Source organism: Marmota flaviventris, chromosome 10, assembly GCF_047511675.1.
Source record: "Marmota flaviventris isolate mMarFla1 chromosome 10, mMarFla1.hap1, whole genome shotgun sequence".
Taxonomy (NCBI): Eukaryota; Metazoa; Chordata; class Mammalia; order Rodentia; family Sciuridae; genus Marmota; species Marmota flaviventris.
Genome location: NC_092507.1, coordinates 30,776,722 through 30,882,215, shown reverse-complemented (window position 1 = coordinate 30,882,215; position 105,494 = coordinate 30,776,722). Strand labels below are relative to the sequence as shown.

The window sequence follows — 105,494 nt, the reverse complement described above, 5'->3', positions numbered from 1 at the left end:
CGTCCTCATCATGTTTCAAGAGCAAGTATTGATTGAGAGGGAGGGCAGGGAGAGAGAGTGCTCCCATTTCCAACTGTGTGCCACGCCCTGTCCCTTGTGGGACCTAGAGCAGTCCTTTGCATGTGAAAAAGCTGAGGCTCAGAAAGGTTCAGGGATTCACCTAAGGATACACAGCCAGCCAGCGACCCCACAACTGTCTGTGACCTGTGCTTCCCTGTGACTGGCATGTAACTACTGAGCCTGAGTGCTGGGGTCAGTGTTGGGACTGAAGGAACCGTACATGGCCAACCCTTGTTCTCCAGGAATCAGTCCTGCCAGAGGGTAAGACTCCCAGGTCTGAAAGGATTGAGATCTGGAAGTAGATGGGACCTCAGTCCCTGGAGCACTGTTCAATCCTTTTATTGACTTTCACTGTGACCTCAGGTCATTCAAGGGCTCAAATTCCTTCTCTGGAGTGGGTAGGGGTGATTTAAGCAGGGGTTCTCAGACTTCACCAGCAATGGAATGCTCCTTACAGACAGAATCACAAGGGAGCTCCCAAGTGTGTCAAAGCATTCCCACAGAGGCACTCGTTGAGGCGAGGGGGTCTAGGTTCTAGCCAGCTGCCTCCTCCTCCTCCTCCATCCTACACCCCAGGACCACCCTTATATCTCTAAGGGTCACTAGAGGTCCTAAGTCTTTACTAGCAATGGCAGAGCCTTGTAGGGGGAGGGCTTGGAGAAGAAATACAACCAGCAATGCCTGTGGCTACCATCAGTGAAGCCATGCTAAATGCTAAGCCTCTTGCAGGGGCGTGGACCTGCTTAGTCTTTTCCAGCATTCCAACAACGCTGTGGGTTCACACGGTTCACATAGCATTTTACAGTCAAGAAGACTGAATGAAGCTCAGGGAAGAGACTTGCCTAGTCCAGCTCTTGACCCCTGCACTGCAGCGTGTGTGGGTGTGGGGTACCGGGATGGGGAGGATGTTTGAGGTCATAAGAGAGGAAGAACAAGCATGGCCAGGGGCGTGCAGGAGGCCTTGAATGCCAGGCTGAAGGGTCCGATTTGACCAGATAGGAAAAAGGAAGCTTGGGCAGGGCCTGAGCCTGAGTATGCTACAATGACTGAGGCTCCCCAGAAGCAAGCCCAGGAGGGGTGGGGCAGGAGGCGCTGGCATGAAGAGAAGTTTAGCCGTGCCAGGGGCAGAAAGAGCCCTGAACCACAAGCCACAGCTTGGCTTCCAATCCTGGCTGGCAGGAGGGCTGAATGTAATAATGCATGAAAAAGTCACAGATCATGCCGGTGGGTGTACAAATGTGAGCCATTCTGTCTACTGCTCTTCAAGTGAGCATTGGTATGGGGGGTGCTCTTGGGGTGATGGCATCACATTGTTGCCTTTGAGAATCCTCCTCCTCAGAGAGCAGGAGCGGGCATGAGGAAGAGAGAAGGCCTCCTTCCTTTTCCCTAAGCAGTCCAGAAAGGACAAGAGACTTGGACTGCCCAGTGGATGAGAGGGCTGAAGGGTCCCCGGATGTGAGTGTGCCACTGACCTGCTTCCAGCCTAACCAAGCTGGCCTGGCCAGTCTGCTCAGTCGCAGGAAGTGAAGAGGTCACAGTGTCACCGAGCTCAGCGAAAGTAACCCCCATTGATCTTGAAGGGTGCGAGGGGTCCCACCAGGAGGAGTCAGAGGGAAAGGGATGTGTGGAAATGAAAGTCAGAGCTGTGCCTTTTTGGACACTCCTCCTTTTTGGACACATTCTTGCCCCTTAATCCTACTCCTAGAGACTGTGCTGAAGGTATCAGTACTATGGTCCTGCTGGTAGGCTCCATGTTCTCAGAGGGCCACTGGGACAGTGGAGCAATTGAAAAATATAGAGGAAGGACTGTTCTGAGTGGCAGAGTGTCCACTCAAAAAGAAACTGTATGCTGTCTTGGCGAGAGGAACTTGGATGAGGGCTCAGGAAGGCGATGATGTGAGTGGGAGGGATTAAGTGGCAGCGAGAGGGATTCAGACAAAGGATGATACTTGTTAAGGGAAGGGGATGAGGGCTCAGAAGAGAGGCGAGAGACTCAGTGGCAGGATGGGGAGGCTCCAAGAAAGAAACTTTCAGGTGAAACTTGACTTCAGCTGTCTCAGGCTCCTGGAGGTTCCCTTGTCTCTAATCCAAAGCTTGCCCAAGCACCCTCCTCTTTGAAATATTAAATGTGTAAGATACATGATGGATTACTAGTATTTTAAAAAGATATCTAAGCTCAAAAGTGAGAATGAGAATTCTTTTTTTTTTTTTTTTTTAATTGACTTAATGTCTTTACTGGGATCTTCAGGAGGAAAATGAAGACCTGGAGAAGATTCTAGGTCCAACAGCGTATGTGCCTTTTTTTGGGGGGGGGGGGCGGGAGAGAGAGAGAGAGAGAATTTTTAAATATTTATTTATTTATTTATTTAGTTTTCGGCAGACACAACATCTTTATTTGTATGTGGTGCTGAGGATCGAACCCAGGCCGCACACATGCCAGGCGAGCACGCTACCGTTTGAGCCCCAGCCCCAGAATGAGAATTCTTTAAAAAAAAAAAAAAATTTGTTTTTTAGTTGTAGTTGGAAACAATGCCTTTGTTTTATTTATTTTATTTTTATGTGGTGCTGTGATTGAACCCAGCACCTCACATGTGCTAGGAGAGCGCTCTACCGCTTAGCCACAATCCCACCCCTGAGAATGAGAATTCTTTAAGGGTAGAAATGAAAGGGTATTCCTGGTGGTGAGCAGGAGTGGAAGCTGAACCTCCAAGGTGGTGGGGAGGTTCAGTGTTCCAGCAAGGACAAGAAATATAGCTGAAGATCCCACGAATGGAAGGAACTATACTTTGCTCCCTGCTTAATGCTGGCCTTGAAACATCTCTGCCTGTTGACCACCTGGCTCTGGCTTTAGGTAGAAAGAGTACCCATATGAGTATGGCACCTCAGCCTGTCCATATGGGCTGAAGGCTCAGGATTTGATGCAAAACCCTTAAGCCAAGACACTAAAATAAGAGCTGCTTTGTCTCTCACATGGCTTGGGCACATACAACTGAGAGAGGGTCCCTTGGGGTGACATACACATCCAGGATACAGTAAGAAAAATGTGCTGAAAATAATCTCAAGGATAAATATCGCATCATATTAGAAGCACAATACCTTGAGAGACTTATCTCTCACAGGAAAATTCATTCCTAAAGACCTAGAGATAATGATATAATCTGAAAAGAAGTTTAATATTGTTTTTCAAGAAGATAAATGAATAGCATCTATAAAACAAGAACAGAAAGACTAAACAGGAACATGTAGCAGAAATGAACATAATTTCTAGAAATTTTAGAAATGAAAACCAAAGTCATTGACATTTTAAAAAATCAATGGGTTAGCAGAGTATATACAGCTGAAGAGAGAATTAATGAATTAGAAGCTAGAGCTGGAGGAATCTTCTAGAACAAAGAACAGAACAATAAACATACAAATGAGACAGAATATTGAACAAAAAATTCCAGCATTGGTATTATTGATTTTAGAAAGAGATACTGGAGTGACCATGCTATTTCCAGAAATAAGACATGAATTTCTAAATCTAGAAGACCCACAGACTGCCTAGTATAGTATCTTAAAAAAAAAAAAACCTACATCCAGACACCTTATAGTTAAAAGTATAGAATATCAAGAATAAAGACAAAATTCTAAAAGTCATCAGAGACAAAAGATAACTTATCTACAAAAGTCCAATAGTTGAGCTGATGGTAAATTTCTCATCAGCAACAACAGATGCCAAAAGACAATGGAAGAGCAACTTCAGAGTGCTGAGGGCAAATAATTGTGAACCTACAATTCCATATCTTGCCAAACTAGTCATTTAAATCAAAGGGCAAAATAAAGACATTTGGACTTGCATGAGATCTTTGAAAGCTTATATTCCACAGTCAGCTTCTGTTCCTCTTCCCTAAAAGAGGGAGGCAAGGGAGGCACAGGGACTTGGGGGAGCGTTGGGAGTTCACAGAGGTGTCACAGGGCTCAGGGAGGCCAGGGCACTAAGGAAAGGCAGGAGGCTCAAGGCTGTTGGAGGATCAGGCTCTATTTCAGATCTTACCTTAGCACCAGCCAAACAGAGAAGCCTAGCCTAGCTTGGCCCAGCTGGGGCCCAGCTCATGTTCTCTGCCCTTGACTGCCAGCTTTGCTGCCCTCCTGTCCCCTCTTCCTAGGCTGTGTGGTAGTGGCAAGTACCCAACCTAGGGGTGACACCACCAGCATGGCTCCTCCTCAAGAAGGCCATGCCCAAGTTACTCCTGTGACTCGGAATGTTTTGTTTTTACCCCTGTGGTACCGGGGATTAAACCCAGCGGTGTGCTACCCCTGAGCTATACCCCCAGCCCTTTCTACTAAAAATTTTGAGACAGCCTAGCTGAGTTGCTTAGGCAAGGCTTCATTTTGTGATCTTTCTGCCTCAGCCTCCCAAGTTGCTGGGATTCCACGTGTACGCCACCATGCTCAAATTATGACTGGGCACTCAATCTCTACCCTAGGATCTTCTCCTCTAGGGAGGTCAAGTGCTATCTGACAAAAGCCTATGGATGGCTGGAACTGTGGGACAAATGCTAGGCCCTTTCCCAGGAATTGATGGAGAGGGGACTTTCATTCTCTATAGGAAAAGAATCATGAACAGAGCAGACAAGACCAATGGGGCTGAGGCAGCTGGGCCACCTGGGACAGGTGGTTTTTTGGAGCAGTTGGCTCCATGAAACCAGCTGGTGCCCTTGGGCAATTTTGAGCCTAAGCTCTTGTTATAAAACGGGGAGAATATCTACTTAATAAGGATGTGAAGATGAAATAAGAACCCATTTAGGTACCAAGCTTTAGCTTTATTTTCCAACACATAAATTTCTTAAAAGTATAATCTCTAATAGCCCTGCCTAGCATATTGTCAGTGTGCAATAAAAAACTGTTAACAAGAGAAAATCATGAGTCAGATGAGTAGAGGTGGGATTGTGTGCAGTGTGCACAAGTCCCTGTCTCCGGTTTGTCTGCAAGGCAGGCTTTGTGTTCATTCATTTACTCATCAGTTACTGTTACCCTCTTGATCCCAAGCCCTGTGCTGGGATCCTGAGACACAGAAATGACCCTGAATTTGAAGAGGACCACCTGTGAGGAAGACAGAGTATTTTCAGAGTCTAACTTGGTCTAGCATTTACTATTTCTCCCATTTCCAATTCCGAACCCCACCCCCAACTCAACATCCAAAATGAACTCCACAATAGCAAGGATCTCATCTGGCTTGCTTTCAGCTGTATTCAGAATGTCCAAAACAATGCAGGATACACAGAAGGTGCCAAAGAAATATTTGCTGAATGACTGTGTATGTGAGCTCTAGTAATAGTCTATATAAGTTGATACAAGAACATCGAAGAAGTCCTCGCTGATCTGCCTGGGAATTAGAAGTTTCTCAGTGAGAGCCGTTTGAATTTGTGTCTTGATGGATGTATAGGAGATCAATAAGTGAAAAGGGGAATAAAAGGACATTCCAGGCACTGGGATGAGCAGAATCTGAAAGCATGGAGGTGAGCTCAAGAACCAGTGAGTAATAGGGGTGTGACAGGAGCACTAAGTGCAGGCGGAGGTGGAGGAGAGGAGGGTGAGAAGAAAGCTGGGGGAATAGAAGGACTCTCAATGAACTTGGGCTGTCATGAAGCCCTCATTAAGATCTAACCATGATGCCATGCTCTGAAAAGGGTAGTTTCCAGCCCTCATTGTTATCCTACAGAAGCTTCCCCACTCAAAGAGTGAGGTTGTTATCAGGAAGGAAGCCAAAGATCTTGTACCTGCTGAAAAAGGGACAGTCACACCCCTACTGGTTGCTAGAATTGTCTCAAGGTGGGAAAAGGGCGGGAGGGATTAGGCACCTCCCAGGATTTAGGTGAGGGCTACCTGCTGCCCCCTCGTGGCACTGGCAGATCTGAGCAGCAAGGGAGCCAGCCAGGTTCTCCATTCATACCCAAGGGTCTCCAACCTTCAGTATTTAGCCTCCCAGAAAGTTCCCAATTACCAGCTGTCCCCAGACCAACCCAATCATGTATTTATTCCACATACACTCAGGGCTGGGCCAGTGAGTTTGGGGAAGCTCAGTAAAAGGAGACAGTCGACACTTGGCAATATTTTGTTCTTTCTTACACATACATATCCCACCTTTGGCAAGGGAACAGCTGTATATGCAGAGGATCAGTTTAGTGTTTTGGCATCAACTCCACCCCTAATTCATGGAATGACCTTGGACAAGTCACTTCATTTCAACAGGCTTCTCATGACTCCATCTGTAACACAGGGATCATGATCCATCTTCCTGTCTCTCCTGCAGGGTCACTGTGAAGATCATCAGGAGGACGGATGTTGCAAATGCTAGAAAAAATGTTTAAAGAGTGCTCCGGATGTAAGGGGATCATGCTGGGTATTAGATAGGGGCTCTCTTGGGCTGCACCAAAGGGTTTGTTTACACCGGGAAGGGCCCTGCTGGCAGGGCAATTTAAAGAGAAAGTGCTCAGCAGAGAAGCTGCTTGCCAATCACAATTGATCGCAACATCTCCAAAATGAACAGGGGGAGCCTATGGGAAAACATGGACCCATAGATGATCCTGAAATTCCAACCGTGGTAGAATTTTCAGCAATGTGGGGAAGAGCAGCAAAGTGGGACAGAGGGCCCCAGGAAATTAAATAACAGAGCTTCTGCCTTGTCTGTCTTAAGACCAGGGGCCCTCTGCCTGCTCACTCACTCTTTCTTGCCTCTTTCCACAAAGTTGGGCATGCAGCCACCAGTGAAAACTTGCTGATTGTCTCACTAAGATGTGTTTGGATATGGGACAGATGGAAAGGCCAGAAGACCCCTTTAGAGACAAGTCCAGAGGTAGAATAACTGGATACAAGAAGGAGGGCATTAACTTGGGAGCCAGAAACATGCAGGGGCCACCCGAACTATTAAGGGGTACTGATTTCTCATGGTGATAAGTGTCACCTGCTTTACCTTCCCTGATGACAATGGAAGGGTACAATGTATCCAAAACCTTAAAACTAGAAAAATCTTTGCTTTTGAAAAAGTGTTGGTTTTCTTCCTTTCATATGTGAATGAATCTCTTACTTGATTCCCCTCTTTTGGCTTTAGTGATAGGAGGCTCAGCATCAAATCATTCTAACTATGTAGGTCTTCATGACCACCATATTTGTGTTCTTGTTATTTATGACACTTATTTCCTACTCAATTGTTTTTTCCTAATTCTGGTTTGCCCTATTTTATTATTTCATTGTGCTATGTTTTCATTGCAAATCACTCAATTTTTATTGTGGAATGAGGTAAGATACACTTAAAGAAAATGACACCAGGTGACACATGCCATAGACAAGGAGATATAGTCAAACACTTTCCCTACATAGAGAGTAAAGGGCAGAGCAGGCCAGAACAATGGACCCAAATCTTGGTAAGAAATTTAAATAGGGGCTGGGGTTATAGCTCAGTGGTAGTGCGCTTGCCTAGCATGCATGAGGCACTGGGTTCGATTCTCAGCACCACATACAAATAAATAAAGGTCCATCAACAACTAATTAAAAAAAAAAAAAGAAATTTAAATAGGTATGAAAGATCTGGATCTCTCAGGAGGAAGAATGAACAGGGGGCAGAAAGTGTTACCTGAAATCTTTCCTATTTCATGAATGCCAATTCAAGTCCTATTGCCATGGTTCATAGTTAAAGGAATCTCAAGTGTCACACTTAGACTTGAAATGATCTAATATGAGCCTCTTCCCATTTCCACTTGCCCCGAGACAGTCCCCAAATCAAGGAAGCCGCCCATGGTACCATGGCAAATGAACACCTGCTTTTCCTTGCAGTACCCAGTTCATTGCCATTCTCACCACCACTGGTCCCACTCTGATTGTAAAGATGGCATGGTGGGGGGTCAGAAAGATGCTCATTATTGGTGCTTTCTATTCTCTTTGCTTCAGTGGACAAGACCCAGTCTCTGGCTATAAAAGTCCTATGAGCTGCTGGCTGACAAAGGGCCTAGATCCTTTTTCCTTGCTTACAGGATACAGCCAGCATTCTCTGGGAGAGATGCCCCATCAGCCCTCATCCAAGTGGGCTATAGTTCTCTGTTTGACAGTCCAGTTAGGTCAGCTGGGCAGGTCTTTCTGAGCAACAAATGTGTTTTGGTGAAGCTCACTTGTAAAACTGGGGACCTCAGTTTGGCTCAGATATGCCCCCTTCTCACAAGGGTGCCCCTTCTTTCCAAATACCCAAGGGCAAACAAACCTTTCCCAAGCAAAGTGGCCCCATTAATGTCCCCAAACACAGAAACTGACTCTAAAGTATCTAAAATGAGATTTATTGCATTTCATGCAGTTTTGAAGTCCATGCAGCAAAGGAGACTAGCACAATTTTTTTTAATGCATTTAAAAAAATAAAATAAAGGAGGAGGGCAGCACATACACGAAATTCTAGTCTCCTTGGGTTCCCAGGAGAGAAAGGTGTAGGAATAAACCATTGCTCTCCGTGGGGAATGAGTTCATCTCCAAAATGCAAGGAATGTTTCCTGTGGCCTCTGGATACAAACACAGAGCTCCGGGTGAAAATGGAGATGGGGATGGGGAGAAGAGCATGAGAGAAAAGAAGCTGCACACATTCACCTGACCCTGTCTGAACACAGAACAAGGTGGCAAATCTTGGGACAGCAGCTGTTCCAAGAATCAGGATATCCTCTGCACCCCTAGGAAGATCTCCTAAAACAAGTGGCGGTGAGAAGCAGAACAAGAAAAACCAAAGGAGAAATATTTCTTCAACCACACACTTCAAGAAAATGCCATAAATATGTTATTTAATATTCTCATTTCATAGCATTGGACACATAGCTTGACATTGAAATATTGATTTCTTGGAGAAAAAAAGTGGAAAAAAAAGGAAATAAAAAATATTGCATCTTTTTGTTGGAAAATCTCGGCCCACAGGCGTGGGGTGTAGTGCACCAATGTCCTAGCCTGCAGGAGGCGCTGAGGTCGGCAGGGTCCTCTGGGGAGGGAGGCTGCGCCCATCGCCTGGGGCTGTATGGCAAAAATTGTGTTGGGTATCCTTGGCCTTGCCAGCTCAGGCCCTCAGTCGCCGGTCACCTGGGGGGCCTGCCCATCCGAGGGCTGGTTGGCTGACTGGATGAACATGGGCTGGGCGAGGTCCTGGCCCGCAGGCATGGTGACTTGCTGGATCTGGTAGAGCTGCTGCGAGGGGTGGAGAGGAGAGAGTGAGGTCACCCCTGGGAGAGGGGCATGCAGCTCCCTATGGGCCTCGAGCTGGTTGGGGGCCCCAGAAACCTCAACCACCACCCACTGCAAGGCATCAGAGGGAGGAGCAGGTGTGGCGCTCTGCTGGGGCAGGGAGCAGCAGACACAGGAGGCATCAGCCTGGTGGGAGGGAGTGTGTGTGGTGGGCAGGGAAGAGGTGCAGGGAGTTGCATTTCCTGTGGCTTTCACTTCTCTGGGCTCTGCCTCTCCCGTTAGCTCAGAGCCTTGGGCTTGCTGCACGCTGTTCCTCTGTGACAAACACAAGCAATCGACCACTGTACCAGCAGCTTGGAAGTCAGCATTTCCCCCTTTGCAATCCTCACTGAAAGGGGCAGCAGGATACCCCTGCTTCTCCTTTCCTCAGAATACCTGGCTCAGGCTGAAGCTACACTGAACCTGCATTTCTTACATGGGTCCTGCAAAGGAGGTGGCCTGCAATTAGACAAGCCCCATGAGGGTTAGAAAAAATGCTCATGCAGTCGCTAGTAAGGTTAGGACCTACTGGTCTCTGGTTTCTTAGGGCCCTGAAAAAACCCAAAACTAAGACCCCTACCCATAGGAACCCTGGCCTAAGGGTCTAGCATCTGGTACTTGCAGAAGTCAGTGGTGAGTTTTGATGCCAGCTCTTCTCTCTCTTGGCCAATGGACAGTACAAGTTTGGACACGTCATCCTATCACATACGTACTCTGTGGTCTTTGGGAGCACTTGGTGAGGGGAGAGCAGGGGAAAAAAGGAAGGCTCTTCCTTGTAAATCACTAAATCCTGGCATCAAGAGAGCTCAAGAGGTCACATGAGCTGAACTCATATGTGCTATTAAAAAGAATAAGGACTTAGGACAAAAACAGTCCTAGAGTGGGAAACAGAAGATTGAATTCTACCCTACAACCAACAGTTGGATAAAGCACTTCCCATCCCTAGGGCTGAGTTTATTCCTCTGTAAAATGGCCATTTGGGCTATACAGTGTCTAAGAGTGGTTCTAGCTCCCACATGCCTACAAATATAAAGGATACATGCCTGATTTAAAGATTTCACTTGTTTTAACAATTTCTGTCCCCTCGCTGTTAGCAGAGAATAGGCCAATAACTCTAACCATCCAAACCCACAGACCACCCACAACTCGTCCCCCGCCCGCCCCCCCCCCTTGCCCTTTGACCTGCCCAGGTTGGGTACCCTACCTGTCCATCTGTAAACTGGCTGAACTGCTGTTGTCCTTGCTGGACCTCTGTCTGTGTGATCTGTGGAAAGCAAGATGGTAGAGTAGGCAAATAAGCTGCATGTCAGCCCACCACCACGAAGATCAGGAACAACGCCTACAAAGTGTGCCCAGAACGAGGCCTGCATAAAAAGGATGCTTGATGAGGGCAAGAGTCCCTCCCAATCACCCAGCTATCCAGAGTTGGTACCACACAGGTACATGAAGAACAATGGAGCATGTAAGACACAACTATCAGGCTCTTATCCCTTAATGTCCACATCTTGTAACTCTCCCCTCACTTTAAAGTCTGAGGCTCAAGGAGAACACCTAGCTCTGTGGTTTTATCATGAGAGGGAATAACATTTATAGTATGGGGCAGAAACCCTAAGAGTCCATCTATCAGCCAGTGAGGGCAAAATGTTTGGGCAAAGTGGTGAGTGGTCCCTTTCATCCTTGGAACATGGGCTCCAAACCAACCTATGACCCAGATTTATCTGAGTGGAATATGAAACACCTTGGTAAGCAGTGGCCTTGGCCCTGGTGGTCCTCATGAAAAGCCTATGAAGTGCTTTTTCTGAGTGAGGTAATGTGCAGTCAAGGGAGAGAAGGAGGAGAGGGGAGAAACAAGGGGTGCAGCAAGAAAAACATTTATCACATGCACTTAAAATCTTATGTGGGGATTTTAAAATAAATTTACTGGCATGTGGAACTGTATCACACACTACTGGGAACAGCTTGGTAAATTAAATAGAAGACCAGAGCCTATGCATGTGTGTATGTCTATGGAACATAGGGTGAGCAATGGTCTCTGTGTACCATCTCCTGGACTCATCATAGTCAAACTGCAAGTTAAGACTGGTCCTCTTGAATGTTCTCACAACAGACAAAAACAACCTCTGCAGCCTACCCAGGGGGCTATGAAGAACAAGAAAGGGGACAGGTGATAAAAGGCCTCATAAAAATTCCTTACTATTTTTCCTTCTCCTGCAGATCTATAAGCTACTCAAAAGCAAGAGCTGTTGAACTCTTTATATCGCCAGTGTAAAAATTAAAGAAATTTCTGCAGAATAAATAATTGAATCTGAAACAAATGGATAAATCTCCTCATAAAAAGGTTAACTGATGGGGCTGGGGTTGTGGCTCGGTGGTAGAGTGCTTGCCTAGTATTCATGAGGCACTGGGTTCAATCCTTAGCACCACATAAATGTAAAATAAAGATATTGTGTCCACCTAAAACTTAAATATAAAAAAAAGGTTAACTGACCTATGGCCAGTAGGACTGACAATATAGAGCAGCTGGGAAGGAAATTTCATTTACCTTTAAATCACATATACATATTATTTACTTGGCATTCATGCAACAAACATTTATTGAGCACCTACTGATGTCAGCTTATCACAATTACATGCTGTTATGGAGATTTTTAACTGCCCTCAGGTACCCCTCTTCTTGCATCCTCCCTTCTTTAGCCAACTCTCCCCATTTTCTGACTATAGTTCTATATCCCAAACTGACCTCTAAGGAACCAATAACTCTTCTCATTTCATAAGATTTTGGGACCCAAAGGTGTGACCAATATTGAGATGCAAGTATGAATTCCAAGAATACCATGGAAAAGCCCCGCATGGTTCATGGATGTGCAGGAAGTAGGTAAGGAAAAGGTCTTTTTATGATCCCAGAGACTGTATGGAACTGAGAAGCCTTGCTTTGGCTCATTCCTCACATTTTCTCAAATGAGATCTTTGGAGACCTGCTCTACAAACTCAGCTCTGTCACTACTGTCAATAGATGCATCACCAAAAATGCAACTGGGCCAGACAGGTCCAGCTCTTAAACGATTGCTGCTTTTTTTGGGTCTGAGGCAAAGAATCCATTAACAATGACTCCCCTTGAACAGTGTCCCCCATCCTCTGCAAATGATGCCCACGACCCTCAACCCAAGGCCAGGGGGGCTGCCCCCTTGGCTCTTTGACTAACAGCCTTTGGTATCATAGGGTAAGGGAGCAGACAGAGGGTAAGTCTTCTGGCTGAGGATACATGCAGAGGTGGGGTAAACTCTAAGAAGCTTTCCAGAGGGCAGAGGATGTGCCAGAACACAACAGCCATTCAGATTTAAAGATGGAAACAGACCAGTGACTAGGCTTCCTCCAGCCTGACCTGCACATGCACTTACTAGGCTTCTTTCAGGTATCCTCCTGACTTGTTCTTCCCGACATTCCTTTGCCCCTCAAGAACAAGATGTAAGTGACACCCTTTGAATTCAATCTTCCAGTTACCCTCATCAGTCCCTTGGGCAGAAGAGACTTTTTTGGGGGCTGGGGGAGTGGGAGAGGTGTCTTCCTAAAAGTAGTGAGAATTGTATGCTGAGGGCTCCTTTCTAGCCAGAAGCCAGAGAGCTGCTGCTAGTCTCCAACTCAAGCCCTCCATCTCTGGGGTACATACCTGTTGGGCATTGGTGGCAAGTGTTTGGATCTGTCCCTGCACGACTTGAGTGCCTGATACAGGCTGGGCTAAGCGGATATACTGCAGTTGACCAGCATTCAGCTGCACCTGGGTCAGGGGCAGAGATAAACAGACCAGTTTGTATGAGTGCCATCTCTATAGGCAAACTTCCCATGATCAGAGATGGGTATTGCCCCCTAGTCTTCCAAAGAAAGCTGCCGTGAAACAAAAGTCTCTTTAAACAGATCAAAACAAGCAAAATGATAACACCCCCTCCCCACAAGTAACAGAATACAAAAGAAGGTATGTAGATCCTGTCGAGTATGGGAGAACAGCATGGTTGCAAGAGAACTGCTGGCTCATGGCTATATGATCAAAATTTATATAAGCAATCAATCTTAAAATCTGTCTAACATTGTCAGAATGGCTGTAATAAGTGTGGATTTCTTTGCCCTCCATCTCCACACCTCCCAATACTGTGAAGACTTCCACTGTCTGCTAGGAGCCCAAAGATATGGCTGTCATCCTGTGTTACAGCTCTAGTACTGCCCAACTCCATGTTACACATCTTGTGAGGAGAAAGCTATCCTGCTTTATTACCTCTGTTCCCAAAAGCCATGATCAATGGGGGTCTGTGGGACTCTGAGGATCCTGGGTGTTCAGCACTAGCTTCTGGCCAAACACCTCCCAAGGGGAAGCAAAATCAATAAACCTCTCACAGAAAACCCCATCATGGGAAAACAAAGCTACAAAAGTGCCCTTAAGAGTCTCTCATGCTTACAATTAAATCTCAGATAATACAATAATACCACAGGCTGCATTTAATTGTGTGCTAAAAGCTTTAACTCAGGCTCTTAACGCTCCAGTGTGCCATGAAAGTATTAGCGCTTAGAGCCAGGATGAAGGGAAGACCAAGGCTCAGCAGAGGACAGCAGATGTTCACACCCGTGGCTCAAAGCTGAAATGTTTCTGGGAGCACAGGCAGATTTGGTCTATCTCTATCTGTGGGCCCCAAAACTACCTTCCTAGCTGCCTAGTCTGTCTCTGCTTTTGGAAGGAGCCTTTTCAGGCTGATGGGCCCTTCATGCCTCTTTGTCCTGGAGCACACTTCCTTCTGGCCTCCAAAAGCTAACTTCACTGCAGGAATCTTACTTCCCTGAGGCAAAAGCTGATGGGATGCAGCAGTACTACTGCATGCAGTGTTAAATCAAATAGTTCTCTGAAACTTCCAGCCTCAAAAGTTTCAAACACCCAGAAAAACTAACTCAGTAGTTACAGTGCTTGGTTGACCATTTCAGAACTATCTGCCTGAGGTACCCATTAAGAATCTGTTTTAGGGCTGGGGATGTGGCTCAAGCGGTAGCGCGCTCACCTAGCATGCATGAGGCACTGAGTTTAATTCTCAGGACCACATAAAAACAAAATAAAGATATTATGTCCACTTAAAAAAACTAAAAAATAAATATTTTTTAAAAAAGAATCTGTTTCAAAGGAAAATAGGACAAGAATATTGTGACCCACAGTCATTTCTTTCCTGAGACCATGTCAAGAGGAGCTGCTGGGAATCTCTGGTGCCAGGCCTAGCTTCACACCAAATCTTATGAAAAGCTAAAGCCTTGTCCCAGAAGTGGAGGCAGGTGTCTGGACAGCCACAGGGATTTTAAATTTTCTTGCTAGGAAGGGGCCTTTGCAGAAATTCCAAAAGCTGTAAGCCAAATGATTCCAAGCAGTTCGAAGACAGTGAGGCAGTTTTTTCTTAGGGTTAAAACCCCTGGTGATGCTCTGCCCCTTAGTCCTCTAAGATAGGGTGGGTCAGATGCTCCTCACAGGTTTTCTTTTTCTTTCTTCTCCTTCTTTTTTTTTTTTAACTTAATTACAGGGCAAATAAGCCTAAACCTTGGGCTTTCAAAAGAGAAGTAAAGGGGGCTTGGCATAAGGCTCAGTTGGTAGAGTGTTTGCCTTGTATGTACAAGGCCCTGGATTCAATTCCCAGTACCACCAAAAAAAAAAAAAAGAGAAGTAAAGTTTCCATCCCAAAGTCATGACTTAAATTACAAGCACTCTGCTGAATGGCCTGAAAAGTCTGGAAATGCAGGTTCCTGAGAAGATGTCTATATCAGTGAAGATGAGGTGGTAGATTTTATAACAAATCTGGGCAGAAGCTTTGTGCTGCAGAGGGTTAAAATTACTGCAAAGTGAGATCTCATCTTTGGCTTAAATTACCTTATTTTGGGAAAGAAAGAAAGAAAGGGGAGGGGGAGGGAAGGAAAAGAAAGAAAGAAAGAGAGAGAGAAAGAGAAAGAAAGCAAGCTAACTACTAATATCGAGGTCTTGGGGTTGGTTGAAGAAAGGTAGAGAGAGCCCAGTCACCTGGAATTGATGATGTGTGTTTGTGTGACTGACAGAGACAGACATACACACACCACTTTCCTAAGCTTTCTCTTGGTTTATTACTCTGAAACGTAAGAAGTTCCTAAAACTAAGCTAAGGATACTTTTTGAGCTTTTTTCAAAGAGGAGGTAGCCAACCAAGTCAAAGTTAGTTTCTATCGGCCTACATTTCATAAATGACTACACTAAAGCCAGGCACAGTGGCTCATGTCTGTACTGCCAGCTACACCAGAGGCTGAAGGAGGGGAACCCAAGTTCAAAGTCAGTCTTGGCAACTTGGTGAGGCTCTGTTTCAAAATAAAAAGGAGGCTAGGGATGTAGCTCTGATGCAGAGCACCCCTGGGTTCAAGCCACAGTATTATAAAGTTAGTTAATTATTAAAATAAAATTTAAAAAGCACTGCTCTCTGCCACTCAATTTCCAGTTTTTGGTGGCAAATTGACCAATACATAGTTTACAAATGTTAAGGCAATGATATATATACATAAACACAAGCGCGCGCACACACACACACACACACACACACACACCCCTATTTTTTTTTTTAAACAAAGAAACAAATGTAAGTAAAAAAGCAACAAATCTATGAAATCCCTCAAGGCACACAGGAAGCTACAGCCTACAGTAAAGGAATGGGTAAGTTAAATGAAAGCCAAAAATATACTCTGCTGCAGGCTCCACTGGGAACTGACTCATGAATATGCAACAAGTGTTATTTATGGCCTTCCCTATACACCTCCCTCTTATTCTCTGCTAATCAAAGGTTAGGACTGTCTCACAAGGATTTTGGGCCTTAGCATCGGGTAGCAGCTATAATCATTTCCCTGTATAAGTGGAGTGAGCAGAAATTGAGAGGAGCCACTCCATGAATCAATTAATGCAAAATGAAAAGTAAACACAGTGAAGCACACTGGGGTGGGGGCACAGGGTATAATGGAAACAGGTTAAAAACAAAGCACAGCTAGGTGCTGTGGCTTATACCTGTAATCCCAGCAACTTGGGAGGCTGAGGCAGGAGAATTACAGGATTGAGCCAGCCTTAGTAATTTAGCAAGATCCTCAGCAACTTAGCAAGACCCTGTCTCAGAAAATAAAAAAGACTGGGAATATAGTTCAGTAGTAAAGCAACCCTGGGTAAAGTCCTCAGTATAAAAACAACAACAACAAAAGCACATACCCAAAATTTCAAGTATATGATACATAAAATCTTGAAGTATTTCCCATCATAAGCTGAGAACAGAGCCATGCAATCTAGGGGCAGGCTTACCGGGATCTGCTGGATCTCTCCTGTGTTAGTGATGATCTGCTGCATCACCTGCATGGTCTGACCAGTGCCACTCTGAGCCTGCTGGGCTTGACCCTGAGGTTGCGCCTGGACAATCTGTACCTGCTGACCTTCTCCAACTTGCATTGTCACTGGTGTGGTCTAAAAGGAAGAGTCAAAACAAAGTTTAGAATGACCACGGGTCTCCATTAATGACTAAACTCATCTTAACACCAATAATAACACTCAACCTACAGAGTCCTTTGGGTCTGGGGCACTGCTAAAAAAGCTACTATCAGAAATTAAAGCTGAGAAAGCCACAATGACTTTTAGGTTCACAATACAGAATATCTGCTTGGGCCTCCATGCTTCAAATGCGGCCACTAATCACAGTCCCTTCAATGATGTTAAGGCACATATGGCACAGAAAAAAATCAAAAGCAATCATGATAGTTCACCTGAGAAATGGCCAAAGTCAAGCCCACAGCAGATGAATATGGAGGGCAAAATGAAATAGAAAGCGGGGTCCATATAAATTTTTACTGAGTTAGGGTCCCGGGTTCTTTCTAAGGCATACAAAACAAGGAAAGGAAAATAGAGCACCTGGGCTCATCCTTGAGGCTGGGCCTAGTGCAGAATGGCTTTCTCCCCGATTCAAGAAGCACAGGGACTCCTGCCCATACTAGCCAGATGACTGCTCTCAACCACCATAGCTTCCCATGGAAAAGGTGACTACTGGTAGGATACAAGATGCTGTCAAGAACTGACTCTTAACTGATCCTACCCTTATTACTAAAATTTAGTAAAGCAATAGCTTTTAATTTTCTAGAAATGGCAATCTCAGATTTAAGACATTTCTGTCTAATATATATAACGTGGCAGATTTTGTGTCTCTTGCATTTAGTGGCTTGTACTCTAATGAAACTTAACTCTTTTGTGAGAGATAAAAATTTACTATTTGTCAAAATAGTCATTCATTCGTTCAACTCTCAAAACTTTAGCTCCTGAGGTGACTTTCACAGATTACCCAGAGAAACGAGCCCACCATATCTGGTTCCTCTGGTGGGAGGTGAGTGGAAATCTTTAAACTACAACTGGACTCCCACTCTTAACATCCCCAGGTCCATCCTATTTGGACATGGCCTCTCCCTGCTCTGAATTAAAAATCATGTCAAGACATTTCTGGATCTCAAAGGGTCTTGGGCTTCAACTGCTATTTTGATGTTCTTGATTCTGACTGAAGAAGTCCACATGAGATTATAACTATGCATTTAAAGGTACAAGGGAAGGGGATATTTCCTGTGAACTATTAATGAGATTCAAGTATTACCAGGTAAGAAGAAATTACTATAAACTGGAAAAGGGTAGGAAAGAAAGATGACAGTTCTCAGTAAAGATACCTATGATGGGCTAGGACAAGAGAAGTATCTTTTTCATCCTCGTTTCACAAATTTCAACTCTTCCTATCCCCTAACCTCCAGAAATTCCCAATTTGTAACCAAAAAAAAAAGAGAATTCACTTCACAAAAAAATACATATTTCTCCCAACTTTGCTCTAACATTTTGTCTTGCAACTCTTATTTGTACTCAACTTGAAACAGACATCACTATAGATCTAGGGAGGAAAGACCCACATGGGACCACCCTGAAGCAGCAGGACAGCAAAGTAACAGCTGGGAGGGACCAACTTCATCACCTTCACAAGCCTTATCAGTTCCAGACTGCTGCCAACTCATCACTGTACTGTATCAACTTAATATGCCCAAGAGGATTTCCAAGGTATTTCTAAATTATTTCAGGAAAATGAGGGTTTGTGTTAGCATGGCAGCTGCCAAATCACGTATGGTTATGCCCTGCTGTCAGTACACAACAGCCATGAGCTTCTCAGGATGATCAGCCAATCTGGGCCAACCTTTGGCACACTCCCTTGAAGTTCACTCTGTAAAAGGATAAAGCCTTTGGCAGATAAAGCTCTTCCCACTGCAGAGGCATGAGCATGAGCCAAAGAAAGTCCCTTAGGCATCATGGGGCACTGAATGCCTTGAGGCAGGGAATGGGCTGAGATCATCTTTGAGCTCCTTATGCCTAACACAGTGTCTGACAAAGAATAAGCACTCAATAAATTTTTGTTCTATGGATAAATAAATGAGCAGGGAATTAATCTTAAAATCATAATTCATATTTAAATCCACTTCCATCTCAAATTTTTTTTCCTTCTAGGCAAACCCAGCTCCTTACTAGAAAACACAAGACTATCCAGGGTGTGTTCCCTGGACTTGCCTCAAAGGTCCCCTATGCTGATGACACTTTCTCACCATTCCTTGTACTGCTTCTCGCCTTGTACTGCTTCTCGCCTCTAAGCCTTTGCCTGTACTTGCCCTTACTGACCATACCATCCTTTCCTGCTTGTTTAACTTCTAGTGTTTCCTCTAAGACTCATAGTGTTCCCTTTAGGAACCATCTCTAACCTCACATCTCCTCACATCTTTCACAGACACTCCTTTTGATGTGCTCCCATAACACTCTACACAATTCTAAAAAATGTCTTACACGTCCCACATGGTGGTCATAACCTTTTAATACTTGAATCCCCAACTATATTTTAAATTTCTGGATAATCAGGACTATTTTATTCATGCTTTTATTCTCAATATCTAGCATAGGACTTTGTTCTCGGAGGATGCTCAATGTTAGACGAATAAATAATGACTGACAGAATTTGAATGCGAAGCTAACAGTATTGGGTCCTCTATAGCCTCTATTTTTAAAAAAAAAAATTTTTTTAATTGTAGTTGGACACAATATCTCTATTTATTTTTATGTGGTGCTGAGGATTGAACCCAGTGCCTCACACGTGTGAGGCAGGCACTCTGCCACTGAGCTATAGCTCCAGCCCTCTATAACCTCTTAAGATTCCCAATGGATGGTACTTCTCTCAACAGTACTTTGGGGAAGAGAAAGAATCTTCTGATTACTACTGTAAAAAGAGAAGGTTACCTGACACAAATATAGAGGGAAAGAGAAATGGAGTCCACTGAAAAGCCCTTTTACTAAAGATCATACTGCTCTTTATGGGCATGTTAGAGAAAATTTTTTTCTTTCTAAAATTTCTATGTTCATAGGAATTCTGGAGAATATCTTATACAATGTATTTTCTTCATATAATCTAGAGGAAAAACAGGGTCAAGAGAGATTAGGGTAACATGTTGCTTTCATCACTGAATCTGGGGCAATGCTCAGGTTTTCAGACTGCAAATCCAGCTTTGTAATGATTTGGCTGCCTCTCTGCCCTTGATGAGCTTTCCCCATCCACACCTATGAGGCACCATCTTGCTGGGTGGATGCCCTCAGCAGTTCACAGACCTGGCCCTGCTGAGGTTGTGCAATGATGATTTGCCCAGGCTGGATGGTGGTCGTGGAGCTGGTGGTCTGCTGGCCTTGCTGCTGCCCCTGGACTTGGACGGCAGTGGGCTGCTGAGCCAGCGTGAAGTAGTACTGGACAGGCTCGGCAGGAGTCACAGACTGGCGCACCTCCTCCTGTGGGGTGGAAGGACAGGCAGGTAAGAGGAAAAGAACCGACTCAGCAACCGCCACAGTGAATTTCCATTCTTCCCCAAAGAGGCTGTGTGCAGTTGCCTCCTGAATGCTGAGCTCTCCACATTTGAAGCCAAAGGAAAGTGGAATTCGAAGAGACCAGTTGTGCTAAATCAAACTAAAAATAACAGATTCTATAGGCTTCACAAAACATACAGCCAATTTTCTGAGGTACTGAGTAATCACCCAATGTGTGATGAGTTGCAAACGGGCAAATAATTACCGTAACTAAAAATCACACCCCAGCAGTGCTTGTCAGTAAGTGCTGGCAAGGCCTGTGATCTGAGAACAGTGCTAATTGCCAGTGCTGGGGAAGACACTAACTAAACATCCTGCCACTTAGGCTGGTCCTCAATCTCCCAACCAGACAGCATTCTTCTTACTTTGCTCCCACCCGCTCAAGAGGGACTGGGCAAGGTAAAGGGAAACAGGGCTTTTTCTGGGCTAGAATTTCAGAATCAAATGTCAGATTCAAGCGCACTAGTAGGCAAGTGCCCAGGTTTTCACAGACATTGAAAGTTCTGTGGTTACTGAGGACATGTCTATCCAGTGTCATATCTGGTTCTGGTTGTACTTAGCCATAGAAGCGCAACCCAGGGGGCCTGATGGACAGCTCTCCGCTGGGGTGCTGCCTTGGCTGACTAGGGAGGTCGCATCCTGTTTGATTTGCAGAATGAAGACACTGTTCCTTCTTCAGCTGACGTTTTCCATGGCAGAAGGAGTAAACAACCTTCTCCCAGCCAACTTGAGCTCACAGCTGAGAGTGTAGGATGTTTACACACACTACGACATGGTTACAGCCCAGAGGGTCGGGGGTTGGTCAGCCCCTGACCACACAGAGATCGGCGTCTGATCCGGAGTGACCTGTGACACATAGTATCCCTGCCTGGGACAACAAAACAACAACAACATACAACCACGTGGCCTGGCTGAGTAAAAATATCAGCTAAATTTACTCATTTCCTTATTCTGAGCCAAGTTTGCTAGGTTTTTAGAAAAAATACTTCTTCAAGGTATAGAGACCCTGTGGATGCCTCAAAGCTCCCCAGTGTGACATTTACAAAATTAGTATTGACCCCATTCCCTCAGTAATTTAGGTACCCTGAACTATGCTTCCATGTTACTGTCTGTATTACACATTTTTGTATCTGTATGTCAAATTAACTGCCTGTTGGCTAGAATCTAAGTCCTAAAAGGGAAAACATTTGTTTCCCACTCTCTCCCTCTCTTGCTCCCCACTATCCCTACCATTTCCCATGTAGGTGCTCAGTAAGTCCTGGTTGAATAATGAGTACATTTACATAGACAAGCAAACAGAGGCAGGAAAGTACTTTTTCAAATTGGTGGTATGACAGATTTTCTTGAACCCAATAGCTGTTACCAACAGAAAAGTCTGTAAGCTTTCGTTTGCTACCTTTAGGAGTCTGTGGCCATAGTGTGTGGAGAAAGCTGGCATACCCTGTATTATAGAGGTGGGTATTGTTTTGCTTTCCTAATACCTGGGGACCCAGATAATGGAATTAGGACTGCTGATATCCAGCCTTTAAGAAACTTGGGGCTCTGGATAATAGATTCTCTGATAGTCATCCACCTAGGCTAGGGAGAAACCTGTAACATTATGGGTGCATAAGCAAGTCCTTAAACATAAACTGACCTTCTAAGTTAATATATTCTGTTTTAGACCCACACAGTTTTAACCCTCACATAATCATACTGAGGGAGAAAATAAAGGAGATCTCCTTTTATTTTCATCTAGGTTTCGATTTCCAGAAAAACTTGACAGTGACAATACCAGATCCATTCCAACTCTTGACTTCTCACCATTATAAACAAAGGTTAGCCTGGCAATTAGGTTTTGGCTGTGGCACAGATAAAATGTTGATAACAATTAAAGCCATGAAACTGAGGCCAACTGCTCTTTTCAAAGCTGCTGAGGTAGGTTTAATGTATTTATTTTTCTAAAGAGGTCTCCCTTCCTATTTTACAAAAAACACAAATTACTGAAGTCTAGACCTAACTTTGAAAAGTTCTTGGGTGATGAGAAGGTATAGAGGACTAAGAGCCCCAGAACCAGCTTGTAGGAAATCAGGCAACACAGAGACACTGGCACTTCCTAGCCCTGACCTATGACTCTCTTCAGCTGTCCCTGATTACAGATGATTTAACACTAAATATGGTCTTTTTCCCCCAAAAGCAAGCTCTTTAAGTATCCCTCCCAGAAGCCAAAATGCCCTTTGTGAAAACCTATTTGAACAGGTAAAGAGTCTCTCCTATGCTTCCTACTCATCCTCTAGGATGGTTAATGAACTAAGCTAGGACATTGAAATGAGTTATCAAGCAGAGGCACTTAGGTTTGTGTTGTCAGGACAAGGCATGACTGTTCTCAAATCACTGGGATGGAAGGAAGCATACATAAGGTTCTTTTGCATTATGAAGACTCATTATTCTGCCAATGGAGATAAGCTAGCAAGAGAATGATTATGCTTGATTTAAAGAAATGGGTAAAAAGATAATGACATTTCAAAAGGGAGGAACTTTCAACCCATAGCTTAGTGGGGCAGAAGTCAGGCCTGAATTACTTTCTATTTTCAGTCTTTACTTGCTTCACTATAAAAAAGGTGAGACTCCTAAGCATCTCTGAGAAGAAACAGGCCTTAGTTCCACAATTCAATATTCTGACTAGTGCTAATACAATCCCTGAATGATTGGATCAATCCAGAATAGGGAACTTGCTCAACTTTGGCAGTGGCTATTTCAACTAGAGGGGTTGTTCTTGGAATCTATTCAGAAGCTAAGACTGACAAATAATGCCAGAGAATGAGCAGTATCACATCTTAAGGCCATCACTACAGTGTTGTGCAGCCAGTCCCAAACTAGGAAAAAAGTACATTTGCTTATAGCAAGAGTGAACTGCTGCCTCCTTCAGAAAGGGTGAGTTTTGGAGAGTAGGCGCTTTTAAAGGACTTCAGGAGGTGCCAGACAATTTGGAGCTTGGGAAAACTTCATGTCCATAGAGGATTAAAAATGCTATCTTGGAATTTCAGGCCAGCTTTCAGCAATCTCAACCTTTCAAAGGCCAGGCAGCAGCTGTCCCAAATAGGATGCCAATCAATAGCTCAAACACCTACAAAGAACTAAATCTAGGGAGCAAGGAGCTGTTTCAGCTAGACACTTTTAAAGGAGAGATCAGAGCATTCTGACACCCTGAGAGAACCAGAAGCACTTTGGAGGAAGGGATAGGACAAGACCCTTTTATCCAGCCAGTTCATTCAGCAGGCAGCCCACAAAGAACAAGGAGTTAGCACAATGAGAGTGAGCAAAGTTTAATTTCATCAGCAAGCTCACCACCTTGTTTTTAAAGGGGGCTTAGGATGGACACGGAAGAAAAAATTCCGACAAGGAAAGCAGGTGTGTGGTATGTACTGTTTGATCTAAGGAAGAGAAGTGATCTGAGTCCTTATAGTGACTTCTCAGAGAGTAGGGAAGCACCCCAAGAGGAGGAATCAAGTCTGGGGGCACAAACCTGCAATGTCTCCCGATGCGCAGCTGGAGACGACCGTGGCAGCCTGCCGCTGTAAACATCCGACTGAAAGCTCCTCTGAACAACTTACAGCTTCCAGTCAAGGATGTTTACAGTAGCAAAGACTGCCCAGAAAAAAACAGTCGCAGTGAAGCACACTCTGCTCCAGTAAGGAAGCAACACAGGGCTTGCTAACCCAAAGGTCCCTGTGCAAGGTCAGAATTAAGGCTGACTAGGATGCCCACTTGTCCTACACTTTGAATGCCCATAGGCCAACACAGGGAGAGTGGCTGTCACCAAACAACTGCTTCTAAGGATAATAGAAACAGTTGTTCTATTATTTCTATGAAATAACTCATTAAAAACCTTTAAAATTTATTAACAAAACAAAGCCAGTAGAACAAGGTATAGCTTTGTTCCTAAGACTCGGCCACTATTTCCCAAACATTTCTATTATACTTAATGAGTCATGCAAACTGTGTGCCTAGAACAATGAGTCTCACAGAACAGGGGTCTATTACAACTGCAATTAAGAGCTACATGCACCCAAGTGCTTTGAAAAAAAAAAAAAAACTGGTATGACCTTTGGAAAGGGGCAGACAGAAGAAAGGGGCGGGCAGGCACATTCGTACAGTAGTGGTGCTCAAATCTGGTTGCACATTAAAAATCACCTGGAAAGCTTTAAAAGGTACTATGCCTGGGTGCCAGCATCACAGATTCTAATTCAGCCTATGGGGGTAAAACCTGGGCAATGGTATTTCTTAAACGCCAAAATGTGTTCTAATGTGCAGCCAGGATACTACGAAGAGCCACAATATAGAGTAAGAGAAAAGAAAACCCACCTGTCCCAAATACCACTGTTTACATACAGAAGCAGTTTCTGAAAATCTGAAATTAACTTGCTGGGAATATTCTCCCATCTCAGATTAAGAATTCTGATAAGACTTCGTCAGGGTACCTTGAAATGCACTTCAGTCTACTGTTTGTAACTAACATCTTTATTTTTCATTGAATTTAATTTCATCTATTTTCACTGAAATACTACTTCAGAGGTACTGAGTTAAAAGTATCTATAAATGAGTAGCAAAGATGTTAAGGATGGATCTAGACTAAAGAAGAAGAACAAAAGGAAGAGCAAATGCCTTGTGCAAAGAGAAGAGGCATGTCTGACAGCAGTATGGCAAGGCTCTGTAGTCAGCAGCATAGCTACACCTTCCCCAGCTCACCTGACGCTTTGGAGGTTTCAGTTCATCTCTTGGAACAATATCGATGAGAAAGTCAAACTGATCAAATTTTGTAATTGCCATGGCGATATCATTCCTCTGTAACAAAGAAAAGCAAAGTGAAAACTTGGCCTGGGGATAAATTAGTTCATCTTAACCTCCAATTAAGATAGATGACTTTTAAGTCAAACTAAATATCCCTGGCCACATCTATAACTGAAATAAGCACAGTCAAACTTAAGAACTTCAAATCATCAGACTTGTTAAGACAGAAATCAAAAAAGAAAGAGATACACCTAGCTTATGCTCTAAAATGGGTATCTCTACCTCCAATCGCTAGTCTTCCTGCTTTATCTCATCCTAGGGCCCTACATGCAACTATCAAAATATCCTCCAGCTAACCATAGACAAATCCAGCAATCTTAACCAGAAAGTCTTTGATTATTCTGTGGTTATCAAGGTCAGCTTATTATTCAATCATTTTTAGGCCCTAAGTAATATTTTGTCTTTGGTTCACAAGTAGTTATAATCTTATCACTAGATCTATGTATGCTGGACCCTCTAAAACTATGATTTTTATTGTGGACTTCTAAGCTGCAGTGATAAATTCTTGGTTTGAATCTGGTTTACTGTAACATGAATATTGAAGGCTGAAATCACTACAATAGTAGCAGCATAGGAAGAGAACACAGGGGTTACTGGACTAAAAATACAAAACCAAGGTTTGTTCTGATAAGGTTTCCTCTCCAAGCATGACACTCCCTTCCTTTAAATAATAAAATTAGAAAATTTTTATTGAAACCCAACACATTTTATGTATATAAGATTTGTTTACTCTACTGAGACATTTAAAGCAAAAGAAAAGCAATGAGAAAAAACACTGAGCTCTAATGAAACTGAAGTATTTAGGGGAAAGTCAATTTAAAAAGTTTCCTAAAAATAGATGACTTGATGGATGTATAGTTTAGATATGGGGATAAAACAAGTAGAGTAAAATGAATCTTGTGGTAAATAAACAGATGTTCACTGTAAACTTTGCTTATGTTTGAAATTCTTCATATTAAAATATCAACACACTAACAGAAATCCGTAGCAACTTCTTACAAACCACACCTTAAGCAAGGTGACTCATCAGACAAATAGGGGATGGAAATTTTCTGGTTTTTCCTTCTCTGGTATCTATGATGGCCCCAAGCCACTGAAATGCAAAACTCCAGTGCACCCTCCTGGCCAACAACCAGCTTGATAATAAAACCTCCCAAATGAAGTAGGGCATATCTTAAAGACTACCAGGACTCATTTAAGGTAAGTACACTGTAGTGTCACATTCTTGATGATGATACCTACTCAAACTATCTAAATGGCTCGTCTATGGATGGAATAAAGGGGGTAAAGGAGACAATAATCACCTCTAAACATACACCAAAATGGTCTGGAATTTTTTGAAAACAGATATATCTAAATTTATCGTTCTAAAATTTAAATTTTGCCCCTTTTTTAGGGGGGAGGAATGGTACTGAGGATTGAACCTAGGCGAGTTATACCACTGAGCTGTATTCTCAGTCATTTTTATTTTGAGACAGGGTCTCACTAAGTTTTTGAGGGCCTCACTAATTTGTGGAGGCTGGTCTAGAACTTGTAATCCTCCTGTCTCAGCCTTCCAAATTGCTAGAATTATAAGCATGTGCCACCATGCCCAGCTTCCCATATTTTATCTTTTTTTAATAACAACATTCATTACTACTCATCTTCAATAAAATACAGAAATGTAAACCCAGGTAGACAATACAGACAAAAATATAGAAAGTTCCCTTCTAATCTTTTTCAGTCAATCACCTTTTCCCTATAGCCCCTAAACCCGAGGCAACCACAACTCTGATTTCTACAAGTATAAATTATTCCTGATTTCTTTTGCTTAACATGTTTTTGAGATTCATCCTTGCTACATGGAATAAAGTTTTATTTCTTTTTATTGCTGAATAGTAATTCCTTTTGTGGATATATTAGAATTTATTAATAATACAAAAACTAATGGATACCCAAGTTGCTTCCAGTTTTGGGCTAGTATAAATGATTGTTATAAATATTTCTACACAGGAATGTCCACATATGAGTAGAATGGTAGTCAGAGTAGAGATAGGTTTGTCGGACGTGCTAAATAGTTTTTTCAAAGTGATTATATCACTTTACATTCTGATCAGCAACATGTAAGTTTCAGATATCACACTTCACCAATACTTGGTACTGTCAATCTTTTTTATTTTATTTTTTTATTTTCATTCTGATGGGTATAAACTAGCATCTTATTGTGATTTTAATTTGTATATACCCTACTATTAATCATGTTGCACCATCTTTTCATAGGCTTATTGGTCATTTGGCTATCTTCTTTTTCAAAGGAATTGAGGGTTTTGCACATTAATCAGAACTGACCTTGAAAGTAGTAGCTTTTATAGCATCCCTCTAGATCCAGACTTTTTTCAGGGCAATTTTTTGTGGTTGTTGTTTTGCAATTTTCACACGCATCAGAGTTCAATATATTTCCCCTATGTTGTTCTTTTGCTTTAAATTTTTCATAAAGTAAACAAATCTTAACTCTATGCCACAATATCTGGCTGCACTAGAATGTAGGATTCACATGGTAGAAATTTGTCTATTTTGTGTACTGTTAATCTTCATAGCCTACACAGTGCCTGGCACATGATGGGTGTTCAGTAAACACCCATAATTTGTAGAATAAATAAACAAACACACGTATTTTCAATTTGGTAGTCAAAGGGAAATGAGGAAAAAATAGACTTTGCTTTCTTGGCATTATTATTAAAATACTGTCACAGTTTTGTATCTGTTAAACCCTTCCTCTTATATTTGGGAAACTTTTTCTCCCAGAATTGGGACCTGGATTATAAGAGAGGGTTTACAGAGCCAATCACCAAGGGTTTTACATACCATAAGAATGCTGACTACTGTATTAAAAGAAAAATAAAATGAAAACAAAAGGATTTCCAGGAAGACAGACAAGGAACAAAAAAAGCTAATGAAGTCAGTGAGACTACGAATTCTTCCTGAGATTGTCCCTTCCTGGAATCTCTCAATGCTCTCAATCAAAAGTTTTTTACATCTGGAAACAGATAAATATCCTATAACTTGAGCCTCTGTTTAGATGAGGGCTCACCAAGTGAAGAGTTCAGTCAATAGCTGTGAAAATCATGCAAGATTCGGAAATTAAGAATCTTGGTAAGGAAACAGTATCACCACAGCTGTAAGGTATGCCTGGGTCCCAGTGCAGAGGAAGATGCCTGACAAGGCCAAAGAAGAACAATTTTTGGTCCAAAGCCATGCAAGAGAAGTAGGCAAAGGCAGCTTTTTTTTCCCAATGTAAGCCTGCTATATTACCTGAAGGGTGCGGCGCTTGTTATCCTCTGTATGGATCCAGGCTCGAAGAGTCAGTTCTGTGATAAAAATCTGGGCTGCCTTGGCAAAGAGCACAGGGGCTTCTGCACTGATCATCTGCAACAGACGTAGGCCCTCCCTGTCAATCATCAGCAAATCATTTAAACCATTCTCTTGCCTCATGGCTTACATGAGGTAAGAGTTAAAAAAAATAAGTAGGTGGTAGCCTCAGAAGATTCTAAGGTAAAATAAATCCATGAATAGGAACAAAGCAGGTAACAGGGAGAAGGGAAGAGGGACGAAGAATACTTATAGGCCCTAAGCAAGGTGCTTTCTTACCTTCTTAATAGCTCTTCGAAGAAATAAGGGGTTAGGGAATGGGAAGAGACTTGACCATAGCCACAGAGTCAGTAAGTGGTAGGATTTAGGTTCTAATCTAAGGAGAGACAATGTGGGGAAAGATAATAAACTCAAGAGCCAATGGTTATAGGTAAAATCTCAGACTTCTCATGTTTCTGGGCTTTGTTTTTCTCAAAATGAAAAAGAGAATAACCTTCCAGTGTTATTATGAGAATCAAATGAGATGATATATGTACCTAGCACAGGGCTTGGTATGTAGTAAGAGCTCAAGCAATGAAGGTGCCTCAATGTGTCTGTCTTCCAAGTTCAAGTTTAATTAAACAAGTCTCTAAATTCCTGGTGGAGTGTTCTGTGCAGGGAAGAGTCACACAAAGAGCTCCAGAGTTAAAGAAGCAGGAGATGAGAACTGGAATCTTGGCTCTATCATGCTGGGCAAATTACTTCAGCTTTGTGTCTACTTTCATATCTGTAAAATGGAATGAAACATTCTTATCCTGTCAAATCTCACAAGGTTGCTGTAAGGAAGAAGAACTCTAATAAAAGGGGAAATTGCTACGGACTGTTAGCTTTCTGTTTAAATGCAAGAGACCATTAATTCCAAGTGGTAATGAGGTAGAGGCAGAGCTGTTCTTTCCCTAAAAGTTGTAATGGGAGGTGGCCTCATAGGAATATAGAAATGGCCAGTCTTAAGGAAACCTTCTCACAAATATTCACTCATATAAAACAAACTCACAGGTTAAAAGGTCAGAACAGGTTCAATGTCAACATCAGAAATTTCTTAGAGCTCTGATTAACTAGCCAGAGACTGCAATAAGCTGCCAAATGAGCAGGCACGGTGATGCACACTTCTAATCTTAGTGACTCAGGAGGCTGAGGTAGAAGGATCAAAAGTTCAAGGCCAGCCTCAACAACTTGGTGAGACCCTGTTTCAAAATAAAAAATTAAAAGGGCTGGGGATGTAGCTCAGTGGTAAAGTGCCCCTGGGTTCAATCCCTAGTACTACAACAACAAAAGATGCTAAGATGATGGTACTGTCCTGTTGATTTGACAATACATGCTGTTCTTTGTTTTTGCTGTACTGGGGATTGAACCCAGGGTCCTCTACCACTGAACTACATCCTGAGCCCTTTTTATTTTTATTTTCAAACAGGGTCTCACTACATTGCTGAGGCTGACCTCAAATTTGAGATCCTCTTGCATTGGTCTCCCAAGCAGCTGAGATTACAAGTTATGTGCCACCCTGCATGGCCATGATACAAGTCATTTACACTGCACAGTAAAACGAACTAGGCAATGCCACCTGATATAAAAACCAAACACCCAGCATCTTCTCGATACTCTAAAAAAACAAGAGATCCCCAATTTTCAGAGCAGCTGCATATAATAATTAAAACTGTTCAATTTCAGTTCATTTAGTTTTAGAGAGAAACCAAATAAAACCAAAAAGCAACAGACAATAACAATATTTTCCTTTTTAAATTAAACTCTGAGCTCTAGAGAAATGAGCAATATCCTATCCATCATTTTGGCTTCAGAATGAATAATAAAAATAAATGTGAACTCACCTTCACATCTTCATCCAGTTTCATAATCTTCTTAATACGAGCCAGTGGGAGTTCCTGTACTCGGAAATCTTTCTGAAATGAGCAACAAGAGATATGTAAGAGGTGGGGACAATCAATAAGGTGGCAGAGCATCTTAGGAAGTAGCAAATACTGACTAGTTTAGACTCTTCCTTCAGAAAATATGGCAGGGGAGAGGGACAAATGAAATGAAAAAAGTACAAACTACAGAAAAAAAAAAATCTTCTTTATTTAACCCACACAGAACTTCAAACAATTACAGGGTTTGAGGGAAAACTTATAATGGCCTTTAACAGTGCCCATATAAAAGGCAGCCCCAACCAATATCAGGTTCTATATCTCAGTGCAATACAAAGGTGCATTATAAATGCCTTTTTTTCCCAAGAAAGTTTACTGGTCTGCTATACGTGGATTAAAACAGATTTCTGCCTCAGGGAGCATTCCTCTAAACTGTCAATTCTTCCTTCTGTTCAGGGACTATAAGGGAAAGGGCCAAAGCCAGAAACACCTGACCACAGTGATCCATGGTTCTTTTCAGCTAGTACAATACTGGCCCTTTCTGACCTCTGCATTAACAAAATCAAAAAGAGGCTCCTTTCTCATCATAGCAGCAAAGGAGACTTTGTCTCTAAAATTTATTTCAGGGTGTGGGTGGAAAGTTATGGAAAAAGTGTGAGGGTAAATTTACCAACTGCCTCTTAGCAACCACGCTGATTTTTCTTAATAAACATCCCTGGAGATGGGGGACACACACAATTTCACTGCTGAAATTTAAGAAAAGAGCTTTTTGACCAGCACTATTCAATTAGGTACAATTTAAGTTCTTTTTGTTGTTGTTTTATTTTAAAACTACTGGTGTTTAAATATATATCCAATGATAGATGCAATTCTAGAAATAAAAATAAATTTTGAGTTTCAGAGCTGGATTGAAGAGAAAGGTCCAAAGGCCTAGAATAAAATAAGCAAAATCTCTGCTGGGATTAGGTGTCAAATGATTGATTCTGTAAGTGATCTGAAATGTGACTCATCAAACCCAACATGATCACCTGGGAATCTGCATTGTTACATTATGGAAAAAGAAGCTATTCTTTTGAGTTGTGATGAAATTAACAAGCACAAGTGAACTTTTTTTTTTTTTTAAGACCAAAAGAAAATTTCAAATATATGCAAAAAAAGGCATTCTGGAAAAACATCAACAGGCTTCTCAGAATCCATTTTATGATTACAGAAGGAAGAACAACTATTAGGATAAAATGTACACCAAGATATCTAATTACACCAAGATCTAATTTCTCTATGCAAACCCAACAAGCTTCTTGGCTAGCACTCAGCTCTGTCAAATACTAATTTTTCATTTTCTCCTTTTCCAAATTAGGTATCAACATTTTCCATGAAATCTCTACTAAAACTAATCCTGGAGCAGGAGAAGCTTAGGGATCCAGTTTATTAAAATTTCACCAAATGGTAAGACGGCAGAACATATTCTTTATATTCTTATTTTTTCTCCTCCTCTTTCATTTACTCATTCATGAAACCAAATTAATAGTGAATGCATCATATCTACTACCATGGAATGATGCAAACCTATGCCAACTTGGAAAAGCTTGCCATTTATTAGAGACAGTCACACAAAAACATTATAATCCTATCTTCTGTTAGTGGAGAGGATGTAAATTCCCTCAGGAGTACCAAGAAGGAAATAACCAGCTACAATGTAAACCAGCTGGAGGGAGGAAGAATGTTGGACAATGTTTCACAGGAGGGAGATATGAGAACTGTATCTGCAAAATGCTGAGAATGTTATTCAGATAGAATAGCAAGCATAGAAGTAAAGAGACTATGACTCTTTAAAAAACATGGACTACTGAAGTTTGAGACTCATGACCCGAATGAATGCATAGCGGAACAATAGGAAAAGGAAGCTGGATTAGAGTTCGATTTTGAAGAGATTTTATATATGTTTATTTATTTATTTTTGGTACCAGGGATTGAACTTAGAGACACTCGACCACTGAGCCACCTCCCCAGCCCTATTTTTTGTATTTTATTTAGAGATAGGGTCTCACTGAGTTGCTTAGCACCTTGCTTTTGCTGAGGCTGGCTTTGAACTCTCAATCCTCCTGCCTAACCCTCCTGAGCCTCTGGGATTACAGGTGTGCGCCACCGTGCCCAGCCTCTGAAGACACTTTTTAAAAAATGTTTTATCATAGAAATCAATCCCTGTTCTTCCTTCTTGTGTGACACATCACACAAGATGATGATTCTACCCAGAAATGCCAGAAAGAAGGTGAAGGATGATCATTTCTATTGTTTTTTTTAATTTTTATTTTTTAGTTCTCGGCGGACACAACATCTTTGTTTGTATGTGGTGCTGAGGATCGAACCCGGGCCGCAAGCACGCCAGGCGAGCACGCTACCGCTTGAGCCACATCCCCAGCCCCTCATTTCTATTGTTCAATCAAAAGTAACTAAAGAAAGGGTCACAGATAAAGAGATCATGTCATTTCCACCTAGTAGACACGTAAAATGAGGCAAAAAATTTACAAAATGCTTTGCTTTAAGCCTCTGCTTGAACCTTTTCTTTTGTGAGCAATTTCTTCTTATTATTCTTAATTATTATTATTATTATTATTATTTTGGTTATTATTATTACTATTACTATTATTATTTGGGTACCAGGGATGATGATGATGATGATGATGATGATGATGATGATGATTTTGGTTCCACGGATTGAACCAGTGGTGCTTCACCACTGAGCTACATTCTCAGTCCTTTTCATTTTTTAATTTTGAGACAGATCTCGCTAAATTGTTTAGGGCCTTGCTAAGTTGCTGAATTAACTTCAAACTTTTGATTCTCCTGCCTCAGCCTCCCAAGTCACTGAGATTATTAAAGGCATGCACCACTGTGCCCAGCTAAATAAACTACTTTTTCATTATCCCCAAACCCTAAAATCCCAAGGGTCAGTGTGAGAAAAGTGGATCTTGAGAGATGTGTGGTGATGTGTACGGGGTGGGGGGGGTGGGGGGGGTTGGATCATTACTGCCAGCAACAATCACAGTTCTCTATAATCCTATCCCAGCTTTCCAGTCACATGTAAGGATTCACAAGAAGCTTGTGATGAGGGGAGCCCCTCCATTACTGTTAGACTGAGGGCCACTAAATTGGCTTCAATTCAATGCTGCCCATGTCACTGGTGAACCTACAACTAATGTGACTATCTCTTAACTCATACTCTGGATGCTGATTCAAATGGAAGAGCAACTGACATGCATTGACTTTTCTTTTCCCCCCTACTTTTAGGAGTGATATCAGTAAGGTGAAGGAGCAGATTCTCTCTCAGAACATTCTTATGCTCCTGACAACAAAGAATTTGAAATTGACAAGTTTCAAGATGCTTGAATTCACTCAATCAGAGGTAGGAGCCAAGAAAAGTCAATGGTTCTTGGGCTGTACTTAAAAATCCAGAGTTTCAAATTTCTAGGTCTATGCAGTCAGGCACTTCAGAGAGTCAATATTCTAATCCTCTTGATAGCAGTGATTCTTAACTTTGACTAAACATTGTAATCACCTGGGAATCTTTTGAAAGATGCCTGGGTTCTCCCTGAGACAAATGAATAAGGAACTCTGGGGAGTAGAGTCCTGGCATCAAGTTTTTTGACAAAGAGTCAGTGAAATTTAAGAACTTTTATTTTAGAGCCTTGCTACTCAGAGTGACATCCTTAGGCCAACAATGACATCACTTGAGAACACAAAATAAAGGTGGCATCTTGGGCTCTACTTAAAGACTACTAAATCAAAAACAATTTTAACAAGGTTCTATAACGAGACAATACAGTCTGAGAAGCACCACTCTACAGGAAGGGCCCACAACACAGGGTTCATTTTATAATAGTCCACCAGAGGTCCCCACCTAGTTCCTGTTTAAATAACCATTTAAACCATATTATCAGGTTTGATTATAGTGTTAGAAATGTAACTGTCCAATCTGAAGGCACTGAGTAATGAAAAGATGCCACTGTTGCTGGGCACTGTGGCGCATGCCTATAATCCCAGCAACTTGGGAGCCTGAGGCAGGAGGATCCAGAGTTCAAAGCCAGCCTCAGCAGATTGATTAGTGAGGTACTTAGCAACTCAGCGAGACCCCATCTCTAAATAAAATATAAAAAAGGGCTGGGGATGTGACTCAGTGGTTAAGCACCCCTGGGTTCAATCCCTGCTACCAAAAAATTAAAAGATGCCACTGTCAATTAAAGGAAAGTAACTTAGGCATTAATTTACAGCTAACTGACAGCTGACTGGGAATAAGTCGGGGGAGGATTAGATTTATCAAGATTCAGCATCATCACCACCCCCATCCAAAGACCAAAGTTGGCTTTGCCTTCTCAACTGTCAAAGAAGTCCAGAGGGGTAAAACTTAACGTCACAAAGTCTATTACTTTTTGTTCCTAGAGCTCTGCCTGAGCAGGAATACACAGTATTTTATACATTCACTCTGGTACACTATCATTTTGGGATGGCTTTTAGCCAACTTCAATCCCAGATAACAACTGAATTTATGGACAATTAGAGAGCTTTTAAGAATGAGGGAACACAATGGTCAGGCAGAGATAAAAGATAAATTGCTTTTGCAGGACTGAGGGCCAGAGTGGTATCAGTAAGGTGAAGGAACGGAGCATTTTGTAAATTTCTGCCTCATTTCACTTTTCTACTAGGCGGAAATAATATGATCTCTTTAGCTATGACCCTTTCTTGTTGCTTTTGAAACACATCATCTAGCAAATTATAATTTCTTGGTTTTGGAAAGGTATGTTTCCCAGTCTTAGAGAGACAACAACACTTCATGCATATTCTTTTAAATTATACTATGTTTGGATGGTTTAAGCATAATGGATTTTTTTTTTTAATCTGTTAAACATTTTGAGGTGTCAACCTAAGAGGTTATGGCATATTTGAAGAAGTCTGATTTTTAGTACTGCTGAATTCTGAAAAGGCCCAGATGAAATGCCAAAATGTTTGGTCAAGTAGCACAGGCAACATGAGGTACACTCAGAGAAACAAATGCCTCCATGTGCTGAAATTAGAGTCCTGAGCATAGAGTAAAAAGAGAGTCTTACAAAGGGAAAAACCACCCTGACTTTATTAAATCACATTTCACTGAAACTTGTAACTGATGTTGCTTTACATTAAATCTGAAGTGGAAGAGTCTGGTTCACTCAAATATTATTGTGCAGGTACAATATGCCGTACATTGTTTTAAGCAGATGATGTCATAACATAGTAGAAGTCTAGTAATCAATGGAAGAAAGATTAAAAAAAACACTCTTTTTATTCTTTGCCTCATACCCCAAACCAAACTGAATGCCTCAAAGTAATCAATCCTCTTTAAACCTCTGATAGACTAGATGTCTAGGTGCTAAAACTTGGTCAATACCACAATCTGCATTTTTGACAAACTTGAAAAGTAAACCAGTAGGTTAAAAATAAAAGCCCAGGGTAATAGTAGCACTACTCACAATAGCCAAGAGGTGGCAATGACTCAAGTGTCTATTAACAGATGAATGGATAAACAAATGTGGTATATACATATAACAGGATATTATCAAGTCTTAAAAGGAAGGAAATCTTGTTACACATAGATGAACCTTGAGAACATTATACTAAGTGAAATAAGTCAGTCACAAAAGGACAAATACTATTTGACTCTACTTACATTAAGTATCTAAAGTAATCAAATTCATAGAAAAGAAAGGAGAATGGTGGTAAGCAGGGTCTGAGGAACGGGGAGTTGTTTTAATTGGGAGAGTTTCAGTTTTGCAAAATGAAAAAGTTCTGGAGATGTGTTTCCCAAAAATGTGAATATACTTAATGCTACTAAACCAAACATTTAAAAATGGATAAGATAGTAAATTTTATTATCATTATATTTTTAAAATATTTATTCTTAAGTTTTAGGTGGACACAATATCTTTATTTTACATTTATGTGGTGCTGAGGATCGAACCCAGTGCCTCATGCATGCTCTCTACCATTGAGCCACAACTCCAGCCCTGTTATTTTTTTTTTATTGCAACTATCAACTAACCAATCAATCAAAGCTCAACGGGATACAGAAAAGTTAAAGTGTTGAGCTTAAACCTCTCTGGCCACCTGCCTGATCCTGAATTTATGTCTCTGAACCCAAGCTAGTGCAGACTTCAAAATGGGCCAATCCTGCCATACTGCCAGTTTTCTATCAGACTGACCCTCATACCAAAACCCAGTAAGCTTAACCATTAGATTATCTTCCCAATTTTTGAGAAAAAATCCCACTTTTGACTTTATAATGCCATTATTCCCTCCACTCTCTTTTCTGAGACAGTACAAATAACTACCACCTTGAGACTGCTAAAGAGAAACAATGGTTCTTCACTGGAAATCTACTCTGAACACAAGCCACTGTGAAAAAACCAAGCCAAATTCCACTGCTGAAAACCCCTTATGTAAATAAACACCACCCACAGGTATATTCAGAATATGAAATAAGTTTTTTTAAAATATATTTTTAGTTGATGAACCTTTATTTATTTTTATGTGGTGCTAAGGATAGAACCCAGTGCCTCACACATGCTAGGCAAGCATTCTACTACTGAGCTACATCCCTAGCCCTGAAATAAGTTTTTTACCCTTGAAGTTAGTGGGTATTTATCACAGTGGGAAACTAGTTTGTTCTTTCTACTTATCACTGAGCCACAACCCCAGCCCCTGGTTTATTTCTTTTGTTACCTGTTTTCAGTCTGTCAACAGAACTCATGTTCCCTGAGTACTACTGGCGTACTACTGGACCCACAAAATTCAGCATAGCTACAATAAATACAAAATATTTGTTGAGTAAATAAATAAGGGGATCTTGTTTTAGCAGAGACGAAAAGCCATTAAATCTAAGGAATTGCAATATTAGCTCCACATCAGTAAGGAATTCAGTACTGTCTCTGCCCTTATGCTAATACCTCTAGGGCAGGAATGACATATTCAACGGAGGGAACTCCTTCAGTATTTGCTAAAATAATACCAAATGGAACAGTCTTCATTAAGGACATGATCCTGTACTCTGAAAATACTCTAATTCTAACCTGTTTCACCTTCTACTACCACTCTCACACCCCGACTGTCCTCCTACCCCAACCTCCACTACTCATGTAGGAACCTTCAGCATTCCAATCTTCTTGCTACTCCTCTAAACAAAAAGCTTTCTCCTCTAAGCCTCCATTCTTTTACAGACCCCTTCTCACTGCCTAAGATCTATTGTCTCATCCTTTTAATCTGATGAATGCTTATTCATATTTCAAGATGCAACAAACATGTTGGCTTTACTTGATGCCTTCCCTAACTCAACCAGCAAGAAGCAAGCACTATGACTTCTGCACTCCCTCAGCACATTGCCTTTTACTGATTCAGGAGTCATCACTATGCCCAAGTCAGTGAGTATTTAATAAATACTTATTGAGTAAATTAGTCTGGCTCTAATTACAAGGTTGGATTCTTCTAAGTCAGTGGTTCTCAATAGTGGATGATATTAGCCCAAAGGCACATGTGCCAATATCTGGTACATTTCTGGTGGTCACAGCTTGGAGAAGATACTATTAGCATCTAGTGAATAGAGGCCAGAGATGCTGCTAAATATCCTATAGTACACAAGACAGCCCCTCACAACAAGAATTATCTGGCTAAAAATGTCAATAATGCTGCTATTAAGAAACCCTGATCTAAATGCATTTTTTTCAAAATTTTTAAAACATATATATATTTTTAGTTGTTGATACATCTTTATTTATCTATTTATATGTGGTGCTGAGAATCAAACCCAGTGCCTCACACATGCCAGGCAAGGGCGCTACCACTAAGCCACAGCCCTAGCCCCTAATATCTCAAAAGAGTGTCTGCCTCACAACCAATTTCTTAAATAAATTGTCAATTATTTCCCTCAAGTTCTAGAAATTTACAGGGCCACTAAATTAGGCAATAAGAAATGAACTATTTAAAAAAAAGAAGAAGAAAGCAATGAATTATATCAACTTCACGAAGGTAAGATCCCTGCTTTTCTAGTAAAAGATATATCTCACGTCAGACAACAACATCCAAATCAAAGTATCCATTACACACCCACACACCTAAAAAACACCACTAAGATGATATAGGACACACTTACAGCTACCTTACCTAAGGTAAGTGATATTTTCATTTTCGCATACAGGAATATACTATGTCAGGAATGTAGGATGCCTTTGTAAATATGCTTGAAATGAAAATGTTTTAGTCTCAAGTATTTTAAATCATCTTTAGAAGTTTCTCAATTTTCCTTACCACTGTTAAATTCCGGATTTCTTCCATAACACGAGGCCAGAAGGACTGGAGGCTTTGCTGAGCATCACTGCTACTAGTACCGCCAAATCCTCCTTCTGTGGACATTTCGATAACTGAAAACACACAGACATGAGACACATTAGAAATTAATAAAGTCAGACTTTTTGTCCATGTTAGTAATTTCTCTCTCTTTACAGATGTTTTCACTAATTTTTCAGTCTGATAAGGTATATACTTTGTCTCTACTAGAGATTTCTGGCACAGATTCAAATCTTAGCAGAAAAAATTAGGAGGAAAGTTTTCCCTTCAGTTTAGATTACACCACCACAAGAGAAAATCAAAGGAGCTCTAATTAGAAAATCAAAATATACATCAAGACCTTTAACTTCTTGTGGGAGTGGGGAAAGGACTTTGTTGCCCTAGTCTACTATACTTTCAAAGCTTTTTCAGGTTCTCCATGGTTTCCCAAACTTCAAGTCATGGCTTGCAGCAGATATATTAAGGGTCCCCAGAGATTAATATGGAACAAAATGTTAGCCCCCAAATCTTTTAAAATAAGAACCAAATTTATTCTTTTGTTTCAGATACTGGAGTCCATTTCTCTGAAGTTACTGGTAATTATTATTACTTCTAATCTAAGGCAAATCTGTCTCAAAGATATAAAAGTGCAAAAGACCACGTCAATAACTAAGTGGGTGACATGAAGTCTGAACTGAAACTACCTACTTCCTAAATCTTTCCTGACGAGAACCTTGCTTTTTGGCACAAAGCCAAACATAACACACTGGCAAACAGAAGCTTTAAAGACAGTTGAAATAATGGTGAATTAAAATTAGCATAAAGAGAGACAGAACCTACATTTGGTCAAGTGTTTTGTGATAAATATGAATCCCCACATTAGTTCTAACTGTAGATAATATTGTAATGTCTTTAAAAAATTATGGAGGGAAACAAGAAAAAAAAAATCTTCCAGATTGCTTAAATGCTTATCTGACAAACAGTTAAATGCAAGCAACACTGTAATTAGGCACAAAGAATGAGAAACTTGGTGATCTCCTAAGAATTTCTATTCCAGAGAATTATTTGAAAAGGCTTAACATGCCAGTGACAGGATGCTGGCAGAGAGCTATGTAAGTTGTTTAGAACTAATTCTGAGTGACTGAAAGAAAAGGCACCAAAGCTAGGTATCACATGATCAAACGTGTCACTTTCCAGACTCCATGTGGATGCATGCTGGCAGATCAGTTTCCATCAGCAGAACGAAACTGAAGACTGACAAATCTAGGTTTAGCCTAAAAGGATGTTCAGTTCACAAAAATGTTTGTCTCAGGTCTCTGACCTCCCTCCCCTTTTCCTTCCAAAGAAAACGAGAGAGGAAAAAATGGAAGGAAAACAGAAGTTTAATCTTCAAAGCAGACTTCACTCTGGTATAATGACATTAGTGGGTGATGATGTAATGGGAAAAGGTTTGGAGCCAATTTTTGGTGCTGGAGGCCTATAAACAGCTCTATACATCAACAAGAACTCTAAAGTATCTGGGAAGCAGTATGTTCTTGGAGTTTCTGGAAGGAGTTAAAGGGAAGTGTTGAATCACAGTTGGAAATGACTAGATAAAATCAGTGATTTTATAAAAGTGCTTCTTGAATTGTGTACCTTTGTGATGTATTTGGGAAGAGATCAGAGGACAGCTGAAACTTGTTACCACGGCTGGGTATTATTTAATACTCAGTGAGTAGTATTAAATAATCCAGTGAGATTCCCCTCAATTCAGCTCTCATGACATTTCCACTTATTAGCACATACACATGATCTATATACAACTTAAGATGCATTTATAAGAAAAAATTCAAGGTAATCTAGAGAATATTAACTTATTTTTATTAATAGTTTTCTATAAGGTATTCATGACAATTAAGAGAGTGATAAAATCTAAACTTTTTAAATGGGCAAATAAAAAATCTTTCTGGAAATGAAAATTATGAAAAAAAGCTCAAAAAAGAATCTAACCTTTCACAGCATGGGTCCATGGACAGGTATGATCTTAGCACAATCTTCCACACAAACTGCTATACAGTTAAAGGAGGAAGATGCACTGTTACCAATGTGACATCTTCGTACATTCACTAACGATGGGTAGGTAGGTTTAAATGGAGTGCAAAGGTCTGTAAGATTTAGAAGTTTGGTAACAAGGTTTTTTTGTTTTTTTTTTTTGTTTGTTTTTTTGGTGTGTTTGTATGTGTGTGGTACTGGGGATTGAACTCAGGGGTACTCAACCACTGAGCTACATCCCCAGTCCTATTTTGTATTTTATTTAGTGACAGGGTCTCAGGAGTTGCTCAGCACCTTGCTTTTTGCTAAGGCTGGCTTTGAACTCGCAATCCTCAACCACTGGGATTACAGGCATGCGCCACTGCACCCAGCCGTAGTAACAAGTTTCAGCTGTCCTCTGATCTCTTCCCAAATACATCACAAAAGTACACAATTCAAGAAGCATTTTTATACAATCACTGTTTGGTTTGCTTTTACATATTGAACTGCTCCAACTCTGCATATGCGGCAAGGTCAGTCCGTGTAGTCAATAGATCACGAATGAATCTTTAGCTGGCTCAGAGCCACACATTGTTGTAGTGGAGTTGTGGCCAAACAGAAGTTATCAAATATTTCTTAACTAGAAATGTATTAAATGTTAAGTTTTAACTTGAGAAGATAGCAGCAAAAAATACAAGTCAATAATAATGCCTCTTATATTTTATTCCATCAGAGGAGTTGAGCACTGAAAAGACACCAAGAGACAACCAGGCCCACCACTCTGCATGGGGTCCAACTCCTCTTTAATCTCTTGTTTCAACCCCAGGACTCTCCCTTAAGTAGTCATCCAGCTTAAATTTGAGTGCCTGTCTCTCTCTCTCTCTAGTTCAGAAAACTGGCTTACTGGTAAGGCATTCTTTTCCATCATTGGACAGATCTGAATGTTCTTCTTTACATTAAGTTTAATTTACAAGGTAAGTTACATCTGAGCTTTGCATTTAATTACAGTCTTTATATTTTTTTCCATCCAGCCACACTTTCTTTATTCCTTCTCCTTTTTTTTTTTTTTTTTAAATAAATTCCTGATCTCAAAAGACAAAAGTACTCTCTATTTAGGACAAAGATCCTCCCATGGGGGAAAAAAAAGAAAGATAAAAGATCTGAAGCATGTTTTCTAGCATCTTTGCAGAGATGATTAGTAATATCTCTTGGAAGAACATAAGTTAATTGTAAATTCCTGGAAAAGGTGAGTCCTTTTATCAAAAGGCTTTTCCTAAAGCAGATCCATTCAGTGCATTGAGCTTTAAAACATTAGACCAAGCCAGGTGCAATGGCATGTGCCTATAGACCCAGCTACTAGGAAGGCTGAAGATGGAGGATTCCCTGAGGCCAGGAGTTTAAGACCAGCCTGAGCAACATAGCGAGACCTCATGTCAATAAAAAATAAATAAATAAGCCAAGCAATGTATTTTATGAAAAACTAATTAGTGTTCTCAATATTCTCTCATTGAGGTATGATTTGACATTCAAGTAATAATGTCTAATTGAAAACAAAATAATTTTGCTGGCCAGAGACACCAACAAGTTAAAAAATATGAAGCAATTTTAAATGCCATTAACACATTAATTGTAACTGAACCGATTTTACTACAGAAGTAGCCAATTTATAACATCAGTGGCCCATAGAAAATGTGTTGGGTTCATCTGGGTGATGAAAGAAGGCATGCATTTAAAAGTTACAAGAGATTTATTTAAGGATTATTTTCATTCCATGTTAAGTCACTATCTCTACCACTGGGGAAAGCTATTTATATATAAAGCTGACAGTAAACAAAACAGTCTTAAGACCATGCCACATTAGCTTAGATCACTCTTATGAAAAATGCAATATAGAATTTCCCAATTTTAGTTCATTTTTAATGTTCAATTTATTATTCATGTTCACTAATTACTTTATAACTCCTTGAATAAGACTATTTAACTGTTTAATCATGAGGTAAGAATTGAATTGAAAGTAATCTCAGCTCCCAGTACATATTAATTTATCTGTTTTTTAAAAGTTTGCTTTCCACAACTAGACAGGGAAGAATCAAAGTCCATAATGAAAAGGTAGTTTCTTCAATGCTCAGCTCAACTACCATTTCTCTACACAGTCTTCTTTAAATATCCCCATCTGCAAGTGGCCCCTCCTTCTTGTGAACCTTCAAAGCCCTTGATCCGCTGCTCTCTTTCTGCCCTCATGCATAACCTTGTATGATCATTATGTTTATGTCTATGTCCCCTCCTGGTATACAAGTTCCTTTTTTTCTCTTTTTGCACTAAGGATTTAACCTAGGGGTACTCCACCACTGAGCTACATCCTCAGACCTTTTCATTTTTAAATTTTGAGATAGGGTCTAAGTTGTTGAGGCTGGCCTCCACTTGCAATCTTCCTGCCTCAGCCTCCTGAGTCACTGGGATTACAGGTGTGTAACACAATGCCTGGCTCTGGTGAACAAACCAGAGGATAGGATCTGAGTATGATTCATCTCTGGATCCCCCACATCACCTAGCACAGTCTGATAACTACAGAGTGAAGGGCAAGGGAGTCACTAGGTACAGCCACTCTGAGAAAAAGGGCAGCTTAGAAAGTTTGACCCAGTTTGACCCCAAGAGAGACTTACTGGGATTGCCTGAACAACCAAAGGAAGTGATCACAGAAACTGTTATAGGAAGCTCAGAATAAATGAGCGTCTCTCTGAATCTTTAAATCAAGAAGGACTACAATCAGAAAGCCGCCTGAAGCTGACTTACTAAAGTGGATTTAAGATAAAAGGGATGACAGAAAGAACCATACACATACATATACACATGTGCAAGAAGGTCCTAGAATTTGCAAGGCAGCTTCAAAGGCTGGAAATGGCTGGGCACAGAGGTACACGCGTGTAATCCCAGGAACTTGGGACGCAGAGGCAGGAGGAGCAGGAGTTCAAAGCCAGCCTCAGCAACAGAATGGTGCTGAGCAACTCAGTGAGACCCTGTCTCTAAATAAAATACAAAATAGAGTTAGGGATATGGCTCAGTGATTGAGTGCCCCTGAGTTCAATCCCCAATACCAAAAAGGAAAAAAAAGAGAGGCTGGAAATGGGGTATGTGCCATGCCCAAGTGTAAGTCTTCTGAAAGCCAGAAGTTCTTCAGTTCTACCCAGGATAGATGGGCAAAGTTAGAAAAATTAATGACAATGGGTTAAGTAGGAGGAAGAGATTAAATACTAACTACCTCTGTCTAGCTATTGATTAGGAAAATGAAGAAAATAATGGAGTAAGATGATTCAAACAGACCACTTAAGAGTGGGTAATCTAGCTGGGGTTGTAGCTCAGCGGTAGAGCGTTCATCTAGCACATGTGAGGCCCTTTGGTTTGATCCTCAGCACCACATAAAAATAAATAAAATAAACGTATTGTGTCCAACTACAACTAAAAAATAAATATAAAAAAAGAGTGGACAGGACTGGGGATGTGGCTCAAGTGGTAGCGCGCTCGCCTGGCATGTGTGCGGCCTGGGTTCGATCCTCAGCACCACATACAAACAAAGATGTTGTGTCCACCGAAAACTAAAAAATAAATATTAAAATTCTCTCTCTCTCTCTCTTAAAAAAAAAAAAAAAAAAAGAGTGGACAATCTAGTTATCACTCTAATATCAGTTGCTCTTCATCATTTTTCAAGAAAGAAAAAGAGATATAACAGTTTTTATAATATCCCCAAAGTAGGTTTTTGTTCTTAAAGGTACCATGCTCATCAAATCTTCCCTTAGTGATATGTCTGGGTACAGAATAGGATGTACCAAAATTACCAACCTTATAACATACAAAGAAATTAGGCTTTACTGCAAAAAATAAACCTGGTTTCTAAAAACTCTGTACCTTCAGGCTTTATCTCTCTATTCCTTGGCATGTACTTCATTCTCTATAGCAAAGTCCTTTATAATATGCCTAAATCTACAAAACAGCTCTCTAAAGTAATTAAAACCAAATAGATATTGTTTGCATCACAATAACTGTTCAAGGAAAGAAGACCAAAGGAAGCTCCTATAAAATAAAGTCCAATTCTTGACTAATGCTGCTCCCTATATTAAAGTACCCATCCTGGGCAACAAGTGTTATGTAAAAATAATATTCTCACTGTTAAATGCAAACAAATCTTAGCCCAGGAATGACTGGGAATCAATCCTAAGTGCTAGTACCATCCTTTCCCCTTAATATTTGCCTATCCAACTTGCAAGGCTATAATAAGCCTTTAGGCTATGAAGTATTACCATTCCTGTATGTCAACAAGTATTTCCTTATGTTCAAAGTACTTATCTTCTTAATTCTCTTTTTCTGAGCAGAATTTTGAATAGTCTTCCTCTGTAACTGTCAAAAGCATTTTATGTTTCAATACTATTCAGGTATCCATTGATATTATTAGCTCTAGTTCTCTTCATTTGAATCAGATAAAACTACTGAGATGTTATCTTTAAAAAAGTGAATGAAAGATAAAGAGAAAAGAATGTTAATATGAATAAACAGGTGGATAAGGAAGAAAGGGGGACAGGATTTAAACTAATTTGGGTTTGTGACTTTAGACATTCTTCCAAACTACCAAAAAACGTGAAAAATAAAATTGAGGACTGAGACACTCAAAACAAACAATTCCACCAACAATTTGATGTTTATATAGATAGAACTTAGGACATATGCCATTAGCAATCACAATGGCTAGATAGCATTTCAAACCTTAACAAAATCAACCTCAAGATGACAATTTCAGAAGAAAAAAAAACCACTGCTCTGGAAATTAAGACCTGTTTGTGCACTGGCCTCCTGCCAAGTCAGTGGTCTTGGGCCAGTCACTCTTCTAAGCTGCTACTTCTAAAACTGTGTAAACTGAACACATATATTTTAAGGGTCTCTAATGGCCTAGTAAGAAAGTTTTACTCACTTATTACTTGAATATGCAACACATGAATGGATACAAGGGAAAGCAGTGTGACTAGAAAGAAAAGAGGATGCAATACTCTTTTTATTTAAGTTCATATAAGGTTTCTATTTAAACAAGAAAGCTCTAAGCCTAGTGCCAGAAACCTTATTGCTTACATTCTAAACCCTTACATAGCTGGGCACCAGCTGGTCATACTGGCAGGCTATTATATAGTTCTCATCCCAAAAATGAATAATGTAGTCTTACTTTCCCCAGCTCTGATTAATGCCCAGTTCAATGTTTAAGAGTCTCCAATTCCATGAGGCCAAGAATGAAGCTGCTTTTCACTGTACCTACTGGATACCCCTGCTTCCTCAAAGACTAAGGATTGGAACTGGCTGACACTGTTCTTCAAGATGTGTTCACAAGGACATTTTCAAACTAGAAACAGAGCCTCTTTTCCTTCAAAAACGTGTTTCTGTTCACTATCTACTGCAACAGGGGCCAAATAGCACAGGTGTGATATAATAAGGAGGAAATAAAGGCACAGTAACTGGTATATGCAACACTAAGTGATAGAAAGGCATGAACAGAACATTTAAAATTTGTTTTTATGGAACAGAAAATAGTATGCATGCATCTTACTTCACACTTTATTCTTCATGATTTCGTGAATACTCAAATTCAAATCATTCTTGCACATATGTCAGCAATAAAACGTGTTTATTAGTATTATGCAGGGTGGTATACAAGGACCAAATATTTAGTGAAGCATTCTAAAGCAAGATTCAAAAAACTACAGCCCACAAGACATATGTGGCCCATAGTACATGACATTTCCCTGGAATACAGCAATCCTCATTAGCTATGAGTTACAACAGAAACCATACAACCTGCAAAATCTAAAATATCATCTGGCCCCTTAAAGAAAAGGGATCATATAATATTTAGAATCCTGTTAAGTGTTTTATCTCATATTTACTAATGGGGAAACTGAGCACCGGAAGTTGAAAAGTGTGCCTTGATCACACAACTGTTATATGGCTCCCCTATCTCCCCCCATTAACAGTGAGCTCAGCCAACATCCTTTGCCCCACAGAAATAAATCTGAATCTCTTTGCCCCTCCAGTCTAATGAGAGTAAATACATTCTTGCAGGAAGAATGGAGAATAACTGGTTTTTCAGGCCCCAAGACTGAAAGGGAACTCTAACATGAGCTAGAGATAGAAACAGCCTGTAGCCAAAGTTAACTTGTATCCTAGAACAAAGAGCCATTTTGCTTCCTTGGTTCCTTCTGAGGTTTACAAATAACCTCTTGCTTGGTTTCTGGCAGTATGCTGTGTTTGGGTGACCAGGAAAAGTGAGAAGTGTAATTCTGAAGAATGTTTTGAAAATGCCAACTAAAGAGGTTCAGATTTTACAAACTACTTGCCACATAAATTACCCTCAATTGGTCTTTACTTAATTCGGTCATAAATTTATCAAGATCATTCTAATTTTTATACATAAGGCTGAGAAATGGGTGCCTTAAGTTACTACTTGCTTAAGGCCACAATATAGTAAGTAGTGAAGACAGCACTATAAAGCCTCTAAAATTCTGTTCTTTATTTAGTTAGTTCGTTCTTACTTTTTGCAGTTTTAAGGTGATGTATATTCAAACTGTTCAGAGAGTAGAGTGATCTTAGCTGAAATCACTGACTTGAAAGTCCTTAGCCCAAAAGATCATTTTTATCCACTTGTTCCCAACATCCCTGTGGCAATCACAGAAGAAAAGTGCTAATGACACTATGCCCTATCATATAAGCAACCTTCCCCTATTTCTCCTTTGTCTTTCTTTCCACACACTGCCACTCTTTTATCCTTTCCATTTGCATGATTTTAGCTGGATCAGCAGTACTTCTGAATACTCCACTTTGGGGGGGGGGGGAGTAGAGTTCAAGGTTAAATAAACTATCAGATCTGGGGGTCTTCCTCTTTGGCCAACTATATGTTTATGATATTGAGCAAATCACTTAACTTTTTAGGGCCACTATTCATCAGTCACAACACACAAACAGGACAATGCATGTCAGAAGGTCTCAGAAAACACTGAGCTTCATAGAAATGTCAGATGGCATATCATCATTACTGCTCAGAATTGGTGGATAAGACTACTTTTGGCCTGAACAGTCCCAGGTACACTACCAAGCCTAAGGACTTGTAGCAAATGACCCAGCTAGCTTCTTCATCTCTATCATTGAAATTACTTGCTTTCTTTTTAATCATTTAATAATTTAAAATAATTTAATCATTTGTATTTCCTTTAAAAAACATTTCAGATACATGGAAATACTAATACTATTAAAACAGAGAAAGATCTTCTCTCATCTTTTTTATAAATATGAAATAATTTTAAAAGTCCCTTAAACTATTAAATTTAGAATGAATGTTCAAGTTCCATATAAGCAAAGAACTAAAGCTGAAAATGAGTGGGAATGCTTCAAATTTAAATCCCTAGGAACATCAATGATCAGTAGCTATGGAGATTTTTTCCCTCCAGAATAATCCAAAAACATTTAAATTCTTAGAACATGATTCTTTTGACACCTCAAACTTTCATAAACTAGAAGTATATGGATGTTTTGTCTTGTAGAAGATATGGAAAAAGTGGAGTTCAGGGCAGCTCCCCACCCTCCTACCTGGTCCTACCATCCAAACAAAAGATTCTGTTTTGAGCTTTGACTAGAGCTCTGTTGATTCCATTTCTCCAAGATTCTGGAGTAGGGAAAACATATCCTGAAAAACAGCAATTTTTGAGACCATTTCATGAATAATAACCAATGTTTAAGGTGTTGGGGGGAATTGCATTGGTAAGAAGCTTGCCTTTAAGTACAATCGTAAGAAAATTAAACATTTATTAGTGAAAGCTCATTTTTTTTTCCTCCCCAAGAAACCGTTCCTGGAATCTAATCTAATCTATTTCACAAAATAAATAAATAAATAAATTTTGTTTCTTTCTGTAAGTAGCATTTTCAGACTTGTATCATATTATGATTTTGACATGTATTTTAAGCCTAAAATTTCCAACTCATATCTTCTCCCCAGTTCTTACATAACTGTTTCTGGCACATCCTCAAGGCAAACATGACTTACACATAGTGGGGATTTAATGCACATCTACTAAATGACCAAACACAAGCTCCTCAAGAACTATTTTAAGATCTCACAAATTCTTAGCCTCACTCTGTGTTCTTTTCTTTGAAATTTGCAAATAGGGACATTCTTAAGTACCTGTGTTCAGTTGTACAGCAATCTTTGTACAGAAATCCAATGGAAGACTAAATAAGTGGGGATGGATAGAAAACATGCTCTACTTTAGAAAATGTAGCACAAATATAGATCATTATCTAATATGAGGCTGCACTGGAAAATAGAGAATTGTATCAGTGAGTTAATCATTCTAAAATCTGTGGGGAGGTAGAGAATTCTCAATTAAAAACCTGGAGGGTGTTAGAAGAATGTCAATATGAGCCTAGTTGTATTGATTCAGCTGTATAGATTCTGCTGACTCACACACAGTGAATTCTGCCCTCTGCTTGGGGTTAGGGGGAGATGAAAGAGAAGGGGGGCGGTGCTGAAAAAAGGACTCTAAAATGCCAAAATGCAAGATTCCTACATGTTTCAAGGCAGAAAAATTAAAACTGGAAAACTTAAGGTTGTTAAACTGTAGTTTTCTTCAAGGAGTGGAACTAGACCACCTAAACTCAGTTCACTTTGGGGGACCTGGTAAACTTTCACTATAGTTCAGAACATCCTTAGCCCAATAATCTTATTGGAGGTACTTCTAAAGTTGCACACTTAGAATAGGAATCACCCAGTTAAACTCTATTTAGTTTTCAAAGTTATAATTACTGCTACATTGTGAATAGAGCTGACAATGTTCACTCCAAGAAATCAGAATTCCTTTGTTCTAACTACCTTACTAGACGGTAAAGCAAAGTTTGTATTATAAATCACAACTAGAAAACCTGAAACAACTGATTATTTAAAAACAATATGACTCACCTAAAAATATCAATCTGTGTTTCAAGTCAAGAATACAAATTTAGGAGCTGTCTAATACATACCACAAAATGTGCATATGCATAGCTAAGGGACACCACAGAACTCCTAACTCTAGCCATGTATCTATTTTGAAAAAAATAATCTAACTATTTATTCAACTTGAGTGAATTGAGGAATATGAAAGGCAATTTCAAAAACATTGGTAATACTCATTGTGCAAAACTCCATTTGTACAATGATTTGTTCTGAAAAGTGGCTCTGATCACCCTTTTTGACAAAAGCTTTAAAAGTAAATCAATTTGACAATGTATTTTTTCCTGTTATAATAAGTATATATAATAAGTATATATAAGTAGACATATAATGTAAGACTGAGAACTCTAGAGGAATTACCTTTTTTTTTTTTTTTTTTAATGTGTGCCTCTTAGGGAAAAAAGATGCAGAGAAAAGGGAAGGTGAGAGGAGGAATTAGTCTCATTAAACAGATAGTTATAAACTATTCATTAATATACAGAACAAGGTGCAGTGCAGTGTCATCCCACTCTGCCTCCTGTTTCCTTACCCTCGAAATGAGGATGATAATCCTTATTACATACGTTAGGTAAATACCATATAAGAGAATGAGTACTAAATTACATTGTTAACTGCACAGTACTATGCTTAACATAAATATTGCATATACTATTACACAGCTTAACTACCTTCAGGAGTACTGCATCCGCATTGCCAGTTAATTAACCAAAGAAAATAATCATGGAGATGAAGATATAAATAACCAAGCAAGATGGCTGGAAATTTATCACTATTTCTCTAGTAAAAAGTTTCTTATTATCTTTATTTATTTATTCATTCATTCTTTACTTTAGATTGACGGTAATTACAACATACTTAGCCTAGAAACCAAATATAGGTTCCTTATACTGAAAAATATTGGTAAATCTGCTGTATGAGGCTAGTCCCATTCCTGGTAATAAACTGTATGTGTTACTCATTGGTATTATCATGATCATGTGGCTATAAGTTATTTTCTAAGACTGACAAATTCCTACATACTTATTTTCTTATTTTTTATTACTAGGGATTGAATGTAGTTAAAAGATGCTTAACAACTGAGCCACAGCTCCAGGCCCTCTTTTATATTTTATTTTCGAACAGGGTCTTGCTAAGTTGCAATGCAATTCAGAAATCTAATCCTTGCATTAGATGATGATATGTGCACACACACAATCTAATCTCAAAGAACTACTGAATAAGATCTCAAGGAAATATCTGTGCATCTTCAGAACAAGTGAAGGCCATGTGATTCTAGGGGCTGTTATTTCTCTAATCTTTCACATGTCAAGACACAGACAGAAAATTTTAGCTTCTGGCATATTTTAGCCTGAACTTATACTCATTTAAGATTATGAATCATGTACACACAGTGCTCAAATTATTATAAGGAAGATGTAGGCTAATAATAACACCTTTACCTTCCTAACTGAATAAGGAGAATTATCTTCTCTAGTTTTGAACAAAAGTTACTTTTGAGAATAAGAACACAACTTCCATGGGCTAGGGTTGTAGCTCAGTGGCAGAGCATTTGCCTAGCACGTATGAGGTCCTGGGTTTGATCCTTGGCACCACATCTAAATAAATAAATACAATAAAGTTCCATCAACAACTAAAATTAAACACACACACACACACACAACTTCCACATGGGAGCTGCTCACTCTGAAAACAATCAAAACAACTTAACAACACTGACCTAGAAGATGCCAATGAGTGTGCTTCTGGATTTCTAACTTTAGAGTCTAACCATTTTTGTTTCCATCTTTGCCATGAAGTTTTTTTCTTCGGTCCATTCTCTCCCTTGATTCTTTCCCATCTAACCTCCAGGTTCAGCTACAACTTCTATGAGTTTAAATTCCAAATATACATTACTAATTTTGATATCTCTCCAAAGGTCCAATCCTGAATGTATAACTGCCTGACATTTCCAACCACAAAGCTACCCAGAACTGAAATGCCCCATGCCCAAACTCAAATCTGTCTTCCTTCCCCAAACTTGCTCCTTCTAACTTTTTTGTTTCTGTCAGTCACTCAGGCTTGAAATCTCCTGGAATCCTTTCTCCTGTTTCTTAATTCTAGTCAACTGCCCAATTCTGTAGTAATAGTGTTGCAACAGTGTCCATCTCCTGACCTTTTCTCATACTGCCACTATCTCTCTTCAGGCCCTTATCAACTCCATGTAAGTTTCTAGCATCTTCTATTCAAATTCATTTTACATAAGGATATGTAATAAATTTTAAAACAGCACAGCTCTGATAGTCTACTACTCTTTAGTCAATGGTCACCAAAGTTAGACTGTTCATATGTGAACAGTCAAGACCTCCCAACTTCTCCAGACTTCTTTCTCTTTCTACCCATTCCTGTCCTTAACTCATTTCCTTATGCTCTCAACAGAGTGGCTCATTTATTGCTCTCTTCAGCCCAAGCTACACTTTGCGAATCTTGACCTTGCTTCTGCTATTCCCCATGCCCAGAATGTCCTAGTTCTTACCTCTGTAAGTCCAACACCCAGTTAAACTGCCCTCCTTATTTCTAAAGCAAGGTCTTCCTTCTTCTGAATTGTGTGTGCTTTACCTGCACCTTTCAGATCAGTTTCTAACACTTGATATACAACATCAGTATTCCCTACCGATTGTTAGATCCTGAGTAAAATTTTACTTGTAAACGTGTGTATGTATGTACATATTGTACATAATATATGTGTGTATACACACACACACACACACACACATATATTGGGGGGGTGTGTGCTGAGGATCAGACCCAGGCCTTCATGCATGCCAGGCAAACACTCTACCACTGAGCCACATCCCCAGCCTCATGTATACATTTCTTAAGTCTCCACATAAAAACCACATGTATAGTAAACTGATGAAAAAAAAGTATAAAGGATCCAACTTTCCTCAAGGTAGAAATTATATAGCTTAGGTACATAAAGAAAAAATTAATTTTATCTGGATATTTCCAGTCAAGCAGATCTTTCCTTTAGTTTTCTATGTAATTGAAACCATGGAGATGAACCAAAATGACAGTACTTCCAAGAATAAAGGATAACTATGTGAATCAGCACTATAGTTTGCTACGGTCATTTTATTTTAGTCTTTTTTCTTCCTTTGAACTAAGTAACACAAGGTCACAAGCTATGTTATGCACTTTAAAGTTAAACATTTACAAGGTGTTTTTCTCTTTGGTTCTTTCTTTATATTGGAATGTATCTTCACTTTTTTCCTTCAGTCGCCCCTTTTATAATACTCTAAGAAAAACTTTTGGAAAGCTATTGAACAGTAGGCCATGGGGAGAAATAGAGAGATAAGATTCTATTCCACAGATAGAATCTGAACCCAAGTCCCCATGAGCTGGGCCCAATGCTGATGCAGTGAAAAGAAAACTGAAACTTTTGTGTAATGCAGACATGAGTTACATGTCATCTAACTGTGTCATAATTTTCAATGGCAGTACACTTCAGGACTTAAAATATATAAGTTACATTGTTTGATTCCTCATTCTCTCAAAAAAACTATTTTGTTCAAATGATGAAGGTGATAAGAAAATTTAAAATTATTTTCAAGACAGTCTTTCAAAATTTGCAAAAAAAACCCCCCAAAATTCACAACTACCCCAATACACATGAACACATACACAAACTAAATACCACTTTGCTAGTGGGAAGAAGTAAAGTTAGCATCATTTAAAATATAACTTGGGGAATACATAAACAGTGACTTCTATTTTAGCCTTGTCAAATACTTCACATGACCTTGGGATCTTTGTTTTATTAAATATAGATTAGCTTAAGGACTTATTTGAAAAACTAGACCCAAAGTTATTTTAGGACAAACTTGTTCTTGAAGTATATTAATAGAATAATTAAATAACTCTAATTGGCATACAGGTGTTGTCTGTAGCTTTGTTCACTTCCTTGTACAGCATAAAAGAAACCTAACTCTCTGGAATATCTCAGCCAGGTGGGCACCATTAGCCTCCTAGCTAATTTTCACTTTTTTGAATAAGGAACTGGCTGAGGCAAGAGATCTTCAGATCCCAAAAGGGATGCTAAGTCTGCTGCCACAGCAGACTTTCTTAACTAACAGATTCCATATGGAAACCTCTGAACCTCCTCCATGGCCTATTTTTCTCTCTGTTCCTTCTATATCCAAATAGTAAGCCTGTATGGATATACCAAAAGAAAACAAAACATAGAAGATAAAAAGTAAAAACCTAGAGGAATAAAATGAACATGCAATGAATTGAGAGAGAGTTGAAATCTCTGATCTTGCACAGTCCAACCACCACATAAAAGCTGAAAGACCCTACTTAATAAGGGCACCTAATCTCTTTGGGCCTCGATTTCCCTTTTACAAGAAAAGAACCAAGTGGAGCTCAGTGCTACACAACTATAATCCCAGTGACTCGGGAGGCTGAGATAAGAGGACTGCAAGTTGGAGATCAGCTTTAGAAATTTAGTGAGATCCTGTCTCAAAATAAAAAATAAAAAGGAGTAGAGATGTAGCTCAGTGGCAAAGAACACCTGAGTTCAATCCCCAGTACCAAAAGAGGAAAAGAAAGGAAACAGACTAGGTCCCTAAATTATTTCCATCAGCATAATTTAGGACTATTCAAAACTCTGTATCATTAGGGATAGAAATGGGCAAAAATAATGTGATTCACGAAGGCGACTATGATCAGCTTCAAGAATGTTTCTGAAGCCCCAACAAAAGTATACAGCTTCTTTAAATGGAGACCTCATTTTGTTTTAGGGAAAAAAAAACCCACCGTGATCATGATTATTGACACACACATCCCTGGAACTGAAATTTAATTTGGAGAGGCCAATGCAAATTTTGCCAAATCTCATTCTAAGTATGATTCTTTCAATACTCGGAAAGGAGGAAGACATTAATGATGACTGACGGAAGTGACTTATAGGATAAGAAATCAAGTAGATCACAAAATATCAACCCCACAGCAGGGGAAAAGGAGCAGTGAGGAAGTCCTAAAATAGAGAACCCTAGGCATGTAAAATGGATGTGAAAGAAACCGACATGGGTTTCCACCATTTGTTAGAGAGGTATCTCACAGTATCACAGTGTGAAATTCACAGTAACACTCAGATTTTAGTGGGATCAATGTTTTTAAGTCTTCATCCCAACACTGACTCGCTTGCTACTACCCTGCAAGCGATAACTACCTCCCAAACCTGAACACATAAAGATCATATGACTACAAAGCAAACAAAAAAATGGCTTCAGTTTACTTTATAAATATTTGGTGCATAAACTAAAAATGTAACCTCTGCTTGGTAAATACCAAGCAACCATTACAATTTACCTGCATTATAATTCAAATCTCAGTATCCAATCAGAACAGACGTTCAGTTTTTATTCTGAGAGGTTCTTAAATCTAATGCTATAAAAAAGTACTCCCACTTCATCTTATTCTGGGGCCCTTAAATTTTTGACAAAGGGTTTTAAATTCTTTCATAGAACCCTTAATAAAGGTTTGGTGATCTCCATATATGCATTAAATAGAGGGGGTCCTATTAGCATAAATAGGAACATGCAGTGAAGGCATATGTATCAAACCTCTTTGTAAATATATTAAAATATTACAATTGTTTCCTTTGATGCCACAATTTTCTCCAATAAGTTTAGATTAATACAAATAATATTTATGCAGCAATTAATAATTTTCAAAGCCCTTGACATACATGATCTCATTCAAGACTCTCTAAATAAGAAGGTGCTATTCTTAGATTCATTTTTTACACATGAGAAAGCTGACATTAAATGGCTGACTTACCCCAGGTCACAAAGCTGGCAATAGAACTGAATGGAACTTGAACACAGGTCTCTTGACTTTAAATGGCTTGCATTGTGCTGCTTCAAAATATTGTTACCAGAGTAAACACCGGTCCAAATCTCAGACTCCATCTAAGCCTCTCCCATATACCCCCCAGTCAAAATTATAATCAGCTCTAGAAGGACTCTGCTCTTTCTAGAAATAGTTTTCTTCATTTCTCTAGGAAACATTTACCTGTCTAAACTGTTATATGAGAGGATCATATAAACAGCATTCAACATGAGGAAACACCAGAAAATATCCTAAGTCATCAGAGGCTTTGCATGGGCTTGCCTATGTCAACTTTACCAGGTAGTGGATCAGATTCTCCAAGAGTCCTTGACCCTAAAAGGGTGAAGAATCTAGGCTAGATGCTTTTCTAAACAGCTAAATCTGCAAAGTTGTCAAGTTTATAAAGAGTTTTATCTTGGCTTCATACTGTACCCCACTTTTACTTTTACCTCCCTTTCCTGTCCCAGAGTCAATAAGGTCACTCAGTATCTACAACTACTTTAAAATCATATATAAAACCTGAAATGTAAATGTAAATCAGTATAAAACACATTTAAATTAAAGCAATTACACTTTAAAATGTAATGCTTAACACATATTTTTCTTAGGACTTAAATTCTCAGAATGAATATTTTCTTACCATAGCATTCCAATCTTCCAAAAGGAGTTTCACAAATTAACTACTTTCAACTCCTGAAATACCATTCTTCACTAAGAACTCTCTAGATGGTGGCGTGCAAAGAATTCTGAATCTGCTAGGCAGTTCACTCAACTATCATACCAGAAGGATTTAGAATTTTTTGCTGGGGGAAGGGAAGAAAGAACAGTGGGAGAGAGAATGAATGCAGCCCCATTGTCTGATTGCTTAAAAACTCATAATTTGAATCTATAACAGATTCCTACTAACCATTGGACCTGAACATCAGAAGTACAGTCTCTTTTCATCTTAAATAGAGCTTTTCAGTCCAAATCTGTATAAACAAACTTTGTCCTTCAATCTTTCAACTCCTCGGCAGTTTTTCAAGGTCACTTTTCTGAGCAACGACAGAGGCCTGCATCCTGGAACTATGAGTGTTAACACCGCCCCAACTAGAAGAACACAAAATCTAAAACCCCAAGGATCCTCTCAGGTAAATCCTTTACTCAAGGGAAGCAAGGGAAGGCAGATCAACACCCTCCAAACTTCTTTAATAGGGCCTGCTCCTTTTCCCTATCCACAGAGTGCTGCTGGCTCACTACTTCACACTGAGTCTGCTGCAGAAATGTTCCAATGACCTTCATCCCATGTTTTCAAATAAAAAGAAAACAAAGAATTTATCTTTTAAATCATATGTTTTACAAATCTTAGTACATGGTATCAAATATTTCCCTATTCACAAGAACTGACTGGTTGCTAATTAGCAACCTAGCTCCATACCCCTAAAGGGGGAAAAATATCAAGGGCAAAAGATAGTGTGCTAACTTTGCTATTTACAAAATGCAGATAAATTAGGATTTTAAATATTTCATGCTGAAAATGAAAATCATTTTTCTAATATTTTAAAGAACCAAACCAACATCTGACAAAATGTTTGAAATTAGTAGAAAACGATTTGCTTTTGTCACTGCCAATGTAACTGGAGAATATGTTTTTAACCGGCATTCTAAGCTAAAATGTGCATTTTAAAACAAGTATTAATACTATATAAATAAATACTTAAGAGAATCTAGAGGCAGACAGGTAGATCAAGAAAGTTATGGGAGAATTTCACGTTGGCATGTGGGCCTTCACCCTAAGAACCTGCATCAGTGTAAATCCTATTTTCACACAAATTTCGAATAGCCATAGTGTGGCTTCTCTCTGAAAACACAGATGTCAATAAAGTGCACGGAAATAGGAAAACTCTTACAAAACCTCAGCTTATCCTGTAGGAAAGCTTCAGTGCACTTGAACAAAGGAAAATTATTTGGAAAACAGTTAAGTTTACCCAATGCAAAAAAGAAAGTGCTATGCTTCTGTGTGCCCCTGAAAAATGATTAGTTCTTATTGTACCTGATCTTGTCAATACTCAACTAGGAAAAGAAATCCTAGTTGAAGGACATGCAAAATCTAAACCGAGCAAGGTATTCTAGGTGCACCAAAAGGTATGCCTGGAATGTAAAGTGGCCATTTTCTGAAACAGTGCAACTTGTCTACACTCTCTGAAGCTAAACAGTTTCTATCATTTCAACACAAAACAAAGAATTAAACTTACCGGGAACTGCATTAATTTTACATGTAGTTATTTATATCTCCTCGGACAGGGAGAATTTAAGTCACTCCTATCCCTCCCCCCCAAAAAGGACGGAGGAAACAAAAGCAGCAGGAGATGCAGAAACCTGAGTCTGGAATGTCCACTCCAGTGAAAACCCGAACAGCTGTCCTCCCACCCCCCAACAAACTATTCGCCATTTTTCTTTGTCTTTCAGCTGACCCCTGCCTCAGTGAAAAACTCCGAGGCTCCAATGAAACCCTGCAGCCTCCTTCCACTTTAACAGTCAAAGGCATTCAATCTAGCCTGCTATTTGACACCAAACCTTGCCTCCAGAGCCATCCCATTGGCTGAGCTGCTTTATCAGCTAAGAACACAAAGCCACGATTGGCTGTTCACGTCATCAGTTACCTCCTTTGTACACTTCCTGTTTTAAAGTTACCTTGAGAAGCAGAACAGGGGTCAGATTCAGACTTCAAACTACCAGGAACTTAAGGATTGGAAATGGCCTGCAAATGCATACAGTAGATGTAATAGGGCCTCATGTGCTTCCAAAACAGGATACTGCAAATTTAGAATTGTCCTTAAAATCAAAGGAAAAGGTCGTTACAGTTCCCACCCAAAGGATTTCTTATTGGTTGTCAGAGTTCCATTTTTTAAAAAAATTTAAGGTAATTTAACTGCTTCTGATTGGCCATCAGTGATGTCTATAAGATTATCCTGTGGCAGTAAACCAAAGCAGCAATGTGTGCACGCTGGAGAGTGGTGACTAACTACCTTCAGTATTCTGTTGAGCATTAAAAGAAGAAAAAGGAAACTGGGTAGGGTTAATCCAAAGAAAACATAGCTTCTTTTAACAGTAACCAAGAGTGATACCAATGCTCTTAGAACAGTCTGCAGGATTTCTAAATGGCATTTTCACTATGTTCGTGGTAATTTTAAAAGCACAGATTACATCAGGACAAAGCACTTTATTATAAAACAAAGTAATGAAAACAGAAAAGTTAGAGGAGTAACATATGAAGCTGGTGGCCTGGGCGGTGGCATTTCAAAACTGTCTACAGAAAGCCAGAGGGACATCTAATAATGGTGAAGGGGGTAGGGGTGGCACAGAGATAAAACATTAGTGAATACCCTGTTAAAAGCACATCATGGCTTGATGGATTAACTAATTTATATAGGGTAATCATAAAATCAAATGTTAGCTTTTACTGTTACAGGGTTTTGACATCACAGAGGATAAATCTTTCTATCACATATTCAAGAATAAGCAGTAGGGCTGATCTCAGGAAATTAGGGGTATTTTTACTTGACTGGTGGTTTCTGAAACATCCTGGAGTGCTGAGTTCACCAGGGGTGGTCAAAGATTTGCTTACAGATTTTGGGCCCTACTGCTTACATTTTAAGAGGAGACTCCCAACATAGTTAAAATCAATCAATATGTCCCTGTTTTCTTTTCTGTTTTACAAAATATTCAAATAGAAACATCTCGCCATCACCTGAAACATTTAATAATCTTAGATCTGCTTCCTCCTATCAAAGCTAAATATCCTAGGACTATTAAACTAGGCAGTTGTTTTACCAAACAGATTAGATCTTTGCTAGAAATTTCTTGCTGGACATTACGTGAGGCCTTGTCTTTGGCATATGCAGAAACTCAGCAGAGCCCTAAAATGGAAGTGAGATGGTCTGTCCTATTACTTTGACATATAAGCCATTTTAACTTCTGTACACACATTCCACTCATTTCCCTGGATGAACTGAGGCAATTTCTGTGCTAGGTACATTACAGACTTTACTCCTCTAATTCTCACTACAATTTTCTTTTATGTGTGAGAAAGATGGAAGTTTAGAGAAGTTAAGTAACTGGCCCATGCATTTAGATGCAAACTCAGGCCCCACTTTGAGTGGTACTCTTTCCATTGCACTACACAGGTTACTAAGATATGGAGCACCTCAGAACACATCCAAGGACATTTTTAGGTGCCACATATACAGACAGATGGCATAAACCATTACCCAATTTCACTAATTTAAAAACTAAAATCTGTACAATGTTAATTGTTGATCTGCCCATCAGAGACCTAATTAAATATGGGGGGGGGGACTCTATCAATTAACAGAAATTTTTTACTAAATTATTAGGAACATTTAACCAGTAACAAAGCACTTACTGAAAACGTGTAAAGACTTGAAACAACTAAATCCTTTACCACAGCATACAAAAAAAAAATATTACCAGATTATGAGGCAATTTCACTATGGCACCCAAAGAAGAGTTTAGTTTATGCTAACAGAATGTGTTACGGGAAAGTTTCTAAAGCTACAGAGTCACAGGCATAATTCTTTTCCCAAAAGCTTAGACTGCAGATTTTGAAAATCTATTTCCAGTCTGTGGAGAGAACGCATTTTAGAGCTTTTTAAAAAATATATGTATTTTAGTTTTAGGTGGACACAATGTCTCTATTTTACATTTATGTAGTGCTGAGGATCGAACCCAGTGCCTCATGCATGCTAGGTGAGCACTCTATCACTGAGCCACAATCCCAGCCCCTAGAGCTTTTTTTAACCCCACAACACTGAGGGCCCAAGACAGCTTCAAGGAAGCAAAGAAACTCACTTCTAGAATGGAGGTCAGAAAAATAGGGAGAATATTTTATAATTTCACTATTAATTACTATCAGTATGGCAAAACAACTAAGCACTTGGGAGTCAGGCAAAGCTAGTTTCAAATTCTGGCTACTCCACTTATTAACTCTATGACACCGAACTAAGCCTGAGCCTTGGTTTGCTCATCTATAATATACAGATATCACCATCTATATTACAGAGCCACTGTAAGAATTAAATGAGGTAACTTATGTAAAATAGATTGCATGGTGCTTGAATAAGCACTGAAAAAAATATGAAATGCTAAATGTCATCCAATCCTGCTTCGAGAGGCTAAGAAGCAAAAAGGGACAAGACCTACATAAGGCCCTAAAGCTACTTTGAGGGAATGTCTCTTCTATCCTCAGCATATCCTGCAGTAAGCAATTTCTTAGCTATAAAGGGCAGTGTGGGAGGACTCCCAGCTGCTACTAAAAATCTTTTCCAGTTTTTATGCCGGAAATCCATACCTTTCACCACCAATCCCAGCTGAGGTCTGGTTATTGTTCCACAAATCTGCCCTTCAACTATGTTTCTGATGTACCAGATTAAACCAATCGTGTCCCCTGACACTCTATGAAGGTCTTTGGCATAGTTTTTATTAGTTCTTGGCAGTCTGCAAGAAAAACACTTCAACTCCTATTTCTCAACAGTTACCTTAGTAGAATTCAAGCCTCTGTGGGAAGGGAACTCAAATTACCCTGAATTTCAATTTGGCAGCCTGATCCATTCACTCACTTATAGCTCTCTCTTCTCCAGCCTATCATTACTGTGGACTAAAAGCCTTATGGGATCTCTGGGACTCCATCTCCCATTCTTCCCTAGCCCTGAATATCAGCACCCTTCTACACCAGACAATTCCATCTTCTCACCCTAAAAAACAATCAATCACTATAAAAGAAAACCAATGACTCTGGTTACAATGTTCAAGCTTCAGTGCCCTCAAAGAAGGCAAGGTGAGAACTAATACTCTCAGTCAGAAGACAGATTTCTGAAATCATAGCTACCTATTTACTAGCTGTATGATCTTGGCCAAGTTACTTAATCCATCCTGAGCTTATTTCTTCATGAGTAAAATGGAAAAAATACATCAATTCAGAGGAGTGCTGAGATAAGTGAAAGCACTCATTATGTGGAATTTGGTAGGTGCTCAATTACTATCTATTATATAGACTTTACTATAGTGCTTACACATATTATAAATACTTTGTAACATGTAAGAAGGATTCTTAAAGTTAGCAACTGTATCTTTATTTCTTTTCTTTTCTTTTTTTTTTTTTTTTGATGGGGGGTGGGGAGTTACCAGAGATTAAACTCAAGGACACTCAAACCACTGAGCCATATCCCCAAGCCCTATTTTGTATTTTTATTTAGAGACAGGGTCTCACTGAGTTGCTTAGCACCTTGATGTTGCTGAGGCTGGCTTTTAACTTGAGATTCTCCTGCCTCAGCCTACCCAGCTGGTGGAAATACAGGTGTGCCTGGCTGCAACTGTTTCTTTCATTTCTTTCCTTCCTTCCTTCCAAATATTTTTCTTTAGTTGTAGATGAACACAATGACCTTTATTTATTTATTTATTTATTATTTTCATGTGGTGCTGAGGATGGAACCCAGGGCCTCACAATGCTAGGTGAGCACTCTACCACTGAGCCACAACCCCAACCCGCAACTGTCTATTTCTTACAACCACATATATCCCCAGTGCTCAGCACAAATATATAAACTAAACAAGGCTTTAGCCAGGATCAGTGAAACAGGAGCACGATTGAGGAAAATTGGAGAGTGAATGTCCTATCTAAAGGAGCAACCATTATCAACAGAAAGGACCATGTAGGAACAGGAATCTACTGCTTCAGATTTTTTGTTTTACTGTCATCTTCCCATTTTAAGTTTTTGATTAAAATTTTTAAAAGATCATAATCAAAGAAAACCAAGGCTTGCCAGATTACAATTTCTGACACATGTTTTTCACCTGACTTGGTCCTGAACAACTATAAGTTATTTCCCAAATCATATCTACCTCAAAGTTAAAAGAAAAAAGTGTCAACACATTTTCAAAAGAATCTGACAGAAGTTCTGAAGACAATCCCCAAAGAAGGCCCAGAAACATTTTGAGCAATGAGCATCATTAGAATACAAGAATATAGTACTAGTGCTCAGTAAATTATTCAATCAATTAATGAATTGGGACATTTGGTAAATTATAAATTCAAAATTGTTTTAAAAAATAAATTATAATCTCTGAAGCATAAACTAAGAAAAATGCATGGATAATTATTCTATTTCAGCTCTTAGAGCTGTCCAAAGATGGCACATGCTGCCTCAAAAGTTACAAATGGGGTCGGTAGGCACAAGCTGTGTCAACATTTGACAGACATGTAAAGCAAGAAGAGAAAGAGTAGCTATAAGGAGCAGCCAGAAAGAAAGCCCAGTTTCTGTGGCTAGAAAGACTTAGAATCTAATCCCTAATGGTGCTAGTTACTTAAAACCCTATTGCAGTCAGTCAATAAATATAGGCATTCTGCTACTTAAGCTCTGGATTCTAAGGAAGACATGGTTTTGCTTCTCAACAAGATTGAAGTCTATCATAAGGAAGTTAAAATAGGCAATCATGGGCTGGGATTGTGGCTCAGCGGTAGAGTGCTTGCCTAGCACAGGTGAGACCCAGGTTCGATTCTCAGCACCACATAAAAATAAAGGCATTGTGTTGTGTCCATTTACAAAAAAAAAAAAAAAAAAAGATTCTCTTAAAATAGGCAATCATATTGCTACGTGGGCAAATGTACAATGCTACAGAACATAAATTGTCTAAACTTCAGGCTGGTCAGGGGAAGCTTCTTGGGTGATTTAAAATCTTAAGAATGGTTCCCCTACTAAAACAAAGTAAGCTGCGTGTGTAAAGGCCTGGAGCTGACTTAAAGCAGCTGAAAGCTGGAAGGGCTGTAGTTTGTTGTGGCAGCAGTCCAAAGGCAAGAGGTGAGGAATAAAGTTAGGTAAACAGGGATAGACAAGGCTAAGGTGTACTACACCTTTATTATGAGGACAATGGTAAGGCATTGATGAGTTTTTTTGTTTGCTTGCTTGCTTTTTGGTCCTGGAGACTGAACCAAGAGGTGCTCTACCACTGAGCTACATTCCGGCTTATTTTTAATGTTGGAGGCAGGGTCTTGCTAAATTGCCCAGGCTCACCTCAAACTTCCTGAGTTGGTGGGATTACAAGAGTGTGTCACCAGCCCAGCAGGCCACTGTAAAGTTGAAGCATAAACTGCTACAATTAGAATTACCTTATTAGAAGATCATTTAGGGCATATGGGGAGAATAAGCTGGAGAAGGGACCAGGAGGGGAAAATGATAGCACTCTAGATCAATAACAGGGACAACAGGATACTGCAATAATCTAGTTACTGAAAAACAATAGTGGAGAGTAGTGAGGATGTTGAAAAGTAGACTGGAAAACATTAAGAAGATAAATCAGTAAGACTGTGGTAACCTACTGTGTTACTTAATAACCCATGTAGAATAACAACATTTTTGCCTGATTAAAAAAAAAAAAAAAATCAGTGCTCAAAAAATGGAAGTTGTGGGCCGCGGTTGTGGCTCAATGGCAGAGCGCTTATCTCTTACATGTTGAGGGTTCGATCCTCAGCACTACATAAAAATAAACAAACAAAATAAAGATATTGTGTCCAGGTACAACTTAAAAAAATATGGGGGGGGGGGGCAGTTGCTATTATTAACTGGATCAGATGACATTTGAAAACACATTCATCCCTAAGAGTCTATGTCAGTTTTGACACTTGTGTCCAGAAAAGGCCTTTTCCACTATTGGCCAAGCTATCCTATACAAAAAGATTCATAGACTACAACAGAACCGCTCAATTGTGCTCCACTACATACCAGTCATAACATGTAGTGTTTATTAGGTATTCTCACAAACAGGGTCCCATGGCCAAATTAGTCTTACTGACAATGCATAATGTTTCCGCCTTCTTGGAGGGTCATAAGACATATGAGCACAAAGGCTCTGAATAATAATTCTGAAACTGCCAGGTATGCCTGTAATCCCAATGATTTGGGAGGCAGAGGCAGGAGGATAGCAAGTTCAAGACCTACCTCAGCAATTTAGTGAGACCCTGACTTAAAATAAAATAGAAAGGACTGGGGATGTAGCTCAGTGGAAGAGGGGATCTGGTTCAATCTCTGATATCACAAAAATAATGATTATTATATTGTTATTATTATTATTATTATATAATAAAGAAGTATGTTTCACTTTAACCATTATACTGGGAAAATTTAGTGAAATGAAAAGATGACAGGCACATCTTTTCTGACAACCTTGCAAAGTAGCTAGAGTTTTACACATATGGGGTTTTCCTTTTTAATTTAGTACTACTGAAAATCACATTAAATAGCACTATAAATAGCAATCCTCTACCTCTCAAATTAGTGCCAACCAAGCATGCTCTCTTCCTAAACTTTGACATTTGATAATCAGCAAATTCTATGCTACTTATTTTCAAGGTAAGTAATAATTTTTAAGACAATTAAAAGTGCAAAGATGTTCAACTGTGCAGTTGACATACATTTTATTGGTTTATTCGTTCTTTCTTCCTTCCTTTCTTTAAAATGGACAGATCAGGGCTGGGTTTGTGGCTCGGTGGTAGAGTGCTTGCCTAGCAGATGTGAGGCACTGGGTTCAATCCTCAGCACCACATAAAAATAAATAAAATAAAGGTATGTGTCCATCTACAACTAAAAAAATATATTTAAAAAAATGGACAGATCATGCCAGCATTGAGAGGATATGTTTTCGTATCTCTGAGCAAAGGATCTCAATTTGCTTAGATTACAATTTGCAGCTCCTAAGTATAGGAATAATAGTCATTAAGTGCTATGAAAACTTTCAGTAATTCATAGATTTAGATCAGTGACACGATACAAAAATATTCTATATTCTAATCTTTTCCTATGAATCATCTTATTTCTCCTCTTACTGAAGCACCATACTTATGGTGCTTCACTGCTTATGGTTCATATCTATGAATGTATTTAAGAATAGAACAATCCTTGAATCATAGGTATAAAAATATACTGTCAGCTTTAAATGGAGAGTATTCATTTAAATAGGTTACCTTACTTACCTTAGACATGAAGATTTGAACCTTTAATTTAAATGTATTCTAGAAACATTCAATGCAAAGATTAGACTCTAAGTACTATCTCTCTACACTGCACCTGAAGTCCATTAGAAAGTTTTCACTGTATAAAAGTGCACTTAATTCAGAAGTTATCTGTCTACAGACTGGGAAATAACCAAAATGGAAAATACAACCACTATACTGTAAGTTCAGATATTCTCTCATTGCTATCAGGTATATCACTGCTAAAATATAAAGTGTGGGAAAGATGCAACAATCTTGCAACCTAGCAAAAATTTCTGCAGGCAGAGAGATATTTTTCCATTGCATGATTATGTCAGAAAACTTTACCCAGGTGACTATAAATCACACCAGTCAAACCAACAGCCCTACTCCAACTGAAAATTTCTACCTTTAAAAAGAAAACTAAAAATTACTAAAAGGCAAATCTCCCCCAGACAGGATACACTGGTTTTGAGATTTTAATAATCATTGTTTTTATCAAATATGAAAAAAGTCTTCATTTCATCAGAATCATTACCAGAACCTGGGGATTAATCTAATCATGAAACAACTTTTCACTGAAACAAATGATCCTACCTCTTATGCATTCAAAGTTTAAGACTAACCTCACACTGGCCCACTGAAAATCAGCTCCAAAGCACTACTATGTAAGATTATTTCTCTCATATCAAGTGGTTGTCCCCCAATATGGAAATCTTACTGAATATAACAGAGCAGATAATTACAAAAGGCCTCCTCATCAGGGAAGTGGGAACTAGCTGTCAGGGCAGATTTTATGAAGTTCCAAAAAGAAAACGACATCTTTCTCATTAATGTACACTCAGTGACTGGAACCTACCATCTACTATTATATTAATTTCTCATAATAATAACTCATAATGAAAGGTGATATTATTACCACCAATTTACAAAGGAAGAAACTGAGACTCAAGTTAAGAACCTGACCAAGTTGGGCTGGGATTGTGGCTCAGTGGTAGAGCGCTTGTCTGAGTTCGATCCCCAGCACCACATAAAAAATGTAAATAAACAATATAAAGGTATAGTGCCCATCTACGACTTAAAAAAAAAGAAAGAACCTGCCCCAGCAAATAGAGGGTAAATGCACCATAGAGACTGCATTCTTTCCTAGGATTGACTCCAAAATCAGAAACTACAATGCCATGTTCACAGGTAGTTTGAGGCTAAAGTTTTTAAATTCTCTTTCCTCCTTCAATTAATGTATTTAAATTATATCGGGTATTTTGAGTCTCTGCAGAAAAATAAATGACTTAATATAACCTTCCTAACTTGTCACAGTGCATGCATGAAAAATTGAATAAACAAATTGAAAAGAGAGACTATAAGACAACAGATAACTCACAACCAGTTTCACCTGAGAACAAGAAATAGAATGCAGGGGATGGGATTGTGGCTCAGCAGTAGAGCGCTCTCCTAGCATGGGCGGGACCCGGGTTCGATCCTCAGCACCACATAAAAATAAAGGCATTGTGTTGTGTCCATCTACAACTAAAAAATAAATATTAAAAAAAAAAAAAGAAAGAAATAGGGCTGGGGATGTGGCTCAAGCACTCGCCTGGCATGCCTGCGGCCCAGGTTCGATCCTCAGCATCACATACAAACAAAGATGTTGTGTCTGCCAAAAACTAAAAACTAAATAAATAAATATTAAAATTCTCTCTCTCTCTCTCTCTCTCTCTCTCTTTAAAAAAAAGAAAGAAAGAAAGAAATAGAATGGAAAAGAACAACTTGCTGGCTAAGGAATGTTCTTCCTAGGTTGTATGCCTGAGGTTGGAATAAACCCCAAAGTGGTCATTTGTGACCTTAATAATGTCCTCTGCCATTTCCCCTCCTGTGAATAAGGTAAACTTGCCACTTAAAAGTCGTGTCTGAGCAGGGCACAGTGGCACACACCTATAATCCCGGCAGCTCCGGAGGCCAAGGCAGGAGGATCCAGAATTCAAAGCCAGTCTCAGCAACAGCAAGGCACTAAGAAATTCAGTGAGACCCTATCTCTAAATAAAATCCAAAAAAAGGGCTGGGGATGTAGTTCTGTAGTTGGGTGCCCCTCAGTTCAATCCCCAGTACCCCCCCCAAAAAAAAGAGAGAAAAAGTCATCTCTTCCATCAAGTCAATACTTCCACAGGGAAACAATGCTGTCCAGAGGAATGAGCACCTGTCTGAAAATCTGGTCATCTGGGTTACAAATCTGGTCATCTGGGCTTTGTCCTAGCAAAGCTAAGTGACCTTGAAAAGGTAATCTTACTCTTCAGGGTCTCAGTACAAAGGACATTACTGAAAGAAGTGACATAATTTCTTGAGCTAAGATGCAAGGATTTTTCTTTTACCATAATATACTACAGTGTCAAGACAGTCTTTACAAGAATAAGGGCTCCACACTGCATAGGGACACACACCTTAATCCCAGACACTTGGGAGATTCAAGCAGGAGAATCATGTTTGAGGCCAGCCTGGGCAATTTAGCAAGACCCTGTTTCAAAAGAATAAAAAAAGGTCTAGGGATGTTGTTCACTGGTAGAGTACCACTGGGTTTAATCTGTAATACTACACCCCCGCCCCCCCAAAAAAAGGACTCCATGAACTGTATAGGAATTAAAAGTCACAGATATTTATCTGTCTCTGGGCTCTGCTACTAACTTGCTTTATGCGACTTTAAGCACATTACTGCTATTTATTTATTTGAGATGGGGTCTTACTACATTGCCCTGGCTGATCTTGAACTCATAAGCTCAAGAGATACTCTGCCCCCAGTTTCCCCAGTAGTTTGGACAACAGGCACACTGTAATTTACTGAAAAAGAGGTTTCCTCACACATAAAATGAGGATCGTAATAATATCTACCTCAGACTGTATAGCATAATATAGCAACTGTACTCCAGTTGATACAATGTAAGTACTCAATAAAAAGTAGTAACTATGACATTATTCCTGAGTTTGATTCATAGAACACTAAATGGCTTAATACCTTTGAACTAAAAGACAAGAGATGTCAATTTCAAAGTTGCCTCAAAAAGGCATCTAGCATGAGCCTTCACTGCCCTTTGCCACCATTTCTCTGTAAATAAAGGGAGAAAAACACTTTGTATCTCTAGTACAATGAATCAGTTTTGATCAAATACAAAATACGTAAACATAAATGAGAACTATCTGATAAAAGAACTAAAGGACATAGACACACTCTATTATAAAGTATAAAGTAATGTATGATTTCTGTTCAGAAGACAAAGCTAAGATTCACATGATTTAAACTCAGACCTTCTGGGAGTTCAAGATTTCCAGGATGATCAATTAAGCAGCCATTAGTATACGGGGCTAATATGGGATAAAAGTGGCTTCTGATAGCAAAGAGCAGGCAGCTTAAGAAATGCTTCCCGAAAAAAAATATACATATATACTACATATACATACATATAATGCTTGTTTTTATAGCTTTGTCTATACTTAGTAAAAATGAAACCAAGTTATAGATGCCATCACATCTTTATATTTGGTTAACTTAATAAATGAACCAAAGAGGCTGAGGACTTAGTTCAGTGGTAGAGTAGGCACTCTACCAGCATACACAAGTTCCTGCATTCAATTCGGGGGGTTGTGGTGGTAACTGCACAAGAGTGTTCTGAATTAAATGAGGCTTCCATCACCAACGTGCAAAATGTACAGCAAGTCCTATTTCCACCTGTAGCTTTGCCTGTAATAGCCACACTGCAATATTATTGCAAATAAAAGGTTAGGGATAAGGGATGCTTCATCTAATCATAATAAGATATAAAGCAATTAAGACTTCCAATTCATTATTCTCTCCTCAAAATCTGACTTAAATGTTTCTTAGCAAAATTGGAATTGCAAATATCTTGTCATGTCCAGCTTTAATTTTACATACTTTCAGGATAAGCATATCTCGGAATTAGTATCCCAGTATGAAGAAGGCACTAGATCTTTGGATAGGTCTTGGTATTTCGACATCCTAATGAATGGGTAATGACTGAAAAATCTCATTAGTGAGCTCTTTACACTATGCACTTGGAATTCCTCACTGCCTAGCATAAATTACTTCCATATACAAAAAGAATACATTAAAAATATTCTGGAACTTGATTTGAAAGAATGCAGATTCTTTTTTTTAATATTTTTTTTTTAGTTGTAGTTGGACACAATGCCTTTTATTTTATTTATTTTTATGTGGTGCTGAGGATTGAACCCAGGGCCTCATTATGTGCTAGACAAGCGCTCTACCGCTGAGCCACAACCCCAGCCCAAAAAGAATGCAGATTCTTAAAGTGTCTCTCTATATATTTTCCCCATTATCTACCTGGGTTCAGGGAAACATCTAGCAATTTCTTTTGTAAATGTATCCTTTCACAATAGATACCAAGGGATATGATTTAAATACTTAGTAGATGAATCTATATTCTATATGGCTACAATTCTGTGGTCTGAATCTTTCAAACAGTGCAATTCTTATCGATTATATTCTCACATTTAACATTCAACACTCAGAAATCAAAAGTAAGATGATCCATTTGGAAATATAAAACCATCTGGGAATTGAACTAGTCAGGTTTATGTGGAGCATGATATAGCAGATTAAAAAAAAAAAAAAAACAACTATAGGTTTTGACATCAAGCCAAATTCCAGCTTAAGCCCTTAGTCAGCAACAATGAACAAGCTACTTAACCCCTTCTATCCTCAATGTCCTCACCTGCAACATGGGGACAACAATGCCAACCTAACAGGAGTGTGATATTAAATGTGCCCCAAAACATTGATTCACATTCTCTACTACTTTCCCCACTCTCAAAAATTTAGTTGTATTCACACAAAACTGACCAGAACTGAAAACCATAAGAGTTCCTTGAAACTGTTGTGACAACCAAGTATAACATCTATCTAAAGCTAAAAAGGATCACTTAACGAAAAACAAACTAGGAAAAAAGAGATTTGGGCTGAGGTTGTGGCTCAATGGAACAGCACTTGCCTACCATGCATGAGACACAGGGTTCAATCCTCAGCACCACATAAAAAATAAATTAATTAATAAATAAAAGTTATAAACAATGTTAAAAAAAGAAAAGAAAAACCCACAGAGGTTTAACATTCCAAAAGTCAACTCTTAACAAGTCTAGATTAGAACAAAAGCTAACAGAAACATGAATAAGAAAATGTTGATAAATCCTGTTACTTAAGGTAAGCAGCAAGGATATGCATTTTGAGCTGCTTAGTTAAAAAACTGCATATGGGGATGGGTGTATTTTTTAGGCGCATATAAAAAGAAATGAGCCAAGATCCAGAATATCTGGTTTGATCTCTTCCTCTTCAAGGGGAACCTAACATTTATTCAGCAAATAACCACCGCGTACCTAACATTTACTAGATATCTTACTGGAAACATAGGCCCTGACCTGTATCTTTCCAAGAGCAGTAAAATTTCATAAAAAACATCTCAAAACCAGTAGCATAATTCTGGATCCAATAATCTATCACTGGCCTCTTAATATACTTCTGAAAATGTTCCCCCAAATGCTTTCTATATCTGATTTTCTTAGACATAGATCTGGTACTTAATACTGTGCCTCCTAGACTTGACAGTTACTAAGACGCGGCCAATTTATCCTAGGGATCCCTTTAACCTGCTCTTCCATCACATCCCAGGCCCAGTAACTGGACTCCAATGTCCCCAACATTTTGTGTTTGAAAGTTCACTTCCCAGCAAAATTCCTTATCTGATTCTATTGTTCGGGCCCCAAAGTGCTCCCTTTCAATACCATACACTCATACTACGGACTTCGGGGTCACCCCAAAACTGGGTCACGCTGCAAGTCACCCCTGGATCCCTCTTGGCCGGTACTCGAGTTTCAGTGTTTTCACACCTAAGTCTCCAAGGGCCTGTACGCCCCCATCCTAGGCAACCAAGTAGCAGGGACAACGCCTCTGGAATGAGGAGTGTTCCCCATCCCGGACCGTGGCCCACACTACCCACGAAGTGCCTCCCAGTCCATCACCCTTTCTTCCCCCTAAAAGCCTCTAGGCTCCCCACGCCTGCGCCGTAAGGGACCACAGCCCGCGCTACCTGTCCCCAAGACGTGCACATCCCCACAACCTCCCATCCCTTCATCACCCCCTCAAGGCCGGAGCCGGCGCGACCAATAAGGTGCCAGGTCCGCGGCCTCCCCGCCACCAACCAATCACGAGCAAGCCCCCCCGCCGTCGCCTTCCGCCAATGGGAGAAAGCCCGCGGGCCCGGCCGAGGCGGCGCAAGGACCCCGCGAGTGCGGCGGCTGCGACAGCTGCGGGCCCGGCGAGGACACAACATGGCGGCGGCAGGCCGGACCGAACTGCACCAGCGGCCGCACGAGGGAAGTGAGGTCTCCGCCGAAGGCGGGAAGCGCTGCCCCTCCCCCCGCCGCCGTCCCCTCTAACCCTCTTCCCACTGAAACTCCCGCACACTCACAAGTCCCTGCCGCGCAGTCTTGGGAAGAGCAGGAGCCGCCCCCGCGCTCCTGCGGCGTCGGGCAGTGCAGGGGCCCGGGCACGGTGGAGGGGAGGGGGAAGCGTGCGTCACGGAGAACGGAGCGCGCGCGGAGTGGGGGCACAAACAAGATGGCGGCCACGCCGTTTGCACCGTCTCCCCTTTTCCCCTCCCCCTCCCTTGGCGCCTCGACTCCCAGTGTGGTGCAGTGCGCAGAAGCCGAGTCAATTGGAGTCTCGCGAGAATTGGGAAGCGTCGACGAGGAATTGAAGCGGAAGAAGACCTGAGGGTTTTTATGATCTCGTCCCTTCCAGGGGATACAGAGGCGTGCGGTGGTGCTTCCTTGGCTGCGCACGCTTATGAATTCTAGGGAATAGATAGCTTTGTGGTGTTTTGATTTGGAGAGAAAGATGGGGACGAAGGACGGCATGGGGAGTGCCAGGCTTAGCTCGCTGTTAAAGATAATTACCAGCACTATAAATTCATAAAGAGGGCGTTTAGATGCCGCAAACTGTAAAACCATATGCTCCAGAATAAAGGAACAAGAATGGTTAGCTTGTAACCTTTCGTCAACAAAGACCTTGTTTTTTTCATTTGAATGCATTGTAAGAAAAAAAATCGAAGACAATTGGGAACCATAATGCAATGAGCGTCCACTTCTTTTTCGTCTCCGCGACCTCTTAAAGGCATTAATATTGTTTCCATTTTATAGATAGAAAAACTAGCTCAAAAACGTTAAGTGATTTGATCAACGCCCCACAGCAAGTGTCAAACCGAATTAAGTTGAAGTATGGAATTATATAGTGAGTTTAGGTAGCAAGCACAGAAAGTAATGGGACTGCCTCTGCTGATAGTAATCTTGAATTTTACAAATGACATTTGAACTTTTTGAGGACTTCTGTTGCATGGTAAAATCAATATAGAAGTAAACTAAACAATAAACTAAACAGTAAAATCAATATAGAAGTCTCTGTAGTCAACTAATCAGAGGCTTGGGGGAGGAGGAGGTTGTTTTTTGAGTCCAGAAGTTTGGGGGCAGCCTGGGCAACATAAGGAGACCCCAATGTCAAATAATAATAGTGAATAAACACAGTAGTAGTATTTTCTTTGGGTTCATAGCTGGTGATAAAGTAATGACTTGAATTCAGAAAGTTCTCATATCCAACTTGAATAAATCTCACTTGAGGCACTCAAGAATTTGATGAATGAATTAAAAAACCTAACTAGCTCAATTCCTTTATATGTAAAATGATATACTTTTTACCTCCTGGAATGTTGGGGAGATTGAATAAAAGAATGTGAGATTGCTTTATTGCAAAAGTGTTAGAAATTAGTGATAACAATGATGTTTTCAGACAAAATAAAATGTGTGTTGAGATTGTAGAGAAATAAAAAAAGTTCTTTCTACAAATATTTATTGAGCATTTATTGCCTATACTATGTTTGCAAAAGATATAAAATGTGTTGGAAGCACAAATTAGTGTCATTAATGATTATTATTACATTGTAATAAAGTATCAACAACACATGGGTTCTGTAGTCAGTTTTCCTATAAGATCCTGGAAATTAGGATGCCCTTAAATACAAGTCTATGTAGTACCAGAAATTAGCCAAAGGTGAGATATTTAACAAGTAGTGCTCTAGCATTGATCAAGCAGGTTAAAAGTCAACTTAGAGGTTTGGGAGAGTGGCTTAGTGATAGAGCCACATTTAGCACACACCCAGGCCCTGGGATCAAAAAAGAAGCCCACTCACTTAAGGTCCTAGTGGTCTCTTTGTTCCAGGTATTAACCGTGTCGTTGCTGGTTAATAGGGAAAGCCAGGAGAAGGAAGTTTTTAGGAAACTTTTAGATAGTACTAAGATATTTCAATGTTTTAATGGTCAGTATTATAACTGATAACATACTGGTGCATATAAGCTGAGTATTAGTCCTTGCTGTAGATATTTTTTCCCTCATGGTTCTGAGGATCAAACTCAGGGCCTGGAGTATGCTAGGCAAGTGCTCTACTACTGAGCTACATGTCTAACCCCAGCTGTATTATCAACATCCTTCCTATCTGTTCTATCCCTAAGGAATTAAATAATCTCACCCTAATCTCATCACGTTTGGTCCTGTTTGTTTGTTAGTTACTGGGGTTTGAACCTGGGGTGCTTAACCACTGAGCCACATCCCCAGCCCTTTTTTTATATTTTATTTAGAGACAGAGTCTCACTAAGTTACTGAAGCTGGCTTTGAATTAGTGATCCTCCTGCCTCAGCCTCCCAAGCCACTGGGATTATAGGCATGCACTCAGCGAAATTTGGTCCTGTTTTGATTAAGAAAATTTAAGTAGGAAATGATATGAGCCACTTATGAGCAGAAATATATGAGCCATCCCATGATCCTGGCATATCATTTTTTCTCTACCATGAAAGCAACATGTCCCAAATAAAGCTGTTTTCTCCAGCTTTGGTTTCAGAATGAAGATGTTGACAGTGACAGTTAATGCACATGACATTACATGAAATAAACTATTTAAAGAAATAAACTGTTGTAATGTTTTGGTTGTTACTGCAGCATAACCTAGGTAGCCCAAGCTAATTAATACAGCTCCCAAAATAGCTACTCCAGTGGTAAGCCAAAAGTTTATCCTCAAAACATCATGACAAAGCAAACTTTGGTCCAATCACAGGGAGGATTCTCAAAAAGACAAATGTGATTGTCATTTAAAAAACAGAAGCCTTATCAATCCATTATTTTATATGTTGTTTAGACCTCTCTCTAAATAGGATATACAATGATTCTTTGCATGAAAAGGCCCATTTGGCAATGGCAGCCCAAAACAAGACAGTCACAGGGCTAATACTACCATTATTTCTCTAGGCCCTGTCTCAACAAAGACAGTCTGAGCATTAGGATTTCCATGTTCCTGTCATCTGAGTGATAGATAACATCTCAGGCTGCCTCTATTAAAAAATGCTTCTTAAGATCAATGTGCTTTCTGGATGTGATTCAGTACTTACCCAGCAAATGGGACAGAATTCAGTGATCTGCCACCTAGAGGAGTCTAGTTTTTATTTTTTTAGACAGGATCTATGTTCCCAGACTGGTCTTGAACTCCTGCACTTAAATGATCCTTCCACCTCAACATCCTGAGTATCTTGAGTAGCTGAGATTACAGGCATATGCCATCACACCTGGCTAGTTATTTAAATAATTGTATTTTTTATAATTTAATCACATTCTATTTCTATTTTATATAAATATCAGTTTCTGAGAGGTTAATACAAGGGCCCTCGGAGATTGTTGTATTCTCTGCTTATTATTAAAATTAGACTTATGAATTTACAAGGTTAAAAGTCAGTTCTGGGTTGATGGTAAACTCCCTAAGGTTATAGCACTGTGAAGGGACCAGGCTCCCGGTCCAGCTGGAATTTAAGCCCCACCCCTCTACCTCGTTGTTGCTTTTGATCTAAAAGAAAAGCAAGTAGTGCCAAAGAAATAAAGGTCATGTACTGTTGTAGTTCAAAAAAGGGAGAGATTATTGCTACTGAATATGAAATAATGGGGGGAGTTCAGGAAAGATTCTCAAGGGTATGACATTGAACTGGGTCTTGAAAAGTAAATAGAAGAGATGAAGAGCATGCCGTGTGTTAGCAGTAGTAAGCAAATACAGAAAGTAAGGGATCAGTTGAGGAAATACAGAATAAGAGGGAAATAAAGAAAAATCGTATGGAAAGATTTTAGAGTCAAATTAAGATTCTTGGGCTGGGAATGAAGGCACACACCTATGATCCTAGCAGTTCTGGAGGCTGAGGCAGAGGATCGCAAGTTCAAGGTCTGCCTAGGCAATTTATCAAGACCCTGTCTCAAAATAAAAAAATAAAATGGGCTGGGGATATAGCTCAGTAATAAAGTGCCCCTGGGTTCAATCCCCAGTACCTCAAAGAAAAAGAATCAAGACTCTTGGGTCTTATTTTCTGCTAAGGAAAGTTAGTGGTGGAAGTTTGTTTTTAAGCAATTTTAACCAATTTGAAAGTGCCCAGTGTGGTGACATTAAGTACATTCAAATTATTGTGCAATCATCTTCCTCTCCATCACCAGAATTTTTCAACATCCCATATAGAAACCTTTTTTTTTTTTTGGTATCGAGGATTGAATCCAGAGGAGCTTTTTCCCACTGAGCTACATCCCTAGTCCATTTTTTGTTTTGTTTTGTCTTTTTTATTTTGAAACAGGGCCTTGCTAAATTGCCGAGTCTGGCCTCAAACTTGTGATCCTCTTGCCTCAACCTCCTGAGTCTCTTGGATTACAGGAATGTGTCACCCTGTCCAGCTAAAATTTTTTTATATCTTAAACATTAACCCCTCATCTCCCACTATCCCCACTTCTGTACTAATAATTTAATGATTCTAAGTACTTCATATAAATGGAATCATATAATACATGTCCTTTTATATCTGACTTATTTCACATAGCATAATGCCCTCAAGTTGTAAGAATATACCAAAATTTCTTTTTGTTGTGTGTTACACAGTATATTTTGTTTATCCATTCATCCATTGATGGGCATTTACTTCCACCTTTTGGGTACTGTGAATAAATGCTGCTGTGAACATTGGAGTGCAAATCTCTGTTGGAGTCCCTGCTTTCAACTCTCCTGGGTGTGTACTAGTGAACTTGATGGATCACATGTTGATTCTGTGTTTATTGTTCTTTAAGGAGCCATCATATTGTTTTCCACAGTGGCTTTCCCACAGGCAGAAGTTTTTCAGAGGGGAGTGACATGGTCCAAACTATGTTTAAAGGCAATCTGGAAAAGAGTAGAATGGAATAGAGTTGCAGAATGATCAGGTGGAGACTTCCAAAACAATAGTTGAAGGAATATGTCATGTGAACCTGGACACATTAGCAACCATGAGAATTGAGGGAAGAGGAAACAAATGCAAAAGGGATATGGCCAAGCTAGGACTGAAAGGACTTGACCACTGATGACTGTTGAGGAGGTGGGGAACAAAGGAAAAATAAGGGTGTTTAACATGATCCCAAGTTTCATGCCTGGGAGGATGGCAGTCTCCAGAGGAAGTGTCCCAGTGTGGATAACTCACAGTTCAGGTTTGAATCACAAGTGGGACATTGTAGGTCATGGAGTGGATATTTGTTGTCTGGTCTGCTCAATAATATCCCTTTCCTTTATTTTTTAAATTTATTTTATTTTTTAAATACATGACAGCGGAATGCATCACAATTCTTATTACACACATATAGAGCACAATTTTTTATATCTCTTTTTGTTCCCTTGTCCTTTAGACTGGTAATAACACACACTGCTTTTCTCACTTTAGGTTGTAGAACCTCCCTCTTCATCTCCATATATCAGGGCTGAGGGTGTGTGGCCATGAGAATATAATTTTCAGATCTCTGACTAGGGGAATTGTAATTCACCAGTAGTCCAACTGCTTAGTTCTAAGACGTCTGTCAAACTTTGAAGTCTGTTGCCCTTCACTCTGAGGCCTAAACTCCCATAGGCTTCTTTGAGCCAATGATAGCACAATAGGAATTTCTGGACAAGCCTGTTCCTGGGATGAGCAGTACTTTTTTTTTTTTTTTTTTTTGGTACTGAGGATTGAACCCAGGAGTGTTTAACCACTGAGCTACATCCCCCGCCCTTTTTTATATTTTATTTAGAGACAAGGTCTTGCTAAGTGCCTCATTAAGTTTCTGAGGCTGGCTTTGAACTCACGATTTTCCTGCCTCAGCCTCCTGGCCGCTAGTATTACAGGCATGCGCCACCACACCCTGTGAGCAGTACTCTTCTGATAGACAACTTTGACTCAAGGACTCAACAGACATGCCAAACTTTTCTCAGAACTTCACTTAGTCTATTATGCTTCCACCTAGAACTTTCTTCCCTTTCTCCTTCACTTAGGATCAGCTCTGCATCATTGCCTGGGGCTTTCAGTCTTTTCCGGTTAACTCCCATGATTTCCCACAGATGTTTCTCTTACAATAAATATATTTTATTGTATCCTGTCTTGGTGTCTGATTTCCTGAGGATATGAACTGACATAATGTGGGGAGGAGGGAATGCTTCCTACCATGGTACCTCTTCTATACTCCATTAGCCAGAGGCTAGTGGTCTGACCAATCATAATGGTCCATCTCCATGTCCTGTTCCAGTGCCTCCTCAGAGTCTCAGCATCATTTGGCTCCCAGACTATTTGGTCTATCTCAATGACAGATATGACTGACAAGGTCTGAGCAAGACTTTCTAGTTCTGCTGCCTTGTTGCAAACATGAATTCTATGTCTTCTACAACTTCCAGACCCTAATGACACAACTGCCTCACAGAACATGGAATCTGGCTTCCTGGGAAGTTGCTAAAGGGGCCAATAAAGCAATCCAGTACTACCCATGGGATGAATTGTCCAGTGGAAGACAAGAGGCAGGAAAGAGCAGAAGAGAATCATCTACTCTCCCCTTCCTCCTCTGATGAACTGTTTGGAGGCATAATTTCTCCATATGACCCACCTAGAACTGCTTCATGGCCAAGCAGGTACACCTGCCAATAGGGTACACTTGCCAAGAGAGTAACTGTGTCTCTTCACAGCTCACTGAGAAGTAAACAGCAAATATTTCCTTGCATTTTTTTCCCATCTTCTGTTTTCCCTTGTCCCTCATTCCCTGCCCTATTATGTTTCCCACATGAAGCTTTAGCACTTCAGACATTGTTTTCTAGGAAACTTCTTCAGACATTGTTTTCTAGGAAACTTGCTAACACAGGCCACAGTTTCTGAACAGATAGGCACATGACCCAAACCAAGTGAAGCAAAATCTTTTTGACAATTTGAAATATGGATAGAGGAGAGACAGGATTTCTCTTCTGGAAGTCTTCCTCCATTAGTAGCTCAGAGTGGCCATTACCTGCTTCATGAACCGTGCCTGCTTGAGCATGAAGTCATCATAGAGGAAGACAGATCAGAGAAAAAAGTATATCCCTCTCTGAGCCCTGACATCAACTGAGCTAGATCCAACTTTTCCCAGTACTTGCAGTTGTTTGTCACTTCTTTATCTCTCCTAGACCAATTTTTCCCAATCTACATCATATAAAACATGGTCAACCATGGATCCCAGGCCACCTCTATTCAAAAGATCATCCAATGACTAAATTCTTAGGTCCAGTTAAAAATTCCTGAGAAGAAGAGCTCCTAGTTGGCCTAGCTTTATCCAAGGGTCCACCCCTAAACCAACCAACATTGTTGTGGAGGGGTAGACATCATTATGTGCTATAACTCTATGAATGGATGTATGCTGGAGGGCAGGTGATAGAGTAACTCTTCCCAGAAAAGTGGGAGTGTTGGGCAGACCAACTGTTGGCTGTCTACTCCCAGAGAATAAATAAAGGAAAAGAGTAAAGGTGAAAGTTTAGAGGCTGAAACTTTATCTAAAGCAATGCTATATCTAGTCGAGCTTTCTGAGATGATGGAAATGCTTTTACCCTTATACTATTCAGCAGAGTAGCCATTAGTTATATGTGCTTACAGAGTACTTGAAAGACAGTACAATTGAGAAACTGAATCTTCAATTTAATTTTACTTAAGTTTAAATAGCTACATGTAGCTAATGACCACATATTATGCAATTCTAAACAATTGATCCCTTTGGGGAGGCAGCATGGCTTAGTTGCTCTATTACCATGTGCTTTGGAGTCAGCCTGATCTAGGTGTGAGTCCCAGCTCCATTTACTTAACTTCTGAGCTGGAGATGTTAAAAAAAAGTCAGTGGTATATGATTCCACAAGAGAAAAGTACAAAAGATCTACAAAGGGTCAAAGAGTCTGTCAGATTTGGCATTTAAGAGACTATGAGGGAATGAAGATGAGAAGGGTTTAAACTATGATGGGGTAAAATTGAGACCAGTTATTTACCTACCTTTTGGATGTTGGCTAAGTTCCTTTCCTCCAGAGGAGATTCCCAAGCAGAGAGACTGGAAATGCAAAAATTTTCTCTCCTCTTAACTCTAGTTGTCACAAGGGGAGCTGAGAATTCAAAAGCATGTGGTGAAAATAGGGCTCCAAAGTCAAGCCAGAAAAACAGAATGAGAAACACTGTCAATTGTGGAGCCTGGAGCCACAGGTGGAGTTGCCTAGACGAAGGAAGCCACAAGGAAAGAACACCTCACCTCATTATACAGTACTTACTCTGTGAACAGAGTTTGAGTCCTTCAAGGGTTAGGGCCATGTGCATCTCTGAGCACTTAGTAAGTACCTGGCACATTAGTAGATCAGATGTTTTGAATGAGCAAATACAGGTAAAATCAGGCCATTCTGGTGCATGATAAATATTCTGTAATATAGTGTTAATTAAGTTATCAAAGAGAGAAAACAAGAAGGTGCCAAGGAATTCTTCCTGGCTTGGAAACCCTGCTTTTAAGGTCCTTGGCATATTGCCTGGCACAGAGAAATTGATCAACAAGTGATCACTATGGTAGTTAAAATTAGTCCAGGAGGGGCTGGGGATGTGGCTCAAGCGGTAGCACGCTCGCCTGGCATGTGTGCGGCCTGGGTTCAATCCTCAGCACCACATAGAAACAAAGTTGTTGTGTCCGCCGAAAACTAAAAAATAAATATTAAAAATTCTCTCTCTCTAAAAAAAAACAAACAAACAAACAACAAAAAAAAAAAAAACTCTGAACATTAGTCCAGGAATAAGATTTTGGACAAGGTTGGGGTAAGGCCTTGACAATAAAGAGAGCTAATATATATTGATCTTAATCCTTAAAACAACTTAATGAAATGGGTTTTATTAGGTTAATTTTACAAGGAAAAAAACTTGAAGAAGAGATGTAATTTATCCAGTCGCTAAGCTCAGGAATGGCAGGACTGGGGTCAAACCTAAGCTTACCCAATTCTAGAATTCAGCCTCCAGCAACTAAGGTTTGGAAGCCAGGGAGCAGAAGGAGGCTTGAAAAGGGAGCTTAAGAAAAGCAGTTCTGGGATCAAAATTCACTCTGCTTCCTACACACTCACACAAATCCCAATAACTTCTCCCTTCACGGCCCCTACTTAAGTGCCTTCTTGCCACACTCCGCTTTCCTTCTGCTGAGTTCACCTCTAAGCTCACCTTCTGTTTCCTGCCCATTCAACTACATCTGCTCTCCTTTGACTGAAGGAAGCTAGAGTTAAAATGGGTTCAAAGGAGGTCTTTTTGTTAGTTTGACTTTTATTTGAAGAAAACAAACTCTAGAGCAAGTAAGTATACTAAATATTCCAGTAGAGGGAATTGGCAATGCAAACAAGAGAGAATATCTGCAGAGGTTAGTTATTGAAGTCCTGAGCACAAGATCAAGGGAGAAGTTTACCTCTGGTAGGAGCTGGGACATGGTATCAGAGTAGAGGAAGACAAAAAATGTGGGTAAAGGAACAGGAAAGCTGGTAAAAGTTAGGATGCTTAAAATCAAGTGTTGAATTTTGCAGCAATCGATGATGGATGGTGTTGTGTAGGATGATGTTTTTCAAATTGCAGGTCATAATTCATTAACAGATCACAGAATCATTTAGAAGTTTGTGGCCAACTTTTATTTTTATAATAGAATAGAACACAATTAAAAATTTGGATTAATGGAACATAGCAAATGTAAATACTATGAAAACTATGATGAAACTTTTGCTTGTCATACATGTATAAAACTGATTTTTTATTGAGGGTAAAGAATATTTTGCCATCTAGAATATGACCATGGGAAAAATGCCTGATCCCTAGAACTTCTTTCTCTTCCAGAGATTTTCACAATGCTTGCAAATTGGTCTTTCTTTGTGACACAAAATGAACACCCTAAGGCATGATCCTGTTCAACTATGCCAGAGCACCCTAATTGTGGTTATGGCCTGTGGGTTCCACATATGCCAAAAAATTAATCCCACTCTTCAGAGATACTCTTCCTTCCTGTTTCCACTCTCATTATTATCCCAGGATGACTGCCAATAACCCCCAGGGCCTGTATGTTTCCTATTTATAATAAGCAAGGAAGAAAATCTGTGTGCTAGACTTTTGGCAAAAATCCTGAGATTCATTCTGATTGTACTAGCTGAGTTCACGTCATCCTGGCCAGTGATATTGAATGCCTTTATTGGTTCAGTGCTGCTATAACTGATGGAATTACCTTCCTAAAAACACATGGATTCTGGAATGGAAACCAAGGCTATTAAGGAAAGGAGAAAAGGTTAAATGATGTGATCAATTAATGACCAATACAAGTGACCAATAATAATGGTTTCAAGTTAGTTGTCAGTTTCAATAGTATTTGTGTTAGTAGTCATTGCTTATTTGATATACACTGCACTTTAGCCTTCCTACATTCTGTTTTGTGTGCTGAACCCAATAAACTACATTTCCCAGACTCCTTTTGGCAATTGACTTCCTGTCAGATTAGGCCAATGGGAACTTCAGGTGGGAAATTTTGTGCTTTAAGAGGGGATGGTGGTAAAAGAAGTAAAGCCACTGTTCTGTTTTTGTTGGAGACTCTGGCAGCAGATAAGTAGTTAGGGCTTGGAGACCTTCACCATCTCTGGCAGTGCTGGTAATGGCCCACTGTCCCTGCAAAAACAGTGATCTAGTTGTGTCCACAATAAGTGCATTTCTGTCTAATAACACCCTTCCATTTGTTCCTCAGGCTATGGGGTAGTAGAAGCTTCCTGCAGCTACTAATATCCGGTCTCCCCAACTTTACTCTTTTGCTCTTTCCGACCTAACCAATTCTCTGAAATAATCCCTTCTGTTTGAAATTCCAAGCACGTGTTCTATTTTGTTACCTTCACCCCAACTGACACAGCATCACCCTGGCCTCTGAACAGGCTAACTGCAATTACTAACTTCCCAGTTGTGGGTTCGCATTGTTGAGCTGAGTGATGCACACTGAGCTCTCAGCGGGGGCACTGGGAAAAGACCCAGGGCGGACCACAGCAAGCACAGGTGAAGCTGCCTATTCCCTTCTGCTTCCTCACCTACCCCCATAACTGTCTTATGGAAGCACTGCTTGCCTCCCAAGATAACTTAACTCCACGCTATGGCCAGAATGGATAGGCTCCAAAATGACCAGATGGGAGCCCAGCCATGCGCACAGTTGGCAAGGGGAACCAAAACAGGAGTCAGGAAAGGGCATCCTGGCTATCTGGTAGAATTTAGAGAGGAGGAAGGGCAGAGATTGTGACTCCTGCTTTATATATATATTTTAGCAGTTCTGATGGAGGAATAGACTGATGGTTCTCATCATTTTCTGTCTTGTCTTCTACCAACCAAACTCTCTGAGAAGGAAGGAAGGAAGGAAGGAAGGAACTTCGAACAGCATTTATCCTTGCCAACATCTGAGGAACCGTTACAAAATCCTTCCATTCAATCTAACTTAGTTCTATGGCCTCCAGGTGCTATCCATGCTACTGCAGGACAGCAAAGTCTCTGCAAGGAGTAATTTTTTGTTGTTGTTTTTGTTGTTGTTTGTTATATGCCAGCAGTAGAGATCAAACCTAGGGCCTTGTGTGGGCTTTGTGTGTGCTAGGTGAGCACTCTACACTGAGCTGTTTCTCACCCAAGGAAGAATTGTTCACCACCCATGCAGGCCCCACAGGGACACCAGTGGCAAGAACACTACTTCTCTCAGCAGTCCTTTACCATGGTCCAAAGCATTTTGCAAGGCAGAGTTAGGCAAGTTAGAGAACTGTAAATTTAAATGGGATTTGTGATTTGAAAGCTAGATCTTACTCAGCCATTAATTTGTTCTGTGATTTTAGGCAAGTCACTTAATAAGCTCAACTTCAACATTTCCATCTATTTTAAAAACAGCATAGAATATTTTTTTCGAACTATTTTAAATAAGTTGATTTAAGGGATGGGAAAAACCACAGATATTTATCCTCTCTGTCTCCTTCTTGCTCATCCTCCCTGAGTTTTAGTGAGTATCAAATAAGATGATAAGCATAAAAATGCTCTGAGAAGCACGAGCACCTTACAAAAGCAAGAAAGTAGTATCATCAACATAGCTGTTAGCTTAGAAGGATGAAGGCAGTGCCCAGGCCAAGAGCCAAATGGCTGGAAGCCACAAAATCTTAAAAACTTTTTCTTCAAATTCTTCCTGGAGTGGCACTTTCTTTGGACAGACCTGGCACTAAAATCCTCTGAGACACTGAAGTGGGTTCAGATGTGTTGAGGGGACAGGAAGGACATTCAGCAGCCAGGAGACACTGGAGAAACACCAGCTCTGTTCCTCAGTTCCTTTGTGATCCAATAAAAGATGCCATGGAAAGAGGAGGCAGATTCTATCAAGGGCTCAGGTTCAAAGCCAGGTGTGTGTCGCATCCTTTAATAGGCTCTTCAACCAGCCAACAAGCCATGATGTAAGGGACATTCTAATAAATACTGAACTCAGTTTCCAACAACCATAACGAATCCCCTATATAATGTTCATAATAAATATTGATTTAGAGAGAACCTTCAAAGGAAGGCCCAGAGAGGGGCAGGAACTGGCCAAGATAATACAGTAGCGTCAGGCTCATTGGGCTACAAGGAACAGAAACTTACTCTGTGTAACTCAAGTACGGAGGAGTGTCTGGTAAGGAAGGAAAGGCCAGTGAGAAGGAGGCAATTCTAAGCCTGGTTCTGTTCATTCTCTCTCTTTGTCCCATTCAGTCTCTGGACAGGATGGCTCCTTTCCCCTCCTCTACACTCAGGCTCCTGCTCTCCCTTGGTCTCTGCTCCCTCTTATCCTGCCTTTCACGTGGCTTTCCTGGCCAAGGCCCACTTGTCTGTGGCCCCTCTACATCAACTCCTTCTGCCACCTGACACTTTCCTTCCATCTCTTCGACCTAGAGAGGCTCTAACTGGCCCATCTCAGACTGTTGCATGACCCATTCAGAGGTCACCAGTTCATACATGAAATGGTCCCCCTCATCTCAGAGGTTGGTCCCATCCTCTCGGGTCTAGAGACTGGAGGGCCAGGAAGCATATCCCATCAGTTCTTGTCCTCAAGGTGGCTTGTCCTTGGTGTGGTGTGAATCAAGAAGAAACTACCATCACTGGAATTGTGATTGGAGCTCAAGCCTCCAGATTTCCTTTTCCCATGGAATTACAATTTCTTTTCCTTACTTATGCAGCAGACATGTCTTAATGCCTGCTAAATGTCATCGTGAATATCTTCCTTCTCCCCTTCTTTCTCCTTCCCTTCTTCTCTGTTCCAAGGGGTTTATGATATAGGAAAGATAACGGCAGGAAAAGAATTAGGATACATGAATAATAACCAAGGTAGTAACAGTAGCTACCACCTACTGAGTACCAGGTACCATCCACTGAGTACCAGGTACCAATCACTGCTGGGGACACACATTTTCTTGTTTCTTCTTTGTCACTCCCCTATAAAGTCAGCACCGCATTTCATATGGAAAGAAACAGGCTCAGAGAGTAGTTTCCAGACAACAGTCATTACAGCAGGGCTCCAATGCCGACACCTGCTCTGTTCACACTGTGCAGTGTGGCCTGGACCCTGCTGTTACAACACAGAGGACCATCTTGGCCTAGGGAGGAGGACAGGAATGTGAAGAACAGTGGACTTCCAGGAGGAGGTGACCTCTGAGCTGAGCCTGAGCAAGATTTCATCAGGCCAAGGGGCGGGGGATTGTAACCAAAGGGAGCCATACACGAGAGCAGCAAGACCCAAGCAGAGCTGGGTCTTAGAAAGGCTGGGGAAGGCTAAAACAGGGGTGTAAACAGGAGGAGCACACGACACCACCAGAGAGATCGGCCTTACGTGCCTCACCCTGTTTCCAGCCCTGGAAGGAAGAGAAGGCAAGTTCAACAGAACCTAAGGAGTCGACTGCTATGCCTGGCCTTTGATTCTGGAGTGGGCTCTTGATAGCGTCCAAAGTGAAAAAGTCAAGAGGAAAGAGGACCCTTAAATACCAACACTCGAAACAACATTCCTTGCCCCAGTTCCCCTGTCAGTTTTCTTCTGCCTGACTTTCAGGTCTCATCTTGGGTGTCACTTCCCCAGGAAGCATTCCTTGGTCTCCCAAACCTAAGTTAGGGCCCCTGGAGGACCAATTTGTAAATGTCCTCTGTCTTCTCCATCTGCCCCACCAGGCTGTGAATTCCTGGAGGACAGGGGCTGCGTCTTGTTCATCCTTCCATCCCTAGGACAGCATGTGGCTCTTAGGAGCTACTCAGTAAGAGAGAGATGAAAGAACAACAAGTGGCCTCCAAGGGGCTTTCGGCAAATCTTTCAGGCTACGTGACTTTTTCTGTCTCTGGAGTCCTGCCGACTTCAACACTCAGAACCTTATGCACGTTTGAGCCAGGGGAAACTTTAAAAACCATCTAGCTATTCTGTCCTCCTACCACTACACACAGAGAGTGACTGAGGTTCAGCTGTTACTGGACCAATGCTGTTGGGATTGCCAATAGTCCCAGTTTTATGTTTCCAGCCACAATTTCTCCTCTAAACGCCACAGATCATTAGCTGCCTATCCAGCCTTTCACATGGGATGTCCTACATCCCTGCATCTAACCACATCCAGACATGGACTAGCATTTCCCGAAAGCCTGGTACTCCTCCAGATTTCCCTGTCTTGGTGAAGAACATCAGCAATCACCCCGCTGTTGACCCAAAAGTTAGAGTCCTCCTTACCCATAGCCTCCTAGCACCTAGCATCTGGGCAAGTGGTATCTACCACCTAAACCACAAAATCTCTCCAATTCCTCTTTGCCACCTGTGTTAGTCAGCTTTGTGTGGCTGTGACCAAAATACCTGAGAGGAATAACTTAGAGGCAGAAAAGATTTACTTTGGCCTCCAGTTTCAGAAGTTTGAGTCCATGGTCGTCACCTGGCTCCATTGCTTTGGACTTGAGGCGAGGCAGAACATCATGGTAAAGCTGCTCAGTTCATGGCAGTGAGGGGCGGGGAGTGATGGGGGCGGGGAGAAGATAAACCCTTCCAGGGCACACAAATAATCTACCTCCTCCAACCCGATCCCACCTCCCAGTATTCCATTCAGCTAGCACTGAATCAATTCATCAAATGAATCAATACACTGATGAGGTCAGAGCCCTCATGATCCAATCATTGCCCGAAGCCTCACCTCTGAAACTTGCTGCACTAAAGACCATATCCTCAACACATGAGCTTTGGGAAGACATTTTAGATCAAAACCACAGCCCTTCCCCAGTCCAAAATCCCCCAAATTAGCCAGGCATTGTAATCCCAGGGACTTGGGAGACTGAGGCAGAGGATTGCAAGTTGGAAGCCAACCTGGGCAATTTAGTGAGACTCCCCCCACCTCACACACACAAAAGGGCTGGGAATGTAGCTCAGTAGTAAAGTGTCCTTGGGTTCAATCCCCCATTTGAAAAAACAACAAAAACACCCCATATCTCTCAATGGACCTGGCAAAAATTTCACTATTTTCTCTGAATCTGCTCTTTCCTTGTGCCAATCCATGTCCCTTACTGCAGGTGGAGTGACATTTTAAAAATGCTTACTATTTAACTGCTTTGCTGAAAGGCTTCTAATGGCTCTCCACTTTTTAAGAATTTAATAGTTATTACAGCTAACACTTATGAAGAACTTGCTATGTCCTAGACCCCATTCTAAGGATATTGCATGCATTAACTCATTTTATCCTCACAACCCTAAATATCCCCACTGTACATATGAGGAACTTGAGACTCAGGAGAAGCAACTTCAGAGCCTTTGTATAAACTCTTACCCCATCCTTGCCCACTATTCAGACTTCAAATGGAATACATTTGAAGAGCTCCCTTGCTAGATCAGACTCTTTCATACCCTGTATCCCAGTTTTAATTATATAAATATTTAGGGCAGTTATTTAAACCCCACTAGGCTTTAAGTTCTATGACTGTTTTGCTCATGGTTGTGTCCTCGGTACTCTACGTATAAAAAATACTTAATATTTGTTGAATGAATCAATGAAAAAAGTTTCCTGTGGAAGAGGGGATGTGGCTGACTGGGGCTGGCCCTGATAACTAAGTGGATAGAGGTAAGAAGGAGAGCCGAGTGGAATGATTCCTGGGTTTCTGGCTTGGACAGTGGGTACCCCCACCAGTGTGTTAGTCAGCTTTGATATAACAATACCCGATCTAATCAGCTTAGAATGAGAAAAGTCTTATTTTGGCTCACAGTTTTAGAGGATCCTGTCCATCACTGGTTGTCCCTATTGCTTTGGTCTAGGTGGCACATGATGGCAGGAGCAGGTGAAGGAGCAAAACCATTCATCTCTCAAGTGGGAAGTAAGAGATAAAGGATGTAAGAGGAAGTAAGACTATGGGATTCCTAGTGGGACCCCACAATTCTCTAAAGGCACTTCCCCTCTCCCCCTGTGATCTGATGACTTCCCACCAGGCTCCACCTCTTCAAGTTTCCACCAGTTTCCATTAGTGTCACATTAGGGACCTTTATGGGACACTTGAGATTCAAACTACAGTGACCAGAGTGGAGGGTGTCTGAAGGAGAAGCAGCTTGGTTTGGCAGAGCAAGCAGCCCTTAGATCAAGTCAACAGAAACATGGAAATGTGCTTAAAAATCTTTTGTGCCCAAACTCTTTAGCTTGGTCCTGGTGTGCTTTATCCAACCTAGTCTCCAATCTACACCTAAACTCAGGGTTCAGAGACCACTGCTTTTCCCCAAGTTCCACTACCTTCCCACTCTCAAACTCCACAAGACTCCTTGGGATCCCTCCCTGCCCTCCCACCCCTTCCAGGGGTCTCAAGGATTCACTGTATGAGGAATGTTTCTCTGCCTACCTCCCTTCATCCTGGATTCTTAATCCCCAGCACCCAGTAACAAGGCTCAGAGCAAGGTAAATCTCAAAAAAGCTTGTTTTGTTGAATTTCCCCCAGAGATTTGGGTCTATCACATTAAAACCTATGGCCCAGAAATGAGACATTGAATTGTGTTGCCACCCCTTAGAGGTGGACAAGTCCCCTGTCTCAAGCCTCAATTTCCCAAAAATGAAAATGATAATATAGTTGACCTACCTTGAAGAGAGAAAGTTTTAAGGTCAAATGAAATACTCTATGTCTAGAGTTTAGCACAATACCTGGAATGAGGTTATCTCCCTAAAAAACAAAAGCAATAACAAAACAAACAAAAGAATAAACAAAAAACCCAGATATTTATTTGAAGAGAAAAAAGGTCTCAACTTAAATTCAGAATGGGACATGAACTGGAATCGATGCTTGTAGTTCCTATAATGACCACGCGAGGGAAGTGGTGAGCAGCCTCCTGGAGGACTAACTCCGCTGTGCTAAAGCACCTGCTGGGGACCCAGATGGCAGGGCTGGGGTTTCCGGGACTTCCCAGTCCTTGAACAGGTGGATGTTGGTCCGGGCGCCTTGGGAGAAGCCTCGGCTATATGTTCGGTCTAGATTCCCACAGTCCCTTCGAGGCTTGCGGAAGGGCTAACGGGCCACAGCCGGCAGAGTGGCGGGCAACAGGGATTTATGCCGTCCAGTTTGTGATTTGTCTTTGAAATCGATTATGGTCAATTCTTTTTTTTTTTTTTTAATATTTATTTTTTAGTTTTCGGCGGACACAACATCTTTGTTTGTATGTGGTGCTGAGGATCGAACCCAGGCCGCCCGCATGCCAGGCGAGTGTGCTATCACTTGAGCCACATCCCCAGCCCGATTATGGTTAATTCTTGTGTATGAAAGTTTTTACAGTCACACTTATTGCCTGGTTTCTGGGGGTTTCATCATACTTAGAACATCTTTTCCATCTTATCAAAATATTTACTGAGGGCTGGGGTTGTGGCTCAGTGGTAGAGCACTTGCCTAGCACGTGTGAGGCACTGGGTTTGATTCTCAGCACCACATATAAAGAAAATAAAGGTCCACTGACAAATAAGAAGGGAGTAGAGGGAATATATGGTGAATAAGAACGCAGGAGAAACTTTGAAAAATTTTTACTAATTCTTTTTTTCTGGTCTATTATGTTGTTATTATCTAAATATGTGCTCCCCCTGGAATTTATTTAGCTGTAGATAAGGACATAATTTTCTTCTGTTTCCTCAAATGATTTGGTAGTTATTCCGCCCATCGTTGAAAGGCCTATCTTTCCCACATTTGTCAGAAATTCTAGTTTCATTATACACCATATTCCCATGGGTGGGTGGGTCACTTTTATTTATTTATTGTACAAACTTATGGGTACTGTGTCATATATAGTGTAATGATCAAATCAGGATAGTTAACATTTGCCTCTCCTTAAACAGTTTCTTAAAATTTTTGATTAACATCTAATAAACGTATTTATTTATGCAGTCACAGTGTGGCATTTCAGTACAGTTCAAACATGTACTGACCAAAGCAGAGTAACTGTTTCCATCTCCGTAATGTTACTTTATGTTTGGGACCTTCCACTTCCTCTCTTCTAGTATCCATAATATTGATAATAGGTTGAGTTAGGGGGGTAACTGTCGTGGAATGCTTGCCTAGCAAACATGAGGCCCTGGGTTTGAACTGCAGCACAGAAAAATATGTGTATAATGGTAGTATTAGTGGTAGTGATAGGTTATTGTGAACTACAGTCATTGCTCATTCATTTCTGTACTTCTTTTGTTCTATTGATCTGCCTAGTCCTGCTTCAGTACTGTACTGTTTTAATTACGTTGACTTTGTAATATGTTTTCTTTAAATTTTGTTTTAGATGTTGATGGACCTTTATTTTATTCATTTATTTATATGTGGTGCTGAGAATCGAACCCAGTGCCTCACACATGCTAGGTAAGCACTCTACTTCTGAGTCATAACCCCAGCCCCTGTAATATATTTTGATATCAGATAAGGCAAGACCTTTTTCTTTTCTTTTTTTAAAAATATATTTAGTTGTCAATGAATCTTTATTTAATTAATTAATTTATATGTGGTGCTGAGAATTGAACCCAGTGCCTCACACGTGTCAGGCAATTGCTCTACCACTGAGCCACAACCCCAGCCCAAAGCAAGACTTTTTTCTTTATTTTTTCTAGGTGTTTTTTGTTGTTGTTGCTTTTGTTTGATACTGGAGATTGAACCCAGGGTCTTGCACAAGGTAGACAAGTGGCTGTACCACTGAGCTATAAACTAAGCCCTTTTAAATTTTTATTTTGAGACTATGCTTTGCTAAGTTGCCCAAGCTACCTCTAACTTATGGTCTTCCTGACACACCTCCCAAGCAGCTGGGATTGCAGGTATGTGCCATCACACCCAGCTAAGATTTTTTTTTTATTTCTGCATATTAATTTTTGCATGTACACTTAAGAATCAATCCCCTCTCCATCTAACCCTTCTGAAAGCCCATATGGAACTTTGGAGTCTCTGAAATTATATGAAAAATGTACATTTGAACTCTCTCTTTGGAGAGAAAATCTAAAATTTTCATCAGATGTGCAAAGGAATCATGATTCTATAGAGAGCACCTGATTTGCATGTCTCTTTGACAGGGGCAAGGTAAAAGCACAAAGGAAGCCTGATTTTCTCTTCTCCCGGTCCTCACAGGCTCTGCTCTTCCTATCTTCACCTCTTCCCTGGCCCTCATCTTGCCTCCCCTAACCTAGTCCCCTTCCCTCCAGAGCAATTGTTCTGCCAGACCGGCACACTCACATGCCTACATTGCGCTTCACTGCCAGAACCCCCACCCGCGTGGTCCCCCAGCCTGCAGCCCCCTCCCCACGTCCACTCCCAGGCGAGCAAGCCCTAGTTCTAGACTAGGATTGATGTGGATTAGATGATAACATTGAAATTAATAACTAGATAAAATCATGAGTCTCAGCTTCACCTCTGACCAGCTTGGGACCCAGCTTTAGGCTCTTCACTTTGCTGAACCTTGGTTGACCCTTCTCCCAAATCAGATAAGTCTGAGTTACATCCCAGTCCCCAGGAGGTCCTTTAACTTCAATAATTTCCCTTGTACATCCCACCTCCCACTCCCCATTCACATTTAATTTGTATCCTCAGTAGGATGAATACTTGCTTTACCTGCTCCAACAAATTTTAATAATATTATACTTCTAGGGGAAAAAAGTAGTAGAATTTCATGAAAATAGAAGGGAAAGTAATGGAGTAGAGGAAGGGGATGGGCGAGAGAGGTGGGGAGAGAAGGGAGGTTCTAGGGAAGAGATTGACCAAATTATGTTATGTGCATGTCCAAACATGTCACAGTGGATCCCACTGTGCACAATTATTACACATCAATAAAAAGGTTTTTTAAAAATACTGTCCTTCTAGCTGGGCATAGTGGCACACACCTGCAATCCCAGTGGCTTGAGAGCCTGGGGCAGGAGGATGGCAAGTCCAAAGCCAGCCTCAGCAATTTAGCAAGGCCCTAAGCAACTTAGTGAAACCCTGTCTCAAAAAAAAAAAAAAAAAAAAAAGGTGGGATGAGGCCTCTAGGGATGTGGCTCAATGGTTAAGTGCCCCTGGGTTCAATCCCCAGGACCAATAATGATAATAATAATACGGTCCTTCTTAGAATGAGTGAAATTAAAAACACCAAACTGAATTGTTCTAAGCAAGCTCAAACACATGCTCCTCAAGTCCCAAGCTGCTAAGGAACATGGATTCAGGGTATCCACTTTGGAGTTCATTTAGGCAGTTGCCACGCCCTAGAATAGGGTTTCTCAACCCTGGTACTATTGACATTTTGGACCTGATAGTTCTTTGTTTGGTGGCTGGCCTGTGCAGGATGTTTGACTGCATCCAGGGTCTCTTCTGAGAGATCCCCCTAGGTTGTGAAAAACAAAAATGTCTCCAGACAATGTCAAAAGTCCCCTGAGGGGGTGTGAAATGTCTAGTTGAAAATTACAGTCCTAGAAGGAATAGGGAGGGCGGGTGAAGGAGGTTAACTTAGGTCACGGGAGATACTCTGTCCTCCCTTACCCTCTGTCAGAAAGGCACATTGTATTCTTTTTCTTCACAGGCACTTGGGCAAGTCTTTCCTTCTCTCTGAGCTTCAGTTTTTTCATCTGTAAAATGGACTTGGTATTTATTTGTAAGTTGTTTCCCCTTCTTTCACCATCTGACATTCCTGGATCCAGTTCAGGGTAGAGCAGGAGCAACTCGGTGCCAGTGAGGTCCTGGGAGTTGCCTCAAAGAGCAAGAAGGATGGGAAAAAAATAGATGGCAGGGGTGGTGGAGGAGAGGAATGGCCGGCAGAAGGTAGGAGCATCCTAGAGACAGGGAAAAGCCTGAGGCATTCCCAGACCCTGCTGCTTCCAGGTACACCCCTTCAAGGCCTCAACAACCCCCGTGGCCCCCAACCAGACAAATCCAGACCCTCCCTATTCCTTAGGCCCTGCCCACCACCAGCCCCAGCGCACTGGCCCCGCCCCGTCTCCATGGCCCCTCCCACCAACCATAGGCTCCGCCCTCAGCAAGCCCCGCCTCCCTCTTCGCCTCCCGCCAGCCCGGGCTCGGGCTTTGCACCCGGCGGCGTCTGAGAACGGTGGCGGGTGCTGAGCCGGCAGCGCAGGCGGGCGGAGCGGAGCTGCCTGGCCCGGTGGCGGGCGATGCCCCCGTGAACCTCTCTCGTCGCCCCTCCCCGCCCCGCGTCCCTACCCTCTCAAAGTCCGCGCCCGCCAGGGGCCGGGCCGCGCCTACCGCCGGGTCCGCGGGGCGGGGTCCCGGGGAACACCTGCCCCGCCTTGCGGAGCTGCCACGGCCTGCGGAGCCCCTTGCCTGTCTGGACTCCGGCCCCACCTCGGGGTAAGTCAGTAGGCCTTGCTCGCCTGGGAGTGGACGTGGGGAGGGGGCTGCAGGCTGGGGGACCACGCGGATGGGGGTTCTGGCGGTGAAGCGCAACGTAGGCTTGTGAGTGTGCCGGTTTGGGGGGCGGGGGCTCAGGGATGAGCACAGCGAGTGTGACGGCTCTGGGGCGGGGGCTGAGGTATAAGAGGGGGACGTGGGGTGATTGAGGAAGCGGGGAAAATGGGGTAGGGGGCCCCAGAGTCTTGAGTTCTTTGCTGATGCTCAGAGCACCTGGGGCCCTAGGTCTTCAACAGCATTGCCTCACTTGGCATTTTTGGAAAGTGCTTAAAATTCCTCTTGGAAAGGGAACTGGAAGGCAGCCTACCTTTCTCCCTCCTGCCTGTGCCCTGGTTGGGAAGCGGCCACTTTTTCTTCCCAACGTGACACCATTATGGTGCTCCTAGGACCCCCCCTCTCCTGCCATCCCATGAAAGAAAGGGTGGTACTCACTCCAGTCTCAAGTGGGAAGAGGGGCTTCTGGGAAGCTCGGAAAGACATTTGGCCAGTAGAACCGTGGGGAGCCAGGGTTCAAGGAGGCTTGACAAGACCCTTGGTGGGCAACTTGTGTACCTCTTGGTCCCAGGAAGGATATCTCCATGCTTGGCCTCCTGACTGCCTGGAGCTCATGCCCCCATCACCTTCTCTAGACAACTGAGTCCTGAGGAGTGTTTCTTTCCAGGATTCTGGGCCTGGAAACTCAGGAAGGGCTCATAACTCTTGTGATCCTAGCCTGGGATTGGCAATGCCATACCTAAGGGCAGAGAGCAAGGGACACTGGCTGGCATTGCCACCTGAGGGCTGTTTGAATGTGGCCCTTTGGGGATTTGGAACCTGGTTGAATGTCAGTGTTCAACCCTAGCCCCAGATGCGTTGTCTGGGTGTGGAGAAGAAGGCTGCTACACCATCCTACCCAGGATTGGTCCCATCCTACCCAGGATTTCTCAGGTCTGAGGTTCTTGGGTTTGGGTTCTGAACAATGGGGGGGAAGGTCTCTCTGGGTTGGGCTTGGTCACCAAGGGGTTAACAAGCCATTCCCATAGTTGCTGTCAGCCACCAATTAGTCTGTAATCATACAGCTGCCAACATCCCTAGGGCAAGTGGGCAGCCTAATGGGGCATTCTTTGGTTGGTCAGGGGCCTGCTGGGAAGGGGACCCATACAACCTGTGCTTAAACCAAGCACCAGGTCTTTTGGAATTTGCTTGGGGCCCACACATCCATTCCCTGTCCTCAGCGCGCAGCTACCTGGCTTAAGGGACTTCCTGGGGTTTTACACTTACCTGACCCTGTGCAGAGTATGAAGCCCAGAGTTGGTTAAACTTGGCTTCAAACATAGGCTTTGCCACTTTCTAGCTGTGTGGTATTAAATAAATCACTTCCCCTCTCTGAGCCTCTTTCAATAAAAAAGACCCACCTACTCAGAGGAGTAAATGAAATGGTAGATTTAGGTCTTAGCCCAGTGCCTGGCACTCAGGACAGCTCAGTAGATAACTGCTGAACTCATGAGTAAATCCTTTGCCAAGCACTTGCTGGGGCAGGTGTTCAAGAGCCAGGTGCTGACGACTCAGCAGGGGCCATGCTCCCTTCCCTGAGGACATGTGGTCTCTGTCACTGTCTTAACTGTTTTCACTCCCTCTTGCTCAACAACACTTCTGGTCTCTGGATGGACGTTAATTGAATTTACTCTGCAGAGCCCAGGCCTGAGGCTGCTACTCTCTGGGCTCCTCCTCTCCTTGCCCAGGTGCTGGGCTCTTTGAGGTTCTGTCAGGGGTCTGGGTGATGTCTGCAGCAGTAACAGCAGCTGGCCCTTTAAGGAGACAAGAAAACAATTATCCGGTCTGGGCATTGCATCAGCTGGAGCCTGGAGGGTCCCTGGGGAAGGAGGGGCAGGCTGGTGGTTGATTTCATTAGTGCCATGTGAGAACTCTCACCTGAGTCTGCCCCACTCCCCAGCGCAGCCTTCTCCCCCAGGCAACAGTGGGCCCAGGGCCTTTCCCACCCCAGGAGCCCCATCTTAGGGACTCTCTGTGCACACCCACCCAAGTCATGGGCCCTGACAGAGGGGGTGTAGGGAAGTGTCTCTTGCACTGGCCTTTTGCTGACTAGCAGTCTCCCCTGCTCGCGTTCTGCTGACTTGGGGTACACAGTGTATCTTCTGTACTGGCATTTTGCTGACAGTGGGGTGGGTGCCTCCCCCATTAGTATTTGGCTGACCTGGGGGTGTATTTGACCTCCCACACTGGCATTCTGTTGATGTTGGAGAGGGGCGACTTCAGTGCTGGCCCCTTCCACACTGGTAGACTGCTGTCCTGACAGAGGAGCTCTGTGGGCTGGGGTGTGCAGACTGACGGTGTGGGTTAGAAACTGCTCTCTGGGTGGGGGTAAGGTGGCTGGCAGTGGTGAGTCACAGGGGTGTGTGGTCTGGGGCACAGAAGAGACAAAGTACTTGAGCATCAGACAGCCGGGTTCAGATCCTCTGTCCTCCATTTGGAACCTGTTACCACTTCACTCTGTGGCCTCAACTCTTGAGTCTCCATCCCCTCCAGCAAGTAGGAATATTTTGTACCTATACTGGCCCACCCCATCTGGAAAGTGGTGAGGATTCAGTGTAGGAAGTGGTCATACAGGACTGAGCCCAGGCCTGGCCCCTACTCTACGATAGTGATTCCCTTTCCTTTGCAAGTTTGGGCTCTTCACACATTGAGCACAAGATACCCAGACAAGGAAAGGAGGGTCATGGAGGAGGGGTGAGAAGAAACAGTGCAAGGCCCTCCTGCCTCTGTTGCAGGAAGATGCATTCAATTCACCGTGTTCTGAGGATATACCAAGCTCTAAGAGCCAAATAGCCCCTGCCCACCTGGAGCCAACATTCTAGTAGTATCATGACCCCCAGCAGGTAACTATACACATTTGACAAGTGTTGAAAGGAGGGACTCAAGGAGGCTCCAGAACCCATTACTGGAGGTGACAGGTTCTCTTACTTTCTGGGTTCTAGGAAGGGTTCCTGGAGAGGGTGGCATCTTGGTCAAGGCATGAAATATGCCAATGAGTTGAGGGCGTAAAGAAGCAAGAAGCGAGGGAACAGTATGTCTGGGGACCTGGTAATGGTGGCAACAGGCTTGGTGTGGTGGGCAGGGGGAGGTGTAGGCAGGCCCAGGGACAGCCAGGCCAGACCTCCTTGGTCTAGTAGGATACTGGGGACTTGGGGATTTGTCTTGAGGCCAGTGGCAGCCCCTACAGGGTTTTAAGCAGGGTGGGCGGGATCAGATCTCCAGGGTATGGACTGGGCTGTGTGGCCCCGGCTGTGTGGGCCCAGGCAGAGCCTCTCTCAAGAGACAGTTTGCCTTCTGCCTTGGCACCTAGGGAGTGGTTGTTTATGTGGCTTGCCTCAGCAGGGAGAGGGCCAGTCCTAGTCCCTCAAGCTCCCTCTCTCTGGGCTGAGCTGCATCTCAGCCTTGTTGACAAAGTTCAGCCCTTGGGGCCAGGTTTTCCCAACCTCCATGGGGAACTAGAAGGGCAAGAGGTAGGGCTTTGGCACCAGACAGGCCTGTGTTCACATCCCGGCTCTGTAGTCCATGAGGAAGGCACACCCTGTCTCTGTACCTCAGTGTTCTCAACTGTAAGGTGGGGTTGATATCAGTCTGTCTATGGGAAGGATAAAATGAAATTCTAGATGGAAATCACAAAGCCCTATCTCAGTGTCTGCTGGCATTTTTTACTCTATTGCATGGGGGCTGGCACCTACTGTAGACCATGCCCAGAGCTGGTTAGGATTTGGGAGCAGGGTGGGTTTTAAAAGTCCAATGTCTTAAAACAGAAGGGAGATTTTTGGAGTAGAAGAAGGGGATTAGGGAGAAGACATGGGAAAAGGGAGAACTTTGGATGAAACTGACCAAATTAGGCTACATACTTGGATGAATATACCACAGAAAATTCCACCTTTTTATATATCTGTGAACCACCAATTAAAACAACAATAAATAAGTAGAAGGAAGACCAGTAGAAGAGAGGAAGGGGGACAGTCAGAGGGAGGAGAAAGGGAAAGTGGAAGTACTGGGGACTATATTGGAGAAAAATGTATTTCATGCATGTATGAATATATCAAAATGAACACTACTATTATGTGTAACTATAATGCACTAATAAAAACATTAAAAAAGAGTCCATGGTCACACTGGGCTCTGAAGGACCCCATACTTGGTTTAATTTTCTGCTGTCACCATCTTGAATTTCTTAATTTTGAACAGAAGGTCTTGCACTTTGATTTAGCACTGGGCCCTGCATATTATATAGCCCACAAATCGAGGAGGGATAGGAATAGACAGGGAGAAACATAGACCTGCAAATAGTTCCCAAGTAGAGGACAGGAAAGGTGGAGGGCATGACTAACTGCCTGAAGGTGGGTGGGATGTTAATCATAGTAACATTTATTTAGTGCTTACTGTGTGCTGGTGCTTTGGTAGCACTTTGCATACTCATTTTCAAGCAGCCCTATGAGGTGGGTATTATTATCATTTCCATTGTATAGATGAGGAAACTGAAGTTATTTGGCTAAAGGTTGCCACATAGTTGTCAAGTGACAGAGCTGGAATTCAAAGTCAGGTTATTGAGCTGCTGAGGTAATGCCTGGACCAGGGATGTTTTCACCTAGGAGGAGGGACTACAGAGTGAAGCCTGAAGGAGAACTTGGCTTTGCTCAGTGGGAAGAAGGTGCAGAGGAGATGGAGGGTGTTCTCAGATGAGAAGTGTCTGTGCAGGGCAGGGGGTGGTTAGGGATGCTGCTTGGCCAAGAATGGGAGCTAAAGCCAAGACACCAGGTGCTGAGATAGGTAAGTTTTGGATTTCATAGTTTTGATTTTCCAAGCTTACAGCCCCAGTCCCACTGCTACTATGGGCTCTTTAGAGCTGCACCGCCCCCCGCCACTTTTTTTTTTAACCACATTGTTTTCTCTGCCATCCCCCTCTTTGCCACCACCCCCCCCCAGGTCATCTGACTGTAATGATATCTTCTGGTTCAGGACCTGCAGGTCTAACTGCTTCCTGGGCACAGACAGTAAGGCTTCAGGTTCCAACCCAGGTCCCCAGCTCTACTGCTTGCACCTGCTTTGCTTCCAGGGTCCCCATCTCATATCTGGCACCATCATCCACCCACTTGCTCAAGCTGGAAGCTAGAAATTCTCCTGGACGCCTCTCTCTTCGCCCCCACACCCTACAGCCAAGCCTCAGCAAGTCCTGTTAGTTTTCCTCCGTACCTCCGTCTGGTCTGTGGACCTTCTTCCTACCCGCGGCCCCCTCCAGACCACCATTGTCTTTCATCTGGACATTGGTGACAGCTTCATATTTTGACTTCGTACCTTTCTGTTCCTGCCCCACTTAATTTTATTTTTCATACTGTAGCCAGAGCAATCTTCTAAAGATAAATGTTTGATTGTGTCATTTCCCTGCTTAAGACTTCTAGGACTTCTTAGAATAAAATCCAGACTCAGTGACGCAGTCTCCACATCCCTGTGTGATCTGGTCCTTGCCTGCCTTTTTGTAGCATCTTCTACCATTCTCCCTCTCCCTCAGCTGCTTGACTTGCCCACATGTTGTCCCTGATCCTGGAATGTAGGCCCACTCCCAGGGTCATTCTGACTCCCACTTATTCTTCACAGGGTCACCAGCTCTAGCACTGTTTCTTCAGGGAAGCCTAAAAATCAGGAACTAAACACTGCTCCTTCCACAGAAGCTTGTACTTCTTCATGACACTCACCACACTTGAATTTCTCTTTCATCATGTTTCTCTCTCTTGCTAGCCTGTACATTCTATGGGTCAGGAATCCCATGTTGCGTGGCTCTGGCACGTAGTGGGTACTCAATGAGTGGGTTGGTGAATGAAAGCAAAGAGCATCCTAAGTGGCCTTTCTGCCCTCAGGCCTGCCTTTTCTAGTCCTTTCTCCATACAGCCCCAGAGAGTTCTTTCCAAAACACAGAACTGACCCTGTCACCCTCTGCTACTTAAAATACTTCAATCGCTCCCCATTGCTGACAGGAAAAGGCCTCAGCTTCTTATCATGATATTCAAAGCTCTTTATGATCTGTGCCCGACTCCCTGTCCAGCCGCATCTCCCATGCTTCCGTAGCACACTTTGAACACCTGGCTGTTCCTTTAACATGGCAGTCTGTTTTGTACCTCTGTGCACCTGCACTTGCTGTTCCCTGTGCTCATAGTGCCTCCCCTCCCCTACTTTGTCACTGTGGAGAATGTCCTTCAGTCTTTAATCAGCTCAGCTAACATCTTTGCAGCAAAGCCTGTGTTGGAACCCTTTACCCCTCCTGGAAAGTTAGTCCACCCTCCCTCTGCCACATCTGTGCGGAACCTAAATCTCTTCCTCGCTCTCTCCTGCTAAACTGGACTCCTTCACTGCAGGCAGTTACAGTTTTTTTTTTCCTCATAATTATTCATGTTTTCATCTATCTCTAGCTCCCAGCTTATCTCTGGTCTTTTTTTTTTTTTTTTTGGTGGTGGTTCTGGGGATTGAACCCACTGGCACTCTACCCCTCTGAGGTATATCCCTCAAAAAATCCTTTTGATTTATCTATTTATATTTTGAGATGGGGTCTTGCTAAGTTGCCTAGGATGACTCCAGATTTGTGATCCTCCTGCCTCAGCCTCACAAGTAGCTGGAATTACATGGAATTGCATGTGCCATACATATCCCTTGTCTTAATTAATTCTCTGGTTATGTACAGTAATCCACTTGAGGGCTGGGGTTGTAGCTCAGTGGTAGAGAGCTTGCCTCTCATGTGTGAGTCACTAGGTTTGATCCTGAGCACCACATAAAAATAAATAAATAAAGTAAAGATTAAAGATGTTGTGTCCATCTACAACTAGAAAGAAAGAAAGAAAGAGAAAGAAAGAAGAAATCCACTTGAGCCAGCTTTGGAATTCCTGGGAATTCAAGGGAAAGAAAAGTTAGACTTGGGGGAAAGTGGAACCCAGAAGACCAGAGGAATGTGAATCAACTGTTTTCTGTACTGTACACACTGATGGCTGTGTTTGCCTTTCTCTCTCCACACACTATATTTTCCCTGCTTTTCCAGGCACCAAGCCACCCATAGTTCCTTTATTGTGGCACTCAGTTCCAGCCATATTCAGAGATAGAACTCAGGGCTCTTCTAGACTCCCAGGAGAGGATCTGATTGGCTTTGAGGGGGTCATGTACCTACCCTGGATCAATCATTTGCCGCCTGCTGGGAGGATCACAAAGTCAGACATGTGAACATGGCTCTTCTTGATGCCCACTTCAGAGAAGGAGGGTTCTTAGCTGGATTAGTACTTTAAAAGACATCTGCTAGAATCCTTAGCATGCTAGCGGGTTCAGGCAGTCCGGCCTGAGCCCCGGGCTTCCTTGTGGGCAGCATTTGGAGAAAAGGGACCTGGAATTATGACTTAGATGGGACTCCTTTTCCTGGGATCAGTGGCCAGGCTCTAAAGAACCTGTGACCTATAAGTCAGAGGCCTGAGCAGAGAGAAAAGGAGATGAGACCATGAATTTCCTCACTTCTCTTTGGAGTAGGGAGAGAGGGAAGGGGATGGTGTGTCCTACCAACATCTTACTCATTCTCTAAGACTTAACTCATTTCCTTTCCTCATTGAATAATTATACCATGCCTGGGCTGGGATTGTGGCTCAATGGTAGAGCGCTCGCCTAGCACAGGTGGGATCCGGGTTCGAGTCTCAGCACCACATAAAAATAAAGGCATTGTGTTGTGTCCATCTACACCAGAAAGGAAGGAAGGAAGGGAAAGGAAGGAAGGAAGAAAGAAAGAATGAATGAATGAATTATACCATGCCCATTCTCCCTCCCCCCAGTCAGTCATTCTTTGCCTATCTTGATTCTGTTCTTTGTACCTTCCTAGTAATAACCATTTTTTTGAGTATTTACTCTGTGCCAGATACCATGCACATGCATTATTCATCTGATCCTCACTTCCTTTGAGATGGGTACTATTATTGTCCCCATTTTATGGAGAAGGAAACTGAGGTTCTGAAGGTAGAATTTATAGACTAGCAATACACAGCAGGCTAGTCTTGAACTCCTCCAAAGTAAAAGCTCTTAATCCCAACAACTTATTCACTTGCTTGTTTGCCTTTTGGAATTGTGGGGGCCTCACAGGTACCAGGTTACCATCTTCCCGCTTTCTCTACTGCCCAACATAGGACCAGCCCAGAGCCAAGGCCCCTGGCTATAGGCAGGTGGATGGAGGTAGAGTTGAAAGGCATCTGGCTTGGAGGCCAGTCTTCTACTTGCCGATCTACCCTGTTTGGCCATGTGAAAGTGGACAAGTCTCTTAACCTTCCTGAGCTTTAGTATTCTCATTCATAAATGAGGATGATAGACTGGCTGTGGTGGCAAATACCAGTAATCCAAGCTACTCTGGAGTCTGAGGCAGGAGGAGTTCAAGGCTATCCTGGGCAACTTAGCTAGACCCTGTCTCAAAATAAAAATAAAAAGGGTTGGGTTCAATTCCTAGTAAACACACACATGTACTCACACATGCACACACATGATAGTTCCTGCTGTGAGGCTCACATTAGAAGGGATTTGGTGACAACTTGTGAGCAATTTTTAAAGAGTTGTCATTACCAGAATGGGTGGCAGCAAATGGGGTGCTGGCTGGACACTGTGCCTAGCTCCTGCAAGAGGTGGGCAATGTGGATAAGCTTCCCAGCATGTACACTGCCAATGTGCCATTTGGGGCTCCAGATGACTTCTAGGGGCTCATGGACCTGTCATTACACATAATGTCAGTGCACATAGAAAATTGGTTCCCTCTCAACTGTAGCAAATCTGAAATTGTCTCAGGGAGAAAGTGTGTCATTGCCTGTGTGCTTTTACAACTTCCCAACACTTGTGAGCTTCCCTTTTGAACAGAGAAATCTCAGACTAGGCTGAGAACTTTGGCTGGCAACTCGATGTAGCTAAAATTTTATAATATAACTTTTTTTACGGTATTTGTTTTGCTGTGTTTTATATTTATTAAAAGTGATATTGGCTTTTTACTTACAGTAGTAACACCAAGTTTCTATTTAAAATTGATGGATTTAGGTTAAAAGTGTAAATTTAAAAATAAATAACATGTAGTACAGTAGTATATGGGTCTGTTGGAAACTGTGAGGTGGTTAGTTTACAGTGGTATGTGAATAATGCAAAATTGAGAAATGACATGGAATTGTCAGATGTGGACCATTGGCCTAACCTTGAAAGATTTCCCTCCACCTACCTGATAAATTTGGTGGTCTGTCCCTGCTATGCTTGCCTGATCCCCTTTGTTTCCTTTGTGCCCTGGCTTGCATTTCTTTTGCATGCTCCTGCAGTGGTCATCCTGCCAAAGGAGAATTTGTGCCACCAACCCTACAACCTGCTTTGAGAGGGAGGCTCTTGCAGCTGGGGTGTCTGGATGGCGTTAGATGCCCTCTCATCTCTGAGGCCAGAACTTGAGACCTCTTGTGACAAGCAAGAGCTACATACCCACAGTTCTGGTCCAAGTACATAACACTGGCCTCTGGGCTTCCTAGAGGCTTGGAATCCCAGAGAATAGAGAGGCTCTGGGAGCTTCAGGTAAAGGTGAGGCAGTCCCTGGAGCTTCATGCCCCAGAGCTTAGGGCTGAAGGATAGCATACCTCAGAGGTCCCTGTTCCTCTGCTTCACCCACCTCTTTGTGCTGCTGACTGCCTGTCCCTGGGGACTAAGCAGCAGATCCCAGGAGGCCTCAGAGGACTCAGTGGATTTCTCCGCAGGGCCCAAGACCAGAGTCAGAGCAGAGAGGGCAGCTAGGAGGTAGGGAGTCCTGTCTACACCTTGTCCATTCCCATGTTCCCTGGGAGTGTGGCCTGGGCGCCCTGGGGGTGGTGGGCCTGAGCAGAGCGCATGTGGGTGCTTGCGCTTCCGTGGGGAATGAGGGTCTCGGTGAAGGTGCATTGAGCGCGTCTGTGGTGAATGGATCCTCGCGTAATATGTCTGAGGTTTTCTGTGAGGGAGTTTTCGTGCAGCATGCGAGTTTGTGTGTGTGGCAGGGGATCTCGTGTCTGTGTGTGATGCGGGTGAGTCTGTGGTCACTGCATCTCCGTGCAATTCATGTCTGTGACGCTTGCGTGTGTGTTTCTGTGTGTTCCGCGCGGGGCATCTGCACGCCCTGACGAGGCTCGCATGCTGGGTGTGGTGTGTGCTCGTCGTTTTGAGTATGTTGTCGTCTTTGTACAGCTGTGTGTCTGGGTGGCCCAGTGAAGATGTGTGGCATGCCTGGAAGGGGCCAGGGGTGGGGGTGGGGGCAGTGTCAGCCCAGCCAGGGCTGCGGCTGTGCTGGGTTCCAGAGGAGGGTCCCCAGGGCAGGCAGCGGGCGCAGCGGCGCCTTCCGGCTTGGCGCGGACCTGGTAACTGGAGCCCCTTCCCCCCATGAAATATTGATCAGCTCTTGAGCAGCCCGGCCAGGGGAGGGGCGGCACTGAGTGAGCACCGGCTGCTGTCCTTGGTGCTGCTGCGTCTGCCCCAGTTGGGGGCGTCAGTGCTCAGAAGAGGGCCGGCCAGGACGAGGGAGACATTGCCCCAGCCACCAGCACTCTCAGTGAAGGGCTCCTACTCTCAGGACGAACTGACTGTCCCTAAGGCTGTTGGTCAATTCCCCCACTCCATCCAGGAAGGGGAGCAGGGTATCTTATTGGGATCCAGTATCCTTCGGGGCTACGGTGACCATATAACTGGGTTTGCCTAGGGTAACCCTAACACACACAAGTACACATTGTCCTGGTGTGATTGTTAGTAGTGTCCCTGCTCACTTGGTCTCAGTTGGATGATAAATTATTGCTCACCAGCAATAGGGCTTTGATCCACAGACCTGTTCTCCAAGATCTCTGCTTGGCCCTGGAGGTTGTGTAGCCAGGAGCCAAATCACAGGATTTGCATGTGTGGGGAGAGTGGAGGAGGGTTGCCTTTTCCGTGCCAGGGCTGAGCTGGAATTAAGTGCTAGAGAGCCCCAGGGCCCTTGGGATCCTTCTGCAGCCTAGGCCTCTCTTAGGGATCCAGCCCCCTTCTCTTCCAGTCTCAATGCTGCTTGCTATTCAAACTGTGCTCTGTGCTTCTTCTCAGGTCTGGGATTCCCCTGCCCCTTAGAATGGGCTTTGGGGTGCATCTTCACATCCTTTCTGGATCTCATCCTTTCAGGCCTTTCTTTGGTCTCAGCATCATGGTTTTGTAGGGTGCCAGACTGGCCATCTATGTACTCATGGCATCTTCTCTGAGTATTACTTTGAACTCCCTCATTTTATTGTTCTATCTCTGACTGTGGGTATCACCTGTCACCCTTCTTCACCTGTATACTCTTCTGGGTATTACCCTTCTTTTCCATACCCCACATTTCCCTCTGGGAACACACCCCACTCCTGCCCACTCATGTAGCTCTCCTGAGCTCAGTGGATCTGCTTACCTGCCCAGCACCTCCATGCAGAAGCTGCAAGATTATCTCAGACTCATCATGACTAAAATGAGGATTCATCTTCTCCTTAACCCAGGTTTGTCCTAGGGGCTCAGCTGATGACTCCTCAAGCCCCAACCTTCCTACAAACCATCTGGGATTACATTTGTTTCCTCTCTCCAACTTCAGGCAGTTCCCTGACCC

At 41.6% G+C, this 105,494-nt stretch overlaps 1 protein-coding gene across 5 annotated transcripts; it reads right to left on the bottom strand.

Moving 5' to 3' along the window:
- Positions 1-8,353: 8,353 nt before the first annotated feature.
- On the bottom strand, positions 8,354-72,259 carry Nfyc (nuclear transcription factor Y subunit gamma). 5 transcript variants are annotated; one of them, XM_027937178.2, is made up of 10 exons: positions 72,055-72,259; positions 38,628-38,740; positions 30,264-30,335; positions 28,342-28,455; positions 24,949-25,044; positions 19,972-20,145; positions 16,612-16,770; positions 12,956-13,063; positions 10,493-10,552; positions 8,354-9,564 (listed from the first exon to the last, which is right to left on the bottom strand). In XM_027937178.2, exons 2-10 carry the CDS (start codon positions 38,730-38,732, stop codon positions 9,133-9,135), a joined length of 1,320 nt encoding a protein of 439 aa, XP_027792979.1. In that variant the 5' UTR covers positions 38,733-38,740; positions 72,055-72,259; the 3' UTR covers positions 8,354-9,132. The 5 variants fall into 5 exon arrangements, with proteins under 5 accessions (XP_027792979.1, XP_071473835.1, XP_071473833.1 ...); XM_071617734.1 differs by lacking the exon at positions 72,055-72,259 and adding an exon at positions 60,893-60,972; XM_071617732.1 differs by lacking the exon at positions 72,055-72,259 and adding an exon at positions 57,901-58,048.
- Between the last annotated feature and the right edge of the window lie 33,235 nt (positions 72,260-105,494).

Bases quoted from the DNA above. Each gene is read 5' to 3' on its own strand.
- Nfyc (XM_071617732.1), bottom strand. From the start codon at position 57,973: ATGGCGAATAGTTTGTTGGGGGGTGGGAGGACAGCTGTTCGGGTTTTC. The intron at 28,456-30,263 runs GTGAGTTCACAT...CGTCTGTTGCAG, and splicing joins AACTGGATGAAGATGTGAAG to ATGATCAGTGCAGAAGCCCC. The intron at 25,045-28,341 runs GTAATATAGCAG...TCTTTGTTACAG, and splicing joins ACAAGCGCCGCACCCTTCAG to AGGAATGATATCGCCATGGC.